Genomic DNA, 144,179 nt, shown 5'->3' with positions numbered 1-144,179 from the left:
AGGAGCAGCTGGCTGAGCAGGAACAACAGCTACAGTGACTATTCCAAAGTAACACTTCGTCACTCTCAATCGTGCCTGACATGTTTTCAAGGCATTTCCAAGCCCATGGTCTCATTTGTTTCTAAAATAACTCAGTAAGGGTGGAAGGGACAGGAAAAGAGATCTAATTTATAGCTGGCTAGCAGAGAGGCCCAGAGAGATCAGAGAATATTGCTATCGTTCTTACTGTTATGACTACCCCTGTTTGAACCTTTATTGAGTGCTTCACCAGGCATCATGCTAACAACCCCATTTAATCCTCACAACCACCATAGGAGACAGTTACTTTTATCACCTCTATTGTGTAGATGAAAAACATGGGGTATTAGAGGTTAAGTGCTTGCCCAAGGTCACTCAGACAGAGCTGGGATCTAAACATCCAGGTATATCTGATTGTCCATGCCCCTGTTTTCACTGTGAGGCAGGAAAATAGGGTCTGGAGGCAGGGAACATAAGGCCGGTTCACACTTCAGCTATAACAGGAAATATCCTCTCCATAGGGCGTACGCGTAAATGACTTTGTAACTTTACTTCATCCTCCCCAGTTACATAGGGCGTACCTGAAGTAACCAATGGAATCCTCTAAGGGGTCATTAACCCCCCCAAAATTTTGTAACGGGGCCTTTGAGCCCCTGTGCTCGGGCGCGCTCCCACACTGTGGAGTGTGCTTTCATTTTCGATAAATCCCTTCATTCCTTCCTTGCTTTGTTTGTGCGTTTTGTCCAATTCTTTGTTCAAGACGCCAAGAACCTGGATGTCCTCTACCTTTAACAGCTGGGGGTGGAGGACATCCAGTGTTCACTTTTTGAAGAGTACATTTGCATAGTCCAAAACTCAGAAAATACAGAAGGGAAATATCTCCCAGCCACCCTGTTCCTCTCTCTTGAGTTTTTTACGAATCCTTGCAGACATATTTTATGTGTATTATCATAGTACACACATACACACACACACAGACACACACACACACACGTGTTCCCACTCTCTACACAAATGGTAATATACTAAAGATACTCTTTTGTATCTTCATGGTACAAGTATCCTAACCCCAACCTAGGACTTGATCAATGCCACAGCCAGGTAAGGGCAGGGCAGGCATTTGGCCTCCAAGCTCCGTGTCCAGTTCTTGCTCCCCACAGTGTCCCCCAACCTACCCACAGCAGCCGACACAGTCCCAGGCTGCCTCTAATGACCACACACAAAAGCAGTGAGAAATGGCCCATGCTGCCTTCTGGGTGGGACATGCCTTCCTGCAGAAGGGACCTTTAGGCTCACTCCTCCATCTGGAAAGCTGGGCTGCCAGGGTATGGTTAGACGGTTGACTCACCCTATTCGCCTTCTTCTACTCCTGCTCCAACACTCCCACACGCCGTTGGAAATACTGCAGGCGGCCGGCCAGATCCTTGGCCTCTTCTGGAATGAGAGAGGTTGAGATGGGGCCCAAAGAACTTCCCCTAAAGGTCTGTCAATGTGTCAAGTTGAAGGATGACGGGGTGCCCAGATTCCCACCTTCAAACTGCCTGGCAGCATGCTGGGTGTAGTACAGTGCTGTCTGCAGCTGAGTTTTCTCACATGTAAGGATTTGTATTGCATGAACCTGAGCCTTTGGGAGAAAAACCAAGCCAGGCCTGATGGTTATTGCCTACAATCCCAGCACTTTGAGAGGCTGAGGCGGGTGGATCACCTGAGCTCAGGAGTTCAAGACCAGCTGGCCAACATCATGAAACCCTGTCTCTACTAAAAATACAAAAACTAGCTGGGCATGGTGGCAGACACCTGTAATCCCAGTCACTTGGGAGCCTGAGGCAGGGGAATCGCTTGAACCAGGGAGGTGGAGGTTGTAGTGAGCCAAAATTGTGCCACTGCATTTCAGCCTGAGCAACAGAATAAGACTCAGTCTCTAAATAAATCATTAAATAATTACACAATGCTTTCCATTTAATAAGCACTCAAAGCCCTTTATCAGTTTAAAATAAATACAAGCCCCTTGTAAAGTAAGGCTAAATGCTAAGTGATGCGGGAGAGAAAAAGGACATAAGTAACTCCTACTCTCATGAGGTTAATGACTAAATCCTATTTTTCTAGAATCACCTGGCCTCTCTAAGCCCTGTGAATGAAACTGAATTTCTCACTCAATACCTGGCTATGACTTGCAATCATGAAAACCAAGAATTGTGTTATGTCACCGTGTATTGCTTGTAACCTGAATTCCACACTAGGCTGGGATCAAGGGTTGAATCTTTCATGATTTGCTCCATAACCTGTATGCTTCTTATCCCAGACCAAACTAAGCTTTTTTCTAGAGCTCTGCAATTTACAATTAGTATATAAGAGTGGTTTTCAAACATGTAGTCTCTGGACCAGCAGCTCTAGCAGCACCTGGGAACTTCTTATAAATGCAAATTCTCAGGCCCCACCCAGGACCTGATGAATCAGAAACTCTGGACTAGGGCTCAGCAATCTGTGCTGCAGTAGTCCCTCCAGGTGTTCAAAAACCTCTGGCATATAGCAGGTAGTAAAATGTATTTCCTTCTGTAGGTCCAAAGCCAGGGATACTATATGTTCTCTCTCAAAATGAGAAAATGACATGCAATTAAAAGATGTATATCTCCTACTCCCACCCTCCATCCAATGTGTTTTATTTTTATGAGTTAAATAAGAAAATGAGTGGCAATCAGAGATTTAATCTAAAACGTATATTTACAGGTATCAGTTCTCATCCAGCCTGATCTCATCCAATATCATTTATATCCTCTTATGTGTAAATTTTAGAAAAGGATCTTCACAATGTAAGACTCAGGCATACTAGGAGTTCTGTAATAAAACACCAAGTAGATCAGAATGTCCAAAATTACTGGAGAAGAAAACTGGAATCATTGGTTATATTTTCAAATTGCATTCAACAGGAAATTTAAGTTTTGAATTTTTTTCACCTTCATCTTCCAATAGAATTAAGCCAAAATACTCCAGCCTTCCAAAGCCTCTAGCCAGGCAAAATTTTACTATATTACTTCTTGCTTTTCAATGGTTATAAAGCAGACTCACATTTTGTATAGTTGCAAAGATGCAGACCTAAACAGTTCCATCTGTTCAAGATTAAAACAAAAGTCCTGTAAACCTCAGATGGTGAGTGTAATACTTCACCATTAGCCCCAAAGCCTCAAATATGAAAAGATACCAAGAACACCACTAGCAATCGAAAGTAAACTCTTGGCCGGGAGCACTAGTTCATGCCGTAATCCCAGCACTTTGGCAAGCCAAGGTGGGAGGATTACTTGAAGTCAGGAGTTCGAGACCAGTCTGAGCAGCATAGTGAGTTCACATCTCTACAAAAAGTTTTAAAAATTAGCTAGGTGTGTCAGCACACTTCCCGGGGCTGCTGTGCCATTGCTGGAATCTGCTCTATGGAGAGTACTGAGTACTTCTACCTGTAGCACTTTCCCTGGCTGGAATCCTGCAATTGTCACAGTGGCCCAAGATCCAAGAAGGCAGGGCAGAAGCATCGTGTCCCCTTCCCAGCGAGTGCAAGGGAGGCCGGGGGGTGATGCACAAGCCTGTGGGAGGGTGAGGGGCAGGAGGGGTGCATGGTGAGCCTCTGTTGACTGCTTGCTGCGTCAGCTGGAAGGTCAGGACCCAATGTCTATTACAGGTTAAATTACAGAAGTATTTCAGATTTCAGATTTTTTACAGATTTTGGAATTCGAAAATCTGAAATCCAAAATGCTCCAATGAGCATTTCCTTTGAACCTGGCCTTCGAACATCATATCGGCGCTCAAACAGTTTTGGATTTTGAAGCATTTCAGATTTTGGATTTTCGGATGAGGGATGCTGTATTATCTTCTGAATGAGGCCACTCATTTAGGAAAGCCCAGAGTTTGGGGACATGGAGCTGCAGGCCAGAGAGGTGATTTCTGAGGTGGCTTCCAGTGTGGAAGGGCCTCCAAAGTGGTTTAAGGCAAGCCACAAAATAGGAAACCTAATATTTAGCTAATGGAACACTGATAAAACCTGCTCAAGATGTCTGTCTACTAACACAAATGGAGCCAAGCCAATGCATTATTATCATTTGAAAAAGGCACCAATCCCTCTGCAAAAGTACTGAATTGTATCATGAATCATCGCTGGTGGTTTTTTAGGGATATAAAGAAGGTGTTTTCACAATAGATCGCTCAACACACTATCTTCCAAATCTCTAAACATTTCTCTCCCCAGCCCAGTCTTCTCCATAGTTGTCCAAATCCCCCCCTCTTTTCTCTTGTTGTCTCCAAAACTCAAAACCATGCTCTGACTTTCTGTATCCTGCCCTCCCCTTCTTGGACCACCTGGGAAGCCCCCTGATTCCCCAGGGTGTCCCCTTCTTCCCTCCTGGGATCCCTGATCTTTCCTCAAATGGAGCAGTTTGGCCTCTCTTAGTTTCTCCAACTCTGCATCTCAACCTTTCTTCCTTCACTACACAATAATGTCCAGGAGGCAAAGAGCCCACAAACCAGGGAACCTCCCTTTCCAGAAGGGAGGAGAGAGGTGACTACAAATATATGGTTATGATTTTCTTCCCTGGCATGACTGTTTCCATGGGCAGCGCTAAGCCCCAGTCCTGGCATACCTCAGAACCAGGCTCTCTTGAGCTGGAGCAAGTGGGGCCTAGGGAGTCTCTGGGTTGAAGATCTTGTGTACTACTCTGCAACTGCCCTGCTGATTTGGCTCACTGCAACCTCTGCCTCACCGGCTCAAGTGATCCTTCTACCTCGGCCTCCCAAGTAGCTGGGGTTTGGGCTACCATGCTTGGCTAATTTTTGTATCTTTTAGTACAGACGGGGTTTCCCCTGTAGCCCAGGCTGGTCTCGAACTCCTGGACTCGAGTGATTTATCCTCCTCAGCCTCCCAAAGTGCTGGGATTACAGGTGTGAGCCGCTGTGCCTGGCCTTGTGCCAGCTTTTAAATATCAACAAGGACAGATTAGAGAACAGTGGAAGAGGGTGAGCAGCATGATAAGGTGATACAGAAATAATTTCACATGAAGAACTGGGCATGCTTGACCTTTTTTTTTTTTTTTTTTTTTTTAAAAAAAAAGCCATTCTGGGCTGGGCACAGGGGCTCATGCCTGTAATCCCAGCACTTTGGGAGGCCGAAGCTGGTGAAACCCCATCTCTACTAAAAATACAAAAATTAGCTGGGCATGGTGGTGGGCGCACGTAATCCCAGCTACTCAGGAGGCTGAGGCAGGAGAATTGTTTGAACCCAGGAGGCGGAGGTTACAGTGAGCCGAGATCACGCCACTGCACTCTAGCCTGGGTGACAGAGCGAGACTATGTCTCAACAACAACAGCAACAACAACGACGCCATTCTGTGAGGGTTAATTAAGAAAATAGGGTCAGGCGCAGTGGCTCACATGTGTAATCCTAGCACTTTGGGAGGCCGAGGCAGGTGGATCACCTGAAGTCAGGAGTTCGAGACCAGCCTAGTCAACATGGTGAAACCCCATTTCTACTAAAAATACAATACATTAGCCGGGCATGGTGGCATGTGCTTGTAATTCCAGCTACTCGGGCAGCTGAGGCAGGAGAATCGCTTGAACCTGGGAGGTGGAGGTTGCAGTGAGCTGATATCGGACCATTGCACTCCAGCCTGGGCAACGAGTGAAACTCTGCTTCCAAAAAAAAAAAAAAAAAAAAAAAGAAGAAGAAGAGAATATATGTACGCACCAGAGCTCAACATTAGCTTAGGAGCATTTCTGAGATTTGGAGCTATTCAGCAATGGAAGTTCCTGGTACATACATCAGGCATTCACAATACCCTTTCTCAGGTGTTTGGTCACTGCTAGTGAGCCTGCCTGGATCAGTGTTTCCCAAATGACAGTTATTTGCATCTTTGCATTATTTTTGGGGGTGGGGTGGGGGCATATCCCATACTATATTTTAAAAAATTGACATTAAAAATACATGTTTAAAATGTGTAAAGTGCACTAATCTTAAGTGCACTGGATGTATTTTTTTTTTTCATGTATACACTTTTGTTATCCATCACCCAGGTCAAAATACAGAACCAGCAACCAGAGGTTCCCTCCTCTTCCTTCCCAGTCAATAATCGTCCCCTCCTACCTAACCACTGTCCTTACTTCAGTCACTGTCAACTAGTTTTGCACGTTCTTGAACTGCATATAAAGTGTCTCAATTTTTACTTAACATTTTTATTGAAGTACACTTGTTTTTTGCCACTTTTTATTTGACCTAAGAAATACCATTAATGAAACAATGGTTTGACGTGATAGGCATTTCCCTCCTAATGCGCACTAAAACACTTAACTATTTGAAAAAAGAAGTATCTTTGTGTATCAACTAATATATTCTCCTCGGCCACCGTTGGTACACGGACCACATTTTGTTTCTCAAAGCAACCAGATGATTTCTGAGGTCTTTTGCAGCTCGAACACGGAATGACTTTGTGGTGATCGAGTAGCCAAAAGTTCACGGAATGCACTGTCACAATTGTGATTCCGCTATACCGCCGTGCATCCATCCAACACTTGTTTAATACCTAATACCTTAGACTGTCCTAGGCTGTGCACACAGAAGACTAAACCTCACTTCCTGAGTTGAAGTGGGGGAAATAGAGGAGTAAATCATTTCACGATGTGTGGTTAAGTGCTGCAGCTCAGGTAACCACTGGCACACAGAGAAAGGGCGGTTTCTGGAGACAGGGCGGAGAGGAGACGGTAAGAGAAATCTCTGCCAGCCACTCTAATTTGATCACTTTGCCACAAAGCAGCAGTGGCGGTCAACCTCAGCCTCCCTTAGCAACCTGAGTGCCCCGCCCAGGTGCCTTACTATTGGTCTCGTGGGGCGGGATGGGCAGCTCTGCCGTGCAATCCTAGCTCGCAGCCCTTGCTCCGCGTGTACTCACGGGAGGACTCGCAGGCGTTACCGCCCTCCTGCGTGCCCCGCCCACCCTCGGGCGCTTGTAGCTGGTGCGCAGGCGGGGCTGTGTGCAGGGCCAGCGCGTAGCCCGAGCAGTAGCGGTGAAGCGCCTGGGCTGGGCGGAGACTGCCATGCCGGTTGCTCGCCTCGGTCGCCGCCTCTTTAGCCACCGCCGCCTCTGCCGGGGGAGCGGCCGCCTATTGTTTTTCTGTGCGGCGAAGGTGAGGAGCTGTCTCGGCCGGCGGGGGAGCCCCGGGAGCTTCACTGTGAGAGCGCAACTTAGTTGGCGGAGTTGGGGCAAGTTTTGTAATTTGAGGAGGGGTGGGGGTGCGGAGCGCGGCCAGTCCCCTGCGGCTGCTAGGTGGGGCGGGCCCCGGAGCTGCGCTGGGCTTCCGGGGCAGGCGGGACGGACGGGTAGCCGGGCGGCGCGGGGACCTCAGCTTTGCGGACCCCTCCTCTCTGCGCATCACCCTTCTCCCGCATTGTCTGCTTGGGGCTCGGCGCGCCTCCCACTCCGCAGCCCAACTTGGGGCCGTCGCCGCTTTCCGGGTGGGGGGCGCGCCCGGCCGCGGATGGCCCCGAACCCTGCCCCGGGTCCTCTGGGTGGCGCTGCTGGGGCGGGCTCACTCCTCCCCTGGGGCCGGCGGCCTCCGTTTGGAGTCCGCGCCCGGAACAAGTGCTGCGGGAGCGGGGGAGCGGCTCCCCGGGGGCCGACGCAGACGGTAAATCTGTCCGACGGCGCCCGCCTGCTGGGGTCTCCGCTGCTTCTCCCGGACGCGGCCCGGCTGAAACCCCGCCGCTCCGAGTCGAATGACCCAGGAGACCTGTGCGGTCGGTCCAACTTGCAGCTATACTTTGAGACTAATCTTATTTTTTTTTTTTTGTAAAGGCAAACCGGTATGTGAAATTGAAAAAGGAAAAACCCTCAAACAAACTTTCTTTCTCTCCTCTCTCTCTCTTTCTTTTTTAAACTCAAGAAAGGGGGTAGATAGGTTTGTTTTGGAAATGGTTCTTATAGCAGAGTGATACCGTCACATTTAATGCTCCTACTGTGAACTCAGGAATTCACGATGGAAGTTAGATTGAGCGGTATTTTGGTGTTCATTCTTTGCTGACACTCATTAATGAAGTTATTTGGAGAGTTGATTGCTTCGGTAGAGTAAAAACCAGTGTGCCTTTTTTGTTTGTTTGTTTGTTACTACTTCCCCCCCCCACCCCCCGCATTGTTTTAATTTTCGAAGAAGCAGTTGTTTCAGTTTTTCTAAACCATTGGATTGCCCAGATGAGGACAAACGGTGCAGTTCTTGAAAGGTGGTTATTGGCAAGTTTGTGAAGAAGCTAAGATCAGTTGAGATAAATCATTGTTACTGTTCTTGTATTCCGTCGTGGACTCTTGGGGATTTGCAGGCTGCATTAAGTACAAGTCTGGTCCAGTTTTGGGTGCACGTATTCCACTGAATTTGGTTCGTGTGGCTTATTATATGAACATGATTCTGTTTCAGTTCCCCAGATGGAACTAGCTTAAATGTCTGTCATTCATAGTGACAAATGAACAAAATAGCCAGAGTGTCATTTACTGTTAACTTTAGTTGTGTTCCTTTACCATCTGCTAAATGAAAAAGAAAAATTTGAGAAATAACTGTGTATGTCAGTTTTCTGTGGGTGATTTCTCATGCTAAGTAAGTCATGTGGAGAAGCGTTCCTGGGCTTTTCTGGTTTGGGGGGCCTTGTGTTATAAAACCGATTTTCTTCACCTGATGAAGCTAAAGACAAATTTTCTTCAGGCACAGGCGTTGCACTTTAAAACTACAGAGCCAGTTTTAGGATTCACAATACTCGCTCGATGGCTTCCCTTCCTGGTTGTGTGGTTGTGTGTGTGTCATTGTGGGGAAGGAGGTTGGTTGACAGGTTGGAAGGGATTGTCAGGGAGGGACACAATGTAAGCAAGTACTGCTGACAACATAACGTGACGAGTGCACCAGTTGCTTTCCTTCTCTGGGCGGTGATGGCATGTTATCCTGTAGGTACTATTGTTTTAGGATTTCTTACACTTCGTTTGCCTTGACTAAATGGTAACTACACACATACTGTACTATAAATGGACTCCTCCTCTAGTCCTTAACTCCTTGAGGGCTGTGATAGACCTTACTTAGCTTTGTACCCTCTTTGCCAGTAGTCTTAACAGTGCAGGCACAGTATGTGTTTGAATTGGGTAAATTATTTTTACTGCCTAGTGGTAGCTAGTGTGCACAGGAAAGAGCCACTAACTCTGGAGACTTGTCCAAAATGACAGTTCACTTGCAGATCTGTGATGAAATTTACTTTAAAAGGATTTCTAACTTAAAAAAAAAAAATCTGTCGGTTATTACTTATTTAAAGAAGTGGGGCTTAACTGGTGCTCAAAGGATTTCAACAAGAGATTCCGATTTAGAAATCCGTCCCCCCCTTTTGGTGAAACTATTATTTTTTTAGAGTCGGAATCTCACTGTTTCCCAGTTGTCTGCCGGGAACCCAACCCGTCCTCCCACCTCAGCCTCCCACAGTGTTGGAATTACAGGCCTGAGCCATCCCACCCAGCTGGTGAAATTATTAAAATTGTAGTGACAGCTCTCCCTCCATTGTGAAATTGGAAAAAAATTAGACATTTTAGAAAAACGTACACCCTTTGGAGCTAGGTAGAGTTCAGATCCCCACATTTCCATTGACTAGTTGCACAGTCTCTCAGAGCTTCAGTTTCCTACTCCATAAAGGTTAGTAACATGCTTTGCAGAGTTTTTAGGGATGAATGAAACTGTGAGGTACTTAACTTCAGTATTTAACATGAAGTAGGTAGCTATTTCCTGGTAGCTGTAATGATAATAATTTTGATACGTTTTTACATGACTTAAGGTTTCTTAAAAGTCTGATGCTTCTGAGTATAGAGGCTTAGCTATTTCTTTCATAAAGAAGGGGCCCTGAGACTTGTGAGTCTTATAGGAATGCATTTCTTAGGTCATGTAAACTGAAGGATAATGGAAACAATAGCGAATTTATCTTCTCAGTCACCTGTGAGTCTTCCTTTGAGAGTGAGACTCGCAGAGTGCTTGGTGGGGTAGAGCTCTTTGTGACTATGGTATTTAGGAAATGGTGAGAGATGGATTGTTTTCGGTACATCAGTCCTAAGAGGCTATGAGGTACTTCCAACTTTCTTTATTTTACCTTAGTCTTGACAAATAACAAGTGTGGATTATGTCTGTATTTCTCAGACTTGTTTAAGGTAGAACTGGACTGGGTGTTAACAGTGTTGGTTCAGTACAGAGACATGAGCAAATCACTCACTTCCCCTTCAAGATAACACTTTAAACCTGCCACCATTTACAGAAGAAAGCAGTGATTTAAAGCAGCTATACCAGCATAGTTTAGAATACTTACAGCACCCGATGGAGTAGATACATTCTAGAAATATTTACCTGTAGTGGGAGTTGAACAGTGAGAACACATAGACACAGAGGGGAACATCACACACTGGGGCCTGTTGCGGGGTGTGGGGCTAGGGGCGGGATAGCATTAGGAGAAATACCTAGTGTAGATGACAAGTTGATGGGTGCAGCAAACCACTGTGGCACGTGTATACCTATGCAACAAACCTGCACGTTCTGCACATGTACGCCAGAACTTAAAGTATAATAATAAAAAAAGAAAAATAAATATTTACCTGTTAAGGACATTTTCTGTATATTTTATTCCATCTTTCCAATAGTTTTCTTATGAAGAGATTATAGTAAACCTTTAAACATTATGTTTGATCAAACTTATAGATTGAGGTTAAACCTTTAAAAATTATATTTGGTGACACTTATACAGAGTTGGGGTAAAAACATTCCTGACAAAGCTAGGCAAAGAGACTTGGAATTTGTTTTTTTTTTTTTTTGAGAAGGAATCTCACTCTGTCACCCAGGCTGGAGTGCAGTGGTGCGATCTTGGTTCACTGCAACCTCTGCCTCCCGGGTTCAAGCGAATCTTCTGCCTCTGCCGAGTAGCTGGGACTATAGGCACGCACCACCATGTCTTGCTAACTTTTGTATTTTTAGTAGAGCTGGGGTTTCACCATATTGGCCAGGATGGTCTCGAACTCCTGACCTCGTGATCCCCCCGCCTTGGCCTCCGAAAGTGCTGGGATTACAGGCATGAGCCACCGCGCCTGTCTGAAACTTGGACTTTTGATGTTCCCTTCTTTTAAAGTTAACATCTAGCACTTGAATAGACTTGGTTATTACTGATGGGGACAGACATCCATTTGGAAGTAGCTTTCCTCTCTCTCTGTCTTTCCCAGGTTAGGCTGTCTTACTGCTGTAAATGGGGAGAGAAGAGACAGCTGTGGGTGGAAGAAAGTTTGTTTCATAGCCTGGCGTGGTGGCTGATGCCTGTAATCCCAGCACTTTGGGAGGCCGAGGTGGGTGGGTCACTTGAGTTCAGGAGTTCAAGACCAGCCTGGCCAACATGGCGAAACCCCGTCTCTACTAAAAATAGAAAAATTAGCTGGGCATGGTGGCGGTCACCTGTAATCTCAGCTGCTTGGGAGGCTGAGGCAGGAGAATTACTTGAACCCGGTCAGTGGAGGTTGCAGTGAGCTGAGATTGCACCACTTTTCTTCAGCCTGGTGGACAGAGCAAGACCTCGTCTCAAAAAAGAAGAAAGAAAGGTAGGGTCCCACTCAGTTGCCCAGGCTGAAACGCAGTGGCAGGATCACTGCTCACTGCAGCCTTGACCCAAGTGATTATCCCACCTCAGCCTCCCAAGTAACTGGGCTCACATGCATGCACCACCATGCCTGGCTAATTTTTTTGTTTTTGTAGAGAGAGGATCTCTCTATGTTGCCCAGGCTGCTCTTAAACTCCTTGGATGAAGTGATCCTCTCACCGTGAACTCCCAAAGTGTAGGGCTTACAGGTGTGAGCCACCATGATCAGCCTGCTGGGGTTTTTGATTGGCATTGCATTGAAGCTGGAAATCAGGAGGCAATTGACGTTTTAATAACGAGCCATGAGCATGGTATATCTATTTATTTAGACCTTTTTAGATTTTTCATCAGTATTTTGTAGTTTTTAGCAATTGGATCTTGCATGTATTTTGTAATCTTATATATTTATTTCATGGGTTGTGATGCTGTTGTGAATGATACTTTTCAATTTCCAGTTGGTTGTTGCTAGGCTATAGGAAGATGATTTTATGTTACATGCTGACCTTGGATTCTACAACCTTGCTAAACTCATTTTTAGTGCTAGAAGCTTTTTTGTAAATTTTTGGAATTTTGTGCATGGACAGTAATGTCACTGCCAAATTTAAGGGCAGTTTAATTTCTTCATTTTCACTTTGTATACTTTTATTTTCTTTCTTTTTTTTTTTTTTCCTGAGACACAGTTTCTCTCTTGTTGCCCAGGCTGGAGTGCAATGGCGTGATCTCATCTCACTGCAACCTCTGCCTCCTGGGTTCAAGTGATTCTCGTGCTTCAGCCTCCCCATTAGCTGGGATTACAGGCGCCTGCTACCACGCCTGGCTAATTTTTGTATTTTTAGTAGAAACAGGGTTTCACCATGTTGGCCAGGATGGTCTCAAACTCCTGACCTCAGGTGATCTGCCCGCCTCAGCCTCCCAAAATGCTGGGATTACAGGCGTGAGCCACCGCTTCTGGCCCAAGAGGACACACTGTTTCTTGGCTTATTAAGAGGTATTTGGTTAGTGTTAGAGCAGGGGTTGGTACATTATAGCTTGCTGACTGGATTTAACATGCTGCCTCTTTTTATAAATAAATCTTTATTGGAACACAGCCACACCCATTCATTTACATATTGTTTAACAGAGACCATATGACCTGCAGAGCCTAAAATATTTACCCATTTGCGCTTCACAGGCACTTTGCTGACCACTGCTGTGGACACCAATTTTAGGTATATAAACTGTTTTGTAGCTTCCAAGGTTTTGCAGTCATTTGCTCAGACATATGGGTTGGTGGAAGTGCTTTCTGTTCCTTCTCCCAACCAATCACACAACCATGTAACTTCATGCCTGAGTTTCTGTGTGGTCCCCTATAGAGATTGAGTTTTTACATAGTTCTTTGCAGGCAGCATACATTTCAAAAATCTCCAAACTTTTGCTATTGCTAATCTTTGTGAACTTTGCATACCCAGCGCTGGTACATTCTGATGATGGTGTCTACACTGCACTCTATGAAGAAAAGACTGATGATTGTTTATATTAAAATGCAGGAAGAGAATTGTAGCAGCAACTTTTGCTTTTCTAATCAACACTGTAAAAGACTTACTATGTGTGGGCAGTGGGGGAGAATGTTAATTTATAAATTGAGATAGTTGTATTAAAATCGAGTGACTTATTTTGACATAAAGTGAATGTGTCTCTTTTATACAGCAGAAAACTATTAGATGTGTTTTTTCTCAGCATTATAAAATAAAGTGGAAAATGTGGGAAGAATACAAGTCCTTAACTAGTGTGCTTCTGCTTATTTCACACCCCTCATATTTCTGATTCCTTACAACTATAGCTGGCTTTACTCCTGAGTGGTGAAATTGATGAACATACTTAAAACCACATCATTTAAGACTTTGCATTTTGACATTTCCTCCTCTTCACATTCTTTCAAATACTAGGCAACCTGTAGGGTTCCACTGTCTCTGTCATGTGTTGTCCCTGTGTTACATGAAAGCAGCCCCAGTGAACTTGTGAATTTCCTCAGTCATTTCACTGACTACTGGGTGAGGAAGAAGTAGGATTTTCTCTCTTAAAATTCCTTGGTGAAATCATTGGATGGGCATGGTGTGTTTCTTTAATTTTCCTTTTGGTCAAAAATCTGACAAAGCAAAGACTTTCAGTGGGTCTTGGTCTTTCAATAGGTTTAGTTTTTAAGTGTGTTTACTCTGACCGAAAACTGCCTTCCTGTAATATGCTCCTTCCTTTAGAACACAGTTCTTAAGTAGAGTTTGTTTAAATGTATAAAATAAGTTAATGCATTATATGCAGTGAGGTTTCGCATCAGAACCCTGAGTTCTCAATGTTGTGGCAGGTTTAAGTGTCACCTTTTACTTTTAAAGTAAGGTGACACTTAAAGGTAAAACACTTAAAGATGTTAAAAGGTAAAACATCTTTTACCTGATTTTTCTCTTACTTGCTTTTTTATTTTTGAGGTAAATGATATCTTTCTCAGGGTGGCCTTCCCTCAGCACCATGTTTAAAATGGCATCTCCTTCATTTGCTATTCCTTGTGTTTTATTTTTCTCTATAGAATTTGTTACTGTGTGAAAGCTATTTATTTTAATGTTTTATTTACCTGTGTACCCCTAGAATAATATCTATGGAGGTAGAGATTTTTGTCTGTTCCTTCTGTACCTACAGAATCTTGAGGAGTATGGTGTCTGGCACATTGTGGGTGCACAATGACAGCTGAATTAACAACTTCAGGGAGAGTTTGTAGGATGGGGGCTCGAGGTGTAGGGCAAGTCAGTTTTTAGATTTGAGGTCATTAGCAGGAGATCCTCTTATGATGTGGGGGAAAAACACATGTTTTAACATCAGACTGGGTTTGGATCTGGTCTCTCCAACTTACCCTTTGACCTTGGTGTTAAATAATGTAACCTTTGAAAGATCAGTTTTTTCAGTGGTGAAGTAGGGGAAATACTATCTTTTTAATGGGGATTAAATGTAATATAAAATATAATGCTCTGTGAATGTTAGTTTTGTCTTTCTCCTTGTGTGCCAGCATTGTGGAAGTCTAAAAGCAACCTGCATTTACCAGTCTGTTTCTGGAGCCTTCTGGGGTCATTACTTTGATTCCTTTTGACAGATACATTCTTTTCAGCAGCTTGTGTTGCCAGCATAACAATGTCCTGTCCCTTTGACCAGTGTGGGGGACAGACACTTTGTCATCCCTTTTTTAATCCGTGTGTCAGAACAACTCTTATGAGTTCTGGCTTTGAAATATATTTAGAGGAGTTTATAATTTCAAACAGTTCAGATGACATCAGCCCTTTCTTATAGTCCTCTGAGTTTGCTCAGCTTCCTCATTCCAATGTGGTGGGAACCATTCAGTTAAATTGATGTTTGTCGTCTTTATGCATAGTCATCCTAAGTTTCTTGCAAATCACGAAAGATCAGAGGGCTGCTAGGTCACTAGTTTGTCTTTGTAGATTTCTCTAATCCAAGCTTGTCCAACTGCATCCTGCAGGCTGCATGCAGCCTGTGAAGGCTTTGAATGTGGCCCAACACAAATTCACAAACTTTCTTAAAACATTGGCCGGGCATGGTGGCTTACGCCTGTAATCCTAGCACTTTAGGAGGCCGAGGCGGGTGGATCACCTGAGGCAGGAGTTCGAGACCAGCCTGGCCAGCATCTCTACTAAAAATACAAAAATTAGCTGGGCGTGGTGGCATGCGCCTATAATCCCAGCTACTTGGGAGGCTGAGGCAGGAGAATCGCTTGAACCCAGGAGGCAGAGGTTGCAGTGAGCCAGGATCATGCCACTGCACTCCAGCCTGGGTGACAGAGTGAGACTCCATTTCCAAACAAACAAACAAAAAATTGTGAGATTTTCTTTTTTTGCAATTTTTTTTTTAAAGCTTAGCGGCTATTATTAGTGTTAGTGTATTTTATGTGTGGTGCAAGACAGTTCTTCCAGTGTGGCCCAGGGAAGCCAGAAGATTGGATACCGCTCCTTTAATTTTTATGGATTAACAAGGTGTTAATTCCTGTATCAGTTTCACTGATATTTCTTCTGCTTGATGCAGGAACACTTGACAAGTTAGTTAAGGTAGATTGGTCCATACATTTATGGGTTATTTCATTCCCATGTCCCAGGCAAGTCTGAGCAGGACCTGGAAAGCTGATTAAAAGGCCAGTGAGCACAGTGAGCTTAATTGTAAATTAAATGGATATTGAATACATTGATAAGGTCCTCAAACCTTTCAATCTTTCATTTTCATCCATGCTTGCTATTTGAATCTGATGGGCTTGAAATTGACTGTTCTTCTTGTAAAAATGTTGGTTGGTTATTGCTGCCTTTCGCAAGCTTGGTTTTCAGTGTGGATTTCTGCAGATAATTTTTATACCTAAAGTTACAAAGTCATTAAGTGAAGGCAGTCAGGAAGGAAAGAGTACCCTGAGCCAGGAGGTCTGTTATAAAGCATGGGGTGGACCAGAGAATGAATGGGCATGGGCCCGGAGGTGGTTCAGTCAGTGTGGGAAAGCCACCTGCTTGTCAGCTTTCTACTGCGTTGTCCAGCAGAACACATTGAAGCTTGGGGCCTGCAACTGGTGTGGAGGTGATTGCATTTAGGAGGCTGATGTAGATTTTTTCCCTCTTAAGCGTGTGTTAACTGCTTTTTGGCAAAGTCTTGATCTGAGACATACACAGCTTGATCTGTGGCAGATCTGTGAGGATTTTAATATCGAGAGGGTTCTGTTATTTGAGTTAGGCATAGCTAGGCTACCAAGGCATTGCTTTTCAGTCCAAACATTTGGTCATTTCAATTTATTGTTAATGAGGCTTTTGTGATTTGTTAGAACACAGAGTTTGGGATTTTGTCTGTTTTTTGCATGTATGAATGACACTTTATACTGTCGCTTATATTGCTGGTTAGTTTGTGCCTTCATTTACCTATTGTGAGTAAGAAACTTCCTCAGATCAAATTATAGAAACAGAACCAAGTGACTATAGAAACAGTCACACTTGGTTCTGTTTCTCTGACTCTTAAGAGGATGGGATCACTTTATACTCTAATTCAGGGTGTTTGGTAAAGGACCTACCATTGTGAGCATTTATAGCCTAGATGAAGTCCTGGCCCAATCTCCAAGTTCAACTTTTAAGAACATGCTATTCTTAATGTTCAGGAAGTCAACCCTGGAAGCCTTCTCTAAATCTTAATGGGATTTTTATGAGAATTCATTTAGTGAAAATAACAACAATCAGGGAATCCAGCTATTAACTCTGAGGAGGGTCACGCCTTTTAGTGGTTAGAGAGGCAAGCTGTAGCCTCCCTTCTTAGAGAAGGGGAATTGAGGAAGAGATTTCTGGTGGCCCTTGCAATCCTCCCCTCACTTTCCAGGCTCCCTAGTAAGACTGGAAGAAGTCCCTGAGTAAACAGCGTTTTGTGAGTTTGAGGGACTAGGTAAAAACGTAAGTGAACATACAGTGGTTTTCCTTTGATAACTTTTAAATATCCTGTTGGTTGTTGAAACTTCTGTGACAGTGAAACCTTTTGTCCTTATTTTTCAATTGGAAGATCTTTCTGCCCCACTTGAAAAGATTGAGTTTGGGATCAATCCCTGACCCCACTTCCTTCCTGAATCTCTTAGTGTATGGCATACAGCTGGGCATATGGTAAGCTCGGGGACGGGATTGTACTCATAGAGCTATGCTTGACACCTTGGACTTTAGGTGGCTCATGTATTTTTGATGACAACTTTTGATTTTATTCTCATTTATTCCATTCCTGTTTCAGTGTCTTGGGTCATGAAACTTAATCCACAACAAGCTCCCTTATATGTGAGCAAATCATGAGATTTCTTTTCATTTTGTATTTATCTGTTCTGTTTACTTGTTATAATAAGTCACACTCTCACGTGATAGATTCTCAAGGAAAATTTTAACCATATATGCATGAATACATTGATGTAAGACACTTCAGAAATTGAGTTTGATTTAGTAAATACTAAATGGCTAATCTGTGCATGGAACTGAAAACAAATAATACCTGTAAGACTTGAGAGTTAATTTAGTCATGGCGATAGTATGCACATATGAAGCAAATTGTCCTGCAAAACAGTACTGTAGTTTCTTATTTTTTACCTGCAGTGCATTCCTGTAAAAGTAGTGTGGAGATCCTCCTACTGCCACTGTGATTTACCTTTTGTTGCAACTAGATGGCACTATGTCATTGGCAAGAGGGCTGTTTTCTTTAGACTCTGGGTGAAAGCTGATATATCATCTCCCTAAAGTGAGGGACTTTAAAGATAAAATTGATGAATGATTGAATCAAGGCTGGAAAAGGTAGGCTGTAGGTGACTATTCTTTATTATGGTAAGAGTGAATTAGTTGAATTTGGGTGATGAAAAGTGCCCGTTTGATGAGAAGCCAGCTTCGGGTTGTGGATGGTTAGGGCTATGAGAGGCCAGTAGTTGCTGGGTTGCTATGCTCTGGAGAGGGTGAGAGAATATCTTTGTTATAGGACTTGATTCCGGCCTTGAAGAATATGGATCATTTAGTTGGACACAACGTCCCCAGAATTAGTTGAAGACAAAAGGTAAATGATCAGGAATGGGAGGCAGTGAACATAGTGTTGGATGAATAGTGAGGGGATGGTCAGTGGAAACTCTGGCCCACCCAAGTTTGTGTCAGGTAATGATGGGAGATACGCCTGAAAAGATGGATGAAGCTCAATTGTGAAGGAAGACAAAAGTGTGAGGATTTTGTTTTGTGACCACCGAGGAGCCATTGATGGTGTTTATTTTGAGGATGCTTTTCCTTTTATGCATTTATACATAAATACATAATTATACTGCTGTATTAATAATAGTCATTTACCTTTCCAACATAAAATGTTAATGTAACTTCTGCATAGCTGATTTTTATGTTAAATATAACATGTCTAGAAATATATATGTGTTTTTAGAAGTTGTCTTATGTGCTCATTTTCTTTCTAGACTACTTGGAGATAGTTTATGTTTACTAGCGGGTTTGCATATGAACTGAGTACCTTGGGTTATTTATTTTTATTTTTTTTGAAAGAACGGGTCTTGCGCTGTCATCCTCATTGGAGTGTGGTGGAGCGATCATAGCTCGCTGCAGTGATCATAGCTCGCTGCAGCCTTGAAGTCCTGGGCTCAAGCAGTCCTGCTTCAGCCTCCCGAGTAACTGGGAGTACAGGTGCATGCCACCATGCCGAGCTAAATTTTCCCTTTAGAAGTGTGTGATTCTTTGGTTTTTCGTGTGTATACAGTTTTGCAATCACCATTGTCTGACCAGTACATTTTCATCACCCCCAAATAAAGTGCCATACCCATTAGCAGTCAGTTGCCATTCCCTGATCCTCTCAGCCTGTGACAACCACTTATATACTTCCTGTCTTTATTGACATACCTATGCTGGAAAGTTCATGTATATATATATAAAGTTCATGTATATATAAAAATCATACAATACATGGCCTTTTGTGACTGGCTTCTTTAATTTAGCATAATGTTTTCAAGATTCATCCATGTTAGAGCATGGATCAGTACCTTGTTCTTTTTATTAATGAATGACAATCCAGTGACTGGACATATCACATTTTACTTATCCATTCACCATTTGATGGGCAATTGAGTTGTTTCCACTTTTGGTCTATTATGCATAATGCTGCTGTGAACAGCAAGTTCTGGTGAAGACATATGTTTTCACTTCTCTTGGGCATATACCTAAGAGTGGAATTGCTTGGGTGTATGATAACTGTATTTAACATTTTGAGAAATTGGAAAACTGTTTTCCACAGTGGCTGCACCATTTTACATTCCTACCAGCAGTGTATAAGGACTTCAGTGTTTCCATGTGCTTGCCAACACAAGTTATCTGACTTTCTGATGTATAGGCACCCTAATGGGCGTGAGGTGATACCTCACTGTGGTTTTGATTGCATTTCCCAATGACGAATGATTTTTAGCATCTTTGTATGTGCTTATTGGCCGTTTTTCTGTACCTTTGGAGAAGCGTCTGTACAGATCCTTTGCCCATTTTTAAATTTGGTTGTCTTATTGAATTGTAAGGATTCTTTGTGTATTCTGACTACAGGTCCCTTATCAGATACGTGATTTGCAAAAATTATCTCTCATTCTCTGGGTTGTCATTTCACTTTCTTGATGGTATCCTTTCAAGCAAAATTTTCAATTTTGATAATGTTCTGTTGTTGCTTGTTTTTTTTGGCATCATATCTAAGAACAATTCTTTGCATAACCCAAAGTTGCAGAGATTTACTCCTATGTTTTCATCTAGGAATTTTATAGGTTTAGCTCTTACATTCAGGTATGTAATGTGAGAGTTCATTTTTGTGTATTTTGTAAGGGAGGAGTCCAACTTTTTTCTTTTACATGTGGATCTCCAGTTGTTCCAGCACCGTTTGTTGAAAAGACTATTCTTTCCCCAATTGAATTGTCTTGGGCATCCTTGTTGAAACTGATCATAAATGTGAGGAATTTTTTCTGGACTCTGAATTCAATTCCTTTCATTTAGATTGTCTTTGATTTCTTTCAATGTGTTTTGTAGTTTTCATTGTATAAACTTGGTACTTTCTTGAAATTTGTTGCTTATGATTTTATTCATTTTGATGCGATTGTTAATTTTGTTATCTTAATTGTTCAGTTTTTGATTGTTCATTGATACAGAAATACCATTGATTTTGCATACTGATCTCTGAAACTATAGCCTTGTTTCAGAGGTCAATTATAAACTATGATCTGGCTTGTTTGTTTACTTAAGTGGATGCCTTAGGATTTTCTATGTACAGGATCAAGTAATTGGAGATTGTTTTCTTCCTTTTCAATCTGGATCTTTTATTTCTTTTTCTTGCCTAAAATTGCCTTGGGAATCATCTCCGGTATAACATTGAATAGAAGTGGTGAGCGTAAACGTCCTTGTCTTGTTACTGATTTTAAAGAGAAAGCATCCAAGTTTCACCATTAAGTATGATGTTGTTAGGTGTGGGTTTTTCGCAGGTACCTTTTGTTAGATGAGGACGTTCCCTTCTATTCCTAGTTTGACTATTTTTATGATGAAAACATGTTGGATTTTGTCAGGTGATCTTTCTGTGTTGAGATGGCCATGTGGGTTTTTTTCCTTTCATTAATGTGATATATTAACATTGACTGAATTAAATAGTTTTTATTTATTTAAAGAGATGGGGCCTTGCTGTGTCACCCAGGCTGGAGTGCAGTGACATGATCATAGGTCACGGCATCGTGAAACTCCTGGGCTTAAGGGATCATCCCACCTCAGCCTCCTGAGCAGCCAGGACTACAGGTGTGCGCCACCATGCCTGGCTATTTATTTATGTATTTATTGAGACAGGGTATTCCATGACTCCCTGTAGCTGCGATCTCCTAGGCTCAAGTGATCTTCCCACCTCAGCCTTCTGAGTAGCTGGAACCACAGGCATGTGCACCCATGCCCAGCTATTTTTTATTTATTTTTTGTAGAGACGAGATCTGACTATGCTGCCCAGGCTGGGCTCAAGTTATCCTTCCAGCTCAGCCTCCCACAGTGCCGGGATTACAGTATGAGCCTTCATGCCTGGCCTATCTTTATTTTTAGAGATAAGGTCTTGCTCTGTTGCCAGGCTACCTTGGTTGAATGTTAAGCCAACCTGGCATTCCTGAGATAAGTATCATTTGATCCTGCTGCACAATCTTTTTTATATGTTGCTGTATTCGTCTTGATAGTATTTTGAGGACTTTTGTGTCTATACAGAGAGATATATTGTGTAGTTTTCTTGTGATGTCTTTGTCTGGTTTTGGTTATTAAAGATTTTTGATTAGGGAACTGTTGTAAACAAGTAGTTGTGTTATGCAGAAGGATGGCTCCCCCAAATTTATTCACTTCTTAATCCCTGGAACTTGTGACTATTTACCTTACATGGCAAAAGGAACTTTTCATACTTGATTAAGTTAAGGATCTCAAGATGGGAGGTTATTCTGAAATATCTGAGTGTCCCAGTGTAATTACAGGGGTTCTCATGAGTGAGAGGGAGTATCAGGAGAGTCAGTGGTCAGAGTCAGAGATTTGAGGATGCTACACTGCTGGCTTAGAACATGGAAGAAGGAGGCCATGAGCCACGGAATGCAGCTCTAGAAGCTGGAAATGGCAAAAGAACACTTTCACCACACAGACTCTAGAAGGAACACAGCCCTGCCAGCGCCTTGAATTTTAAACAAATGAAAGTCATTTCAGACTTCTGACTTCCAGAAATGATAATATGATAATACATTTGTGTTGTCTTAAGCCGCTGAGTTTGTGATAATTTGTTGTAACAGCAATATGAAACTAATAGAATAGTAGTTTGGGAAAATTAGTGATAAAGGATAATTGGCAAGGAGAGGATAAGTGCAGTTAGATCAGTTTGAGTTCTCTGTATGTTTTACTGTCAGTGTTTTGTAATATTTTAGTTTTTCCTAAAACCAAAGGATTGATTGACCTTCAAAAGGCAGCTCCTTTTTGATGTTAGTCTGTAACCTTTTATCAAAGCAATATTTTCCCCAAATAGGGTTGACAAGAAGACATTCTAAATTATCTCCTAATAAGTTGTTTTGACCTCGGATGTTGAAATTGCAGGCCCATCTCCCACCCGTCTCTGTTTTCTCGCTTTTTTGGTATGTTTAATAATAAGTCTTACATTGACTTATTATAATAAGTAAATTATCAGTGGTTAGTGTATGTGTCTGTCTGTCCTTCCCTCTTTCCCCCGACCCCGCCCTCTCCTTCCCCACTCTGTGTGTGTGTGTGTCTCTGTGTGTGTGTAATTACAAAGAAGTTGTAAAGGCCTTTTAAAGTAGTTATGATGTGGTTTCCCCTCCTTTTTAAAAATAAAATATGTTAAGCATAAGTAGTGACATCTTAGAGGGCAGGTAGGTGGAGACTGACTTTCTACTTTGTCTTTGAATCGTTTAAATGTTTACAGTGAGCATATTATTTGTATGATACATAGTAATTTTTGATGAAAACATTTTGAAGGCCGAAAAGAATGTCGTGTCTTTTGAAAATAAACCCATCTTGGTGCTAATTAACTCTGGAGGCCAGCCAAGGCTTTATAATAAAATATTGCATTCAAAACACCTATGAAAGTGGCTAGTTGAAGAATATAATTTGCTTTGAAACATATCTTGAAATGGGAGTATATTTCTAACAATGAAAGGTGTTGTTTTAGTAATAAATGAAAATAAAATATCCCATTATTATCCCTTCATAGAAAACAAATACAACCTTAAATGACATTTTAATTAACCAGTGATTTTCCTCTAAAGCTGAGATGTTTTTTTTAAGACCTAGGTAGGATTCACAAATAGTGTACAGAAATCTGGACATCATTTGAAGATAATTGTTTGGGTGGGATGGAGACATAGAGTACTGTTTTACTGTGTTCATTTTTATTAATGGAACTGTGAATTTAGACCAAGTAGTGATTTCAGAGTGGAAGATGGAACAGGATGTTTAGTGGGTTTTGTATACTATTTTTGTAAAAGGTTTTGATGCAGAATCTTTCATAAAATGAAATCTTTTTTTAACATGCTTGTTATTTACTTTTAGAATTCGTGGAAAGGGTTCTTGTCTGAAGAGCTGCAAACCTTTATTGACTCCAAATTTGACTCAGCTCTTTTGTATTTTCCTTTTCTTTCTCACTGATAAGGGAAGGTACTTTATAAAGTAGATTCTTCATTAAAAGAGAAAAAAAGACTATATTTACCTGGTCAGAAGTTCTTTTGGGTTTAAAGAAAAAAATTGTAGCCCAGGTTGCAACAAATGGTCTGACAGTTATAATGTGTTACATCTTTTTTGTTTGTTTGTTTGTTTTTGTTTTGAGACAGAGTGTCACTCTTTTGTCCAGACTGAAGTGCAGTGGCACAGTCACAGCTTAGTGTAGCCTTGACCTCCCAGGCTCAAGTGATCCTTCTCCTTCAGCCTCCGGGAAGCTTGAGCCTCCCTTCTTCTAACCTTTGATGAAAGTGTCGTCTCTCTCTGGGCTGGTGGTGGTGAACTGAAATTCAAGGGGTGGTATCTGTGCCAAGAGGCCTTTAGTCCAAAGGAAAGAGAAAGTGGAGGATAGACCAAGTATATTGTTCTTGAGAAACAGATCTTTTGTTCTGAATGAGGAATGTCAGCAGAGGGTGGATAGGGCAACCCACACAGCATTTCATAAGGAGATAAGCCGACATTTTTCTGAGGGGCAGTTTGGAATCTTTACAAGGCCATGGGGAGGCATTTAGTCCATGGCAACTGAGTCTCTAGGACTAATTTGCTTAGGTGAGTTTTCAGAGTCTGATTCATTCTTTCTCCTCTTGCTGATGAAGGTGGGTGCCAGGGGTTATGGTAGTCCCATGTTATATCTAGAACTTGGGCTAGTTTCTTAACAACAGGTACAGTGAAATGAGTCCCATTGTCTGAATCAACATCTTCTATTAATCCAAACCTGGGTATAATATTTTCAGTTAGTGGCTTGACTACATTACTAGCAGTTGCACTTGAAAAGGTAGTAGCTTCTACCCAATGAGTAAGGTGATCTATCACTAGTAAGTATTTTAAGTGACTGATTGGGGGCATTTTGGTGTAATCAATTTGGACACTTTGGAACAGCCTTAATCCTGGATTTCTCCCTCCAACAGATGGTTTTCTGAGGGTCTGCTTATTAGTCTTCTTACATACTAGGCAACTATCTGTAACTTGCCTTGCGAAAGTATAAATTCCTATACATCTGTAGAACCCGAGGACTGCATCACACATAGCTTGAAGTCCCTAAGGAGTCCCTTGATGCAGATGAGAGAGAATTTCCCTCACACGCGGTTTGGATAATATTTCTTTTTGGTCTGGTGACACCCATTTCCCTTCTGAATTTTCTTTGCCTCCTCTTTTTATTAATTTTTCCTTGTCAGCGGGAGAAAAGATGGGAACTGCAGCCAGGGGAGGAAGGCAAGGGCCTAAGTGAAAAACAGGTGTTTTCAGAGGAAACGGCAGCTTGTTTGGCTATTTGATCTGCTAGGTTATTCCTTCCGCTTTGAAAAGAAACACATTTCTGATGTCCTGGAGCATGGACAATAGCTATTTCTTTTGGCAGCTGGAGGTTATCTAATACTTGGGTGATTAATTCTTTGTGGACCAGGTCTTGGCCTTTGCTGTTAATAAGACCTCGTTCAGTCCAAATTTTTCCGAAGGTGTGAGCTACCCCAAAGGTGTACTTGGAATCAGTATAAATAGTCCCTTCTTGGTTTTGCAAGTGCTTTAAGGCTTGATTTAATGCAAACAATTCATGTTTGGGCAGACCAAGTATTGGGCAGTCTTCCTAACTCTACTTCTTCAAGTGCCTCCCCATCGACTACTGAGTATGTATTATGCCTTTTTCCTTCAATTACTTGGGAAGAGCCATCTATAAATAAGTGCTGCCCCGTTTTGTAAGGGGTTTCTCTTAAATCAGGCTTAACTTTTGTATGATAATCAATTAAATCCAAGCACTAGTGCTCAGGTCTCTTTAGATTTGGATCTCCAGTCAGGAAACCTGCTGGGTTAAGTGAATTATCAGTGTTAGTGTTAAATCATCTCTTTCTAACAGGATAGCTTCACACTTTAAAATTCTCAAGTCAGTAAGCCGTTTTCTTGCCTTTTGATTTAAGGTCGTTATAACCTGATGGGGCATCCTTACAACTAACTTTCCCCCCAAAGGTTAGTTTTCTGCTTTCTTCAGTTCACAAGGTGGTAGCTGCAATGGATTGAAACATTCAGGCCATCCACAGGTTACAGGATCTAAAACTTTTGATAGGAAAGCCATGGGTTGCTGGTGACCTCCGTGTTCTTGGGTAAGGACCCCTAAAGCTACCCCCTTGTTTATGTTAACAGAAAGGTGAAATGGCTTCTCTAGGGAAGGCAAAGCTAAAACAGGGGCAGTTATAAGCAGATGTTTTAGCTCCTCAACCTGGTGGATTTCTTCAGAAGTCCACAGGCGAGGGTCAGGCTTTTCTTGGGTAGGTTTTAGGTAGAGAGGCTTTGTGACTAGTGCATATGAGTCAATCCATAAACGGCAATATCCAGCTATCCCTAGGAATTTTCTGAGTTCTTGTTTAGTCTTAGGCAAAGGTATGGATACAATCCCTTCTACTCTCTTGGCGCCTATCTTTCGTTTGCCCTTACTTATTAAGTGTCCTAGGTATTTAACTTCAGGCTCTACAAATTGAAGCTTTCCCTTTGAAACCCATAGCCCGTCTCCTTGCAAATGGTTAAGGATATGGATGGAGAAAGCAGATACCTTTTCTACAGCCTAACCAGATATTAATAGGTCATCTACGTACTGGAGCAGACGTATACATTTTGTTATAAACTTGTTCTAATACTTGTTCCAGAATTTGACCAAAAAGATTAGGGGAATCTGTGGAGCCTTGGGGTAGAACTGTCTATCGATACTGTTGCTTTTATCCAGAATGGGGATCTTCCCATTCAAAAGCAGAAATGTCTCAGCTGTCCTCAGCCAAGGAGCATGCTCAAAAGGCATCTTTTAAATCTATTACTGTGAACCATTGATGTTCATGTGGAATTTTACTGAGAATGGTTTAAGGATTAGGGACAAGAGGGTGGGTAGTCTGGACTGTCTGGTTGATGGCCCAGAGGTCTTGTGCTAGTTGATATGACCTATCTGGTTTCTTCACAGGCAGTATTGGGGTGTTATAAGGGGACATACAGGGTTCATGGAGCCCATCCTTGATGAGGCGTTCAATGACAGGTTTTAGGCCTATTCTGCCTTCTAAAGGAATAGGATATTGCTTTCTTCTTACTATTTCTCCAGGATTTTTTAACTTTATATGTATAGGAGGATTTAGGAGTTTTCCCCAATTTCCTTCCCTTGCTCAAACATCAGGATGAATGTATGTTTCCTCTGCAGTGATGAGCAGGTTTAATGAAGTGCAGAATCCTTCTGAGCCAACATGTAAACCTATACCTAATTTTAACATTAAGTCTCTTCCGAATAGAGTAGTTCCTGCCTCTGGAATTAACAAAAATTCAACATTAGCTGAGCGGTTTTTACATCTAATTTCTGTTTCTTCTAAACTTTTTACTTTGATTCCCTCTCCTTTTACCCCTGAGACTACAAGTTCCTTTGAGGATCAGGCTATATTGTAGGGGAAGGTAACAGACAGAGGAGCGGTTGCTCCCGAGTCTACTAAAAAGGTCATAAGTTCAGATTTGGGTCCCACCTCTAAATTTATCAAGGGCTCTTGGTGGGATTCAAGGTAAAAGAGACAGAGCCCCTAACCCCCCATTCCTCCTCAAAGGTCATAAGTGGGACAACTTCTCTTTCTGGTTTTAATTCGTGACAGTACCTCTTGAAGTGGCCTACTTTCTCACAATTGAAGCATTCATTCTGTCTCCTCTCTCTATTTTTGTGTTTCTTCACTTTGCCTCCTTATGTTCTTCATATGGCTTAGGAAGTGGGGGCCTAGGATCTCTATAGGTTTTGGCTCTTGGGAGGCTTTGTTTGGGAGTGTATGGGTCTCCTGGCAACGGAGAGTAATACCAGTGTGTTTATCCTTTGGGGCCCCCTGTTGGAAGGTGGATAACATCATTTTCATTTTTTGTCTTTGCTTCTCCTTGTTCCTCCTTACACACACTTTCTGAGCTTCTCTGAGAAATTTCGTTCATGGGACGGTCCTTCCAGTTTTCTATTTTTGTAATTTCCTTGTGCTATCTGGCTGTTAGTAATGAAATGAAGCTTTAACATTCCCTGCCCTAGAGGATCTTCTAAATCTTGGTCAGTGTATTTTCTCATTTGTTCTTTTTTTTTTTTTTTTTTTTTGATTTTTTTTGATTATTTATTTATTATTATTATTATACTTTAAGTTGTAGGGTACATGTGCATAACGTGCAGGTTTGTTACATATGTATACTTGTGCCATGTTGGTGTGCTGCACCCATCAACTCGTCAGCACCTGTTCTTTCAATCTGTCTAAAAATTCCATAGGCCCTTCATCTTTTCCTTTGTTGTATGTCGAATGCTCGAGTAAGATTTTGGGTTTGGAGTACTGACTCCCGAATCCCATTTTTTTTTTTTATCATTTCCCTAAGTTCTTGCATATCCTCTCGGTGAGCTGCATTACTGTTGTCCCACCGGGGTCTTGGTTGGGGAATTTTTGATCTGCTGCATGATGCCAGGAGGGTGTTCATGTTCCCAGGCTACCATAGCAACTCTATGGATCATGCTTCTTTCTTCCCCTGAGGGGAGGATGCCTAGGATGGACATTAACTCAGCCCAAGTATATAACTGTGGTCCTAGAAATTGGTTAATTTGATCTGCTACTCCATATGAGTCATCTAATAGTGTGGCTTGAGCTCTGTTTTTAGGTTTCGGACCTCTGAGCTGGTTAAAGGGGCATTTACAAAGCCAATGCTGGCTTCTCCTCCTAGGGATACCTCTCTCAAGGGGAAGAGAGATGGAGCTGATTCTTCCAAGTTAGAGAGGAAGGGGAAGTCCTGAATAGCCTTTTTACATTGCTCTATCTCATGTTGAAGTCCTTTCAGGGAAGGGTACTTAGGCTGGCAGTGAGCAGGCTCTTGGGACAATTCCCAAGAGGCAGGGTTATAAGTAGGGGGAATGATGTGGGTAGGAGAAGGGTCTATGACAACTGCCTCTACTTGAGGGGGAGGGAGGTTAGGGTTAGGGGTATTGGACGGGGGAAGGTGGTAGAGGAGGTTCCATGTGTTGGTGAGCTGTCTAGGAATAGGGACCTTATCTTTCTCAGAGGAGTTAATTTCTGACTTGCTCCCTCCAATCTTTAGAGGGTAAAGAAGGACAGGTCCTTGTCACCAACATAGAGAATAGTCTGTTTCCTCCTGGAAATAGACTATGCGCTCTTGTCATTAACATGTCCTATTAAAAGCTGACAAATCCAATCCTCATCTGACCCAAACTTTGGCCACAAGACTGAGGGCTTGAGGATTGGTTCCTGAGTCCAAATGAAGCAACAGTATTTTATCATTGGCTGCTTTTTGTTGTATTTAGTCCTTTCATTCTCTTTCCAGTATTTTAGCATAAGCCCTAGGGGAGTATCAGGAGGAATGTTAGTGTTGCTAGCTTTATTCTTTTTGTCCCCTACCTTACTTGGGGTATTTCCCATCTTAAAAAGGGTTTGGGATGAGGCTTCATTTCTCCTATTAGAAATTTCTTGCCTTCCCAGTTACCAGAGGTTTGTGTGTGGCTCAACCTCCCCTACTGGAGATTTCTCACCTTTCCTTTCCTTTCCTAGAGGCTCAACCCCCCTGCTGGAGGTTTCTTGCACTTTTCTCGTTTCACTTTGTCCTTCCCTGGCTGCTTCCCTTGTGGGAACATTGGGTTCCTCTTAGCAATGGCAGGTTTAGTAGAAACCCCTGACCCGGACTGCTTTACGGAAGGGCCACCTTAAGCAGTATAAGGTGTCCACAGAACCGCAGATCTGGACTGAACACTTGCTTCTCACTCAGTTGTGAATTTCAACACACACTTTCAATCTCCAAGATATCCCAACCACCAAGGAAATATTTTGTTGCTCTTGTGAAGTTTCTTACTTTGGTGTGTGCGCATGGTTACCTGGTCTCCGTGGTATGTGAGGATTCTTTTCTCTAAGTTGTTGGTCTGTTCCTTTCCACATTGCTGAGAGTCCGGGTTTATTCGTCACACTGGGTGAGTCCTGATCACTCACCATGAGGCCACCTCAATGAGGCAGTGGGACGCCTCTCCTCACTAGAGTTGACCAGAGACCCTTTCCCTAGAGGAGAATGGGAATCCCGGACAAGCCCCCAGATTGTTAGAAACAAATGATCAGTGCCGCAAGGAAGAACCAGCACTCAGGCAAAAACGGTTTTCTCAGCAAGACAACTTCTGCAAAAGAGTGCTGCTTGGGTTAGTCACAATTGCAAGAGCACACCGAGTGGGTTCTCTCTAGAGCAGGGGTTTTTTATCCCTAACGCAGTCCCTACTTCTGTGTCATTCCCCCATGGGCTGGGGTCGGACCTCACGATCTAATCGGACCTGATTTGCTATCGCGAGTATTTTCCCTAATAAGGAAGGGAGAGGGAATATGAGTTACAGGTTGATACTGATGGGAAGAGTAACTGAGCAGATAACTAATCAGGTAAGTAGGGCCGAGAAGGTACAGGGAAATTGTTCTTAGGAACAAAGAACAAGGAAGTTGAACAAGTTAAACTTTTGAAGAACTTACTGTACCTAATAAGGTTTTTTTTTGGTTGACTAATTAAATGTCTATTCATTTTTGCCAAAAAGTGCCTACCCCAATGACAAGATACTAAAATTTAGAAAATGTTGGAGTTCTCTCTGAATCTAGGAGGAAGTGAATAGTTTAGCTTTTATTTAGTAGTTAGGACCTTAAGTAAATCACTTTTTTTACTGTGTTTCTGTATAAAATAGATATTTTTTGCCCTGCAAGAGAACATATAGAGGAAAGCTCTTTGGCAACGATACTGTGCCCTATGAATAAAAAAGTGATGATGTCATTTGTGGCTGAATAACACTTTATTTTGAGAATGCTTTATAACAGCTTTTCATGGGAAATAAATCTATGCTGTTAACTTCATCTTGCATTTTTGTCATTTTTACTGTGATTAAAAAGTAGTCCAGTCAAACCTGTAGAAAGGAATGAACAAACCTTGACTCAGGAGCCTAGGACTTTTTCTTTGGTTTGCCCTCCTGGAACGGATTACCTTTCCAAATTTAATTTGTGGAGGAGCATTGGGAAATATCAGAACTGTCATATGAAGCACCTAAGTGGTACTTTTAGTAGAGGAGTTACTCAGAAATTATATTAGGCAGATAGAGAGGGAAAGGAGTCCTCAGTAAGGCTTTCCCTTTTAATAGAAACAACTCCTGAAACATTTCTTTTCTTTTCTTTTTTTTGGAGACGGAGTCTCACTCTGTAGACCAGGCTTTAGTGCAGTGATGTGATCTCGGCTCACTGCAACCTCCTCCTCCCAGTTATAGTTGCATCTCCTGCCTCAGCCTCCTGAGTAGCTGGGACTGCAGGCTGCCGAGCTTTAATATGCAAATGTCAGCACTTGGAAACTGAGTCCATTCAACATGAAAATTCCCGCCCTCTTCTTCTAGTCACCGCCTCAAGGTGACACCTCCAGAAGACCCTGTGTGCAGGACAATATGGTGACCTACATTTGCAAATTAAAAGGCTAGAGTGGGAGGGCCACGTTTTTCTTGGGCTACATGAATGACATGCCTGGTCAAACCGATTCCCTGGGCCCAATGCAAATCAGACACCACCTCCTCCAGCCTCCCAATATAACCAAGTACTTTTCTGCTGCACATGGGGCTTTTTCTCTGTTCGGAGCCCCGCTTTCTCTGTACAGGGGGGAGCCTTTCTTCTTTCTTGCCTATTAAACTTTCTGCTCCTTAAAACCACTCCTCTGCATCCATGTTGTTTAACTGATGTGAGCCCAAGGACCCTGATGTTTCTCCAGTCATCAGAGCCATATCAATTTCAGTCCAGAGGAATTGTTTTCATTTATCTGACCGATTTATAATATAGGGTCAAATTCATAGTGGTTGTCTATCCTCCCTCATCCCCATTTTTGTACCCTTCCTTGAAAGGAACATATATATGAAGAAGATACATGTTTCCCTTTTGTGAATAGTATATCCCTTAGTATCTTGATTTTTTTCTTAGTGTGGGGGGCACAGTTAAACTTACTTAGACTTGATAAAGGGCAGTATTTGATAAATGTCAGCTAGTTGAGGGGTAGGGAATTGAGTTGACTGGAGATAGTCACTGCCAAATGTAAAGCATGCCTGGAGAGCCAGAGTGATGAAGCCAGGGTCCCTTTCTCCAGAGCCTTTGTAACAGTGTTATGTGATCTCTTCTAGAAGATCATCCCGAAAGATAATGCCAGCTCGGAACCTAGGAAACCATCCAGCGGGTTTCTGCAGCTTAGGTGGTTCAAATCCTCTTCAGCATGTTGGTTTTCTCTGCCTCAGTTTGCTTACAATGATGTTCTCAGTAGCTGTAATTGCTGTCTGTCTTTGAATACTTAAGCTTTTTTTTTTTTTTAGCTCACACAGGTATGTATGCATTTTAATTTTACCAAGTGTTAGAACTTTGACCCTCCTTTTGTGGGCTCTGGGTCAGCAACTTGGTTGTTTAGTTGTAAAATGGTTAGCAGGGAAAAACGTGTGTGTGTGTGTGTGTGTGTGTGTGTGTGTGTATTTTAAGTTGATTTTGTTGTCAGAGCACTTAGAATTTTATATGGAAATTCTGTCAGTTTACTTGATTCTCCACCACACGTTTATTGAACAGCAAAGTTTGAAAGTAATGTGTCCCATAACCAGCCTTCAGAAGAATCATAACTGCTTTATCTCTGAACTTTCAAGAAGTTTGTGCATCAGTTTTCAAATAATACGAAATCCCTGAAGATAGCTGTGTCCTGTATTTGGAAAGATACAAAAACTGAACATTCTAGCAGGCAGTTTTGCTTGCTGATGCTCGAGATAGAGCCACACATTGATCTCAGTGGATTTATGGAGAAAAATAGATACAGAAAGTTACTTCTAAATAAGACCCAAAAATCCTTTTCTTAAACAGTGACAGGTAAAGAGGTTGTCTTGGCTAACCTTGAATTGTGTTGCCCTTGATTAAGACAGTTTTATGGTGGGGATGGTAGCGGTGATAAACTTGTTTGAAATTTGTCTGCTTATAGTAACCTTTGTGGTAACTGTCACAGACAACTTCATCCTCACAGGCCTTAAAATTACTATAAAACTAACAGAATGGAGAAGAAACAAAGGACCTGAATAATTAGATGCTTAGATAATTGTTCTGTTTTCATAACTGGTGGAAAAAAAGCAGTATTAGAAGCAATTACACATTCTATGTAAGGAATACTGCCTGAATTTATATTGCGATTTTTGAGCACCATTCACTGTTTAAAAGCTGGCATATTGTAGGTCATATTTTAAAGACAAATAGAACACTTACCTTTTCAAGGTGGATCTAAAGCTTAACCTTACCAAAATTACAAAATTTAAAGCATGTGATTGAAAAATATTAATGCATAGGTTTAAATATTGGTCATCATTTTAAATGTCTTTCAAAATAGGTTGACTCTTAAACTTAACAAATTTTGAACACTATGTAGAGTTTGTGCTGAAGGCTAAATTTCCCGGGGTGATGGCTGTTTTATAATATGGAAAGCAAAACCTTCTTAAGAAATTCAGCAATTTTTTAGGCAAAACTAGAAAATATTACCTATATAATTCTACCACTCAGAAGGTGCCACTATCAGAAATTTGTATCTTTCCAAGTCATCTGCTCATCTCTTTTCTCCTATGCTTGTGTATGTTTCCTCTCCCTTAAAAATCAGATTTTTGTTTGTAATCTGCTTTTTCACTCAACAATATTGTAGATCCACGTCATAACTTGCTTCTCTACATTGGCTTCAGTTATTGTGTGCTTTCTGTTGGATGACTGTACCATGCAGTCAGTCATGTTTCCTGGTACGGAATACATAGGGGTATGTGTGTGTGTGCGCGTGCGCGTGTGTGCGCGTATTTTTTTTCTAACTTAACTAATGCTTTAGACATCAATAGGTAGACCTAAATCCTTGAAACCTTCCACGTGGTGACTTTCAATTCTCATTGCTGAATTTGTTTCCAGAGATGGAAGAAATTATATTGTATGGGAACTTTTTTTTCCTTTTTTTTTTTGAGATGAAGTCTTGTTCTTGTCTCCCAGGCTGGACTGCAATGGCGTGATCACAGCTCACTGCAACCTCCGCCTCCCGGGTTCAAGTGAAATGAAGGCAGAGATGGGGAGAATGACACCAGAACTAGTGGGAGGGAATTGCCTTTTCTTTCAAGGGTCTGTAAGTCTGCAGTAAAAGTCAAAGGTATTCAAATAGGAAGTTTTGTTTTTATCTTTAGTATATAAAGAGGTATAACTTCCCATTTTGCAAAAACTTTAGAAACCTTTTTTTTCTTGATTATAAAACTTGTAAAGAACCATTATTGAGACCAGTAGTAAAATATAAAAAAATTAAAATCTCACATAATTTCTCTACCTAATATAACCACTGTTGACATGATGGCTAGTTTCTATCAGTATGTATTTTGTTTTTTGTTATCAAAGTACATATACCCTTACAGATATTTTTAAATAGTTGAGGTCATATTCTATAAATAGCCGGGTGCTGTGGCTCACGCCTGTAATCCTAGCACTTTGGGAGGCCGAGGCAGGCAGATCACAAGGTCAGGAGTTTGAGACCAGCCTCGCCAATATGGTGAAACCTCATCTCTACTAAAAATACAAAAAGCAACCGGTAGTGGTGGTGGGTGCTTGTAGTCCCAGCTACTTGGCAGGCTGGGGCAGGAGCATCGCTTGAACCCAGGAGGCAGAGGTTTCAGTTTGCCGAGATCGCGCCACTGCACTCCAGCCTGGGGGACAGAGCAAGACTCCATCTAAATAAATAAATAAATACACATATACACACACACACACACATAGATATACACCTACACGTGGCCGATTGCCTCGCCTCTAGCGCTGGGAATCAGTCACCGTGCTGTCCTTGTGGAGTCTTATGGCCCAACAAGAGGAAGCGCTCCCCTGACTTTGTCCCTCCAAAGTACGCCACCTCTGGTGAGCCTCCCTGTCATGTCTGGCCTGTGGACAGCCAGCCCCCGCCATCCCCCTCACCCCTCACCAAGCATGGGGGTGCTGTGCAGGCAGCCGTGTGGCCTGACAGTCTCTACCAGTCCTGCTGTCCCTTGATTGAGAATCAGATCCATTTCTGGATGACAGATAATGTGTCCTCTGCTGGCTGTGTTCTCTGTGGAACTCGGGAGGGGAAAGGCCAAACCATTTCTAGGGTGCTGTTGGGAGCGGTGAAAAGGTCACACCCTTTCCAAGTGACACTTTTCCTGGAAAGCCCTGGAGCTTAGCTGGCTCTTATCCTGTGATAAGCCAGAGGCTCTAGGGGGTGAGGGAGCAGAAACCCTCCTCACCCCACCCAGTGGGGTCCTGTACACCTCTGCCAGTCTCTCACTTGGACTTGCTGCTGTCCTCTGAGACTGCCTATTCCTCCCTCTCTGTGACTCTACACCACCATCACCTCCTCCAGGAAGTCTTCTGGATTGACTCCTAGCTTATTAAATCTTTATCCTGCAGACCCTCTCCATTCAAAGCCCCTCTTCAACTGCCCCCGCCCCTCACCACCTCCAAGACACAGATTCTGGGTTCTTGCAACTGCAGCCCCTCAGAGAGTGTAAGAGGGGCAGACAAAGGAGATCAGAAGGTGGGGAAAGTGGCGCTGTCAGAGTTTCCAAAGCCCTGGCCAGCAAGGCCTCAGAGGCCTCTGTTGGGGTGGGGTCCTGACTGGCTATGCAATCCAGCAGCACAAGGCAGCCTCTGAGCCCCTCCCGCTCAGCCCCACAGGAAGCAGCAGGGCCCAGCCCCTCAGTGGACCCATTCAGACCTCAGCGCTCTGGAAAGTACCTCTGTTTCTTGCCACCGTTCCACTCTGGCCAAACAGGCTCTTCTCTCTTCTGCTGGGAGGGGGCTGCAGGCAGATGGTTCAGTGGTTAGAGCCAACCACCTCCTTCAGTTCCTGTTTGGCCTAGATTCCTGACGTTGACCATGCCCTAGTGGGTGTACATATACCTTTAGTGCAAGGGTGGTGTGATGGTTAATACTGAGTGTCAACTTGATTGGGTTGAAGGCTGCAAAGTATTGATCCCTTGGGTGTGTCTGTGAGGGTGTTGTAAAAGGAGACTAACATTTGAGTCAGTGGGCTGGGGAAGGCAAACCCACCCTTAATACTGGTGGGCACCATCTAATGAGCTGCCAGTGAATATAAAGCAGGCAGAAAAATGTGAAAAGGCAAGACTGGACCAGCCTCCCAGCCTACATCTTTCTCCCCTGCTGGATGCTTCCTGCCCTCTAACATCGGACTCCAAGTTCTTGAGTTTTGAGACTCCGACTGGCTCTTCTTGCTCCTCAAACTTGCAGACAGCCTATTGTGGGACTGTGTAATTGTGTAAGTTAATATTTAATAAATTCCCCTTTCTATCTATCTATCTATCTATCTATCTATCTATCTATCTATCTATATCTATACCTATATCTATATATCTCTTATTCTATCCCTCTAGGGAACCCTGACTAGCACAGGTGGGTAGGCACAGGGAGATGTGTCCCCTTCCCCATGGGTGCTGGGTAGGTAAATGTTTAGCAGTGGGCTTTCTTGGGGAGAGGGAACCCTGATTTTCAGTATTTGCCTCTTTGCCTGGTGTAAATATTCCCACTGTGGGCAGTCTCACCTGGCTCTCAAAATTCCTGAAAATGCAACAGTCGGCTCCTGGCAGCTGCTGTGAGCTATTCCAGCCGGTGACGGTGGTGGCTCCATCCTGCAGGGCCATGTGCCCCCACCCCTTGTGCTATGGCCTCCCTCCCTTTAGTGTGCTGTGTTTCGCTCTGAGGAATCAATGTCTTTGCAGATAAGGCACCCCAGTAGGTGGCCGCCACCTGTAGTTCCCTGGTCTGTCTCTTGCTGGCACCAAGCTGTGCTGTGCTTGCTGAGCCTGCTGCGCCGCCCCCACGCAGATGGTCTGCGGGGCTTACTTGATTCCCTTAGCTTCCCAGACATGGTGGTGTTGCCAGCAGTGCCCACCGGCAGGAGGAGGGGATAACTACAGGGGATTTAACTCAGCCCGAGGGGCTCTTATGGGATCTTTCCTGGACATCTCTCTAGGTGGGGTCGGCTGCCCTTAGGGCGTAGAAATCTCCAGCTCCTCCAATGGCTGAAGCTACTTCCTGGAACAGATGACAGCTGGCTCAGGCTGGCCAGGGACCAGCACATGTGAGGCCAGTACTGGATCACCCTATCAAGGCCATCAGCCTGTGCTTGTTCTTGGGGTTTGAGGGAAACTCAACAGGGATGAATCACGGTTTTTAACCTGTGTTTTTCTGCCCCCTAGCCCTGGACATCTGCAGGCAAAGTCAAAGTTGTATTTGGCTCTTATCACCACAAAAGGCATAGACCAGAAATTATGGCAGCAGGTTGGAAGTCAGGGAGGCTGATTTGGGGAAACTGCCTGGAGGAGGAAGCAGCAACTCAAAAGAGGAGGAGTCCCAGTGTGGGACAGAACGGGCCTTGCATGGGAACCACTAACCCCAGGCAACCCCAGACATGGCCTTCTGTCTGGTGAGGCCTTCTCTGGCCTGCCCTGCAGACCCTCAGCTCCTCCTAGGCCCTGTCTTCAGCCTTAGCCTGAGTGGTGGCCTGGGGCAGTTGGGAGCTCAGCTGTTCTCATTCCTGGTTCCTTGGCCATGGTGGAAACAATGGGGCTGGATCTGACTGCTCAGCAGGGACTGTGAATAGCTCTCCAGCAGAAAGCAGTAGCAGGGTTAATGGAGGAAGTGTGGGCCCACTTTGGCTTGACACTGCATATGGTCCCCATCTGGCCTCAGAGCCTTTGCTCCTTGGCAAACTGAGGCCAATAAGCTCCCACCCCCACCCTCAATGGCAGCTGAAAGAATGACCTGATAGAGGAGCGGGGATAGGTGGGCTCCACTGAAACCATCCCCAGATCCCAGCCATGGCCCCAGCCAATCCATGGAGGCAGGGCATGGCACGGCAGGTGCTGCACAGGAGCCCAAGCACAAGGGCACTTAGGAGAAGGAATATCAGCAGGAATCAGTCTGGACTGGGGGTGATTCTCCAGAAACTCCATTCCTCGGGGCTGTGACCACCAAGCCAGGTGATCAGGCCAGTGATGTTTCCCTTTGGGCTGGGTCAGGGAGCCAGACCTGGGAGGGAGACTCCTCTGGGGCCCAGGGGAGGTGAGTCAGAGCTGGCGGAGGCCTCTGGCTCCAGGAATCTCTAAGGAGGAGACCTGAGTTGCTGGGAATTTCTGGGTCTGACCTCCTGCAGAGTCAAGGTCTGGACTGGATACAAGGTGAGGCTGTGCCTTCTGGTGCCAGGACCAAGGAAATGCTGGGATCTGGGCAGTGCTCAGAGGTAGCACCATATAGCAGAACCATGAGGGTGCACCAGCATGAACCCCTTTCTGCAACCCACCCGTCCCTCTCTATGGCACCTCGCCTCCTCCAGGCAAGAATCTGAGCCTTGACCAGAGCTCCCTCTCTCACACAGCTTCCTTCTTCGGTGAAAACCACCTGGAGGTGCCTGTGGCCACGGCTCTGACCAACATAGACCTACAGCTGCAGTTCTGCACCTCCCAACCTGAAGCCCTCCTTCTCCTGGCAGCAGGCCCAGCTGACCACCTCCTGCTGCAGCTCTACTCTGGATGCCTGCAGGTGAGTGATATCCCCCTGGGATGGGGGTGAGATTCCTTCTCTAGCTTTGAACCCCAGCTGGCTGTGTGACCTTGTGTAAGTCACTTTTATCTTGGGTCCTCAAGTTCTCCACCATGGGATGGGCAGCAGCAGCCCGGAAATGGTAAATCCTTCCTGAATTGGCTCTGCCCACCGGCTCCCTCCAACCATGTTTCCCACCACAAGCCCTCCCTGGCCATTTGTGCTCTGACTGCACTGAACTGCTTTCAGTTCCTGGCCATCTTATGGTCACTTGCTGCCAGGCCTTTGGTCACTACACTGCTTCTGCCAGGTGCGTGCCTCACTCATTCCGTGCACCTGCCTAACTCTAGCCTGTCCTTGAAGTTTCAGTGTGAGCGTCCCCTCCTCGTGGGCGAGGCCCCCTCCTGAGCCCCCATAACCCCTGTGCATCCCTGTGGCACTGCACCAATTTCTCTGCACTACCACTGTCTGTCCACAGCAGTAACAGCACCAGTACTGCCTCAGCTTCATTTTTCCATTTCATCCTTCAAGACACCACAAGCTTTATTATCAAGGAGTCTTGTGGCTCCTTCTTGAGTCTTCCCCCATACCATGAAGAGTTTAAGAATCCAGGGTCTTAGTTCAAATTTGGGGCAGGCTGGGTGCAGTGACTCATGCCTATAATCCCACCACTTTGGCAGGCCAAGATGGGAAGATCACTTGAGCCTAGGAGTTCAAGACTGGTCTGAGTCACACAATGAGACCCTGTCTCTATTTTAGAAAGAAAAAAACAAAAAGTCAAATTTGGGGCAACCATCTCCTTCCACACCCCAGTGAGAAGAGGACTAGAGCTTGGTCAGTCTGCTGCTGTCATTGCTGCTCACTGCCACATGGTGTCACTGTTGAACACTAATGTGGTGCAGTCTGGCACTGATGGCTGCTGAGCTCTGCGGGTACAGTGATGCCACACCCCTACAGAGATGCACTGTACCAGGACTCCAAGATCATGGCTCTTATTGTTCTGGTTTTGCAGTTCCCATAGTCTGCCACACCTGTTCTAGCATCTGGGAGCACCATACCAGAGCCATTTCTGGTGTCATTGTCATGGTGACAGAACTATGTCCTTGATCTGTCCCTGAGATCTCCCTCCACCACAGGTCAGGGAGCTTTTCTTTCCGAACACAGAGCATCTGCCTGGGCTCCCTATCCCTGAGCAGTTAGCCTGGCTTCCCTCAGTGACCTTGAAAAACTTTGCCAAACTTAGGGGGACTGATCAAGGAATTCTTAGTTACCCATTATTCCGGGGTGAAATCTAGATTCCAAGACAGTATTTCTGGCACCTCTCCCTCAAGGAAAGAGAAGGAGAATTTAAAAATACAGGTTGGGTTTCTAGAAGAGCATCTTGCTATATGTCAGTTCCTTGTGGGCAAGGAGCACATCTGATTCACATCAGGGTCCCCAGAGCCCATTCAGGCCTGGCCCAGAGTTTCCTTTGGTGAGTGTTTGGAGGATGAATAAAGAGATGGCAGGAAAGCAAGAGGAGTGGCACCAGAGGCCCTTGTCCTAGGTTTTCTGCTCTGGGGCCCCAACTGTGGGGAACCCACTGTGCGTTTTATAAGGGAAATGATGGATTCAAAGTGCTGCCCCCCATCTCCCATTCCGCATCTCTCCTCAGGTGAGACTTGTCCTGGGCCAGGAGGAGCTGAGGCTGCAGACCCCAGCAGAAATGCTGCTGAGCGACTCCATCCCCCACACCACGGTGCTGACTGTCTCAGAGGGCTGGGCCACATTGTCAGTTGATGGGTTTCTGAACGCCTCCTCTGCAGTCCTGGGAGCCCCGTAGAAGTCCCCTGTGGGCTCTTCGTTGGGAGCATTGGGAGCCTTGGCCTGCCCTACCTGAGGGGACCCAGCTATCCCCTGAGAGATTGCCCCTATGCAGCCACCCTCAATGACTGCAGCCTCCTCCGGCCTCTGACCCCCAACGTGCGTGAGGGCTGTGCTGAAGAGTTTTCTGCCAGTGAGGATGTGGCACTGGGCTTCTCTGGGCCCCACTCTTTAGCTGCCATCCCTGCCTGGGGCACTCAGGATGAAGGAACCCTGGAGTTGACACTCACCACACAGAGCCAGCAGGCACCCTTGGCCTTCCAGGCAGGGGACCCACATGGGGACTTCATCCATGTGGACATATTTGAGGGCCACCTGTGGGCCATGGTCGAGAAGGGCCAGGGTACTGCATTGCTCCTCAGCAGTGTGCCTGTGGCTGACAGGCAGCCCCACAAGGTCAGTGTCCACATCAACATTCACCAGCTGGAAATCTCCATGGACCAGTACCCCCACGTGTACTTCGAACCGAGGAATCCTCAGCTACCTGGAGCCACGTGGCGGTCTCCTTCTTGGGGGGCTGGTTGCAGAAGCCTCTTGTCACCTCCAGGAATACCGCCCAGACCTGACACGAGGAGCCACCAATGCCTCCCTGCTGGGATGGCTGCATGGAAGACCTCAGTGTCAATGGCCAGAGGCGGGGGCTGCGGGAATCCTTGTTGATGCACAACATGGCGGCTGGCTGAGGGTGGAGGAGGTGGAGGAGTATGAGGACGATGCCTGTGACCGTTATGAAGCTTTCTCTATGCTGGCCCCCAAGGCTTGGCTGGCCATGGAGCTAGCTGAGCCATGAGTGCCTGAGCTAGGGCTGCACCCTGTCTGCTAATTTCACCCAGCTGTTGACTGTCTGCCCACTGGTGGTGGCTGAGGGTGGCACAGCCTGGCTTGAGTGGCAGCACGTGCAACCCATGCTGGCCCTGATGGAGGCTGAGCTGCGCACATCCCAGGTGCTGTTCAGCGTGACCTGAGGGGCATGCTAGGGCGAGGTTGAACTGGACATCCCGGGTGCCCAGGCATGAAAAATGTTCACCCTCCTGGATATGGTGAACCACAAGGCCTGCTTCATCCACGATGGCCCTGAGGACACCTCTGACCAGCTGGTGCTAGAGGTGTCAGTGATGGCTCTGGTGCCCATGCCCTCATGCTTACGGAAGGGCCAAAATGACCTTCTGCCCTTCCAGGTTCACCCTGTCAGTGACCCACGTGGCATCATCTTCCCACGTGGCAGCCTCATGGTGTTCCTGGAACACATGCAGAAGCCACTGGGGCCTGAGGTTTTCCAGGCCTATGACCCGGACTCTGCCTGTGAGGGCCTCGCCTTCTAGCTCCTTGGTGCCCCCTCTGGCCTCCCCATGGAGCACTGAGACCATGGAGCAGCCTGGGGAGTCGGTGACCGAATTCTCCTCCTGGGAGTTGGAGGCCGGCAGCCTAGTCTATGACCACCGCGGTGGCCCTGCACAGCACTTGACTTTCTGGATCAGCGATGGACTGCAGGCCACCCCCCCCTCGGCCACGCTGAAGGTGGTGGCTGTCCAGCTGTTCATACAGATCCACCACAGCACAGGACTGTGCCTGGCCCAGGGCTCTGCCATGCCCATCTTGCCCACCAACCTGTCGGTGGAGACCAGCGCCGTGTGGCGGGATGTGAGCGTGCTGTTCCGCATCGCAGGAGCCCTGCAGTTCAGGGAGCTGCAGAAGCAGGGGGCTAGTGGGGTGGAGGGTGCTGAGTGGTGGGCCACACAGGCATTCCACCAGCCGGACGTGGAGTAGGGCCGCGTGAGGTACCCGAGCACCGACCCACAGCACCACGTTGAGGACACTGTGGAGAACCTGGATCTGGAGGTGCAGGTGGGCTGGGAAATCCTGAGCAATCTGTCCTTCCCAGTGACCATCCAGAGAGCCACAGTGTGGATGCTACGGCTGGAGCCACTGCACACTCAGGACACCCAGCATGATACCCTCACCACAGCCCACCTGGAGGCCACTCTGGAGGAGGCAGACCCAAGCCCTCCAACCTTCCACTATGAGGTGGTTCAGGCTCCCAGGAAAGGCAGCCTTCAACTACAGGGCACGAGGCTGTCAGGCGGCCAGGGCTTCACCCAGGATGATGTACAGGCTGGCCAGGTGACCTGTGGGGCCACGGCACGCACCTCAGTGGCAGTGGAGGACACCTTCTGTTTCTGTGTCACAGCTCCACCATATTTCTGCCTGCTCTGTACCTTCTCCATCCATACTGGCGGTGACCCAGACATGCCTGTCCTCACCAATGTCCTCGTGGTGCCTGAGGATGATGAGGGTGTCCTCTCTACTGACCAGCTCTTCCAGAGTCTCAACAGTGCCGGTTACCTCTATGAGGTCATGGAGTGGCCCCCGCCATGGGAGGTTGACTTGGCATGGGACACAGGACAAAACCACTGTGGTGACATCCTTCACCAATGGAGACCTGTTGTGTGGCCGGCTGGTCTACCAGCATGATGATTCTGAGGTCACAGAAGGTGATACCCCATTTGTTGCTACCCGCCAGGATGAGAGCAGTGGTGACATGGCCTGGGAGGAGGTACGGGGTGTCTTCCAAGTGGCCATCCAGCCCGTGAATGACCACGCCCCAATGCAGATCATCAGCCACGTCTTCCATGTGGCCCGGGGTAGGTGGCGGCTGCTGACTATAGTCGACGTGGCCTTCAGCAGTGCTGATTCAGGCTTTGCTGATGCCCAGCTGGTGCTGACCCGCAAGGACCTCCTCTTTGGCAGTATCATGGCTGTGGATGAGCCCATGCAGCCCATCTACTGCTTCATCCAGGAGGGACCTCAGGAAGAGGTGAGTCCTGTTTGCGCACTGGGGCTGACCACGCTGGATCCAGCTGCAGGTGTCTGATGGGCAGCACCAAACCATCACTCTGCTGGAAGTGCAGGCCTCAGAGCCCTACCTCTGTGTGGCCAGTGGCTCTGGCCTCACGGTCCCTCAAGGAGGCCAGGGTACCATCAACACGGCCGAGCTCCACCTGGACACCAACCTCGACATCCGCAGTGGGGATGAGGTCCACTACCACGTCACAGAGTGTAGTCGCTAGGGACAATTGCTCCGGGCCACTCAGCCAGCCACAGTCGTCTCCCAGCAGTACTTGCTGCATGGGGCCATTCTCTACGGCCACAATGGCAGCCTCAGACCCCGCAGCACCCTGGCCTTCTCAATGGAAGTAGGGCCAGTGCACACAGATGCCACACTACAAGTGACTATTGCCCTAGAGGGCCCACTAGCCCCACTGAAGCTGGCCCGGCACAAGAAGATCTACATCTTCCAGGGAGAGGCAGCTGAGATCAGAAGAGACCAGCTGGAGGTGAGGAGCTGGAGGTGGTGAGCGGGGTAGTGGACCAGGTAGAGGGCCTCCCGCCCAGCCTCCATGCCAGGTACACATGTGACTTGGACTGTGGCTGTGGTGGTCCCAGATTGTGTGTGTGCATGTGTCTCAGATGTGCTACTGTATATGTTGTGTTCCCAAGAGTTTTTGGGGAGCCTGCTGTACACCCATCCTCCTGGGAGTTGTGTGTGCCTCTAGAGGTTGTGTCCACTTGTGTCCATGGCATGGCTGAGCATGCAGATTCCTGCACCCCACCCAGGCCTGCAGAATCTCTGAAGTGGAGCCCGAGAATCTGCATTGCAGTCAGTTCCCTGGGAGGGCATCACGGGTCCTGAACTTTGGGGATGGCTGGCCGTGGAGACAGGCCACTGCGCCTCAGACCCCCATGTATCCCGCTCTCTTCTCAGAGCCCAGACCAGGACTAGGAGGGTCTGTCAAGGGCTTCTGCCCACCCAGGAACCCCACAGAGCAGCCACGGGCCCTCCAGCGAGCTCACTGACATGCCCTGTGACCTCAGGCCAGTTCTTGCCTGCTCTCAGCCTTATTCTCCTACACTGCTCATTTCGGGGACCCTTCTGGTCTGCATGTCTGGAGCTTGGGGCCCACGGCAAGCCAGCAGATCTGGCATCAGGAAGGCCTCATGGGAGGAGGCCATGTTTGGGCCGGGCTCTGAAGAGCACAGGCCATTGGGAGCAGAGAATGGGGAGTGGTATTCCAGGCAAAAGGAACATTCCGGGCAAAGGCACAGAACAGGAATGTGAGTTTGGGGGTGGTTTAGCCTCTTGTGGATGGCCCATCAGGTGAGGGAGCCCATGTGGCCTTTGGGGCATGAGCTCTGTAGGGCCTGTGTTGGGGGCACCTGTGCCTCTAGGAGGGGTGGGGCGGGGCGGGGCATGATCCTGGGTGGTAATAGCAGGGGTTGGGGAAGACACTGCCAGCAAACCAGCCACAGGCCTGAACAGATCCTGAGCAGGGGGGCCTGTGTGTGTACATGTGCACACGCGCATGTGGACATGTGTGACTGCGTCAGTTGATGAACTCGTGTGTCTGTGTCACTGAGTCTGGGGACATGTGATTATGCACCTCCCCGAGGGAGTGCATCTCAAGCTGTGTGACCAACCCCCTGGAACCGTGTGTGGGGTGGGTATAACGTGTCCAGCAGCCGGGGCAACCCAGTGAAACCCCGTGTCTACAAAAAAAATGTTTTTAATTAGCCGGGCATGGTGGCTCATGCCTGTGGTCCCAGCTACTTGGGAGGCTGAGGTGGGAGCCCTTGAGCCTAGGAGGTTGAGGCTGCAGGGAGCTGTGATTGCACCACTGCACTCCAGTCTCGGTGACAGAGTGAGACCCTGTCTTAAAAAACAAAAAATGTGAACAGCTGCATGTCTGGCTGCTGTGTGTGTGAACCCACGTGTGTGTTTGTGTGACTAAATGAGCAGTGGTATCTGGTGAGCAAGATCAAGCCTGTTCTGGCTGCCTAGGGGCACAGTGGGCCCCTCTGAGACCCATCTGTGTTCCCTTGTTGGTCCTCATGACCTCTGTTAACCAGGCAGCCCAGGAGGCAGCCCAGAAGGCAGACATCGTTTTCTCAGTGAAGAGCCCACTGAGTGCCAACTACCTGGTGATGGTTTCGCCTGGCGCCTTGGCAGGTGAGCCACCCAGCCTGGACCCCATGCAGAGCTTCTCTCAAGAGGCAGTGGACGCAGACAGGATCCTGTACCTGCACTCCTGCCCTGAGGCCTGGAGCGATGCCTTCTTGCTGGTTGTGGCCTCAGCCTGGGTGCTCCCCTTGAGGACGTATCGTAGAGCTGGAGGTGCTGCCCACTGTCATCCCCACCGGGAGTGCAAAACTTCAGCGTCCCCGAGGGTGGCAGCCACACCTTGGTCCCTCCACTGCTCTGCATCACCGGGCCCTACTTCCCCACTCTCCCGGGCCTTGGCCTGCAGGTTCTGGAGCCATCCTGGCATGGGGCCCTGCAGAAGGAAGATGGGCCTCATGCCAAGACCCTCAGCGCCTTCTGCTGGAGAGAGGTATGGCTGTGAGAGGCCCAGGGGCTGCAGCCCAGCTCTGGGGGCAGAGTGGAGGGAGCTCCAGGGACTCCCAGTCCGGGGGGTTATACACAGAGAGGAGACAGGGAGTCACATTTCAGAAGCACCTATGCTTTCACTACTGTAGCTCAGGCCAGGCTCGGTGGCTGACGCCTGTAATCCCAGCACTTTGGGAGGCTGAGGTGGGCGGATCATGAGGTCAGGACATCAAGACCATCCTGGCTATCATGATGAAACCCTGTCTCTACTAAAAATACAAAAAATTACAGGGTGTGGTGGCACGCGCCTGTAGTCCCAGCTACTCAGGAGGCTAAGGCAGGAGAATCGCTTGAACCTGGGAGACAGAGGTTGCAGTGAGCCGAAATCGCGCCACTATACTCCAGCCTGGGCAACAGAGCGAGACTGTCTCAAAAATAAAATAAAATAAATACTGTATCTTCTTTCTTCCCCACAACTCTTCTGGGAGCCAGAACTTATGATCCCCGTTTTCCACCAATGGAAGCTGAAGCCCTGAAAGTCAGTCTCCTCCTGCACCCAAAGGCAGGGCATGAAGGGTGCTGCTGGGTCCTGACTGCCAGCCCTGGGCCTGCCCCTCGGTGGAAGAGCAGCTGATCTGCTATGTGCACGAGGGGAGCGAGACACTGACAGACAGTTTTGTCCTGATGGCTAATGTCTCGGAGATGGACCGCCAGAGCCATCCTGTGGCCTTCACTGTCACCATCCTGCCTGTCAATGGCCAACCCCCCGACCTCACCACAAACTCAGGCCTGCAGGTGAGCGTATTCCTGGGACCACCCCCATGTCTGCTTTGAGAAAGAGGCCAGCGTCCCCTACTTCCTACCGCAGATCTCCCCCATTCTGAGCCTCAGTATCCTCCTCTGCAAAATGGGGCCACTACCGTGTGCCTCACGCAGTTGTTGGAGGGAGAGATGTGAGATTGTGCTGAAATAGAACACCGGTGGGAGGTTTTGTTACTGGACGTTTGCAATACGGTAGGCGGACTTCTGAGCAGCCACGGGTGGCTCTGCTGTTCTTTCTCCTGTGGCTTAGGACCAGAACACCTGACAGAATCACTTACAAGCCCTTAAGGGCAGACGTCAGCGTGGGACCATTAAGCTTCCCACCTTCACCCCAGCACGTGAAGGCCATGGCTTGGCTCCCCAAACTCCTGTTCTTGTGCCACAGCACAGCAGGGCCCCCATTTGGCAGAGGTGGAAGTTGAGGCCCAGACATGGGATGGGACTTCTCCATGGTTGCAGAAGTAGTTCTGGTGGAACAGAAAGGGCATGGCTTTACTAAGCCCACATGGCAGGGCTTTGAACGCCAGCTTCTGGGGTGCATCCTCCCCAGTCAGCAGGAGTCACTGAAGGTTCCACAAGAGGGCTGACTTGGGCTGTCTCTGACATGGGGCACTGGGGGGCTTTGGTGGTCTAGGATGTGCCTGTAGGGGGTGGCCTCATGATGCGGAGGCCACAGAAGAGTGGGACACAGCGTCGTGGAACCACAGGGCGGGATGGCTGTGTGGCAGCGTGGCCACCAGATGGGACCATCCCCCTGTGTTTGCTCCAGGAGCCCAGCGATGGGGCCCTGCCCCCGACACTATGGCCCCTTCTGCCAAGGCTTGGCCTGAGGGCTCCCTAGGGCCGGGGGAGGAAGCCCAGAAATGGCAGAGGGCTGTTTTCCGGGCATGTGAGTCCCCCTGTAGCACTGCCCACAAGTAATTGACCCAGCAAGACTGGTACCAGGACCTCAGGAACAGGCGCCTGCTCTGCTTGCAAGTGGGAGGCCTGGAAAGGGGTCCCCTTTGCCCAACACGAGGAGGGCCCGTAACTGCTCTGGAAGCCCATCCCAGCACTGCTTCTGTGCTACGGGACAGCGTCAACCATCAGCCCCCAACTCTCTGCACCTCCCACCCCTCCCTCAGCTGGAAGGAGGGCCCATTTCTAAAATCACCATTCCCACCTGTGCCCAGCCCCTGCCAGGCATACATGGAGGGTCTGAAAGGAGACCCCTGTCCCACGAGTGAGACTGATTAAGGAGCACCGTTGGTCAGCGTTGGGGGTTTCTGGGGGGTGAGAACTTGGTGAGGGTAAGAACTGGGGCCTTCCTGGGTAGGGGACACAAGCTGATCTTGAGGGACACACAGGACTAGGGCAGATGAAGAGCAGGGAGGCTGGACCTGGAGGGTGGCCTTCCCTGGGGTGACAGGGAAGGTGAATGCGGGGAGGTCCTTTTGTGCAGGGGAGCCAGAGCAGTGCCAGACTCGATGCCACCTGAGGGCCTGAGCTGCAGGGCAGCCTAGGGCCGGGGAGGAAGGGGTGGGTGAGTGTGGCAGGGCAGAACCTTCACAGGCCTGTGTCCCCAGATGTGGGAGGGGGCCACTGTGCCCATCCCAACAGAGGCTCTGAGGAGCATGGATGGTTACTCTGGGCCCAAGGACCTGGTCTGGACCATTGAGCAGCCCAGCAATGGGCGGGTAGTGCTGTGGGCGGTGCCAGGCACCGAGGTGTGCAGCTTCACGCAGGCCCAGCTGGACGGCAGGCTTGTGCTGTTCTCACACAGAGGTGGGCGCTGAGGGCCAAGCCCCGGGTTCCTGCTGCCCGCAGGAGCACCCCGAGGTGGGGAGCCAGCTCAGGTCAGTCAGACGCAATGCCCCTGTCGCCAGAAGCCCTGGACGGAGGCATCCACTTTGGCCTCTCTGACGGTGAGCACACTTCCTCTAGACACTTCTGAGTGACGGCCCAGAAGCAAGTGCTCCTCTCGCTGGAGGGCAGCCGGACACTGTCTGTCTTGGTGGGTGTGCTGATTGTGGGCATTCCTGGGTGCTGGGGGCTAGGGCAGAGCTGAGAGTGGCATGCCAGGGTCACGCTGCCTCTCTGCAGCCACAGGCCTGGGCCTGGATCACAAAGGCTGATGGCCCCTTTTGCCTCTGGCAGGGTCCGTCCAGCCACTCAGCAGCCAGAGCCTCAGAGCCAGCTCCAGTGCAGGCACCAACCTCCAGCTTCTGCTCTTACTGTGTGGTGCGGGGCCCCCAGCTAGGTCAGCTCTTCCATGCCCAGCATGACAGCACAGGGGAGGACCTGGTGAACTTCACTCAGCCAGAGGTAAGGGCCCCACTCTGCAGCCACCGCTCAGATGCCCCCAGCCTCAGGTGGCCGCTGTGCCATGGACATCATGTGGACATGGGCACCAGCTCCAGCATCACTGTCAGCAGACACTGCTGGCCCTACCATGGTCCAGGCCCTGGTGTTCTCCCCTCCAGGAGCTATCTGGCTGGCAGGGCAAGTTCATCTTCCCAGAATGAGAGAGAAGGATGCAGGAAGTTGGGGATACAGGGCCCTAGAGCAGGGCTGGGGTCTTGGGGTGTGGCTTCCAAAAGGAAGCTACAGCTGGACCCGAGGGTCTGGAGAGGGAGCACCATGTAGGGGTACTAGTGGCACCCCAGTAGCTGGTGAGCGGCAGTGCTTGGTGGAGGAGGGAGTTGAAGGTGAAGCAGCTGCTGGGCCTGTGGGCAGAGGTGTGAGCCTGGGATTCAGATCAGGTGCCAGCCAGAGGCAGAGTGGATCCTAGGAGCAGATGAGCTGATGAAAGGCAACTGAGTCGGCCAAGAGGATGAAGCTGCCATTCATCCATCCTGGTGGCTTCAGAGAAGAACTGGAGCTCTCAGCCATAGATAGCAGCAGACTCTCTGTGGTAGCTGTGCCATGGGGGCCAGCCCAGTCATCGTTTAAATGAACACCTCTCCCCAAAGGCAGAACAGGAGTAGTTCCATAGCAAGGCAGAGCAGGGCAGACTCTTTTGTAGGCCGTCCTGGGCCTACAGTTATCACACCTGGTGCTCCCACCAGGAGACTGTGTGGGCATCTGAACCCAGCACATGATCACAGTGAGTTCTGGATAGGGAGCAGTCTTGTGGGGTGCAGAGCTGACTCTGTCACTCAGAAGCCATGGCATGCGGTAGTGCTCCAAGTACCTCCAGAGGGGCCCCCCTGCCAGCCCTTGAAAATGGCAGAGCCCACCCCTAGCCCCCTTTCTAAGCTCCCTTGCTTGGGCAAGGACCTCCTGGGCCTGGCACTCTCCCTCGTGAGAGGTGCAGATGGCATTCAGCAAGTGCAAAGCTGAGGTTTCTTGGGTCTGTCACATCAGCACCTCTCAGGCCTGGGTTCTGTATTTCCCTGGAGCCCCACTCCTGCTATGGCCCCCTCCCCACAATGAGATATTCATCGGGCTGCTGTCTACAGCTGCTGCTTAGCAGTTGTTGGGAGCCTTTGTCAGGAATGCCCAGGTATGAGGAAGGGACGGGACCAGACCATCAGCAACCGTCTCGCACTCTATAGTCTCATGTTACTCAGAGCTTCCCCGTTCTCCAGCAATATGAAGGACCAGATTGAATGGGCACCAGGGGGCCAGGCTGGCAGTGTCACCCAGGAAAGCCTGGAAGAGGCTACATGGGCTACCTGGCCCACTCGGGGAGGAGGCCAGGACTGAGTCTTGTTTTAACAGCAGCCCTGTGCCACAACACTGAACTGGGCAGGAAAGGGTCAGGTGTCCCCACTTTTCAGATAAGGAAACTGAAGCTCATGGAGGGCAGGTAACTGTATTCAGAGCACATGGCCGGTAAGAGGCACAACTTCTGCCTGCCAGTCCAGGATTTCCTTCACCAGAGGACACTGCTTGCTCCCCAGAGCTCAGGACCCTGTGTTTTGTTTCACTCCCACCCACAGAGCTCCCGTATCCAGGCATCAGCTCCAACTCCCACTCCTGGAGGCGGAGGTGGGAGGATCACTTGAGCCCAGGAGTTCAAGACCAGCCTTGGCAACATAGTGAGAACTTGTCTCTACACAAAAATTTTAAAAATAGCTGGGCTTGGTGGTGGCACGTGACTGTAGTCCGAGCTACTCGAGGGGCTGACATTGGAGGATCACTTTGAGCCCAGGAGGTTGAGGCTGCAGTGAGCAGTGATCACTGTACTCCAGCCTGGTGACAGAGCGAGACCCTATCACCACCCCCACCCCCGCCAAACAAAACAACAACTGAATAGACAAGTATCCTATTGGCGTGATAGGTCCTGAGTCCCGTCGCAGATCAGTCACATGGGACAGGTGTCTTTTCCTCTGGACCTCGGTGTTGCCATCTGAGTGAGAAAAGGCAGTGGGGAGGTGGATCTTCCAGTTGAAGCGGTGTAAAGCCGGTGTGAAAAGTCATACTACAAGGGGCTCCAAGTCCAGCGCACCGTCCCAACAGGGCCCAGCACGGCAGCCAGTGCGGCACAGGCATCAGGTCCCGACCTTCTTCCCCGATTGCCCACTCTCAGACCACGGAGTTCATCATCTTGGAGCTGCTGGCCAGTCTGTACTCATGTGGGGACCAGAACACACTGGTGGAGCAGTTGGCAGAAGAGGCACAGCGGCGCGACGAGATGCTGCGCATACACCACATGCTGAAGGAGGTACTCACCATCATCGGGGACATCAACAAGACCACCGTCAGCCTGCCCCTAAGCCTGCATGTGGACGACTCATGGCTGCAGGTGCAGAGCGTCCCGGACGAACGCAGATACCGGGGCCGGCCCCCACGGCCCCAAAGTCCCCCAGCCTGGGCCTCCGAGAGGAGTGCCAAGGGGGCAGCGGCGTGGTCCCTCACCAGGGTGGCTGCTACCTGGAGTGGGGGCGGAGCTTGCCGAGGAGCAGTGGCTGCGGGGCGGGGTGGAGCTGGGCTGTTGGTGCTGCTGGGGCGGGGCTTAAACTCTGGCGACCACATCGGGGCCTGGCAGGGAGGAGCTTCCGTGCATGGTCGTGGCCAGCACTGGGCTGGGACGGGGCCTCAGGGGGCGGGGTGGAGCCGCCCATTTCTCCTGTCCCTGTGCCTTGATACCTGTCGCCTTGCAGGTCGCCCAAGTCCAGCCCCGGGATGCCCAGCCCCCGCCACGTCCCCAGCCCAGCCTGGGTTGCGGGCCGGCTTCTGGGCTTCCTCCTGCTGGGTGCGCCCTTGGGGAAGTGCCACCCCATATCCTCCAGACCAGAGGCTTCCCCTGATCCCTTCGGCCCTACTCGCCAGGTGCTCTCATGCCCCACTCGGGATCACCAAGTAAGTAGGGGCTGAAAGCAGCCAAAGAGGCCGCTGGACGGGTGTGGCCGGGAAGGAAATGGGACTGGATTCCAGATCATCGGACCTGGCGGCAAGAACTGGCCGTCACCATCCAAGAAACGGACCGTGGCTGCCGAGTCACGTATGGCCGAGGGCTGGCGGAGCCTGTCCCCCAGGGAGGGCTGAGTCCTGGAGGTAGTCGTTTTTGAGGAGAGGGCTATGGGGCTCGTCCCACCTGCCCCCTTCTTTCCAGCACTTAGGTGGCACTTCCCTCTATTTTCACTCTTGGTGGCCGCCCACACGTTGCATCCCTCATCCTTTCTTCTCGCCATCCTCCATTCTCCATTCTGTCCAACTCCTCTCTGTGAAACTTAGCTCAGGTCTGAGAGTCTGAGATGCTCTGGGTGTGTGGATTTCTTTTTGCTACCCTGATGTCCCCACATCCAAGTCCTGACTCCTTTGAGCCATCCCTGGGGGTATCGGGCCACTTGACCATGGGAGCAGAGGCCAGGCTGTGACTGTGTGACCAACAAGATGTGTGATGTGATGTGTGTACAGGTGAGCACACGAGTGTGAGAGTGTAAGAGTGGCACCCAGGCCTAAGCTAGGACAGAAGCAACTGGGGAAGGAGCCCGGGGGCCACAGGCAGTCTGATTTTTTCTCCACATCCCCACCCCCTGACCCTGTCTAAACTAATGTGGTAGTGGCAGCTGCAGGGGCAGGGATGAGAGTGACTGAAGCCTACTTCACTCCCAAAGATTTCTAAGGAAGAGCATTCTACTGCAACCTTTGGCTTGGCCTTGTTGACCTATGACCCTCTTTCAACGACATTCACTCTGATTTCCAGTGTGCCCTGTTTCCACTGGCCACGTTCTCTAAGGAAGAACAATAGCATCTGTTTTTGTGTCCAAATGGCTGGAGAGTGGGGCTGTGGGTCCAGTGCCCATATACAGAAACGAAGTAGGGATTGGGGCTTGCCCTCTGACGTGCTGATGACCAAGTTACATGGGTAAAGGCAAGCAGCAGAGTATTGGGCAAGAGCGCTGGACTGGGAGTCCAGAGATGCTTCTTCACCCTGGGGCTTTAGGCAAGTCCCTTTCCCTCCCAGAGCCTCAGTATCCCTTCTATCAAATGATGTTGCCGCCTGGGAAAGGCTGTCCCCATCCCGCCCTGTCCCTCTCACCCCTCATCCTTCATCCCCTCATCCCCACGCGCTCCGTGCGCACCCATTTCGGCTGCTCCAACAAGCCCAGAGCATGTGCGCACTTCCGGCTGCCCCCTCCTCGCCTTGACCCAGCACTGCTGGACCCATGTGGTCCGTTCCTCACACTCAAGGACTGGAGGCTCTGGGCAGCACAACCAGAAACTCCGGTGTGTGTTAAGGGGGGGCAGGGCACAAAACCACCAAGTGTGTGTGTGTGTGTGTGTGTGTGTGTGTGTGTGTGTGTGTGTGTGTCCGGTGTGTGTTAAGGGGGGGCAGGGCACAAAACCACCAAGTGTGTGTGTGTGTGTGTGTGTGTGTGTGTGTGTCCGGTGTGTGTTAAGGGGGGGCAGGGCACAAAACCACCAAGTGTGTGTGTGTGTGTGTGTGTGTGTGTGTGTGTCCGGTGTGTGTTAAGGGGGGGCAGGGCACAAAACCACCAAGTGTGTGTGTGTGTGTGTGTGTGTGTGTGTGTCTGTCTGTCTCCCAAGGGAACAGCAGTGCTGAGTTCAGCTTGAGTATTAACTCATGGACTGTCAGCAAAATACAGTCACCAAAAGACTATGGGCTGTTTTGTCTTTTGCAGTGACATCATGTTGCTCACCTTTTATGTTTTTCAGAGTTCATTAGTTTCTGTTTGTTCTCAGTTAATATCCAGCTCAATAGATTGTGTAAGTAGAATACTCCCAAACTGAAAGTCACCTACGTAAAATATAGTGAAAAATATGTCACCCACTTAAACTATAGTTGAAAACATGTATTCATTAGTTTTGTGTAGCCAACACTGGATACTGGGTAAGGGCACAGGATCCCAGGGCTAGACTTCCTACTTCCTGGGTTCAAGTTCTGATTTAGCCACTTGGTGGCTTTGAAATGCTTGACAACTTTAAGCCTCAATTTGTTAATTTTTTTTTTAACTTAATCCCAAATGTGATAGTAAGTCTCAGTTTCTTGATCTGAAAAACAGAAATTATTCAAGAGAGTCTATGTGAAAACTTTATAGTTTTTACAGCCACTATCTGGCTCAGGAAAGTCCTCAGCTTTAGGGGTTAAAGTTTTAAAGGCCACTTTAAAGTTTTTAAAGCCACTACCTGGCCCAGGAAAGCCCTCAGCTTTAGCCATTATTAGCACATTATTGTTGTGCTGGCTACACATGCATTAATGAGGCAGGAAAATGCTTAAGGATAACAACCCAGATTATCTCATCAGACCGAGACAGATGCGTATGCGTGCATGCTCATGTTTTAGCTCAGAACCACTTGTCTAAAAGCCTCTTGAACTCAGAGGCCCAGGCAGTATCAACTTTGCTTTGTAGTGCAGCCATCAGTTTTGTTAATCAGTGAAATTGACATAAAGCTCTTTTTTTCTTTTTAGCACCAACCATGTGCCTAGAGCTAACTGTGTCAAGAAGAGCATGCTTCAGGTGGCTGCAGCGAGCAGTTCAACCTGTGGAGGAATGAGAAATGATAGTGTTGAGACAAGAAACACAAAACCCAGGGTAAGGTAGGAATCACTGAAAGTCAGGCAAAGGAACTGGCATCCAATGATGAGTCAGGCTTTGCCAGCCTCTGGCCCTACAGATGGCTCTTTGGAGAGGAAAAAATTAAGTCAGACCCGAGGGCACAGATCCTAAGGGAATGCCGGCAGCTCTGGGCTGTCTGTGAGAGTCCAGATTTGCTGCTTCATCCTGGGGCTTTAGGCAAGTCCCTTTTCCTCCCAGAGCTCCAGTATCCCTTCTATCAAATGATGATGTTCTGCCTTTCTCCTAGGATGGCTGTGGAGATCCAGGGAGGCAGTGGCCATAGGGATGCTATGTTAACTGCAGATGCAGCCATAGGAGCACTTTGCTAACTGCCAACGTGAGTTCAGACTCTTCAGGCTATTTGGCACCCAGGTCTGTGGTGAGGTGTGACATGTGAGATGTAAGGTTTGATGCCTGCTCCGACTCCAGTCTTGCTAACACCCGCTAAGCATTTGACAAATCCTGACCCTGCCTTGGGGAAAAGGGCAGTCTGGGAGAGCTTCTTCAAGGCAGGCTGGCTTCAATGCAGTCCGGGGCATGACTGAGATAGGCTTATGTGGTGAGGAATTGGAGGATAACTGGGTAAAAAGCTGCCATGGGCGGAGGTGTAGTGTGGGTCGCATCGAGGGTAGCCCCCGGCCAAAGCAGGGAACACAGACAGAATGAGGAAGAGCTCTGTGGGGAAGGTGGGGCATAGGGTGGAGAACCTTCAAAGTCTGAAGAGTGTGACTTGTTGGGGTTCAATGCTGTAGGCAGTAGGAAGCCATGGAAGGCTCTTAGGTGGAGAAATGACAGCTGGACATTGGTGAGCAAGCCCCGTCTCCATGAGCAGCGTGGGTGTTCCTCTGAGCACACCAGGCGTGAGTGTGCAGGGAGCTGGTGCAAATGCCTCTGTGTGTGGGCGAGCATCTGTGTTGTGACTCTGCCCACGCATGTGCTTCAGTGTGCCGAGTGGCTGCATGTCCCAGATCCTTGTGGCACATGCTGGCCAATGAGGGTGCTGGGCGGGGAAGGCAGCGTATGCGTGTTTTTTGTGGGCATGTGTGTTAGTGTGTGCATGCAGGCCGTGGGGCCTCACAGCATGTGTGTGCACACTCCGGCGTGTGCGTGTGTGTCCCCCACCCTCAGGCTGCCCCACCATGCGTGTGACCTGCCATGTGATTTGATGCTGTCTTTCAGAATCACTATCGGTGTTCCCTGAGGAGCGTCAGCCTTGGTAGGTACATGCTTTGCTGCCTGCTACATGAAAGGTCTGCCTGCCCCGCTGCCCCAGCCCCACATGGGGGGCCTACCTGGGACTTCAGAGCCAGGCTCCCTGCCCCTCCCTTCTGGAGCTGCAGACTTGCTCTTTGCTCTTTCTGTCTTTGTGCTGCTAACTGTCTCACTTCTCTCCCTGCGAGCCATGGGACTCAGTGTCACTGCTCAAGGCCTCCATGGCTGAGCCTGGGGGCTCTTAGAACAGGCTCCATGCCCAAACTGGCAGATGTGGAGCCATCAGAGAGGACACAGAGCTTGTGGTTTATGGTGTAGGGGCTGGGAGCTTGGAGGGGGTTGTGTGTGGGGCTGGAATCTGAGGCGGTCAGAGGTCTAGGCACATCATCCTGGGCACGCTGTACCTGTCATGCAGTCTGGGTCATGCTGCCAGGGCAGGTATCCAGCTCCCAGGCTGGGAGTGCTGAGAGCCAAATCCACTGCAGATTAAGGATGATAGTTAGGGTCCCACATCCTCCAACTGTCAGCAATCCAGTGGTGATCGAGGATAAAAGCCTGAGAGTCCCATACACACGGTCATCCCACAACACACTTCACAGACCGGGCAAGGACACACAGCCCCGTTCCCTCCCTCCCAGGTACCATCATAGCTGCTCGTGTGGACTGAAGACAGGGTCCCTGGCCCCCGCTGAAGCACTACCGCCGACCAGCAGGCTCACTCACCTTGGCCTGTTGCTCCTAGGGGTCTCCTGTGCTATTCAGCCAAGGAGACCACAGTGCCTCCTGGCCCAGCCAAATCCTGCCTAGCGAGCCCACCTGCCTGTCCTGCCACGGACTCTCCCTCTTCTGCTTTTCCCATCATAAAGGGCCCAGCGTCACCTATGCAACCTGTAGCCCCCTGCCTACCAGTTGAGGCTCCCCTTTTGGACTTATAACTGTATGGCTGGTGGCATCCAGCTACCTGCCCTCCCAGCCTTCCCCAGGGTCCTTCAGAGGACCCTGAGCTTTCTGCCCACCCAGAGGGACCTCTGGTGCTCACTCCAGCCAGCCATCCCCTTATAGCTTCACTATTTTGTTTCAAGCAGTGTTCCTTCTCTATGAGGAGTGGTGGCTGTTGGGTGGGGCTCCCCAAGCAAGAGGTGGCCCTGGGCCAGTGGGTTGGAAGACGGTGACCAGGGAAGAGGGAAGTCCTGGGGGCTGGCATTGGTCTGAACTGTGGGTGGACTGCCTGGGTGCCATGAGAGAGGTCAGCGTGTGTGGGGTGGGGAGGGCCGCCGCAGCCCCCGGGCACTTCCTATGAAGCTCTGGCTTCTCCCTCCATCTTCCTCCCCTTTCCCTTCCAGCCTCTCTTTTCCAGGAACCTTGCCATGCCCACACTTACACTCTCCCCTTCCCGGCCCTCTCGCAGCTGCTACGGTGCACCCATGCTCTGTACTTGCCTCACCAGCTCTGGCTTTTCTCTAACCTGTTTTCTCTCTGCGCTCTCTCCAATGCCAGCTGATTGGGTCAGGCAAGTCCATCCCGTCCTGAGAGCCCCAGGTCCCCCTTCGACCTCTGAACAGATCCCTCCTCTTCTCAGAGATTTCCCTTTCCAAGGCTGCCTGGGCGGGTGTCCTGTGACTTGACAGTGGCTCCCGCAGCCCCAGAGCCAGCCCCCTTCATCTGTGACTTAGTCTGTTGTAGTGGTGAGCTGCCACATCCAGCTGTGACCGTTGCTGAAAACTTGTGCCCCCTCTGTGGTATGCCCCTGCCCTGTTCTATAAATAGCTATAAATACACACACACACACACACACACACACACACACACACACACACACACACACGTGGCCAACTGCCTCACCTCTAGCACTGGGAATCAGTCCTCGTGCTGTCCTTGCGGAGACTTGTGGCCCAACAAGAGGAAGCTGTCTCCTGACATTGCCCCTCGAAAGGGCACCACCTCCAGGGAGCCTCCCTGTCATGCCCGGCCTGTGGACAACCAGTCCCCGCCATCCTTCCCGCCCTTCTGGGCAAGCATGGGGGTGCTGTGTGGACTGACAGTCTTCCAGTCCTGCTGTCCCTCGGCTGAGACTCCAACTCATTTCTGGATGACAGAGAATGTGTCCTCTGCTGGCTCTGTTCTCTGTGGAGCTCAGGGGAGAGAAAAGTCCAAGCCATTTTTAGGATGCTTTTGGGAGCGGTGAAAAGGTCACACCCCTTCCAAGGGACACTTTTCCTGGAAAGTCCCTGGAGCTTAGCTGGTTCTTATCCTGTGACGCTGGATCTGGTCACTAGGGGGCAGGGCCGTGAACTCAACCTGGAGGGAGCCTGCGGGGCAGCCTGCACTCTGGAGGGACAGACAGGCCACCCGGTGCAGACAGGAGAGGGAGGCAGGGGGACGGAATGGAAGACACCTGGGGTGGGTGAAAGTCAGTGCCCTCGGGTGCTGGTGTTGTCTTCCCGGCCACAGCTAGATCAGTCTTCTGAACCTGTTGGCTGTCAGGGCTGCACTGTGCCCATTAGGCACCATGGCAGTCCCCGTGAAATCCACCAGGTGTCACCAGGCAGCATCCAGACAACAGGCCTGGAAGATTCCCAACAGCCCCACTGGGCATGCTCAGACCCTTTGGGGCTCCTCTTTCAATGGGACAAACTGCAGGACCCACTGAGGGAAACGGGAACATACCAGGCTGAGCAGTATAGCTAAATCCATTTATTCCCAAATAAAAAGCAAAGAAAACAGGAGTCCCATCACCAGGGAGCCATGACTCCATCCCCGCCTCCTTCCTCGCTCCTATGCTAGCAATAAATAAGTTTCCCAGCTGCAAATAACTATCAGAACCTCTTCTTCATACACCAGCTGCAACCTCCGCTAGGTACGATACATACAGAATGTTAGATGCAGAATGTACATGGGGGAAGGGCGGGTCACCCCTCATAGCCTGTGCCCTTGCCTGGTCTACAGTTAGCTCCACTGTCCCGCCTCAGATGCCTCTCTGAGTAAGATGATGGGAGCACCCCGAGAGAAAAGTTGCCTCAGTGAGAGTAAGGAGGCCATCGCACCTCCTCCAAACAAACCAACTCCATCAACCTCTGGCTGTTAAATAACAAACATCATCATCCAGAAATGTAAGGACTCAGCCTTGGTCAAGGTGGTAAAGGGTCTGTTTTTCTCTCTTCATTAGACAGGGGTCTGGTGTTGCTACCTAATGGTAAAAAGTGACTGGGAAGGCGTTGTAGGGACATGGTGGGGGTGGAGACTCCAGACCCACTTCTCCAGGCTTATGCTGACAGGGGCCTGCTTTTATTTATTTTTATCCCATGACTTTTTCCCATAACTTCTTTCTCATAACTTTTTAAAAAAACTTTTCAGGCAACTTTTTTTTTTACTTTTTTTGGACTTTTTGCCACAATTTTTCCACCATATTTTTTATCCCATAACTTTTCCATCCCACAACTTTTAATTCCTGTAACTTTTTTAGTTTATGTTCTTTTAATAAACACACTTACATAGTTACAATTTTGTGAGAATAAAAACCGATTATCTCATGACAAGCGTGCCTAACATTTGCACAGTCTCAATACCTTTAATACTATAGTTTTCAAGACACACAAAAATTTAAGGCAAAAACAGCACCTTGCAACAATTTCATAATTTATTACATTATAGTAGCATCACAGAAGTCAATAATGCCACTTTAGACAAAAGTCAGTATTTCCATTATACATTCTGTTTATAAGAAATCGTAAGTTGGTAAAAGTCATTCTAAGAAAACTTGGCAAATAAAGCTTTGGACTGGAATTGGCATTTCTGTCTCTACTTTTCCTTCCCCTAGATTCTTGGTTTTACACTACAGTGTTCATATTTTAAAATGTTTTAACTTATTTCAAGATATTATAGCAGTTATGTTTTTGAATAGTTATTTGAAAGTGACTGTAAGATAAAGTTTTAGAGAAAGTATTATGGATAGGGCTGATTTACATTTTCATGTTGTATAAAACTCAGCTTTGGTTTTAGAACTGATTTTTTTCATTTCAGGGAAACGTATCAGGTTTAATCAAATAGTTTAAAAATAATTATGATATATTGCAGTCTTTAAATTGATATTTTGATTCTTCCTACAGAAATTCACATTCAGTTTGAACTCACATTTTAAAATTCTGTTTCTGCTGAACTCTAACCTTCTAATGTCGCCTTCTAAGCAAATTGAAAGCTGCCTTATACTGAATGAGGAAGAGAACAAATACTTGGCTGAATGAGGTATTGCAAACATCTGCATGCATTTTGAAGAAAGACTACAGTTATTGTCATAGAATTTCCATTCTTTTTAGCTTTTTCTTAAACATATGACAAAATTCCTACACAAAGAGTGGTATTTCAGTTAATATAGCACTTTTATTTTTCAGACTGACATTCAGCTTAAATATGCCGGTATGTGATTTAATCCAGAGGTCCCTGATGAACACATTGTTGTCAGATAGGTTACAGATGCTAAACACTATCTGAAGGTCATTCCTAGTCATTTATATGTGTCAGGTAAAAGTGAAGTGATTTGAACTGTCAAAATACAGAGTGCACATGAGGGAAAGACCCACTCTCCTTTAACTTTCTACAAATAAATTTAAGTTAGAAACACAAATAAACATGAGTGGCTCTAACATTCAAATGAAGTAAATGAATTGTGTAGGAGATTAACCCCTAAACTTTTTTTGTTTGTTTTTAAATTTCTTGACCAGCTCTTAGATGATGGTGATGTTTAGCTCCCTGATCTCGGCACGGTGAAAAGAATGGCATGCAGGGGTTGCTGCGCAAGCCTCGGTGCTCCTGGAGAGTCCTGCGTTAGAGGAAGCAGCTGCACGATCTGCTGTGCCGTGGGGTTGTGGTGGGGAGAACCCTCTCTGGCCTCTCCTGGTGCAGGCTCCACGCTGTCAGTGAGGCTCAGCCACGAAGATCTTCAGACAGAGGGAGGAGGGGATCTGAGGTCAGTGCGAGCCTCCCCTGCTCCTGCCCGCCCACCCCGCCTGAGCGCTCTACCCACCACCCTGCTTGTCGGCACACCCAAGCTCCTGGGGGATTGGGGCTCCTAGAGCGGGCTGATCAGCAGGGCTCTGGGCAGTGGTCAGGAATTTGTCGTGCCCCTCATTGTGGTCGCCCACAAGCCACAACACCTGTCCCTGCAGCTCCAGCAGGTTCACCTGGAGGGAGGGGTGCTTAGCTGTCATGCTGGTGCTGGCGCCCAAGTTCACCCCCACCCCCACCCCCGCAGAGATGGCCCCATGCAGGGCTCGGTGGGTCTCCCCACACACAGACTCACCCCCAGTCCCTGGGGTCCTCTGAAATGAAGCCACTGGGTGAGCCAAGTGCTGGCAGCACACCCTTTGCTATTCCTGGGCACTGGCTCCAGCGTCGTTGAAAAATGCCACCTGAAGGCAAGAGATGAGTATTCTTGTAGGGACATACACAGAACAACCGGGGCAGGGAGGTGGAGCGCAGCCACTTCCCTTGGGGCTCAGAGTGAGCACCTGTTGGTCACAGTGAAATGGTGTTTGACCACTGGCTCCCGGAAGGAGTGAAAGTCCACAGAAATCAGAAGGCAGGAAACCAAGAACATAAGGGGATCTGGGAGGGACCAGCGAGGAAGGTGACAAAGTAGGGGCAGGGAAAGTCAGGCTCACCTGACCTCCCGGCTCTCCCGGTCCTCTGGGATGTCCTGCATGGGCTGAGGTGCCTCCTCCTCCTCACTGTCCAGATGTCCTCCTCCATCTCCTCTAGGGGGTGGCCAGAGGGGTCCTCAGACAACCCAACAAGGGAAGTGGGGGTCCACCTCTGCCCCCACCCTCACTGTGTAGCCCTGAGCCAGCCCATTCCCAGAGGGGAATGAGCTGTTCTGTATTATTACTTTTAAGAACCAAGATCTTGCTATACTGCCCAGGCACAGTCCCACTACCGATTGGTGCCGGAGTCCTGACCTGGTCCCTTTCTGACCTGGGCCAGTTCTCCCGTCTTTAGGCAACCTGATGGCCTCCTGCTCCCAGGAGGTCACCATATTGATACCGAACTTAGCGTGGACACCCGGTCGGCATAATGACCAGCTGTGTTAAAGGTCTCTTCCAACTCCTCAATCCTATGCTGCTAACAGTCCCCCTTTCCTCCTGGGGCTCTCGCCTCTTCCTCCGAGTGGTCTCCCGTACCTTCCCCAGGGAGAACCATGAGGCTCAACCTGGCTTTAGCTGCTGTTTCTGCTGGCTGGTAGCTTCCAGGTGCTCCTAAGAGGCCAGGAAAGAGGGTGAGAAGGCACGGAGGTTGCCAGGTTGTCCCTCTCGTGGCCCTGTCCTCAGCAACTCCCTCCCCGGGGTCTCCTGCAACTTTTGGCGGGCCATCTTAGCTACCACTTTGCCTTGAGCTTCCTGCTGCTGCAGCTGGTCCAGGAGCTGGGTCTGCAGCAGTAACTGCCTGTGCAGCACCTCCTCCTCAGAGGTCAGCTGCTGCTAAGCGACCACATACTGCTGCAGGTGACACAGGTACTGGTCTCCCTGCTGCTGCAGACTCTGAGCCTCTTGGCTCTTCAGCTCCACCTGCAGGATGATCCTGGGCATGAGGGCGTTTACTAGCTGGCTTCCAGATTCCTGGCCCATGAATAGGGTAGCAAGGGCACTGTGGTGCTCTGTGGCCTGCCCAGGCCCCTGGTCCCTTGCTCCAGGCCTCAGAGCCTGCCTCCCTTGCCTGGAACCCAATGCATCCTTCCCCAGCGTCAAATCTCACACGCTTTTCCCTGTCTAAAATTTAAACTGTAGACCACAGACTAGTGGAAAACGGGGGGAGCCAACCAGCATCTGCTAAGTGTACTACATGCCTAATGTTTCCACGTATTATCTCATTTAATCCTCAGCACCTCTGCAAGGAAAACGCTAACTTCCTTTTGAAGTTAAAGAAACAGAGACTTTGTCGGGCGCGGTGGCTCAAGCCTGTAATCCCAGCACTTTGGGAGGCCGAGATGGGCGGATCACAAGGTCAGGAGATCGAGACCATCCTGGCTAATACGGTGAAACCCCGTCTCTACTGAAAAATACAAAAAACTAGCCGGGCGAGTTGGCGGGCGCCTGTAGTCCCAGCTACTCGGGAGGCTGAGGTAGGAGAATGGCGTGAACCCGGGAGGCGGAGCTTGCAGTGAGCTGAGATCCAGCCACTGCACTCCAGTCTGGGTGACAGAGCGAGACTGCGTCTCAAAAAAAAAAAAAAGAAAAACTTAGAAATGCAAAGTAGTTGAATGATAACCAATAGAACTGAGTCTGGAAACCAGTTTGAGTCTAAGGAGTCTTTTTGGTTTTAGCGTTTTGTTTTGTTTTGTTTTGAGACAGTGTCACTCTGTGTCCCAGGCTGGAGTCCAGTGGTGCGATCTCAGCTCACTGCAACCTCTACCTCCCAGGCTCAAATGATTCTCGTATCTCAGCCTCCTGAGTAGCTGGGATGACAGGCATGCACCACCAGGCCTAGGTAATTGGTGTTTTTTTGAAATTTTAGTAGAGATGAGGTTTTGCCATGTCAACCAGGCTGGTCTCAAACTCCTGACCTGAAGTGATTCTCCTGCCTCAGACTCCCAAAGTGGTGGGACTACAGGCGTCAGCCACCACACCCAACATAACGAGCCTCTTATACCACTGTCTCTTCCCCTGTGACTGGGGGACTCCATGCCTCTAGCTGGGATGATGATATCCAGACCTGGGGGGAGCCCAGGGCTCCCCACCTATAAAAGTCAGAGGGAAAGATGCAAGAAACATAATAGGACTGCCCTGGAGAGTGCTGGGGTCACCTGCCCCCAGGTTGCAGCTGCCTCTGGCCTGGCGCCTCCCTTCCCCAGAGGCTGGTGCCCGCCTCCCAGCCCTTCTTGGATGGGTCAGAGGTTACCGTGCCTTTCAGCTCGCCCAGCGTCTTCAGCTCCTTTACTTGAGGCTCCAACTGCAGTGCGCTCTTGTTCTCATTGTTCTGGACAGAGAGAAGCAATCATTGGCCACCCGCTATAGCTGGAGACCCCAGAACTTGGTGTCTGCCTGCCATGGCACCGGGAAGGGTGGAGACAGGTTAGAAAAATCATCCCCTCTCTCCCACAGCCATCAGAGCAGGGCTCTGGCTCACAGGTGCCTTTAGAAGTACCATTTCATGTGAGGACTACAATGCCCCATTTTACAGGTGGGGAAACAAAGGCCTGGAGGGCTAGGGAAGAGGGCAGGCTCCCCAGGTGGGGCAACCCACCGGCTCCTCGAAGCTACTGTGTGGCTCCGCCTGCTGCTCGTAGAGGGCTTCCCACCCCAGCTCCAGCATCCTCTCCAGCTCCCGCAGTCTCTCCAGCTCCCGCAGTGTCTCCTGCTCCCACAGCCTCTGATCCTGCTCCCGCAGCCTCTCCTGTTCCAGCAGCTCCTCCACTTGGTCCAGCAGCTGCTCCTCCTCCAGCAGCCTCTTCTGCTCCTCCTGTCGCCTGTCCCGTTCCAAAAGCTTCTCCACCTGCTCCAGCAGCCTCTCCTGCTCCCGCAGTCTCTCATCCTGCTCCCGCAACCTCTCCTGTTCCAACAGTTCCTCCACCTGGTCCAGCAGCCTCCCCTGGTCCAGCAGCCTCTCCTGTTCCTCCTGCCACCTCTCCTGTTCCAATAGCTTCTCCACCTGCTCCAACAGCCTCTCCTGCTCTGGCAGCCACGCCTGCTCCCGTATCCTCTCCTCCTGCTCACGTATCCTCTCCTTCTGCCCAGATAGCCTCTCCTCCTGCTCATGTAGCTTCTCCTCCTGCTCATGTATTCTCTCCTCCTGCTCATGTATCCTCTCCTCCTGCTCATGTATCCTCTCCTCCTACTCACGTATCCTCTTCTCCTGCTCATGTAGCCTCTCGTCCTGCTCACGTATCCTCTCTTCCTGTCTCCTGTGCAGGAGACTCAACATCTGATTGTTTTCCACCTCGGCCTGGAGCTGTCTTCCCGGACTCTCCAGCTCCTTCCTTAGGTGTTTGGTCTCATCTTGTAGCTGCTCCACCTCAGAGGGCCCTCCTGGGGAATCTGGGGCCCGGGGTTCAGCTGAGAAAGGAAGCAGACAATAAGGGTCTCTGGATTCTCAAAAAAAAAAAAAATCCTCCCATTGGTGCAGAGCTCCTCCTCTCAGGCTTCCCAAACTTGGCCTCACTGCTAAGGATTCCTCGCACCCAGATGGTAGCCAATCTTCCAAGCCACTTTCAATGGAGAGCACTGTGGGTGGCTGACAATGGGCACTCCTCCCTCTTTGCTGATGGGGACACCAAGGCTCAAGCAGATGACAAGGCTTGCAGTCTCCTGGCACAGACCTCTCTCCCTCTGCCTCAAAGCCCTTCATCCACCCACCTCCCTGGGGCATTCTAAGCCACCCCCACAGCCCTCTGATGCCGGTCCTGCTCCCAGGTCACGCCAGCCCCATCTTACCCCTCTGGTGTTTGAGTTTGAACAAGCTCCTCCCAAGCTTCTGTACCCGATGTATCTCACGCTTCTTCTCCTCCTTCAATGTGCGAACCTGCCCAAAGCACAGGGCGAAAGGGCCTTGGTGATAGCGGCTGAACCTCTAGAGACAGAGTTTGAGAAAGGCCCCCCCGTTCTGCCAGCTTGTGATTTAGAAAGGTGCGTTCATTCAACAAACATGTGCTGAGCACCTACAGGCCAGGTGTGGTTCTTCACAGCGGAGACAGAAGACAGAAAAGGACAGACAGGAGCCCTTGGCCCTGAGGTTTCCATTCTAGGGGCCTTTAAATCTCGGACTCCCAGAGCGAACAGAGACCTTTGACACTCTCTACCTCGTCCAGAAACACGAGCCCAAGGAGGAGAGAAGGCTTGTCCAGACTCAAAAAGCAAATTAGGGACTGAGTCAGGGCAGAAATACAGGCCCCTGACAAACAGCCAGGCTAGTGCTTCCCTGAGAGGCAGCAACCCCAGGGCATGTGTGGCAAGGAGTCGAGCAGGGGTGTCTGGAGAAGAGAGAGCCAGCAAAGAGGGCAGTGCAGAAGAGCCATGCTGCACGGTCTGTGCTCTGGGGTCCATCCAGGTGAGGCCTGGGTGCCCCAGCTCCCCATTTACCCATGGCACCAGGGGCCCCTAGACCCTTTCTTCAGGGCCTCAAGGGGAAACGAGTCCAGGTTTGGCAGCGTGGAATCAGAGGACGCCACTGGACTCTTCCCAGTGAATGGATGTTTTCACTGGGTTGACTGATTATTGCGGAGCTTTGAGTCCGGGGCTCCTGCTAGTTCTTGGTACTGGCTCTGAGGTGCATGCAGGGAGGAGGAGTTGGAGGATTGTGGGGAGGGGTAGAGAGAACACTCATTAGGGCTGGGGAGGGGTGTGTCTGGGCTGTCTCAGCTGGCAGAGGGGCAACCAGCCCCTGCTGTGGGAGGAGCTTGGAGGGCTGGCCTGCAGGGTCACTGAACCTCGGCCCAGGGCCTCTTACCTGCAGATCTTTCAGGTTAGTAGATGACACAGGGCCCTCCCCGTAGACACCTGTTGCTGACTACAAGAGATGAGAGTGCACATGGAGATGTTCTGTCCCCCTCAGTGTCTAAGCCCTCTAACTTCCTTTCTTCCCCATCAACTGACCAACATTTCTTTTCTGCCTATCTTGGACCAGTTGTCCCATAACTCCTTTGTGCCAACTTCTCTCATGGTTTTTATCTCCCCACCATCCCACCCTGGGGCCCTTTCAGTGACTCCTAAAGGGACAGCCTGATGGCAAGTAACTCTTCTTATTGGCCTGGCTTCCCCTTGAGACTGGGAATGAGAAAAATCAAACAGCAATGACCATTTCGTGGGTGTCCTGGGTGTTTACAGCAGGCCATGTACTAAGGAGTCTCAGAAAAACAACAATAACAAATCTCATTTAAACTTCACAAATAGATGTTTAAAAATCTCACCTCTATTATACAGATTTGAAAAGAGAGACCTGAAGACCTCAAGCAGCTTGCCCTAAATCATATCTTAATTAATCCCTAATCAATCATTAGTGGATGGAGAGGCAGGATTCAAACCCAGAATTCTTAACCAGTACCCAACAGTCCATCCACAATCTTAACAATTATCCTCTACTGCCCCTTAGGCCCCCTGTCCCCAGGAGCCTGGCCAGCCAAGACTCACATCCCCAGGTGAGCGGTAACCACCAGAAGCGGCGGTGTCAGGGCTACTGCCATTGATTTTCTTTTTCCTGTTAGCTTCTGCTGGAACGCCAGGGCTCTTCCTCTGCCAATATTCTTTTAACTGGGAAAGAAGAGCAGTGACACTCATGAGAACTATCAGCCCCTACAGCCACACCCTCCTTCACAGTTTTGACCAAATACTCTTCTACACCATCTGATTTAATGCCACCACCAACTGTACAAGGTGTTGTCACAATCCTTTAGTGACTGAGAGGGATTGATATCATGGCTAGAAAAAAACCAAAAAAACAAAAGAAATAGTTAATACTGGAACTTAAGCTCCTTCTTCTGACTCCAAGCTCTGGGGTTTTGCCATGAATCAGCAGCTGCCAGGGACCAAAACCAGGGGCGGAGTTAGAACAGTAAACATGAAGGAGGCAGGAACTGCATGCCGTGCGGTTTAGAGTCATACATCCTCACATGTCCGTTAGTGTGAAGAAGTGCACCAGTACCTCTCACACTTTCATGTCAATGTGTCCTCATGGCAGAAGCCAGCTTTTCTGTTAAATCTGGGAATTTTTCAGAAAGAGGACAACCCAAGCCTGATTTCAGAGAGAAGTCTGGTATATGCTTTGAAACTTATGTGACTGTCATCCCTGAGGACATTAATGTTTGATCTGAAGAGAATCAAGGGAAAATGATACTTCAGAAAGATGTCCCACATTCATCCTGTGGCACTCAAAGTACCCCAGGTTGAGATGATATGAGGAAGAGTCAAGCTATCTAGTTCAGCTTCCCAAGATCTATTCCACTGAAGATGAGCAAATCTCACTTCAGAGACCAGTGACTGAAGGGCTGTCTGGTCCCAGAACCGTGGAGAACTCAGAAAAGAATGTTAAAGTCTCTCTGCAAAGTAGAAGCCTGGGAGAAAACCAAACCAAACCCGTTCTCCCATGGCCACCCAGAGACACTGTCAAGGTTTTGAGCACACAGGGGAAGTGCAGGCTTTTCCCACTGTCAATGTCTATGTGAAGGGAGTAAGGCAGCCTGAAACCTCCTGCTCCTGGGTCCCATAGTCCCCATTCCCCTTCCAACTGGAAATTTGTGCTGTGACCAGAGGATCCAGAAATGGGGTGAGAAAATTTATGGGACTGGGTTGTAAGATCAACGGCTGGTCTTGTAGCAGCAATGGCAGTTCCTAGGGGGACTGTGACATCACTACATTCCATTCCACCCAGGGGAGGGGACCACATCAGCATGATGCCCGAGCCACCACTCCATGATGGGGGAGGGAAACACAGGGATCAACCCAGGTCCTTGGAGACACCAGCCCAAGGAGCCCAGGGAGGTGGAGCTTGGGGCAGCAGGAGGGGAGGGCAGAGTCCGCAGTAGGGAGCCCCGGGAATCACCAGCCTAAAGTCACCCAAGGACGACTGGCAACGGTGGGGCCTGGGGATGGAGTACCCAGGTCCTGGGAGACGCAAGCCTGAAGAGCCCAGGAAGGTCAGGCTTGGGGCAGCAGGAGGTGAGGGCCAAGTATGGAGCGGGGAGCCCCAGGAGTCACCCGCCCAAAGTCACCCTGGGGTAAAGATCGGCAAGGGCAGGGATTGGGCTGCTTGCTGAAGGGGTGGGGCTGACTGACAAGAATTTGGTGGGGGGAGCCCAGAGTCGCTGGTGTTGGGGGTCCCATTCCAGTATGCCTGAGGAATAGTATGGGCTCTGGCAATGGTCTTGTCATCTGAGAGGATCTGTGGTTGGGTTGGGGGCTATGACCTGGTGCATTTTACCTTTTTCTTGGCTGTGGTGAATTTTCCCTGTCGTGTTTTTTCTGACATCATGGGGTGCGGAGGGAGGCGGGGTTGGGGTCACATCAGCGAAATCCCAGTGAGCACGGCTGAATGCCTCCAGTGACCTACCAGGCCGCTGTGCAACTGAGCCAGAGGAGGCGTAACCAGGGCCCCACTAGAACTCAGAAGAGGGGCGTGGCCTTAATGCTCCAAGCCCATTGGTCAGTGAGAAAGATGAAAGGGAAAGGAAGCGTGGCCAGGCAGCAGGGTGTCCAGAGGGACCTGTGGCATCACAAGGAAAGCTGCCCATTCAACCGCTCTACTCAGAAGGAGGGGAGGGGCCGCCCACTCTGGGAGAGGCAAGGGTCTGGCTTTAGCTTTAAAAGCTTTCAAACTGTAAAAAATAAACTTAAAAATGTATACATGTGTATACTTTATATATATGTGTGTCTGTGTGTGTGTATCTATGCATTCCTCCAGAGCTGTCTTCATTATCCAGCTTCTATGCAAAGTCTATGATTTTGGACTATATTTTTCATCTTCAAATGGAGTATAAGTAAATTACCAGTATCTCCCAGCACTTTGGGAGGCCGAGGCGGGCGGATCACAAGGTCAGGAGATCGAGACCACGGTGAAACCCCGTCTCTACTAAAAATACAAAAAATTAGCCGGGCGCGGTTGTGGGCGCCTGTAGTCCCAGCTACTCGGGAGGCTGAGGCAGGAGAATGGCGTGAACCCGGGAGGCGGAGCTTGCAGTGAGCCGAGATCGCGCCACTGCACTCCAGCCTGGGCGACAGAGCGAGACTCCGTCTCAAAAAAAAAAAAAAAAAAAAAAGAATTACCAGTATCACCTTAACTGAGATACAGATCCTATAAAAATGGAAAATTCATAGCATGCTTGATGATTAAGGAAGTAAACTATAGTATCCAACATTCCAATAAGACAAAATAATCACAATGATCTCTCCTTTTTGGAAGAACATTTCTCTTATTCTCCTACATTATGAAGATTTTTTTTTTTAATGATAAACATGTCTAATATCTTTAAAAACACAAAGCTTTTGGGCCAGGTGCGGTGGTTCACACCTGTAATGCCATCACTTTGGGAGGCCGAGGTGGGTGGATCGCCTGAGGTCAGGAGTTCAAGACCAACATGGCCAACATGATGAAACCCTGTCTGTACTAAAAATACAAAAACTAGCCAGGCGTGGTGGTGGGTGCCTGTAATCCCAGCTATTTGGTCGGCTGAGGCAGAAGAATTACCTGAACCCAGGAGACGGAGGTTGCAGTGAGCCAAGCTCACGCCCCTGCACTTCAGCCTGGGCAACAGAGCAAGACTCCATCTCAAAAGAAATAAAATAAAACACAAAATAAGGAAGAACACAAAGCTTTCAATTTAATAAACACTTAAAACTCTCTACTTGTTTAAGAGAAATACAAGTCCCAGTATTCTAGATCACCTGACCTCTCTAAGCCTTGCAAATGAAACTGAATTTCTCACTTGATACTTGGCTATGATTTGCAATCATGAAAACCGAGAATTATGTCACTGTGTACTGCTTGTTACCTGAATTCCACACTAGGCTGGGATCAAGGGTTGAATCTTTCATGATTTTCTCCATAACCTGTGTGCTTCTTATCCCAGACCAAACTAAGTTTTTTTCTAGAATTCTACAGTTTACAATTAATAGACAAGAGTGGTTTTCAAAATGTAGTCTATGGACTAACAGCACCAGCAGCACCTGAGATCTTTTTACAAGTGCAAATTCTCAGGTCCTACCCTGGGCCTGGTGAATCGGAAACTCTGGAGTAGGGCTCAGCAGTCTGTGCTGCAGTAGTCCCTCCAGGTGTTCAAGAACCTCTGGCATACGGCAGGCAGAAAAATATGTTTCCTTCTGTAGGTCCAAGCCAGGGATACCATATGTTCTGCCTTGTTATACAACAATGACATGCAATTAAAAGACATAAATCTCCTTCCTACTCCCACCCTCCATCCAACGTGTTTTATTTTTATGAGTTCAATTAGAAAACAAGTGGCAATCAGAGATTTAGTCTAAAATATATATTTACAAGTGTCAGTTCTCATCCAGCCTGATCTCATACAAAACCATTTACGTCCTCTTACACCTCAAGTTTGAAAAATGTATCTTCACAATGTGAGACTCAGGCACACTAGCAGTTCTATCATAAAACACCAAGTAGATTGGAATGTCCAACCTTACTAGAGAAGAAAAGTGGAATCACTGGCTATATTTCCAAATTGCATTCAACAGGAAATTTGAGTTTTTTTCACCTTCATACTTCCAATTTAATAGAATTAAACCAGAATACGCCATTCTTTCAAAGCCTGTAGCCAGGCAAAGTCTTACTGTATTATTTCTTGCTTTCCATGGATATAAAGCAGATTCCTGGTAGGCACATTTTGTATACCTGCAAAGATGCAGGACTAAACAGTTCCATCTGTTCAACATTGAAACAAAAGTCCTGTAAACCTCGGATGGTGAGCGCAATACTTCAGCTTTAGCCCCAAAGCCTCAAATATGAAAAGATACCAAGAACGCCACTAGCAATCAAAACTAAACTCTCGACTAGGAGCAGTAGTTCATGCCTGTAATCCCAGCACTTTGGCAAACTAAGGTGGGAGGATTACTTGAAGTCAGGAGTTCAAGATTAACCTGGGCAGCATAGCGAATTCACGTCTCCACAAAAAATTTTAAAAATTAGCTGGGCGTGGTGGCACACAGCTGTAGTCCTAGCTACTTTGCAGGCTGAGGTGGGAAAATTGCTTGATCGCAGGAGTTCGAGGCTGCAGTAGCTATGATTATGGCACTGCACTCCAGCCTGGGTGACAGAGCGAAACTTAGATAATTACATTTTCTCCTGCTCCTGTTTACACTGAAATCCCTCAGTTAAAAGGCTTTCAAATTTGGCAGGATAAAAATTAAGTGAAAAGTGACTTTGGAGCTTGGCTAGTGAAAGAAAGAAAGAAATGAAAGATAGAAGAAAAGAAGGGAGGAAGGAAGGAGGAAGGGAGGGAGGGAGAGAGGGAACAAAGAAAGAGCAAGAAAGGAAAGGATGAAAGAGAGAGAGGGAAAGAAAGAAAAAGAGGAAAGAAAAGGAAAGGAAAGAAAGAAAGAAAGAAAGAAAGAAAGAAAGAAAGAAAGAAAGAAAGAAAGAAAAAAAGAAAAGGAAAAGAAAGGAGAGGAAACAAAAGGGAAGGGAAATAAAGGAAGAAAAAATGAAATGACAAATTACTTAATGGGAGAAAGTTTTTGTAACCTCAATGACAGATAAAAGGTTTGTATCCTTAGTCTATAAAGAAATCTTTAAAATTATTAAGAAAAGAAAAACAAATGAATTTCAACTAATAATGGGCAATGGAGAAACTGGCACTTCTCACAAGAATAAAAATGGCCAATGGCATATAGAAAGATTCAAAAGCACTAGAAATCAAAAAATTGTCATGAAAACAGTGAGATTTTCTGTATAAAGGCAGGAAAGATGATAAATGGAAGGGGGAACCTGGAGCTCTGTCCTTGTTAGTGGGAGTATAACCTGGGTCACTTTTCCTGGAGGATAATTTGAAAATTTCAATGAAAAACCCTAAAAATTATTTTCCTCCAGAAATTCTATTTCTGTGAATTCAGTCCAAAAATGCTTGCTCGAGTCCATTAAAATGTATATATAAGAAAATTCGACCAGGCGCGGTGGCTCAAGCCTGTAATCCCAGCACTTTGGGAGGCCGAATGGGGCAGATCACAAGGTCAGGAGATCGAGACCATCCTGGCTATCACGGTGAAACCCCGTCTCTACTAAAAAATACAAAAAGCTAGCCGGGCGAGGTGGCGGGCGTCTGTAATCCCAGCTACTCGGGAGGCTGAGGCAGGAGAATGGCATAAACCTGAGAGGCGGAGCTTGCAGTGAGCTGAGATCCGGCCAGTGCACTCCAGCCTGGGCGACAGAGTGAGACTCCGTGTCAAAAAAAAAAAAAAAGAAAATTCACCTCTGGGGTGGCAATGGTTAACTTAATATACACCCAGCTATTAAAAATGATGATGCCAGGATATATTTACTGCCACAGAAATATACTCAAAATATACTAAGTGACAAAAGACTATATATTACGATTCTACTTTTTAAAAGGTTTATATGCATAAAAACATATAAAAAGCAACAAACCAGAATGCTTTGAGTGACAAATTAAAGATTTTTCCTAATATTTGTCATCCAAATTATTACAAAAAGAATGATTTCCTTTATAATCAGGGAGAATTGTTATTTGCATGTATTTGTATTTAAATCTCTTTTCTTTTTCTTATTTTTTCTCCTGTACGTATCCCATGTAGGCTGGAATCCCTGCCTCTTGAGGTAAATCAGCCCATTGTTGGGAAGTGCACTACATAAAGCTGCCCCATCCTCCTTTACTTTAAGAGATCTGGAGACATTTTTGTTTCAAATTGTTTTATTGTTCTCAGGTGTTTTTTTATGTATGAAATTGAGGAAAAGACAAAGGAAAGGCTGACTCCCTACCCTCCTAGGGCCACTCTTCTAATTTTTGCTGCTATTGTTATGTATTAATATTCACTGGGTACCAAAAAGATGGGCAGCCCCTTAGATCCTTTGTTCTTATCTCTTTGTCATAATCCTACTTCATTCCTCATTCCTTCATTCACTTATTTTTAAAAGGGTCATGTGTACAAATACATAGTTCAGAAAATTTTAAATATATCTATAAAAGTATGTGGCAAAATCCCATTCACAGTCTTATTCTCCTTCCACAGCCAAACACTTTTAATTGGTTTCTTATATGTCATTTCAGAATTTATCTTTGCAAATGCACATTTATATTCTTATTCTACTCTTTTCTAGCAACACAAACAGTAGCATTGAATTCAATGGGCATTGAATTCTGGGAATAATTCAATTCAATTCAATAATTCAATAATTCAACAATACATACTATACCATTCTTTGTTCCTTTTTAAAAACACACACAATATATGTGTTCTTTTGCATGAGTACATAGGTCTTTCTCATTCTTCTTTACAACTGCACAGTATTCATTGTTTGGATGTACCACAGTTTACTTAACCAGTTTCCTGTTGGTGGACACTGAAGTCATCCGTATCATACTATTACAAACAATGCCAAGCATAACCACCCACACACACCAAGTTCATTTCTGAATCTGCCTTTGATGAAGCCTCTATTTGAATCACCATAAGGTCATATGGCTGAAAAGTTAGCCCCTTTTTTAGTTTTCACTATATACAGCAGTATGTAGCCAAAGACTCCCTTGGGCAAAGCAAATGTGCTCTTTGGGGATTTACTTCATAACAATAAATGGATAAACAGCACACCAAGGAGAAACATTTCTATTTAACCATGCACGTGTATGTATATAATACATACTTATGCATAGAAAGCGTACAATAAATCCATCAAAGCATTAAGCATTGTCTCAGTATGGTGGATCTATGGAGTGCTTCGTAGACAGCCTTCCTTGCCTATCAATCTTTCTAGTTTCAAAACAGTGAATATGTACTATTTTTGCAATATAAAATTTCAAAAAATGTTAAATTAAGCCGGATACATTCCTTCAGTCTGTCCGACATTTGTATGGTGCTCCAGAGTGCTCAAATATCACTTCATTTTTAAAAATTTATTTTTTTTTCAAGTAGAGAGACAGGCAGGGTCTTCCTCTGTTGACCAGGCTGGCCTTGACCTCCTAGATCCTCCTGGATCCTCCCACTTCCACCTCCTAAAGTGCCAGTATTACAAGTGGGAGCCATCACACTCGGCTGGCTTCATTTGAGAAATCTTTCCCCAGCACTCCATATATTACGAATAATTCCTTTCTTCTTGTTTAGATAGCATCTTAGTCATATCTCTGTTACCTCACTTGTCACATGATAATCAGTTGCTCACCCATCCATCTCCCTTGATTGCTCATGAGCTCCTCGAGAAGAGTCTGATTTTCAGCACCTTGAAAAGTGTGCAACACGTACATGCTTCATACACAGAGAAGGAAATATCACTACAGTGTAATTATTCCCAGAATTCAATGCCCATATTTGTAAATTGTTCCAGATAATCTGCCAACAACCTGAGAATGTTATGTTTTTTCCCTAAAATTTCCATCTATTACTGAGTGTCTACAGTCATAGTTAACTCTATTGCAATGTGACCTCTGGTCAAGCCCATTCATAGGTTTTATTTTAGGTGATATTTTTTGTTTGTTTTGAGATGGAGTCTTGCTCTGTTGCCCAGGTTGGAGTTCAGTGGCATGATCTCGGCTCACTGCAAGCTCCGCCTCCCAGGTTTGTGCCATTCTTCTGCCTCAGCCTCTCCAGTAGCTGGGACTACAGGCATCCACCACCACAGTCAGCTAATGGTTTTTTTTTTTTTTTTTTTTTTTTTTTTGGTATTTTTAGTAGAGACAGGGTTTCACCTTGTTAGCCAGGATGGTCTTGATATCCTGACCTCATGATCCGCCTGCCTCAGCCTGCCAAAGTGCTGGAATTACAGGCATGAGCCACCATTCTCGGTCTATTTTAGATGATTTTTAATTTTAATTTTTGATTTTGAAAGTTTCCTTTTTGTTTTTTAATCTAGCAGTGTCTGGTAAACTTCAACATTTCTATATCCCTGTGTCTTTGCACCTACTGGTCTCTGCTTGGAATAATATCTCAAGGTTTTATTCACCTGGAAAAATTTCTACTCACCCTTAAAGAATCACCTTAAATAGGCTGGGCGTGGTGGCTCATGCCTGTAACCCCCGCACTTTGGGAGGCCAAGGCGGGCACAACACTGAGGTCAATAGTTTGAGACTAGCCTGGCCAACATGGTGAAACCTCGTCTTTACTAAAAATACAAAAAATAGCTGGGCATGGTGGCTGATGCCTGTAATCCCAGCTACTCAGTAGACTGAGGCAGAAGAATTGCTTGAACCTCAGAGGCAGAGGTTGCAGGGAGCTGAGATCACACCATTGCACTCCATCTTGGGTGACAGAGTGAGACTTCATCTCAAAAAAAAAAAAAAAAAAGCTTAAATAATACCTTCTCTGAGAAGCCTTTATATCTTCCTATTCTTTCAGTAAGAGTTAACAATTCCTCAACTCTTGAAACATTTGTGCCTCTATTACTGTGTATCAGTCACTGAACTGAGTGCCTAGCATAGAAATATGAAACTGTAGACCCTGCCCTCACAGAGCTCATGGTCCAATATGGAAAACAACCATAAGAACAAATAACCACACTATCTTCCTTGCAACCCACCAGGACCTAACATATCATATCACTACTTTTGAAATTAGGAAACAGGCTCAGAAGTCCAAGAGCTTGACCAATGTAACTCAGCTGTTAGGTAGCAGAACCAGGTTGGTATGATTCTTCTTCAATATCCTGTCAGTTACATAGGTAAGTGGCCTCAAAATCAACAAAAGACAAGTAGAGGTTGACATGCATTAATGGAGAGAGGCTCAAAAGGATGACTTTATACACAACAAGAGAACAGAAATGTTCTGGAAGTATGTCTGTGGATGTGAAGTAGGAGGGGGCACACCAGGTTTCACCTCGGTCAAGTGAATCTGTAATTCCAACCTGAGCCTCACCCCTGAGCTCCAGACTTAGCCATCTGTCTTTCTTACTCTAATATAAAATACACAGGGCAGGACTTAATCTCTAGCTTGTTCACCACAAAGTAAAGCAGAGTCTGGTATATAGTAAGTACTTAATAAATAAATAAACTATCAAAGAAGCTAAAGAAACATTCCACACTCTTGCGGGAAGGGATTACCATGAAACAGACCCTAGCAGTCGCTTACAAATACAGTTGACCCTCACTATTTGTGGATCCCACATTTGCAAATTTGCTTACTTGCTAAAATGTCTTTGTAATCCCCAAATTAATACCTGTGGAGCTTTCAAGGTGATTCATAGATGTAGTGAAAACTCTGTCACTCCTTGCACATGTCCCAAGCTAAGGTCAAATAAGGTGACCCTCGGTCTTCTTGTTTCAGCTCTCATACAAAGATGACCCGAGGACAGAGACAGTAGAGGGCAGTGCAGTGTGGTGCAAGAAGCTGTGGCTCTGGGGCCAACTGGACGGGGTCTGAATCTTGTCTCTGGCACCTGTTAGTGGAGCAGCCTCAGGCAAATCACTTAACACTTCTGTACTTCCCTTATTCTTTTGGAAAGAAAAAATTCAATCTACCAGGATGAGTTGTTTTTAGGAATTAAGATTATAACCTATGTGAGATATTTATGTATGTACATATTTACCCTGGAAACAAGGGCTCAGTATTTGACTAATTCAGTGTTCCAGGTAACTTTATAGAATATCACTACTGCAAATAATAAGAATTGACTGTAATTATTTATAAAGAAAGAACAGAGATGTAGACAAAACAATTATTTGGATGAGCTACAGGCAGCCTTTAAGAAGCATTTGAAGAAACAGAACTTCACCAGACACATAAGGTGTGGGAAAGGTTTGCAAAGAGAGAAAATGGTGCCTACAGAGAGAGGTCCAGATGGTGGAAAAAAACAGGTAGGTTCAGGAACTGGAACTTGGGAAGTCTAGAGCAGTAGAAGATGAGGTCAGAACATGGTGCCCCAGCGCTTCTCTGCACCTTGTATACACCTTGTACTGCAGAACCTCATTCTCTGCGTTGAATTCTTGGTTTCTAGTTATCTCTTCCATTAAACCGTAAGCCCCCAGGGTCAAGGTCTCTAAGAAGAAATCATAGCTACAGTCCTCTAAATTTGCAAACAAGTTATTATTAAACACAGATACACCCAAAAAGACTGTACAAAAATAACATTGGATTTTAACTGCAGTCATAACAATTTACAACTGGTATAGACTTGCAATTTGTCCAGAATTTTTCTCTGATAACTGCTGTAACTCTGTCATAAACCCTTTTCATTGTTTTAGACAATGAAATGTCACCCAGACATTTGTTAGAATGTCTGGGAAAAAACATTCTAAAAGAGGAAGAAAGATCTTGGTCTTTTTAGTGTAAATGATTGATGGGTTGATTGACTGAGATGGGGTCTCATTATATAGCCCAGGCTGGTCTGAAACTCCTAGGTTCAAGCAATCCTCCTGCCCCAGCCTCCCAAGTGGCTGGAATTACAGGCACACGCCACTACGCTGGGCTCTAGTGTGATGTATTAACGTTAGGCTTAAACATACGGCCCATTAGACAAGGCTGCCACCTCACAGTAAAGATTTCTTTTAATTCACTCTAATAGACTTATTTCTCCATATGCAAGATAGAATTTTACCATAGTAAAAATCAAGGAAGCATATTGATATACAAATATGTTACAAACAGGATAAGGAAAGCAATATAATTTTCTCCACAAAAGCCTGCAAAACCCTGGCCAAAACACAGTAAACAGGATGCTAAACTCACAGCTTACATTTCTCCACTGAGACCTAGGAAAAACAATTCTAGTTTCTGTACAGTCACAAAACTAAGCACTGTGAGAATTTACACGTTTTGGTAAACTTGTATATTCTCCCCACCCCCAAACACAAGTAGCCAAAGGAGCCTATCAGTCTTACCTCAACACTTCAATCTCCTCCAGCCTCCAAAATAAAACTCTTATTGTCCAATATCTGAATTTATATTTTCAAACATCTAAAATCTTAATCAAAACTAAGAGCAGTGCATTAACTTTTCCCCCATGAAATTCCTGGTATAATTTTACTTAGACACAACAAAAGTTGTACTATTATCTAAAAACATATGGATAGAGCCAACATTACTAGAAACCAAACGAATATACTATGAAGGTGAAAAGAGAATAGGGAGTGTTGTTTTTAAATGGATTCAGTGCTGTTATTCTCCACTCATAGACTGGGTGTGATCAAATCACATCATGCTGTACAGCTAAGTATGTCCTATATTTATGACAAAGTAGGGTGACAAATTATTTATTGAGGACCTGTTGGGTACACAGAGGCATGCTAGAAGCTGTAAAAGACTTGATTCTTGCCCTCAAGAAACTTTCTAGGTTGTACACAGCCTGACAGAAGGTAGTCAAAAGCAAATACTTCAAGCACTATCCATCACAACTACCTTAGGTATTTACTTTACCCTTCTACAAGTCTCTGAATATTTCCAGGCCCCCTTTACTATCTCTGATGGACTCTATGGCTCAACATTATTTATAGCCACAGGCTTTCATGGACTTCACATTATTATTGAATCTACATTTCTCTCTATCTGCCTCCCTTGCCAATTAAAATTCCAACCACTACTTTGGCTTTGCATCCAACCACCACCTTGGCTTTGAAGCCGCTGCCTGATATTGACACTTCGTAGATGTAATATGACTATACTTCTATGTGCCTCTATCTACTAATGAGGATCCTACTCTTTAGTATAAATAGTGCCATTGACTTCCAATCAATTACTTTTGATAATATCCAAAATATCAGATAATATCTGATAATACTCCCCAAACAAATAATGAGTGATGTTCTCTCAAATATGTGTACAATCAAATGTGAAATGGAGGAGATGGGGAGGACCTTAGACTCAGAGACTATATTCAGGCCTTTGTAGTGGCATTTATTTGACATAATTATGCATTTAAAAAATAAGTTAAATTGTCATTAGATCAGTCTGAAATTTTATAGAGGCTTTGGTTGGTGAGGAACATATTTTATATATAATAATTTTCCCACGAGAATGCTTTTGATTAATGTTATCTGTTAAAGATTTGAGTTCACAATATTTCCACTGTTAATAGTATACGTCTTTGTAGAGCTGATCTGAAGAAGTCAAGGACCACATGCTAATTGCTATTTGATGTTATTCTGGTAGGACAATTGATTGGCTTTGGGTTGAGGGGAGTTGGAATTTGAAGGCAGGTCTGACTCTAGAGATATTGCCTCTGAATTTTGGCAAGTCTGTTGATTGTGCCTTTGGAAGTGACTTTAAATGCTTATGGAAGGCTGGGCATGGCGGCTCATGCCTGTAATCCTAGCACTTTGGGGGACTGAGGTGGCTGGATCATTTCAGGTCAAGAGTTCGAGACCAGCCTACATGGTAAAACTTTGTCTCTACTAAAACTACAAAAAATTAGCCAGTCATGGTGGCACATACCTGTAGTCCCAGCTCCTCAGGAGGCTGAGGCAGGAGAATCACCTGAACCTGGGATGTGGAGGTTGTAGGGAGCCAAGATTATCCCACTGCATTCCAGCCTGGGTGACAGAACAAGACTCCATCTCAAATAAATAAATAAATAAATAACATTAAATAAATAAATAAATAAATAAATGGAGTATATTTTATAACTCTTCTGCACATTTCCAACAGAATAATAGTAACATCACAGAACATCCTTGGGCCATTGTTTCTATGTTTGGGGTTATTAATAGTTACTAAGTTAAAAATGTAGTAAATATATGTAATAGAGGTAACAAATTAATAAATAAATTTGGGAAATGCTTGGTAAATTCAACAGGACTTCTCAGAACAGTGAATTTATATGGCCATGATTGTGTATTTTTTTTTTCAAGGAGCTTTCACAAGGCTTTGTAGTACACCAGTTTGGGAACTGTTGGTGTAGGAATCAGGGTAATTGGGATTTGGACTATTCCAGATAGAGGTTGTCACTATGTTCAAGGAACTGTTCTTAGTCTTTGTATATATCAGAATTACCTATAGCAAGTTAACAAGCAAAAATATAAGAATGGGGCCTTGGCTCAGGCCTAACAAATCAGAATATCTGAAAAATTTGGGTATGGATAAGCTTCCGAACTACTCAATTACAATAGGCCTTCTCACCCCTTGCTAAATGACTTGTTAATCCTAGTTGAGTATGCTTCTGTTTTGTTTTCTTGGACCTGGTCCAGAGACTAGACTGTTGCTATAATTAAGTTCAATGTTATCATTCTTCCCACAGTATCTATATCCCAATTTTCAGATTCTATTTCATCAGTGGGACAAATTTATAGGTCAGTATAGTAGAAGTTTTTAACATTAATGGAAAAGAGATTGTATCATATTGATGTTGTCCTTCTAATCTGGCAGCCTTGAATTTAATTTAGAAAATGCCTCTATTTCTAATTGTACCTTAGTTTTGATATATTTTACTATTAAGGATCACATATATAATTTTCCTCTTTTTCTTGATTTCCTTGTCAACTAATACATTTTTGAAAGCTTCTGGTTAACTTCTAATTACAGGTAAGTGTTGTTTTCCATTTGCTTAACAAGCTTATTGAGGTTTTTTCCTTTTTGAGACCGAGTCTCACTCTGTTGCCCAGGCTGGAGTGCGATGACATGATCCTGGCTCACCGTGACTTCCACCTCCCTGGTTCAAATGATTTTCATGCCTCAGCCTCCTCAGAAGCTGGGATTACAGGTGCCTGCTACCACGCCCAGCTAATTTTTTCTATTTTTAGTAGAGATGGGGTTTCACCATGTTGCCTAGGCTGGTCTCAAACTCCTGACCTCAGGTGATCCACTCAACTCAGCCTCCCAAAGTGCTGGGATTACAAGCATGAGCCACTATGCCTGGCCACTTCTACCATTTTTTACGGGGTGGTTTTTTGAACTTCTAAGAACTCTTTAAAATAGTAAACATCTGCCATAATGCTGTTAAAAACCTAAGATATAAAATGTGTAGTAACATGCTTTCTTAACATTAATGAAAAAGTGTTTTTTAATCAGTCCATATTTTCACACAAAGGACAAAACCAAAAGATTTAGAAAAAACTGTATAGAGAAAGTACATATACCCCGAAGCTTCCAAGTGATTGTGAAGGAGTCACTTCCAAACCCTACTGCCCGCCACCCAAAACATGAGGAGAAAATAAGAATGTTGGCTTTTTCTATTCTAATTATCAGTAGCAAAGTACTCAAAGCCCAGTTTAAAGAAATGTTTCTGCAGAGGCTTTACTGTACTGGGGATTTAGCCCTTTCTATTCTTCTAACTCACTGATTTCTACTTTATGTCTTTAATAATTTCCCCATTCTGCTTTCCATCAGGTTTTTTGATTGTCCTTTCTAAGAATGAGTTAGAGGCTTCATTCATTTTCATTATTTTCTTAATGACATAATTTTAAGGCAATGAACATTCATCTGAGCTCTCCTCTAGTCTCTAATCAGTAACGATCGCATTATTGCTATTCTCTGCATATTTGGCAGTTTTAATTTCAAATCCTTCTTGATCCAAGGGTTACTTGCATGAATGTAAAAATTCCACAAATCAGCATTTGTTTTCTGGTTTTGTTACTAACTTATAGATTTAACTAAGATCAAAGAATGCCATCTGTACTTTTTCTACTTTTCAGTATTTGGGGTGTTCTTCATTGAAAAAGATTAGCTTCTTGAATGTTCCAGAAAGGAAGTGGGAGGGAGAGAGAGAGAGGAATAGATAGAAGTTTCGTATTTTAACTATGGTTCAATTCTAAGCATTCTAAAACTGCACTGAGTTTTTTAAACCATGAATTACAAGGGTGTTTAATTTCCAAATTCATGTAGCTTTTTGTTAATCTCTTTATTATTGCCTTCTAACATTAATTGCTTCATATTTAAATTATAAATTATATGGTGTGGATGGTACCAATAGTTTTTAAATCTTCTGATTTGCTTTATAAATATACAATTAATATTTCTCCCACAGTCCACATATGCTTGATAATAATATAGAACATCTAATTATTGGGTACAAAGGTCTATATTTGCCCATTACACCATGTTTATTCAGTGGTTATTCAAATCTACATGTGGGCATTCTGTGTAACTTACTTATGGTAAGCAGGGTATGGTGAAATCTCCAAATACAATGGCAGACTTGTCAGTTTCTCCCTGTGGTTTTATCAGTTTTTCTTCTGTATTTTGAGGCTATTTTGACAGGTACATAAAATATGAAAATTGCTACATCCTCCTAATTAACAGTCTTTTAGCATCAAGTCCTTACTAACACTTTCTGTTCTAAAATCCTTTTTTGTTTGATACTGAAGCTCCATCACTTGTTTTTGATTAATGTATACTGGCATATCTTTATCACTCTCTCTCCTTTATAAAATCTTTCAATCTTCTCATATCCTCATATTTTAAATATGATGGATTAAAACAGCTGGATAGTGTTTTATTAGTTCTATCTGTCTAACTGGTAACTTTAGTCCATTTATATTTGTTGTGACTGATTGATGTGGACTTCCTTCTATCACCTTTAGAACTTCTATTTCTCTCACTTTCTAATATAATTTTAATATCTCCTCCTGGGATTCCACTAAGACATATTTTAGACCTCATTCTGATCTCCCTCCCTGCACAACCCCACCAACTTCTGCCCTGTTATCTATCCTCATGTCTCTCTGTGTAACATACTGACTTACTTTTGGGAGGTAATTCTCTAACCAATTAATTCTTCCTTCTGATGTCTAATCCATCCACTGAGTTTATTTCAACAATTACATTTTTTATTTCTTTATGTCATTTCATTCTGAGATGGAGTCTCAGTCTGTCACCCAGGCTGGACTGCAGTGGCATGTACCTGTAGCCTTGGCCTCCTGCGCTCAAGTGATCCTCCCACCTCAGCCTCCTGACTAGCTAGAACTATAGGCACATGCCCCATACCCAGCTTTTTTTTTTTTTTTTTTTTTTTTTTTGGTGGTGGTGGGGTATTTTTTATAGAAATGAGTTCTCACCATGTTGCCCAGGCTTGTCTCCAACTCCTGGGCTCATACCATCCTCCCACCTCAGCCTCCCAAAGAGTGCTGGGATTACAGGTGTGAGCCACCATACTCAGCTATATATTTTATTTCTGTAAGTTCTATTTCATCCATTTTCTTTTCAGGTCCTCCTCATCATTCCTGGTGGTCTTACTGGTTGCTCAATTTTATGAGTCCATCTTTCTTCTATATTAGGTTTCACATGTAACTATTTTCTCACCATTCTAATATTTGAAGTCTGTGTTCTGTATCTGATAATTCCAAAACCTACAGTCTTTGGGAAACATATTATTCATTGTTTCTGACAATTCTCAAATATGTTGGGTTGAGACTACTTGAATGCTATGATTTGACTGAATTCATAATTGCCTGCTTTTAATCTTCGGGAATCCTACAGGCTTAAGTTAGAGATGCTTTCCTACAAAAAGTATCTGTGTCTGCTTCTGATGAGAGCTGTGGATACAACTAACATGAGACCACTTTACCACCATGCATAATCCTGACATTCTCTTGGATTCTCTTGGAGAATCTCAGGATTACACAAGGTTCTCAAATTTGGCTCCCCAACCTTGCTCATTTATACACAGAAGACTAGACTGCTTAGTACAGGTGGTGACTCACTTTCTGCTACCCTGGAAAAAACAAAACAGATCCCTCATTGGAATGTGATCACAGACTAGGAAATTCTGAAGGTTAATAGCTGGAGGCTGTGGGCAGCAGGGAAAGATAGGTGTCTTTCCTGACCATAGAAATAGGTCAGAAGCTGCCTAAAGGCCATGTGCTGCAGCATTTCACTATTTAGTTCAACTACCATTCCCTCCACAAGAGTGTGAGTGGAAGCTTCTTAGAACACCATGTTGCCTTTAAACAAAATCATATTTTTGCTAAAAAGTCATGGTCATGGTAAAAAGAAAACCTCTGGCTTTGGAAGGCTTTCTCTGTAATGTCCTAGAATTAAGGTTACAGCCTGCATTTCATGTTAACTAAACAGAAAACCAGCCTGACCAACATCCTTCTGCCCCATGGCTTGCTCTCAGCTCTTCTTGGTAGGGCCTAGGGCAGTCAGGCTGTCTCATTCCAATCCTTGCTCTGCCACCTGTGACCTTGGACAAGTTACCTGCCTTCAGTTGCCTCATCCATAAAATGCAGATATTAATAATACCCTCTTTTTAAGTTATTAAGAGGATTGAAAGAGCTAGTGAGAAGTAAAAAATAAAAAGACTTGGTAAGCATAGGCACAGAGGGGAAAAAAAGTAAAAATAAATAAATAAAAAGACTAGTGTCTAGCACATAAAAGTTCATCAGGAATTAATTCTATAACATGAACTTTGCAAAACTTCAAAGTACATATAACTTTTACTAGGGTATACATACCAATAATAAATTTACAACTGTAGACATGTTTGTCTACAGTAAATATAACAAAGACTAAACAATCAGATACTAAATCATTAAGTGATTATTAGTCAGTATCTTTAATTTTCTTATACTTCTATATTTTCTATAGATCATCTTTGTAACAAAAAGAAAACAAACCAAATGAAAATGAAATGAATTCTCTCAGAAAGAATTAAGACAGGAAGTAGGCTCACAAAGTAATATAAAATGTATCTTACAGTTTATGTAAAATTCTTAATAGAAGTACCTTCTTTGCTCCAAGCTGCACGTTGGCTTTGCCTTTGACTCAGGTAGCATTTATTTGCATGATAACTGATTCTATGGAGTAGGCACTGCTTCAGCCCTACAGGAAGAACAAAACATCTCTAGAACACAGCAGCATTCCTGATTCCCACTTGAGAAGCCCTAACAAAATGGCATATAACTTAACAGCAGCAGACCAGTGTTACAAAGTCTGGAGTCAAGGGGAAACAGTAAAATTGGAACATTTCCAGAATCTCACAAAAAACAACAAACGGATGTTCTAAGTGCCCAACATGAGCAAATTAGAACCTTAAATAAAGGTCACTCTTAATGCCTATCCTAGCATAGATTCAGCACCAAGTACAATGTCATTTTACTGGTTTATGTTTTTTATTTTATTTATTTATTTATTTATTTATTTTGAGATGGAGTCTCACTCAGTTGCCCAGGCTGGAGTGCAGTGGTACCATCTCAGCTCACTGCAAGCTCTGTCTCCCAGGTTCATGCCACTCTCCTGCCTCAGCCTCCCAAGTACGGGGGGCTGCCTAAAAGTGGTTGACTCTACTACTGGGACTACAGGAGTCTGCCATCATGCCCAGCTAATTTTTTTTCTATTTTTTTAGTAGAGACACGGTTTCACCGTGTTAGCCAGGATGGTCTCGATCTCCTGACCTCGTGATCCATCCACCTTGGCCTCCCAAAGTGCTGGGATACCTTTTTCATTCTTGAAAGTAGGAGCTATGAAGAAAAAACAACAGCAACAACAAAAAACCCACTAAAATGTCTTTAAGAGAACCTTCTACTTACCATCTAACTTACATAATCAAAACACTCTATTGCGTGTGAAAATTGAGTATTATAAGAAAATAATCACCTGTTTTGTGAGAGGTTCCATACATAATGCTCCTTCACCCAATATATACCTTAAAAAGAAAAAAGGAAACATATAAAATTATCTTGAGAGTTATTCCTGCTTAAACAATTTCTATGTGCCATTATTAAGAAAGTACGCACAAAGTAAAGATAAGAAGAGAATATGCAAGCATGAACATACTTGTTAAGGATATAGGACTATGGATAATTTAAAAATTCTAATGGTATTACTCTCATGTAATTCCTCTGAAATTCTAGTTAATTGTTTGAAATGGCTCCTAGAACAGAATACTTTGAAATTTTGATTATGTCAAAAACTAAGAACTTGGCCCTAAATAATCCAAAGAATAAGGGCAGAAGAACCCATTTCCTTCAATGAGTATTCTTTACGACGGAAACTTTCTCTCCCATCCTGTGATGGCCAAGGGTTTTTCCTCTGACAATGGCACTGACCTTACCCTATCCAAAATATGAACATCTGCATAGTTTCATGGTTCAAATTATTTTTATCCATTCTGTTGTGAGAATCAAATGGTTCACAGCATGTGGCTCCTCTGTGGGACTCCTCAAGTCCTTTCTAAGCCTGAAGACTGTTCTCTGAACCAAAGACAACTTCTGGGGATGTACCAAATCTCCCATTAGAAAATTATTGGCCAGGCGCAGTGGCTCAAGCCTGTAATCCCAGCACTTTGGGAGGCCGAGACGGGTGGATCACAAGGTCAGGAGATCAAGACCATCCTGGCTAACATGGTGAAACCCCGTTTCTACTAAAAAGTACAAAAAACTAGCCAGGCGAGGTGGCGGGCGCCTGTAGTCCCAGCTACTTGGGAGGCTGAGGCAGAAGAATGGCGTGAACCCGGGAGGCGGAGCTTGCAGTGAGCTGAGATTGTGCCACTGCACTGTAGCCTGGGCGACAAAGCGAGACTCTGTCTCAAAAAAAAAAAAAAAAAGAAAAGAAAAGAAAATTATTTAGATCAAGATGTTTTAACCTTTTAACTCTTTCTCAAACAAAATCATTTCATTTCTCCCTTAATGTTATTTTAAATTTCAAAATACACAGATAGCATGCCTAAAATAAAATCAAAGGAATGATAGTTTTAGAACAAAAACTGTGGTAATTTTGAAAACACAAAAGCTAAGACACTGATTGGATCTACGTGGACACCAAGTCCACCACAAACTGTTCTCTCCTCTGGGGCTCTGGCCACACCTTTCCCTTGCCTAAGATTCCTTTTGCTTCCTACCCTTCCAAATGCTGTATTTCCCCCCAGAAGACTTGCCAAGACCACTCTAGCCTGCACATCTTCCATTTCAGCTAACCAAAGGCATCCTTGCATTGACTAAACCAAATTGTTTTGCAGAGAAGGCATCTAAAACTTCTACTGTAGACCATTCAGCTTAATAATTGTTATCATGACATTATTCAATAACAAAATGAGGAAAGAAGTCCTCTTTAACTCCTTTGCCCTGGAGAATCCAAGCAAGTGGCTTTCCCACTTGCTTTGACCAAATCCTGGGACCTTTCAAAGTGAAAGTTTAATGGAAAGGAAAGAAAATCTAAAAGAAAAACTCTCCAAAAAACTAAACTCAGGTAAAGAATCATGGGATTAAAAATTTTTATTCTTTGTGTATTTGATTTCTGAAACATAGAAATTGATCTCTCACTCCTTAAATCTGCCACTGGGCTAAGAGGAGATTGCACATAATGTGTACTCATTGATTTAACAGAATTAGAACATCCAGGTACTCACTGAGATTTTGATTCCACAACTGCTCAAAGTCTATTCATTAGTTAATGAGTTAACACAACACTTAATCTTCAAATTTTGGAAATGCTGATGGTAGACAGGAACTTGTTTTGGCAAAAGGAAGCATATGGTAGACATTGTTACCCATTATCCAACCATCACCACCTTTCCTTTAAAGTACCCCACTCTTGCTTTAAAGTTGCAGAGTCTCAGATAGTGGGAAGAAAAGAAGTTTTTGCATTTTCAGGTCAAAAGAAAGTACATTTGTACAACCACATAATAGGTATGAAATGTTTGTTGAAATCTAAACAGAAGACAGAAGTAGTTCTAGTACCTTCACAAAAAGTAAGATAAGTAAACTTTTCCTTAATACATACTTTTAGCAGCATCGACACCCAAAAGTGGTTGACTCTACTATTGTATTAAATTACATTCATTTTGTCAGTATGTGTTCCAAATTCTTACTGCTCTTTGTCTCCAAAGGGATCCTACTGAATATTGAGACAGTTCAAGAATACTAGGGAAAAAAATTTGAATAATTGAAGCAAGGGTCATCTAAGGATAATATGTCACATATACAGACACAGTAATATTTTCAACTTAAAAAAAAATCAGTTGTCAAAGTTGCACAGCAAACACTCTCCTAAGCTTAGCCTCTTCAGGCATTTGCTTTATAATCACTTTAAAGAAAAGTCAGTCACAAAATGTCACATTTTGTATGATTCTATTTAGATCAGACATTGCCAGGATCAATGGTGGGGGAAATGTGTATAGGGAGTGACTGCTAATGGGTACAGGGTTTCTTTCTGGAGAGAAGAAAAGGTTCTGAAATTAGGTAGTGGTAATGGCTGCATAAACTGAATATGCTAAAAAACTACTGAAATGTACACTTCAAAGGGTGAGACTTATCATATAAAAACTGTATCACAATCATTTCAAAAATGTTTGGGTATGTCAAGAAATAAACAAATAGGATCATAGCTCAAAGATACGGGATATAAAATAAATGGAACAAAACTGCTCAATAATCTATCTAGAATCACACAACGGTTAAGCTTTACCCTGACTAAAATTGCAAGCTTGGTGTTTTGTTGGTATTTCACATTTTTTACTTCTTCCTAAGTCAGCCAATAACTCCTCCTCCTCACTTAATAGTTGACTATGAAGACCGAGCCATTTTGATTCTGCCTCCAATGAGCTTTCACATGTCATTCCTCCTTCCACTCCCAGGACTACCAAACCAACGTAGGTTCTCCTCACTTCACTCTAAGATGACGGCATGGCCCTCAACTACTGTCACACTCTTCTAGGCTCTGTGAGCACAGTGTGTCTCATATTCTCTTCCGCCATCACCAGATTTATTCTAAAACAGTTTCTTTACTGTTACTCCCCTGTTTCTCAGCCAGTTACATAGCAAGATGAATATCCGGGGTAATAGTTTACTTACTAGAAAAAAAAAAAATCTGTCACCAATTCACAGAAATGTTTCAGTACAAAATATTACATCGGCAATATTTCCTACAACTCTTCTACATGAATCCTACCCTCCTTGTGTTATAGCTCAAACTGGTCTCGTGTACTCTGAATCTCTCATTCTCTTTCCTAGATACCTGATTGTGTTTACTTTTCACCTATGTAAATAATCTTCCTGCAACCTCCACCAACTGACCAAACCCCACTCACATTTCACTGCCCAACTGAGATCCCACCTACTTCATGAAGAGCAACTCTTTGCAGCTTTAAACCTCAGAGAAATTAAGTCCATGCTTAGCTTTTCTTTTTCTTTTTTGTTCAGATGGAGTTTATCTTTGCCACCAAGGCTGGAGTGCAGTGGTGCAATCTCAGCTTACTGCAACCTCTGCCCCCCGAGTTCAAGCGATTCTCCTGCCTCAGCCTCCTGAGTAGCTGAGACTACCAGTACGCACCACCACATTTGGCATTTTTTTTGTATTTTTGGTAGAGATGAGGTTTCACCATCTTGGTAAGCCTGGTCTGGAACTCCTGACCTCAAGTGATCCATCCCCCTCGGCCTCCCAAAGTGCTGAGATTACAGGTGTGTGCCACCGTGCCTGACCTATGGGTAGCATATGATAATCAATAGGGTACTTAGAGTTCTTAGTACTTTTAATCTCCTCTTATATAGCTGGCATTTGGTATAATGAAAAACACTTTATTAGGAATCAAGATTTATTTGGGTAGGTCACAAGCTGACTTATTATTCAAATTATTTATCCAAATAATGAGGATCATAACACACTGTTGCAAAAAAGAATCACTGAAGAAACTATGTGAGAGATTTTAAAACTGAAAATGGCATGACTCATAACTTCATGTATTTGTCTCGATTCTAGGTGGTATACTAAGATCATACACTTACATTCTTGGGATTCTTACAACAAAATGTTGAAAAGCTATACTGGTCCATTGTATAATCACATTTTCAAATGTTTTCATACATTTATCCTGAATTTGCAGATTTTTATCCAAATCTTTTCCTTGATCATTTTTTTTTTTCCTCAAGTAAGATTCTGAACAAAAAAATGACCCATTTTCCTTTCCTGTGCTTATGGGAATATTGAGGCAACATACACAATTTTATAAACTAGTGCATAAAACTAAAGCACAATGCTAATGTCTTTTCTCCCCAATCAGTAAGGGCTTCATTAAAAAGCCCTTACATTTTAACATTCAACTATGAAAAACAAAAGAACTATGGCTTGGTGGCTAGTAAAAGGCTGGTATGGTGAGTAAGAGACACAAAGGTTAAACATTTGCTATTTTTCAGTCTTGTGTTTATTTTGTATATGTAAGTATTTGGCTGGGTTACCTAACACTGAACTTCCAAAACTGACCATGAGGTTTTATGCCAAGAGAAGTACTTTTTATAGCAATTTTACTGCTGAAACCAAAACAGCCCAGAGAAGATTTAAAGGTAACAAAATAAAACAGTACACAATTCTAAACAACTCTGCTTCACACCCAACCGGGGACTTACACTCACCTAATAATGTATTTGTGATCAATTTTGTAACAAGCTGTCAAAAGGAGACCTCTAACATCTGCTCATGAAGGAATCACTTCAGCATGTCCTGCTGTGCAGCAGAAAACACATGGGAATCACTCAGAACTCCAGATTTCCAACAGAGCAGCATTTCCCAGAGAGTAAGCCAGAGGGCATCGTCCTCTGAGATGCTGTCAGGAACACTAATTAACAAATTTGAGAAAAACAGAAAATGGCATTAAGGCTTCCAAGAAGTCCTTTGGTAAAAGACACTTTGAACCTGGCTTCCCCAAATCCTTGCAATCCCCACAAAACAAATATCTATGAACATACCACTATATTAGCACTCACAGAACACTTGGGGAGATATGGCAAAGATTAGGCTGCAGGCCTCAGGTAAGTAAACTCTTAAAACACAATATTGAAAAAAATAGAAATCTAAAAATTAAAACAGAAAAACAAAAGCAAAAGATAAGTAAATAAATAAAAAATTTTAACAAACAATATTGGGCTGGGCAAAGTGGCTCAGACCCATAGTCTTAATACTTTTTGAGTCTGAGTGGGGTGGATCGCTTCAGCCTAGGAGTTCGAGACCAACACGAGCAACATGGTGAAACCCTGTCTCTATCAAAAATACAAAAATTAGCTTGGCCTGGTGGCATACACCTGTGGTTCCAGCTACTCAGGAGGCTGAGGTGGGAGGATGATTTGAGCCCGGAAGGCAGAGGTTGCAGTGAGCTGTGATTGCACCACTCACTCCAGCCTGGGGCAACACAGCAAGACCCTGTCTCAATAAAATTAATTAATTAAATAATAAAACCAATATTCATTTACTGTGTGGGGAAACTCAAAATGAGCTTGGCACATCCATACGTAATACTAAGGTTTTTTTTTTTTTTTAACCCACAGTTTTTTTTCTCTTTTACCGGTGGATATCATGTCCAGATAAGTATTCTATAGTACCAACACCACAGTTAATATGTATTTTGATTATACAGAATAATGATTCTTAACAGGATCTTAGCCCCCAAAACACATACATAAGCATGTACATCAAATACAAGTAAAAATAACTGTAGCAACAAAGCTCTTCTGGAGAAAGTTCTGAAGTCAGAAGTAGTCACTCATATTTTTACCCTAAATGCAACTATTACTATCTCAACCATAGAAATGATCAAAGTAAGGGCTGGAGATATTTAGATTTTAATCACCATAATGTGGATTATGTCACATAATGGAATTAGTCAGCTGAGTGTTTGAAAATCCTCATTATTTTAAATTGCTCATACTTTCAGGGTCTACAGAACATTTCACAACTAACCTAGCAAACCGTGATCTTTTCCCCAGTTCTGTAAGACTTCCAATCACAAAAAACAAGCAATACAAATTTCAGTAAAACTGCATGACAATTACCATTTGATTCTACTACACTGCAACTATCACCTCTAGAAGTAATTAGCCAGCTCCACAGGTCCATGAGACTTCCCATGATTATTCCTAGAAGTACCAATTAGGATCACAGGCATGTGGGGACCACTCTGTAATCGTAACATTCTCTAAACCTTCAGTCACAATTTACGTTTGAAAAATCTTTGGTTTTTATGATTAAAATGTGTATATATGTGTGTGTGTGTGTACGTGTAAATATATATGTGTGTGTGTGTATACACATATATCACTAAAATCTCTACCTATCAACAACATAATGATTTATAACCAATGGTTTCGGATGTGGGCCCCAGAACAACAGTATCAGCTTCACCTGGGAACTTCTTAAAAATGTAAATACTCAGGCAACACCACAGACCTACTGAATCAGAAACCCTGGGACGAGCTCTCCAAATGATTCTGGTGCACACTGTATTAAAAAAAAATGTAGGCCAGGCACAGCTGCTCATGCCTGTCATCCCAGCACTTTGGGAGGGCAAGGTGGGAGGATCGCTTGAACCCAGGAGTTCAAGAACAGCCAGAGCAACATAGTGAGACTTAATCCTATAAAAAAATTTTTTAAACTAAAAAAAAAAAAAAAAAAATTAAAGTAATCACTTAAACATATGCTCCTGAAAGAACAGTTAACACCACTCAAACAAATGGAGGATCAAATGGAAAGTTAGCCTAAAAAGCAAATAAGCAAGTTTAATTAATTTGAAGAACATCCTTAATGCTATATACTCTTTGGAAGATTTTCAAAGAATCTATAAAAGAATATGTACATTTATTATCAGATAATGGGTGAAAGTCATAAAGGTAAAATTAGTAGGAACAGAAATGAAAACCAAAGCAAATAAAAATGAAGTGAAAACCAGGCCCAAACAGAACAGTGTTATGGTAAACTTATGGAACATATGAAGGGGTTCCACTTCAATAGAACTATATAAAGGAACCATTCCAACGATGACAGTCTAGGTAACTTAGATCAATCTTCCCACTGAGAATAGAAAAGTGGACAAAATGTAATGATTACAGGGGCTGAGAAAAGGGAATACCAGAGAACAGAGTCTTCTTTTTTCCCCCTTGGGTTTTCTTCCAATGACAGCAGAGAAGAAGAGGTTAATAAGCTGAGCTAGAACTCACAGCCTCACAGAGCTCACAGGGAGATAAACATTGGAGCTCAGCATCCACCGAGGAGAGGCCCTGCTAACTCTCCCACTCCTCAGGTTGGGGACCTGAAGAACAAACTGCAAATTGCCCTGACAGGGAATGATGGCCAGCTTTAATCATCTCAATCCCTGATTGGATGAGACAATCCTGGGTCACTAATTTCCAAGCCCCTGGCAGGGGCAAATGTAAATCCTCTCTGGAGAAGAATATCATCCAAGGCTTCAAATTATCTCTACAATTTTTCATATATAATGTCTATCACTAAAAATAAAAAGCCACATGAGACTTAAAGACAAGCTAACAGAAAATAAGAGAAGCAAACAACAGACACAAAACCACAAGGGATCGAGATAACAGAGTGACCAGACACACTTCAAAATAACTCTGCTGAACATGAGCAAGGAAAGACAGGACAAGACTGAAAACCTGGCAGAGAAATGCAAATTATGAAAATCAACCATAGGAAATTCTGCAATTTAGAACTACCAAAACTGAAAGTAATAACTTAATGGATAAGTTTAACCACAGCAGTAACTTAGCAGAAGACAGATTCAGTAAATTCAAAAAAGGCAGAAAGACAAAAAGGTAGAAAATTGAAAAAAATAAAAGACAATATGTTGAAAAGTGTATCACATACCTAGAGCCCTGGAAGAAAAAAAAAGAATGAGACAGAAGCAAGAGCTGAAGATATGGTTGTGGAGAATTTGCCAAAACCGATCAAAGACTTCACAAGATTTAACCACCATAAACAGTTAAAGACAAACAATGGGAGCTAGCATAAAAGAATGATATCTTCAAGGTGCTGAAAGAAGGAAACTGCCAATCTAGAAACTTAAACTCAATGAATATATTCTTCAATAATGAAATAAAAAGTAAGGATTTTCTCCATCTGCAGACTCACACTAAAGGAAATACTAAAGGATATTTTCAGACAGGAGAAAGAGGATCCTCTACATCAAACCTTGGGGACTCTATTCCACAAACTCTGTACCCTGGAACTCAGGAATCAAGATTTTACAGAAATAAAAAGCGTTCTTCAGGGAGGGGAAAATAAAGGTTGAGGGTGACTGGTAAAATGAAGTTTGAGTTACCTTAGTATATGTTAACTCTGAACCAGACTCTCAGGCTCTACAAGGATCTCATGAAGTTATCTGATTTCCCATTTAACATCTCAGCCTTCTAAGTTATTCTTAAGGATGAAGAACATTCTATTTTTCAAAGACTACATCACCAGATGGGTCTAAATAGTTACAAGTCACTTCCTTATATTGAGTTGAAAATCACCCCTTTGTAATTTGACTTATTAGTTCTAGTTTTATGCCCTGTCTTTACCAAAAACAAATAAAAATAAAAACTAATGCTTCCATATACATACTTTTTCAAATAGCTAAAGACAAGCTATCATGAACCTGAACCCCCATCCTTTCCTCTCCAAATCCACAATTTCATCAGCTATCCTAGGACATGGAAAAGAATCTCTTCCCAATCCTGGCTATTATTCTCTAAATGAACCTATCCTTGTCTAAGTAGATCCTTCTTAAAGTACCACCTCAGAATTCAATTCAGTAATTCTGATGTTTCCTGTAACATCAGAAAATGACTTCCTTAAAAGTACAGCAAGTTGGATTTGTCAAGTTGCTGACCAGGTTGCATTCCCTCCTGCCCTCACTCCCATCTTTGTGTTATGCTTTATCTCAAGTTCCATTTTGCTTATTATTCATGACTCTCAAGTTGTCACTGTGGACATCAGAGGCCATAAATATATATTGTTCTGGCTCTTTCCTGTAAATCTTTCTGAGTCATACCTGCTATTCTCCAAAGTCTGTGAATCCTGTTACTAATAACTTGGCAATTCAGTTTAAGGTCCTCTTCAGAAGGTCAGTTAGCTCAAGGCAATCACATTCTTCCCAGGCCTTTTAAAAAATACTCCAACCCTAGAAAAGGCCCTTCTTTCTGGTATCAGCCATGGGCCACAAACACAAATCCAATAGCATTTCAGTCATTTACCCCCCAGATCATCCCCTCCCTAAAGTTCTAACTAGAGCAGGAAAAAATAATGAAAACACCACCTGCAGTCATGAATCCTCCAGTTTCCTGACCAAGATTTCATATTCCCTTCAAGATACCTCCCAAAGAGGACATGACAAGGGAGGGGAACACAGGGTGCTACAGGTACTGATAAGGTTCTATTTCTGTTTTATTTTGTTTTTGAGATGAAGTTTCACTCTTGTCACCCAGGCTGGAGTGCAATGGAATGATCTTGGCTGACTGTAACCTCTGCCTCCTGGGTTCAAGTGATTCTCCCACCTCAGCCTCCCAAGTAGCTGGGACTACAGGCACCTGCCACCACACCCAGCTAATTTTTGTATTTTTAGTAGAGACAGGGTTTCACCATGTTGGCCAGACTGGTCTCAAACTCTTATCCTCAGGTGATCCACCTGCCTCAGTGTCACAAAATGCTGGGATTACAGGGATGAGCCACCATGCCCAACCAAAGGTTCTATTTCTTAAGTTTGGCATTGGGCACATGTTCATATGATTTAATGGTTTTTTTAAAAAAATGGTATCTTCCTGTTTTTTGTGGTGTTTTGGTTTTTGTTGTAGGCCTGCATGCTTCATTTGTTCACCCATATGAATCCGTAAAGAAGTAACCATTAGCAACTTCAGTCAATATATACTAGATTTATACTTTAGGAAGACAATCCAGTTGACAACCACAACAGTTTCTACGATAACAAAAGTCAGAGAAAATACTGACATTAGGATCATTTCTAGAAAGTTCAATCATAAGATATATCCCCAAGCAAAAATATACACACAGAAAAGCTAAGTAAGAAGCTTTTAGAAAACTACTACCATCCTTACAGTAAGTACAACAAAGTATTCTTTTATGTCTTTGTTTTTTTCATCAAAATACCTCATACAGCCATAGATTTTAAACCATTACATTTTATCTAGATTCCATATTAGATCATTAACATTTTTTCTAGATTCCATTGTTATTCTTTTGTAATCTTTATTTTAGGTATCTTAAAAATACTTTATTAAATATAAAACATTCAGAAAAGTACACAAAATATACCTTAAGGTAGACCTTAACAAGTTACTCTAAATTATGTGCCCATGTAACCACCAGCCTACTCCAGAAAGATATTAGAGCCAGGATCCAAGAAGCCCATAGATGTATCTTTCAGTTCACACCTCCCTACCTCCCACCTAGATGGACTCCTTAACCTACCCTGTGTGTAATCACCTCTTTTTTCTTGATAGTTTTACTGCCCAAGTATGAATCCATAAATAAGTGTTTCTCAGTTTTCTTTTCATTTACATTCTATGGCCCTTTGGAGGGCAGCAGACCATGATAATAGGTAAGATTTTCTTTCACTCTAAGGAACCAGTTTTTACTCCACTACAGGCGATATTGCCTCCACTAAGAATGTATGCCCTAACCAACATGAGTTTTGCCTATTTTTGAACTCTATATAGAGGGAATTGTACAAATTAGGTTTTGGGGGTCTGGTCTCTTTTGCTTAACATAGTGTTCAAGATTCGCCCATCTTGTCCCACATAGCTGTAAGCCATTTTATGAATACCACAATTCTCCATTTTACTGGAATGAACATTTGGGTTATTTTCTGTTTGTGGCTATTACAAACAATGCTGCTCTGAACATTCCTGTGTCTCCCGGCACCTACGTACTCGTTCTTGTGGAGTATATATCCACGACATTCCTGAACCATAGGGTATGAGTATCTTCCACTTTACCAAACTGTTTTCCAAACACTTGTACAAATATACACCCATTAGAAGGATATAGAGTCTCACAACAATTTTCTTATCTTAAAAGATAAGCAAAATGTCTCCTATCCCTTGTTTTTCTTTTAAGATCTGAAGATCACTGTGCAAAGAAAATTTGTTTGCAATTCAAACAAAAATATTATTATTATTATTTTTACTAACTCAAAAATGAACCAATCAGAAAGTTAAAATTGAGCACCCAGGGTAAGTTCCAGAAAGAGGAGATCTTAAGCTTCTCTATATCCCTGGGAAAAATAGAGGCCACTATAGCTTCCAGCTCCTTTAGAATAAATGTCCCAAAGAGATCATAATAGCCTAAATCTAATCTAATAAGAGGGTTCAGAGTTTGTAGTCATTCTAAAGGAAAATAGTCACATGTATATAATTTTCTCAAGAATTCAAAAAAAAGTTTAATATGCTTTCTTAAACTTGTATTATTAGCCAAGGTGTTCAAGTAGAAAAATTTGCCATGGACAGAACTGTCAAAAGTTAAATCACTAAAAAATCAGTATTTTTCTACAACTGTCCTATATATACATATCCAATATGTATCCCACCCCCCACTCCCTCTTTTTTTTTTTGTTTTATGAGACAGGGTGTCTCACTCTGTCACCCAGGCTGGAATATAATGGTGCAATCACAGCTCATTGCAGCCTTGACTTCTCCAAGCTCAAAAGATCTTCCTGCCTCAGCCTCCCACCACCCCTGGTAGCTGGGACTACAGGTGTACTCCACCTGCATATTTTTAAAGTAATAACATAACTACCTCCACAATAAGAGTTGATTATGTTGCTTTCAAAACTGGGGGAAAAAATAAAAATCAACTTGGCAATCATTCCCTGTATAATGAAGTGTATTAAACTTATTTACTTATCAAGCAATATTGCTCAAGCTTTTTGCCAGAAGATAAAAATCATGTAAATGTTCACTCTATCAGGAAGATGACAAAATATTCCAATGGACCTCTAAAAACAATTTCTTTAAATCCAAAAACAAGCAAACTCATCCTATCTTACCCCCTACATCTTTTGGAACTTGATTGTGTTTGAGTTTCAGAAAATAAAATTAGTAAACATTTCCATTTCTGTCCAGTTTTAAGAAATGACATTTATAATCTGACAACAGAAAAGAACAAAAGAACAATCAGAAGAGCAGGGATTTAGAGATCCTTACCTGTCTTATAACTCTGTGATCTGTATATGTCCCTGAGCTCTTCCATAAGTCTATCTGAAGCTTGCACTGACCCAGACACTGCAGCCTGAAACACAAAAGCCACTGTTTATCAGGGTCTACTGAACCAACTAATTTGAAGATTTAAGGTATTTCAACCTGCTCTAAAAGATTACAGTAGCCAGGCAGGGGGCTCACACCTGTAATCACAGCACTTTGGGAGGCTGAGGAGGGTGGATAAAGTGAGGCCAAGAGTTTGAAACCAGCTTGGCTGTTAGGATGAAACCTCATCTCTACTAAAAAAATACAAAAGTTGGCCAGGCATAGTTGCATGTGCCTGTAGTCCCAGCTACTCAGGAAGCTGAGGCAAGATAATCACTTGAAAATGGGAGGTGGAGGTCATAGTGAGCTGAGATGGTGCCACTGCACTCTGGTCTGGGTCACAGAGTGAGACTCCATCTCAAAAGAAAAAGAAAAAAGAAAAAGATTACAATAAAAATGGATCACCACTCAACAATTTTAGAAGTTAAAAAAAAAAGTCCAATTAAATGAAGCATTATGAAGTTTCAAGAGAATATAAAACCAGACACAAGTCTGGTTCATTTCCTTTACTTATCACCTAAAAAAGTCTAGCCAACATATTCAGACCACCATGGACTCCACGATAGCATAGAATTCAGTATGAGTCTATTCCAAACCCCAGAAATTTTTGAAAATACTAGAAGACACTCAAGGTGACACATTATTAACTAAAATAGGCTTCATTCATAAGACTACAAGCAAGAATATTACACAGATGGTCTAGTTCACATATTAAGACACTGAGAACCATGTGTGCCTACATGCAACTGGTTTCAGTTTTTCAGTGCAGGGACTTCTTTAAAGATGAAAACACATCAATATCTTATCTTAAGACTAAATAGAAATGGAACTACTTTTTGGTCATGTGAAACTAAAGGTTTTAAAGACTACACTAGACTTTGAAGGAGAAAAAAATCAAATTTATAAAAATATTACTCCTAGCTATGTAATCATGAACTCATTTCATATCTATAAAACATGAGAACTTTTTCCTATCTCTAAAATATAAAGAGCACCTATTTCACACAGTGGCTATGATGAATAAATGAAAAGATCTATAAAGTATAAAGTATTTAGCATAGTATCGGTCATACAAAAGTGTTCAATAATTTATACTTGTTTTGAAGATAACTCAAACTGGAATTGATCACAAGACACAGAAAGCACAGTAACATTAATTCAAATGCTACAATCTTAGTTTTTTAAATAATCAAGATATGGGGGATTGGCTAAATTTCTTTGCTGTATGAAAAATTACCAATTAAATTAATATATAAATAAGATTGAAGGAGGGAGAGTTATCTATCTGATTTCAACATTTGGCATCTATTTGGCTAACAATTCATTCCCTGTTTTGGAGAACCTGTGCCCAAGACAAAGTAACTGGTCCTTGGATATTGTGGACTTGGTAAATAGCTCTAGTACAAGGCAGGAAGCAGTAAGTGTTCAGACAATCATTTGATGCTTCCCTACTCTGTCTAAGCATTTTATGTATATACATGCATCATTTTAATTTATTTTTCATAGCAATCATCCAAAAGATACGTATTGTCTATCATATTTTAGAGTTGAGCAAAGTGAAACCATACGTGTGTCTGTCTCCAAACTCAGTGTTCCTTTCCCATCCTGCTGCTTCACCTAAAAGAGATTTTAAGTCAAAAGAGAAACATTACTTTTGGTTCGGTCCGAGCAGGATGGACCAAAGTCAGCTTCATGAAGGAGAAATAATTTGAGTTGTGTTTTGTAGGAGAGAATGAATTTGAATATACAGATGCCACAGAAGGTTTTCTCAGCAGAGAAAACAGCATAGACAGGTGGAAAGGAGCATATACAGGGATCAGCAGATGGTTCAGGATGTGAAGAGCAGATGAACAGGGTAAAAAGTGGGTATTCATAGACGAGAAAGATAACTTTGGGCAGCAAAGCATATGAGTGTGGCTGGGCATGGTGGCTCATGTCTGTAATCCCAGCACTTAGTCAGGCCAAGGTAGCAGGAATGGTTGAACTCAGGTGTTCAAGACCAGCATGGTCAACATAGTGAGACCTCATCTCTACTAAAAATCAAAAAGTTTAGCCTGGTGCGGTGCCACATGTCTATAGTCTGAGGCACTTGGGAGGCTGAGGCAGGAGGACCACTGGAAGCAGGAGGACCACTGGAGCCTGGGAGACCAAGGCTACAGTGAACTATGATTGTGCCACCGCATTCTAGCCCAGACGACAGAGCAAGATCCTGTCTCAAAACCAGTAAACAAATGACTGAATCCACCACTAAAGCAGGAATGGAGAAGGAGAGCAGCTGAGATCAGCATGTTCATGAATTGCCTGGTGTTAACTATAATTACTTGACCAAAAAGTCCAGGCTCCAGATACTTATACACACTTACACATTTAAATGGTCTTGCCTTTCAGTCTTCCTAATTTTCTCTAATATTGCCCAATTTTCTTTTTCAATTCCTTCATCCTCCAACTTTTTCCCACTAATAGGCTCTTCTTTCATCTCATAGTGATCTAAGTTCTTCTATATCCTGCAAAAAAAAGAAAAATGTTAGCTTATTCAACCTATTTTTCTTCAGCAGTTTCTTATGCAAAAGTTAAATTATTCTTGACTCAATGGTGGACAATAAACAGAATATATCTATCCTATGGGGAGAGAGAAAAAGCCCCACATTCCATTCAAGAGGCTCTCACCTTTTATATCCTGTATTTTATTTAATAGCTAGACTCTGGGTAAAGCAGATTTAAATCTTTACAAAGTCACAACTATTATGAAATAAGCCATCATTTATTTATTGACTTCTTTATTTATTTTATTTTATTTTTTTTAAGATAGAGGCTCACTCTGTCACCCAGGTGGGAGTATAGTGGGGCAATCTCTGCTCACTGCAACCTCTGCCTCCCAGGTTCAGGTGATTCTCATGTCTCAGTCTCCTGAGTAGCTGGGATTACAGATGTACACCACCAAGCCCAGCCAATTTCTTTGTATTTTTAGTAGAGACAGGGCTTCACCATGTCGGCCAGGCTGGTCTCAAACTTCTGATGTCAAGTGATCTGTCCACCTCAGCCTCCCAAAGTGCTGGAATTACCAACGTGAGACACCACGCCTGGCCAAGCCATCTTTTAAATCTCCTCTTAAGAGGAACCTTTGAAACAGTTTAGCAGCAGATGTCAAGAACCTTAACTGTTCATAGTTTGTTCCAGAAACTCGACTTCTAGAGTTGTATTCCAAGAAACCAGTCTAAGATGTAAACACAAATTTAGGCATAAGGATAACTATTTCAACCTTGCAACCACAAAAACAAACAAAATCTGCATGTGCAATAATAGTAAAACAGTTAACTCAATTCCTTTAACTATTAAAAGGCCACTGAAATACCAACACAGCATAATTTCTCCTGTTTCGAAAAACTTTGAAATGAAAAATGGAATACACATAGGAATAGAAAGAATTTCAATTATGCTGAAATAAGCACAGAAAAAGACCAGAAGAACTTATATTGAAAGGTTAATTTCAATTAATTTTAGTTGTTATCTCTGGAGACATTTGGTGCTTTCCCCTAATTTCCAAGTTTATGGTTTTATGTAGTAAGCATCTATTGATGTTAATAACTTAAAAATAAATTAGAAAAAGAATTTGATCTCAGGTGCTCAGGAGGCTGAAAAAGAAGGATCATCTGGGCCCAGGAGTTTGAGGCTGCAGTAAGTTATGATCATGCCAACTGCACTCCAGCCTGGGTGACAGCAACCCTATCTCAAAAACTAATAATAATTTTAAAGGAATTTGAATAACACCCCACAGAACAACATCTTAATTCACATTATTCTGCTCCCTCCCTTCCCATACTATCTGTTCTTACACATATACAAATATATGCAGAATTGTTTAAATCCTAACTTTTTTCAACTACCTTATTTTTCCACTTCAACTGCCAAAATCTCTAAAGGAGTAGTTTATATTTATCTCGATTTTTTTTTCCAAGCCGGCTAACTAACCGATTTCTAGATCAGATTACTGACTACCTTCACTCAACCTCTGCCCATGACTCTGTACTTCATGGAGCTCCCTTCTCCCTGTATACACCTTTCAGCCCTGATCTTCCATCCTACACTTGTTTTTCCCCACAATGCTCACAAATGCCTTTGGCCTATATTTCCTCCTGTACCTCCAACTTCGGTCATGTTCCCATCCACAAAACTTCTCTACCTCAGTATTAATCAGCACATCCCAACAACGTATCTTTCTAAAACAATATTCTCAGCACACGATTCCCCGCTTAAGGCCTTCTTATCAACAAACACACCAAATAGAAACATGCCTATCTCAAATTCAAGATTCTATCCATCTGCCTTTTCTGGAAAATCTTGCATTCCATGACTTCAACACATCAAACTTCCTTCTCAAAACAAAAGCATCCAATGCACCAAAACACACCATGTCCAAAGTCATTCTGGGCTTGTTCCCATGTTATTTTAGGAGCCTAGAATATCTGCTTTTCACCTGTCCTAATCTGACACCTCCAAAGTCCAGTCTCCTGCCTTTCTAGATTTCCCTCAAAGTTGCAGTCCCTTGTTTTTCATCTTGTGAAGGGAAAATGAAAGGGTTCATGAACTTTAGTACAATGGCTGCCTGACCCATGGAAAAGGTTTAATGTTTACATGCAGCTTATTCCACCTAAGCTAAACTGCATAAAAACATTGAAACAGACTCTCATTCTAATTGGACAATTTTAAGAAGTATTTTACTCCCAGACTCATAAAACAAGCCTACAGCCAGGCACAGTGGCACACACCTGTAATCCCAGCACTTTGGGAAGTTGAGGTGGTGGATCACCTGAGGCCAGGAGTTCAAGACCAGCCTGGGCAACAGAGCGAGACTCAAATGCTACAAAAAATAAAAATAAAAAAAATTAGCTGGACATGGGGCACAGGCCTGTAGTCCCAGTTACTCAGGAGGATTGCTTGAACCCAGGAGTTCAAGGTTACAGTGAACCGTGACCATGCTACTGCACTCCAGCCTGGGTGACAGTAAACCCTGTCTCAAAAAACAAACAAAAACAAGGCTACAACACTACTTTTTTAGTTCTGAATCCCTCTAATGTATATTTTACATTAAAAATTTCCAAACCAAGAAAATGAAAGCCTAAATTAATTATAAGATCCCAAACAGAAAAAAATCTTTTAAAACAATCAAGACCATGGAATTCACATACATTCTATTTGGTCAATGCAGAGACATAGAAGATCTTTGTTCCAAAGTTTAAGTTTAAATGAAAAGCTTCAGAGCCTAAAAACATCTAAAATTATACCCATGACTGACAACTGGCCTAGGCTCAATGTCTTTGGAATTTGCTCTACTAAATTTGCTACTGTATGAACGTATTCCCTCCAAAATTCAAGTGTTGCCAATGTGATGATATTAAGAGGTAGGTCTTTTAAGAATGATTAGGCCAAGAGGGCTCCTTCCTCCTTCATGGGATTAAGGCCCTTATGAATGAGGCCTCACACGTTGGACTAGATTGCTCTCCTGCCCTTCTTCCTGCTACCATGTGAGGATGCAATGAAAAGGCCCTGAGACACCAAATGTTGATATTTTCATCTTGGATTTCCCAGACTCCAGAACTGTCATAAAATAAATGACTGTTCTTTATAAATTACTCACTCTCTGTTATTCTGCTACAACACTATAAAACAGATTAAGACAAATTTCTTTGAATGATTTTTCAACAAGAGACAGTTTCACTACTTCTGGCAAGTGGTCCCTTAAATATTCTCAAATTCTCCTTTTATGCAAACATAAAATTTTTTAAACTCAGTAGTTTCTCATCCAAAAAATAACCAAATACAGGTTAAGTACTGATTAGTATTAAATATAATTTTAGTGCTAAAAGTTAAGAGCTTTTGTTTACCAGAAAATCAAATCCAAGAATTCAGATAAAACAATTTGCTCAAAGGCATATCATGAGTTAGAGGTAAAGCTAAAATTTATGTTACATTCCATTCCAAATACGATGTGCTTTCAATTATTCTACATTAATATTTATTTATAAAGAAGATTAGAGAATGACTCAAATGTTCAAAACTGAAGATATTTATGATTTTTTTTTTTTTTTTGAGACAGGGTCTCACTCTTGTCGCCCAGACAGGAGTGCAGTGGCATGATCTTGGCTAACTGTAACCTCCACCTCCTGGGTTCAAGCAATTCTCCTGCCTCAGCCTCCTGAGTAGCTGAAATTACAGGTGCCTACCACCATGCCCAGCTATTTTTTGTACTTTTAGTAGAGGCAGAGTTTCGCCATGTTGGCCAGGCTGGTCTCAAACTCCTGACCTCAGGTGATCCAACCACCTTGGCCTCCCATAATGCTGGGGTTACGGGCATGAGCCACCTCACCTGGCCAAAATGTTATTCTTACATAAAATGCCTACTTCAACCATCTCTTCTTCTTCCTCTTCTTTTGAAGTCACTTCTTCTGTTGTCCCATTCTGAAATAGAGAAAAAATCTGCCAGGGTTACACAGAACAAGTATGCACATTAGAAGACTGGTGTAATAGCTTTAGGAACAAACTCCCAACCATCTGTCACTGCAGTTCCACTACCAGAGAGCTTATTAAAATTAAAATGTGCATTTTAAAATCCAACTTTGATTTGACAAACAACAGTTCTCAGCTTTTAAAAATGAAACAATTTTGAACAATTCAACTTAATGGATGTCTTAGGAATAAAGGAAAGCAATCAATCAAACATAAAGCAAAACTGAAAAAAATTTTAAAACATAATCTAATTTAAAATAAGAAAACATTTTACTTGTATGGCTATGTGCATAAGATCAAAGGCTTATTTTGTTTAAAACAAATGTCCCAAACTATCAATTCCTCAAAACAGCTACCTTTTTAACTTTGAAAAGCCTGAATCATTACATAAATTCAATTTCCTTACATTTTAAGAGGTCAGACGTGTTACTTATAATAGACACTTCCCAAAACTAAGAATTATGAAATGATTACCACCTCACTATAAAGGAAATTTTCTTTTAAAAAACATGTAATTTACTATCAAATATCTCTCTACAAGACACAATTTACCAATTAACACAAATTACAATTATCAAGTTCAGAAATGAATGTAATGAATTTTTAGGAAGGGCCTTCATAGCCAGTTAGGGCAAAGTTCAAAAGACAAGCTTCCTGGTCAGGACACAGTATATAAATGCATCTTCAACCATAAAGGCCAGTTCAGGTTAGAACCCAGAATATGTAAAAGATCAAGAAACTAGGATCCAGAAATCAAGACCAACAAAACTGTCAGCAGTATCTAAGCAGCAGCTTCCAAAATGTAATCCATCCCTTTTTCACTTCCCTAAATTATTATATTACAAATTCAATTATTCTGGGTATCTAAAGAATATATACCTAGCCTCAAAATCCCAAAGAGTTTGGTTGCATCAATGGTTGAAAGAGCATTTTTGAAATGCTAATTTCAAAGCCTATCCAAAGAATCTGTTTTGCAAAACTCTCTGAGGTGATTCTCACATGCATCTGGGTCTGTCACCACTAGCCCAGTTACTAGCCTTCATTCTACACATGAGAAAGCTGAGCCCCCACCCCCTCAAAAAGGGGAAGTAATTTAATCAAAACAAAAAGTGAGTTAGGGCTGTGAAATCCTAAGATTTATTTCATTTCGAGATGTGACCTGGTCCTCTTTCTAAAACCCCGCTGAAATGACAGAATTTTATAAAAGAGAGTAAGTTCGCTGCAGCAGCAGCAAAACAAGAATACAAAAAGAATACCCTTAGTGAACCAAAACTGTAAGGACATGCTGGAAGATACAAAGCAGATGGAATCAGACTGCTGGGCTCGAGAAAGCCATAAACCCAATCCAAATAATGGAGGGACTACTTTTGTTTGAAGAATCAAACATTCTTCATCATACTTGTCCCAACTATAGTTGGTAAGGATCACTCCGCTAATAGGAAGCCTATCTTGAAGGTCTCTTACTATGACTGTCAAAACCAGAGAGAAAAGACAGAATGTTTTTTAATATAACTCAATGCAGCAGCAAAATCTTATAACAGACTCTGCCTCTTCATTTTTGCTCAAAATCTGGAAAGCTCACCGGCCAGCACCTCCCCATCCTCATGCCACAGGAAGAGCACAGGTCTGCAAACCAGGAGGGGGAGGTAACAGCAGAAAAGAGTGACAATTCTGAAGACACTCATAACTACTCATACTGATCAAAGGTATACCTCATGTATAAATTAACAGATAACCATGTATCATCAGAGAGTTGAAGAAAATTATCAACCTGCAAGGAAAGTGCCAAGTCAAAGAAGCACAAATGACCTGAAGCACTGCTAATGAAGGAAATAAACAGAATTTTAAAATCTAATTGGAATCTTTAGCAGTAATTGAGAAGATACTGTATCCACAAAATACAAAACAGATTACTATGTAAAAGACAATTCTAGGAGGTAAAAATAAAACCCCCAAATCAAAAAATGAAAAAAAAAAAAAACACTTGTAGAAGGGCCAGAGCACAATGGACTTGACTCAGCAAAGCATTTAAGGTGACTCATGTCTGTAATCCCAGCACTTTGAGAGGTTGAGGTGGGTGGATCATGAGGTCAGGAGATCGAGACCATCCTGGTTAATGTGGTAAAACTCTGTCTCTACTAAAAGTACAAAAAATTAGCCAGGCATGGTGGCACATGCCTGTAGCCCCAGCTACTCAGGAGGCTGAAGCAGGAGTATCACTTGAACGTGAGAGGTAGAGGTTGCTGTGAGCCAAGATCGCACCACTGCACTCCAGCCTGGGTGACAGAATGAGACTCCATCTCAAAAAAAAAAAAAAAAAGGAAAACCCACACACTTTACAGTTACACAGAAAATCATACTAACTATCAGAAAGAACTAAGAATCAGATAGGCATCAGAGTTTTCATCTATAACAATAAATATCAGAACATAAAAGTGTAAAGACCTGGAAAGAAACTCAATCATGACCTCAGAATTCTATATCTAACTCCCTCAAGACAGGAAGCCTATCTGTGTATGTTTGCCTCCAGATTCTCCACACTGATATGGATGGAGTACTTTATACAGAGTCAGATATTTGTTGAACAAATGATAGCAGACAGTAAGTTCATGGAACACACTCCATACACATCCCCACAAACCCTTTCTAGGGGGAAAAAAACCCAGGATATTATTCAGGGATATACTTGAGGGGCAGGGAGCAGGAGACATAATACAAGAAGTAGCAATAAGCAAAGACAACAGTAACACCAATAGTGAAGTGTAAATGATTGCTATATAGCTGAAAGGTCACTTGCCATATTCTCTGACCATACTGATGCACTAAAAATAACTCAAAAGCCACCTGAAAATGCCTTTTAAATTTTTTTTTCTAGATAACTCTTGGGTAAAAGAAGAAATTGATCCTCATGCCTCAATCATCCAACTCCTATGTATGTGCCCCAGAAAAATGCTGGCACAGGGGTACCATGAAATATAGACAACAATGATCACAGCAGCATTCGCTGTTCCTAATAACACTGGAAACAACCCACATGTCTGTATCTAGCCAAGGGGATAAATGGTATGGTGTATTCAAACAATGGAGTAAATACAGCAAAGCAAAAGAACGATAGCTACGCACAATAGGAACAAATTTCACACACAATATTGAGCACAACAAAGGTATGAAAAAATACATATAGCATGATTTTCAAAAGTTTAAACAATAGGCAACACTACACTGTATTGTTCAAGGATGCATATGTGAGCGATAACACTAGAGAAACTTAAGTTTTCTGTAGTGCAGGCAGTGTGCCTTTTCTTCTTCACCTCAGTGCTGGCTAGGTGTTGGTTCCCAAGTACTCACTCTAACTATATGTTACAATAAGCTTATGTTTTACATAGTTTCAATACATGTCATATCTCACAATAAAAAGGTTTTTTTTTGGGGGGTGGGGGCAGAGTTTTGCTCTTACTGCCCAGGCTTGAGTGCAGTGGCACGATATCAGCTCACTGCAACCTGTCTCCCGGATTCAAGCAGTTCTCCTGCCCCAGCCTCCTGAGTAGCTGGATTTGTAGGCATGTGCCACCACACCCAGCTAATTTTTGTATCTTTAGCAGAGATGGGCTCTCTCCCTGTTGGTCAGGCTGGTCTCGAACTCCTGACCTCAGGTGATCTGCCTGCCTTGGCCTCCCAAAGTGCTGGGATTACAAGCATGAGTCACCGTGCCCGGCTAATAAAAAGTTTTAATAGTAAGAGCAATGAGAACATAGGACACAATAAAATGACTTAGAAAATACAAACTGTTTAGAAAATAGATTTTAAAACTTGTGTAATAAAGTCAAACAGCACCCAAAGAAAATGTATACTCTTACATGTTTGTTTAAAAAGCAATTTAAATTACATTGATCCACTAAACTAGAAAAAGTAAAATAAAGAAAAAGGGGAAATAATTAAGACATAAGGAAAATGTGAAAAGAAACCCACTAAATTTAAAAAATAAAACTAAAGGAGGATTCTTTCAAAAGACTAAGATAATAAAACAATCACGCCTCTGATAAGTGATCAAGATAAAGAAAACTTTGAAGGGAAAAGGGCATATAGCCACATGTTAGTATGATGTAAAAAGTGAAAACTTTACACATCTTTACAACACCTTTGAAGTGTGGAAGAAGTGCTCATTTCTTTTAAGAATCTACAGTTATGAAAACGAACTGAAGAAATGGAAAATCTGGAGACCAATACACAAGAAGGAAAAAGACAGACTCATCCTCCAAATTGGACATTTATTTAAACCAGGGTTTGTCAGCCTCAGCAATATTGATATATTGGGCCAGACAATTCTTTGTGGAGGGTTCTCCTGGTGTGTTGTGGGACATTTAGTAACATCCCCTCTACCCACAGAATGCCAATAAGACCTCCCGACCATGGCCAGTTGTGACCACAAAAATGTCTCCAGATATTTCCAAAGTCCCATGGGAGGCAAAATATTCCTGCAGTTGAAAATTACTGTGTAAACTAGATTTACATCCTAGGTGTTAGAAAAAAAGATGTAAAGCTTCCCAAGTTAGCCCTGCCTACCCTTGATACTGGAATGAAATAAGAGCCTTAAAGGAAACAAATAAAACTTTAATCTTATTTAATACAGAAGTAAAAAATAGAATATTACCATAGCCGTTCTAACAGTGTTTATTATAGGAATGCAAGGATGGTTCAAAATTGGGAAAATTTCATCAGGTAATTCACAAATTATATTTCTCCATGGAATTGTAGGCACAATCATGAAAAACAAGGTAGCTCTATATGCATTAAATTCATGTGATATTCAGTGGAAAACACAAGTTGCATATGTCTTATAGAAAAAAACTGAACACTGAACACATATTTTTACCATCTGCTCTTTGCCCTGAGGCTCCACTAGAAATACAGTGAAGAAACATTATATAAACACACAATTACAAAAAAAAGGAATGTGGTTACCAACAGAAGATAATTCACCTCCATTAGACAATGACAGTAAATGGAAAATGGTTAATTAATAGAGCAAAGCAAACAAAAGTGGAGGTCAGAGGGATACCAATTACAAGTAGGCTAATTTGTCCCACAGCAACCTGGAAAAGTTCTAGACTCAGACACCAGGTATCCCCGAGGGTGGGACTGATAGGCAAGACTGAAAACAGAGATTAACAAAAAGCCTATATAGAGAACACATTTTCCAGGCCCTGAAACACACTGCTCTCCCCCATCTGCTTAAGCAGAACCCAAGCAAACTTATCTACCTCAGACAAGAGAATGTAGATTTCACCTCCAGAAGAATGGAGTAGTTCCAGCCATCATTTATGATTGCACTGGGAGATAAGATAGAGGCGTAGAGGATAACAATCAGGAATCAGCATATATTCCCCCTAAAAGCCATCAGTTGCCAAGTATTGGCCATGAAGAACTCCTAATCGATTTTTTATTTTTATTTTTTATTTGTATTTATTTTATTTATTTATTTATTGAGGCAGGGCCTTGCTCTTTCACCCAGGCTGGAATGCAGGAATGCAGTGGGATGATCACACCTCACTTCAGCCTCAACATCCCAGGCTCAAGCGCTCCTTCTGCCTCAGCCTCCCAAATAGCTGGGACTACAGGTAGGTGTCACCACACCTGGCTATTTTATTTATTTATTTTTTGTAAAGATAGGGTCTCACTATGTTGCCCAAACTAGTCTTGAGCTCCTGGGCTCAAGTGATCCTCCACATCAGTCTCCCAAAGCACTGAGATTGTAGGTGTGAGCCACCACACCCAGCCTCTCAGTCTTTTAGTACCTCTCCCAAATATGAATGAACAAGAATGGAATTACAAAAAGGAATACAGGCTGGGCATGGTGGCTCGTGCCTTTAATCCCAGCACTTTGGGAGGCCAAGGTGGGCAGATCACCTGAGATCAGGAATTCAAAACCAGCCTGACTAACATGGAGAAACCCCTTCTCCACTAAAAATACAAAAATTAGCTGGGCGTAGTGGCACATGCCTGTAATCCCAGCTAATCAGGAGGCTGAGGCAGGAGAATTGCTTGAACCCATGAGGCAAAGTTTGCAGTGAGCCAAGATCACGCCATTGCACTCCATTCTGGGCAACAAGAGTGACACTCTGTCTCAAAAAAAAAAAAAAAAAAAAAAAAAGACTACAAATGATAAGCAACATAGAATAGATATTTAAGGAAAGGCTTTAAAAAGAAAAATAAGACCAAAATAAACTAAGAAAAAAAAGTATTAAAGAACAAAGAGATGCTAGAGAGAAAACAAAAGAGTATCAAAATCACTTCATAAAGACACTTGTGAATGTATTATATGAATAAAACAAAAATAGAATATGAATAAGGAATAATCAGAGAAGAAAAAGTTCTTAGAACTCAGGGTTCACCTTGGGAGTTGGTCCCCAATGAGCCACACCTCCTGTCATCATGTCTTTGAACAGGCCCATCCCACAGTGAATCTGGGTTGGCCCCAAGACTCACTTTAACCTAGAGAATTTGGTAGAAATGACACTGGACCTGTTCCAGGTCTAAGTCTTAAGAACACCTGGCAGCTCCGCTTCTGTGATTCTGGAAGCCAAAACAAGTACTGACTATCCTCTTGGAGAAACAGAAGCCACAAGAAGAGGCCCGAGAGGATGAGACGCTATGCAGAGAGGAAGGCCACATGAAGAAACACCAAGACAGCAGACCTGTGGGTGAAGAAGCCATCTCAGACACTCCACTGCAGCTGAGCATCCAGATGACCAGTCCCTGACACCATCTAACTGCACAGTGAGAGATGCCAAATGAGACCAGCAGAAAAACTGTCCAGTTAGCCCCAGTTAACCCATACGGTAGTGACAGACAAATGTGTAGTTTTATGCCATTAAGTTTTGGGAAAATTGGTTAAGCAACAATAAATAACCAAAACAAAACTTAAAGTTATGACTGTCCAAATAAAATTTCCTAAAAGTCAAAAGATAAAAATATTCCAGAACTTAAAATTTAAAAAAAATTAGAAATAACGTGAGATACACAACTCAAGACAAAAGGACTAAAATCCAATTAACAGACACTTCAAAATGAACAAACAAAATGGAAAGGAGAAAGTTAACAAAAATATGACAAGATTCAAGATTCCAACTTTGAAAGAGTCTATCCATAGGCCTGTCCATTCAGTGTACCCAGTACAATGAATGAAAAAAGACCCACATTAAGTACAATGTTGTGCTATTTCAGCTCACCAAGGAAAAGACAAACTCCTAAAAGCTTCCAGAAAGTCATGCATAAATGAGTGAAACTCAGGATGACATGAGGTTCCACCACCACGACTGCTTAGAAGACAACAGCACAGACTTTGAAATTCTAAGGTAAAATTATCCTCAACCTAGAAATACATAATCAACCAAACTATCCATCAAGTGTGAGGGTAGACTATGACAAAAGAGAATAGTGATGGGGATGTGCTATGCACCAGGCACTATTCTAAATGGTTTACATGTACCAACTCATTTAATCATCATAGCTCCCTAGAAACATAGGTACTAATACTATCACTGGTTCCCCCATTTTGCAAATGGAAAATTGATGCATAGAGCAATTAGGGAATCAGCCCAAGGGCATACAGCTAATAAGCAGTAGAACCAAGATTCAAACCTGTCTCAGACTGGCTCCAAAACCCAAACACTGGATTGTATTTTTTCAGAAGCTAGAGATCAGAAAATATACCACCCCATGCTTCCTTTGGGTTTTACTTGACGACATAGTCAGGTAAAATGACAAAGGGAAAGCCAAGAAAGATGACATGGGATCCAGGAAACTATGGATCTACTCTAGGAGAGCAGATGAGAAAAACCTCAAGGTGACATCTGCACAGCCAACCCAAAGAACAATCTGCCAAAATGGGCACAGAGGAGCCAAAGGCTTTGGAAGAGAAGGAGATCTCACAGAAAAGGCTACAACAGAATTTTTTTATTTAAAAATTACTATTATGAGGAAGACACTGCAAAACAAAAAGCAGCACCAAGAAAACAAATATCCTATCCTAAATATTCTAGAAAACTTGGCTTTATAAAGTCCTAATCATAATTAGTGATAACTTATATGACTAAAGATAATATTTGAGGAAGGGAAAGTGAGTGGTATAAGAACCAAATTCTCATGTATTATACTAAAAAGTCAATAACTGATACCTAAATAGATAAATCCAGGAAGAAGTTAGGGGTAGTGGTGAGCTAGTGGAGATTTCTGTTGCTTGCAGGAGATAACATTTGGGCGAGTCCTTAAGAAGCATAGACAGACTTAAGGAGATGGCATTTCTAGGTGAAGGTAATTCAATGAACAAAGACAAACAATGAAAGAAGCAAGAACATTTATGGACACCAGGAATATTAACAACAAAAAGCTGGTGTTAGGGAAAAGGGCAATTTTTTACCTGTCATACTAAATGCTAGCAGCTCCAAAGAATGAAAAGGTTGTTTTTAGTATCTAAAACAGAACAAACAAAACAATTCAATAGGAACAGAAAAACAAACTTCTAAATAAGTTGAATAATTTTAAAAAATCATCCTAGTTTGACTTTTTTTTAGACAATTTATTTTCACTCTTGAACACTACAGAATTTTTACTTTACCTGACCTATGGGTAGTGGTTGATCTGGCATCTCAACATCCAGGTGCTTAGGAAGGTTATCTAATCTGCGGAGTCTACATATCCAGCACTTCAATTGCTGATGAAGCTACAAAACACATTTCAGTAAATAAGCATTATGTTAAAGAGCCCTTAGAAGACATCAATAATGTTATGACTACTGTAATCAACCCAGTAGGAAATAAAAAAGTTTGTTATTACTCACCTACCACTTACAGATTAAAAAAAAAAAACAAAAAAACCTCTTTAAAATATTTTCAGGAGGCTCTAGTTTAAGAAAGTTACTATGGCTTGGGGTATAATCACTACTATTGATACCTGGCAGAATGACAACAATAAAGGCAGAGGATCCTAGGAAGTTCCAGATATTGTCCAATTTCTCATTGCTACCTTGTTTTCCTAGAAACTTACAACTTCAAACAAGAGAACCTTAATACATTAATGAGGCTACCAAAAAGAAAAAGAAAAAAAACCACACACAGGCAGTGTTGTTACACATGGATTATAAAATTATATATTCCAGTGATAGTCAGTTAAAAGTACAAAAGCAAATGTAATCCAGCAGACAGAGCCTGGAAATCTAGATGACCTTGGATATCACATCTAATTCCCTGAGTTTGAGTCTACTGATCTGTAAAACAAAGAAATGAAAACTTTCCCAGAATGATAAAGATTAAATGAAAACTGTAAAACATTTGATATTTAGTAGGCTCTTGTCTGTCTAAAAAATAATAATTCACTAGGAAACTGCAAAGAATAACTAAATTTCCATGTTTAAGTCCAAATTGTATTGTAAGCACATTTACTTTAAGGAAGTAAGCAAGGTAAACTATGTGCACAAGTGTGGTTTTCATTGTTTAAAATGTTTTTCAATGTATAAGGTGACTCAAATGGGATCTAATAAGGCAACTCACTTCACTTGGTCAGGAACAATTTTCTGGGTATCTCTGACCAAGAAGAGAGATAAAGAGAAAGAAGCAGTTTCACACAGGACAAAGAAAGAAGACACAGGATTAGAATGGGTTAACGAAGCAAAGAATAAGCCTTCCCAAAGTGAACAATGAAGAAGGTGGAAACAGGAAGGTTGAACCATAAATTAGGATCCACCAAAAATCCTCATGCTTAAAAGGAAGCCAAGCCCCAGTGTGGATTTGTTATGCACCCAATGTGCTCTGCTTTGTGCATAATGAAGATGAGGCAGGGCGATCTGGACACAGACCTGGACACTCTGACCTCTAGCACAGAAGGGGCTACAGGAGGGCTGGGGTGAAACAGGAATTAAAAGAAATTAAAGAATGTGTAAGCAAAAACTCAGTTGAATGTAAAAAAAAAAAAAAAAAAAAAAAAGCAAAACTGAATTCCCCCTAAGAAAGAAAAAGAGGTGGAGCACTTTAAAAATTAACTGCCTGTTTTTCTGAGGCTAGTGAGCCTTATCTCTCCTCCTTTCCCAGGTATTGTGAAGACCCTGTTTCTCTAGCTGTGCAGCTGCAAGGTCACTAGACAGATAAACTCAAGTTGTAAAACATGTTTTTCCTTGAAAAGTAAGAAATAATGTAATGTATGTCTCAATTGAAAAACTATCTTTGTTGCTTGCTTCTGTAATATGCTTCCCCCTGCATAGATCTCCCCCACCCCACAAAATGCTTAAAAGGTAACCTGACTCTTTGTTCAGGGCTCAGTCCTTTAGATGTTAATCTGACTGGGCCAGGGCACCTAAATAATAATATATATCCTCCTCAACCCCTCAGTCTCTCTGATTCCTAAATTATCCCGCTGCAGGGGGAGAGAGGCAGCAGGGTAGTGGAGTCATACCAAGCAACAAGAAAGACAGGGTAGTGGCTGGGCACGGTGACTCACACCTGTAATCCCAGCAATTTGGGAGGCCGAGGCAGGCACATCATCTGAGGTCAGGAGCTGAGACCAGCCTGACCAACATGGTGAAACCCCATCTCTACTAAAAATACAAAAATTAGCTGGGCATGGTGACAGGTGCTTGTAATCCCAGCTACTCAGGAGGCTGAGCCAGGAGAATTGCTTGAACCTGGGAGGTGGAGGTTGCAGTAAGGCAAAATTGCACCATTGCACTGCAGCCTGGGGGACAAGAGTGAGAGTTCATCGAAAGAAAGAAAAAGGAAGGAAGGAAGGAAGGAAGGAAGGAAGGAAGGAAGGAAGGAAGGAAGGAAGGAAGGAAGGAAGGAAGGAAGGAAGGGAGGGAGGGAGGGAGGGAGGGAGGGAGGGAGGGAGGGAGGGAGGGAGGGAGGAAGGGAAAGGAAGGAAGGAAGGAAGAAAAGAAGAAAAAGACAGACAGGGTAGTACATTTTCCATGAATTTCAATTTTACTCTCTTCCCCCACCACACAAACACAAAAGCATTTGAGGGATGGGAGGAAGAAAGTGAGATCACAGGGAAAATAGTAAGAGACATTCAGAAGGACAGGTCTTAGAAATTTACTAGTTTCGGGGGGAGGGGGGCAGTCAGAGAGCAGTAGTATATAAAAGAATGCTAGGACAGTTCCCAGGTTTAGGCATGGGTGACTAGTTTGATTATTTCATTTTGTCCCACTCGCAGTTACAAGGAGAATTATTGATGGAACACATGATATGGGCTGATAGAGTGCTAGGAAGCGGATACATGAAAATTTAAATATCATCATTTTGAACACCCATGTTACTCCAAGTGAGATTCCCTAACATATATGATATACAGACAGATATATGGGCTTGAAACTCTGGAGATGAATACAGATTTAGGAATCCCTGGAACACAGGTCATGACTTAAGTAATGGGAGTCAAAGATTGCTCAGAGAAAACACAGGATGAAAAGAGAAGAAAGAAGTAGGCCAACGAAGAAGAGATCGGAGGAGACCAAGGCAGGGTGATAAGATCAAAACAGGAGAAAAGAATCCGATAGAAGTCCCATTCGATTATCATGTCCCTTCCCAGAGGACATGGACATGCTTTTTTTTTTTTTTTTTAATCTTTTATACCCAATTATCACAGGTCCTGGCACAGAAGCCACACAGTTTTTTTTAATTGTGTTCTACTATTCAGTTTCCCGTATCCACCAGGGGAGAAAAAAGTAAGTATAAACAAGCACAGACATAGATTTTTTTACACTGTATACTAAAGGGGTCAGATTATACACAATATTTTATGCCTCACTTTTTTACCTAATATATATTAGAAGTTTGTACATGTTCTTATGGAAAGACTGGCTGCATTTTTTTGTTCTACAACAGAATATTCTATTATAAAACTGTACACTATAATTTTTATTTAACCAGCTCTTTATTGGCGGATATTAAGAATGGAGGAATGTTTCAACAAGGGAACAATCAACAGTATCAAAATACTGCAGAGGGGTCAACTTGGGGACTAAGAGGGGAGCCACTGGATTTGGCAACTAGGAGATAAATTTTAGCACAATGATGAAGGCAGAATCCACATTATAATGAGCTCAGTGAAAAAAGGTGAAGACATATAGCTTATTCTCTTAAGAAACTACGCTACGGTAAACTGGCAGAGGCTGTAAGAGTGGGCAGTGAGTTGTTTTCTCCTTCATGTAAATATATTTACTTTTTTAAACACTAGGCCCAATTTTATACCCAACTTCATTAATTTTATGAACATGTTTATGTAAGTATGTATATATGTATGTTATGTAATGTTTTAGACACTGAAAAATAACTCATTTCTGCTATTATAAAACTGTTATCTTTAGATGTTCAGAAGCAACTCCCTAAAACTAGGTAGCAGTAATGGAGCTATGTCTATCATTCTTTCCCATCAACCTCCTTGCTGGAAATGTAAACATGTGTCCATCAAGCCTTTAATTTTTACATCTCATCTTTATGGCTCTCCATAGAAAACTTAACCTTTTTTTTGTTTTGTATATGTATATTTATATGTATATCTATCTATCTATCTATCTCTATATATAGATATATATATAGAGAGAGAGAGAGAGAGTCTTGCTATATTGCTCAGGCTGATCTCAAACTCCTGGACTCAAGCAATCCTTCCACCTTGGCCTTGCAAAGTGCTGGGATTACAGGCATGAACCACTGTGCCCAGCCTCAGGCTTAACTCTTAAAATATCTTCAAACTGATGTTCTTCTGTTCTAATTTTTAAGTATAGATGTGTTTAAACCAACTATAACTTATTTTGACAAAAATTGGAGTTAAGTCTCAAACTTCCTCAGATGGTCAGTTCTCATAAAACTATTTACAGAATAATCTATCCTTTCACTGTTAAGTTAAAATACCACCTTTTCCTTACACTAAATTCTCATTTGCATGACTCTGGTTCTAAACTTCCATTGCCTTTATCTGTCTGGCCCAGGGCTAGTCTACAATATTTTATTTAATATCTGATTGAAAGAGTCTATACTTTATTATTTTTTATTATTTACTCTTCTAAACAAACTTTAGAGTCATTTTGTCAAGTGCCAAAAATAAATCTGCTGGAATTTGTAAATTGTGTGTGTGTATATATATATACACACTATATATATATATATATGAATATATATAAAATATAAAAAATATATATACACACACACACTTTTTTTTTTTTTTTTGAGACAGGATCTCACTCTGTCATGTAGGCTGGAGTTCAGAGGCATGATCTCGGCTCACTGCAACCTCTGCCTTCCAGGCTCAAGTGATCCTCCTGCCTCAACCTCAGGAGTAGTTGGAACTACAGGTGTGTGCCACAGACACCCAGCTAATTGTCATCTACTCACCTCAGCTTCCCAAACTTTCGGGATTACAGGTATGAGCCACTGTGCCCAGCAGAAATTACATTTATAAATTAATATGAAGACATGTTGATAACTAACATATTTATAACATGAAATCTGCTCATCCAGGAACATAGAATGCAAATCTTTCATTCCACTCAGCAAAATTTTGTCATGTCCTTGATAAAAGTCCTGCACATCTAAGTTTATTCCTAGATATTTAATTTTTGCTGAAATACATGAAAAAATACTTCATCACTATATCTTCTAAGTGATTATAGCCAACATTGGGGAAGGCTAATGATTTTTATATAAAAGAGCTTTTAACCAGTAATCTTAAATATTGTTTTTTTCAGTTAGTTCCTTTGGATATTTTTAGGTAAACAATCACGTCAACTGAAAATAATGATTGTTATTTTTCTATAAAGACTATGACATCATGGGAAAATACAGTAAATACTTCTTAAAAGAATATAAAAGGGCCGGGTGCAGTGGCTCAGCCTATGATCCCAGCACTTTGGGAGGCCGAGGCGGGCAGATCACGAGGTCAGGAGGTCGAGACCATCCTGGCTAACATGGTGAAATCCCGTCTCTATTAAAAAATACAAAAAATTAGCCGGGTATGGTGGTGGGCACCTGCAGTCCCAGCTACTGGGGAGGCTGAGGCAGGAGAATGGTGTGAACCCAGGAGGTGGAGCTTGCAGTGAGTCCAGATTGCACCACTGCACTCCAGCCTTGGCAACAGAGCAAGACTCCATCTCGAAAAAAAAAAAAAATATATATATATATATATATATATAAAACTTTAGAGAATATGACCTCAACTATGGAAACATATGTGTAAGGGTTATGTATTTTACTAGCAAAGAAAAAATATATACTGGTAGAAAATGGCCGTGATGTCAACTGTCAATAGTGGTTATATTAGGTAGAGAAATTATGGGAGACTTGAATTTTTTCTTTTTTCTTTTCTGTACTTTACTAATTTTCTTAGTAATTATGAGAATTATGAAGTTGCTTATGAGTTTTAGATTTTAAAAAAAGGTTTTTAAAATTTTTCTAACATGGAAAGTTATATTTCTTTATATACTAAAAACAAAAACAAAACTTTCTATTTGAATATCTTTGACTTTTACTGCAGACTTACTGACCCTTGAAAGAAAAGGCAATTCCCTCCCACTAGTTCTGGTGTCATTCTCCCCATCTCTCCTTCACTTCCACCTTGGTCTTTTTTCTACTTCCCACCTTGGCTAGTGGCCTCTACTCAAAATGTTTGCTTGGCTTAATGTTTCGAATTCAGGGAAAAAGAGATCCTGAATTCCTAATCTAAACTGAGGTTATACATGTGGGAAATAATAAAGAGAATCCAGATAGTAAGTAAGATTTGGAGGGCTTAAAATACCCAGACTTTAATTCCTCTAAGATTATAGTCTTTAATCATGGTTTTTTTTTATCGTATTATCTCTTAACATTTAATTTCTAAATATAATATTCATGAGGAAAAGAGAAAATAGCTTGGCTTCTTTCCTCACCGAATTGTTGTTCTTAGTATCTTCTAGACATTCCAGAACTGATGTCAGATTTGGCTCATCAGAGTCCACAAATCATATCGGTGAAGAAAATGAACAGGATTCCTGTTTAACACAGAGACACCTGTGTTAAACATTTACATACAGACTAACCCAAATATAAAATTAAACCACACCACTAAACGGCAAGATGACCATGGATTTAAACAAAATGTGTGGGGGAAGAGGCAACACATTAAAACCCATGTGAGGAGCTGGACTTCTAAGACAGCCATTCTCCTTGCATAGCACTGTCTGCTGCTACAGCTCATAGAAGTCAACAATTTTCTTCAACACTGGTAGGCAGCCTCTAAATGGCCCTGATCACTGTCACCTCCTGCCATTCACACCCTTGTAAAATTCCCACCCCTGGACCTAGTGACTCACTTCTAACAAAGAGAATACAGCAAAAGTAATAACATCACTTCTGAGGTGAGGCTACATGGAGACTATGATGCCTGCCTTGGTCACCCTTCTCCTGCTCTCTCCATTGCTCCCTCTGATGGAAGCCAGTTGCTATGTGATGAGGTGCCCTATGGAGAGGCCCACATGGCAAGGTATTGTAAAAGGCCTCTGACTGATAGCCATCTAGAAACGGAGGCCCAGTCCAACAGCCTGAGATGAATCCTGCCAATGCAAGCTTGGAGACGGATTCTCTCCCTATCCTGCCTTGGGATGATCACAGCTGCCACCAACACATTCACTGCCTGGTGAGAGGCCAAGCCAGTGAACCCAAGGTAAACTGCACAGAATCCTGACCCACAGAAACTGTGAGATAAGGTTTGTTGTTTTAAGCCACTAAATTTGTTACAGAACAATAGATAACTAATTCAAACACCATAAAATTCTAACATTTTATTCTATCACACGAACCAAGTAATACCAATAAATGCCATTACTATACATATATTTTCAGAACACAATTACATGTGATTTTTTTAAAAAGCTAATGAACTAAACATGAACTAAGTATTATGTGCTTTCACCCACTAATAGACATTTATTCTATTATGTTGTCCTGCTTTCTATTACAAATTGGGGAAAAGCCATTATTATTATATATTAGCTTCAGAAGAACTAGTTTCAGGTCATGGAAAACCATGAAAACCAGAAAACGATGAAAACCATGGAAAACCAGAAAAACAAGTTGGCTGGTCACGGAGGCTCATGCCTGTAATCCTGGCACTTTGGGAGGCCGAGGTAGGTGGATCACAAGGTCAGGAGATAGAGACCATCCTGGCCAACATGGTGAAACCCCGTCTCCACTAAAATAAAATCAATTAGCCAGGCATGGTGGCATGTGCCTGTAGTCCCAGCTACTCAGGAGGCTGAGACAGGTGAGTCACTTCCACCTGGGAGGCAGAGGTTTCAGTGAGCTGAGATGTGCCACTGCACTCCAGCCTAGTGACAGAGCAAGACTTCATCTCAAAAAAAAAGAAAGAAAAATAAAGAAAAGAAAAGAAAAACAAGTTGTATTGAAAGAGGACATCATTAACAGCATATCTCTTCAACTATTTTCATTCTTCTCATTCCTCTCTTACAGTGTCCCAAATATCTTTGCAGGCTAAAATAAACTCTTAGAATTAATCCCTTTTTTTTTTTTTTTTTTTTTTAGATGGAGTCTTGCTCTGTCACCCAGGCTGGATGCAGTGGCATGATCTTGGCTCACTGCAAGCTCTGCCTCCCGGCTTTGCACCATTCTCCTGCATCAGCCTCTGGAGTAGCTGGGACTATAGGTGCCCGCCACCACGCCTGGCTAATTTTTTGTGTTTTTAGTAGAGATGGGGTTTCACCATGTTAGCCAAGGTGGTCTTGATCTCCTGATCTCGTGATCTGCCTGCCTTGGCCTCCCAAAGTGCTGGGATTACAGGTGTGAACCACCATGCCTGGCCCAATCCTATTCTTAAAGAACACCACTTTTGGACTATTGCATTTTCTTCTTCAAATTCTTCAGCATACATTGGGAATACACCACATGAACCATTTCTACATTTTTAGTTTTGTGTTTTTTTTGTTTTTTGTTTTTGTTTTTTTGGCTAAAGAAACTGCAACTAGATTTAGGACCTCATTCTATTAGGTTAGTATTTGTCTAGTAAACTTGAGCATAAGCAAAACAAAATACATGTTGTTGCTCTGGACTGAAACCCGTCAAAATCATATTTTAGAAACTACAAAAACATTAACTGAAATCAAGTTTTTAAAAATCTTGTAGATTAAAAGATATGACATATCGTAGGTTTAAGTACCTATTTCAATAGTTCCCAAAGTGTGGCCCTCAGACCCCCAGGTCCAAACTATTTTGACAGGAATACTAACATGGTGACATTTGCTGTAAGGGTACAGATACAATGGTGGGTTAAAATGCTGGTACTTTAGCACAAATAAAGGAAGTAACACCAAACTACTAGTAGTCATGGTATGACTACTATGCACAGGAAATGTTTAAAGGTTTAAAAAGGAACAGTGGGCCAGGCACAGTGACTCACGCCTGTAATCCCAGCACTTTGGGAGGCCAAGACGGGCAGATCACCTGAGGTCAAGAGTTTGAGACCAGCCTGACCAACATGGTGAAACCCCATCTCTACTAAAAATACAAAAATTAGGTGGACATTGTGGTTGCATGCTTCTAGTCCCAGCTACTTGGCAGGCTGAGGCAGGAGGATTGATTAAGCCCAAAAGATTGAGGCTACAGTGAGCTGTGATCATGCTACTGCACTTCAGCCTGGGTGACAGAACAAGACCCTGTCTCAAAAATAAAAAGAATGTCTATGATGAAGCAGTGAAAATTTTACATCTTAATCCTTGAATATATCTTTTTAATATTTTATGTGATGAAATGGGAAATACACATGAGCATTCGTACAGACTACCTGAGAAAAAACCCTTGGGTGATCAAGTCATGAAGTGAATTAACCACTTAAATGGAATATCATTTTTACTTCAAAGGATGACTGACAAAAAATGTTATTTCAGCTTGGGTTTTGGAGACATTTTCTCAAAAAACGAGATTCTGTTATTTCAAGGAAAACAACAGACAGGCCATAATAAAATTCAACAATAAAATTGCTAATAATAAAACTCAAGCTTTTGAACAAAAAATTAGAATTTTAGAAAACTGATGTCTACCATCGCTTTCCAAAAGTATTCTGATGAGACTGATGGTGATATTGATGAATGAATTTTGATACCATATAATCAAGTGTATCAACATATAGAAGATCTCAGTGAACGATTATTTTTGAAGCGACCAATGCATGATGTTATAATATCATGCAAGGGTAAAAAATCCAAAGTTCAAGAAAAATCAAGTTTTGATGGATTATCAAAAAAGAAGTCAAGGCAACATGGCAAAACCCTGTCTCTACGAAAAATACAAAAAAGTAGCTAGGTGTGGTAGCACACACCTGTAGTCCCAACTACTGTGGAGGCTAAGGTGGGAGGATCACCTGAGTCCCCAGAGACTGAGGCTCCAGTGATCCATGACCATACCACTGCATTCCAGCCTGGGCAACAGAGCAAAACCCCATCTCAAAAAAAAGAAAAAGAAAAAGAAATATCCACAATGATCTAAAATGGCTATCTGTATGACATTGGCCTTTGTTCAAATTTTTTTCAAGCAAATATCACACAATAAATTGAATGCAGACACAAATGACATACCAAACACCAAAGAAATTTGCAAAAGATTAAGATTGTACTACTTTGGGTTTAGAAATTTTCTTTTCATAAAAGCATTTATAACAATATTTGGTGAACCTTTAAAGAATATTTTGAATATTTCTGATTTAATTTCTAGTGATAAATACCAGTAGATATCACCTACATACACAAAAGCTCCTTGGGCCCTCAATATATTTTTAAGAGTGTAAAGGTATCCTGACCCCAAAACTTTGAGACCTGCTGTCTTCCCCTCCACTTTCTTCCTTCCCTTGAATTTCTTCCTTGGAAAAACATTCCTTTGCCATTCTACGTTAACTTATTTAGTTCAATTGAGGCCAGTTTTGCTACCTCTCTCCCGTCTTTCCACATCCTTCTCTTGACACAAAACCTGACCAAAGGAGTCTACCAGCCCACCCCATTTCCAGTGATTAGCTGTCAGGTGGGCTAAGCCAAGCAAATCTGAGTTTTCCCTGAGACTAGACCTCTCTTTCTGGGAGATATGGAACCACAGGGACAAGATGGGCCACCTTGGGGTAGTCAGAATTCATCTTGCCTAAATGGGAAGAGGTTAGGCAAGTTTCTAGAAAGCCAAACTGCTTTCTGGAAAGTCAAAGATAATTATACTTTCTGCCACGACTGTGAGAATGCCCATTTCATTGCACACTTTCTAGTATTTTTACCAATCTGATAAGTAAAAGCTGGTACCTAGAAGAAAAAAAGGCCGGGTGTGGTGGCTCATGCCTGTAATCCCAGCACTTTGGGAGGCCAAGGTGAGTGGATCACCCAAGGTCAGGAGCTCCAGACCAGCCCGGCCAACATGATGAAACCCCATCTCTACTAAAAATACAAAAATTAGCCAGGCATGGTGGCAGGCTCCTGTAATCCCTGCTACTCGGGAGGCTGAGGCAGGAGAATCACTTGAATCTGGGAGGCAGTGGTTGTAGTGAGCCAAGATCATGCCACTGCACTCCAGCCTGGGTGACAAGAGCGAGACTTTATCTCAAAAAACAAATTTTCCATACAATATAATTTGCTCCATGTCTAGAAACTAATTCAGCAATGAGAACTGAAAGCCTCACTTGGAAGGTTTCAAGGATTTAGCTGTACCTATGGATGTCCAAACATTAGTTAAGGTAGAAAAAAAAATACACACACACACACACACACACACACACTCACCCCTATGTATTCAGTACCAGGAAACACAATGACTAGACGGTACAGTCATCCAACACAAAGCACACAATAACTGAAGGCACTGTAGAGGAGTAACTTCTGACATGGATCTACAATATTGTTGAGTGAAAAAGCAGATTACAAAAAAAAAATCTGATTTTGTAAGGGAGAGGGAACACATACAAGCACAGGAGAAAAGAGATGAGCAGAGGACTGGAAAAATACAAAATTCTCATGGTGGCACATTCTGAGTGGTAGAATTATAGGTATGATTTTCTAGTTTTGCCTAAAAATTTTCTAAACTTCTTAAAATAAGAAGTTTTTGTTATCCATATTATAAAATATCCATCACCCCAGCAAATTTAACCTTGAGCACAAACATGTTCAATGTTTGTTCAGTTTAATATTTAAGAAAGACATCTAAAATGATGACTAATATTTAAACCTATGCATTAATATTTTTCAATAATATGCTTTACATTTTGTAATTTTGATAAGGTTAAACTTTATATCCATCTTGAAAAGATAAGTTTTCTATTTGTCTTTAAAATATGACCTACAATATGCCTGTTTTTAAACAGTGAATGATGCTCAAAAATCGCAATATAAATTCAGGCAGTGTTCCTTACATGGAATGTTTAAGGGTTTCTAACACTGTTCTTTCTCACCGGTTATGAAAACACAGAACAATTATCTACACATCTAATTATTCAGGTACTTTGTTTCTCCTCCATTCTATTAGTTTTATAGTAATTTTAAGGCCTGTGAGGATGAAGTTGTCTGTGACAGTTACCACAAAGGTTACTATAAGCAGACAAATTTCAAACAGGTTATCACCACTACCATCCCCACGATACAACTGTCTCAATCAAGGGCAACACAATTCAAGGTTAGCCAAGACAACCTCTTTACCTGTCACTGCTTAAGAAAAGAATTTTTTGGTCTTATTTAGAAATAACTTTCTGTATCTATTTTTCTCCACAAATCCACTGAGACCAAGGTGTGGCTCTATCTCAAGCACCAGTAGGCAAAACTGCCTGCCAGTATGTTCAGTTTCTGTATCTTTCCAAATGTGTGGCACAGCTATCTTTTGATATCATAATGTTTTGAAAACTGAAGCACAAACTTCTTCTTGAAAGTTCAGTCGGGCTCGGTAGCTCACGCCTGTAATCCCAGCACTTTAGGAGGCCAAGGCAGGCAGATCACAAAGTCAGGAGTTCAAGACCAGCCTGGCCAACATGGGGTCTCTACTAAAACTACAAAAATTAGCTGGGTGCGGTGGCAGGTGCCTGTAATCCCAGCTACTCGGGAGGCTGAGGCAGGAGAATTGCTTAAACCTGGGCAGCAGAGGTTCCAGTGAGCCGAGATCGCGCCACCGCACTGCAGCCTGGGTGATAGAGTGAGACTCCATCTCAAAATTAAAAAAAAAAAAAGAATTTCAGATGTACAGCAGCTGTAATTCTTCTGAAGGCTGGTTATGGGACACATTACTTTCATACTTTGTTGTTCAATAAATGTGGGGTGGAGAATAAAGTAAATTGTCAGAATTACCATATAAAATAAAATTCTAAGTCCTCTGACAACAAAAGAAACTTAAAATACAAACACACACACACACACACACACACACACACACGGTTTTCCCTAATCATTTTACAACTAAACAACCAATAAGCTAACCAGGGCCCACAAAAGCAGAGTAAAAATTCTATCTCTTGATAAAATAAAAATGCACATATATCCCTGTCATCTAAAAAAAATGCTTAAGTATTCAAAGACAGACAGCAATTATAGCTACTGAGAACATCATTGTAAGCAAACTAAGGCAGAGAAAACAAAGGTGCTGATGAGGATTTGAACCACCGAACCTGCAGAAACCCACTAGATGGTTTCCTAGGTTCCAAGTTGGCATTATCTTTCAGAACGATCTTCTAGAAAAGATTACATAACACTGTTACAAAGGATCTGGGGAGAGGGATGCTGGCTTGATAAAGCCAGCTGGCTTGATGCTCTGGCTCTCCAGTTATGCTTTACATTTTCACTTCTTACACTCTCTTTCATATGAAGTCAATTTACAGACTTCTATCAAGCCCTTAGAGACCTTTTTGTACTATCCATGACGAGTTCTTGATGTTATCTCTGCACTTTTGACACATTCTTAGCAGTTAACTTACAAGGCAGTTAAGATTTTTGTTCAAGCACAATGTAGTGACAATAGAATCACACACTTAATAAAACAAATATTTACCAAGCATTTATTCAGTGGAAGATGAAAAGCACAAAGTATAATTATAAAATATTCTCCCCTGCCACCATTTTAAAAAAAGTAAAAAGGCTTACAGAATACAGCATAACATGACCAAAGCAAAAATAGTAAGGACTAAAGAGGGGAGGAAGGTGATATATCAGCATGAACAAAATATGACCCAGAAGAGCCTTGGTGGTCAGACATGTAAAGACAAATTGGGTAGGGTTAGTGGGTGGCTGTCAGGGGCACATTCTACAGGGGAAAAATAGCTGATACAGAAGCCTGAAAGGAAAAGCGGGCAGAGCGCCTGTACAGGACTGTTAACCTGCCGCATCCACGGTACAATGCGCCTTTCCAGAACATAGCGGCGGCCCGGGGACGGGGATGGCTCAAACAGCACCAGAGGCTGCATTCCAACTTTTTCTCCCTCAACAAGTCCGTTTTCATTGTTAGTTTCTCCTTAAACACAAACTTAAAAACGATTGGCTGAACACGAGAGAACAAGGAAAACCTGACTGAGGAATGAGGCCTTTAAACTTAAGGGCCTTTGGGGTCCGGGCGCGGTGGCTCAGGCCTGTAATCCCAGAACTTTGGGGGGCAGAGGTGGGTCATTTGAGGTCAGGAGTTCGAGACCAGCCTGGCCAACATGGTGAAACCCTGTCTCTACTAAACAACACAAAAGTTAGCCAGGCGTGGTGGCGGGCGCCTGTAATCCCAGCTACTCGGGAGTCTGAGGCAGCAGAATCGCTTGAAGCCATGGACTGTCAAGGGACAGAGGCTGCAGTAAGCCAAGATCGCCCCACTGCACTGCAGCCTGGGCGACAGAGTGAGACTCCATCTCAACAAGTGCTTCCCATTATGCCGGTTAATTTTTGTATTTTTAGTAGAGACAGGGTTTTACCATGTTGGCCTGGCTGGTCTAGAACTCCTGACCTCAGGTGATCCACCCGCCTCAACCTTCCAAAGTGCTGGGATTACAGGAATGAGCACTGCGCCCGGCCAAAAACCGAAAATCTTAAAGGCCTTTCCCCTTCCCCGCCTGGGCTCAAACAACAGCCGGAGCCAACCTGTCATGCCCCGTCGCGGTTCCGGAGCCGGTCGGCTGACTGAGGGCGACCACGGGCCCCGAAAGGGCTGCGGGAGACGCGGGCTTCCACCTCGGGAAGCGGCCACCAGGGCGAGAGGTGCCAGCAGTCCCCAAGCCAGCCCCGCGCAAGGAGCCAGAGAGACGCACCCTCAGCCTCCTCCTACCCAAGCCTCCCGCAGTCCCCGCGATCTGGGCCAGGCCAGTCGCAGGAGAAAGGGGTGTGTTGGCCCAGCCCGGGGAACCGGGGCCTCTCCGGGGCAGGCTCCCCTTTGTCCCGGGACTCCAGGAGCCTCCTCTCCGCCCTCACCCTGACCCGCGAGGCCGCGGCTGGGCGCCTCATCATGACGTTGCAGTGGAGCGTGAGCTGCCGCGGCTCCTGGTTCTTGTGGAAGATAGAGGCTAGCAACTTCAGCTTGGCCTTGAACCCTGACAGGGACATCTTACCCTCATTTCCGGCGGGAGGGGCGCGGAAGGTGAGCCGATCCGGAGCCCCTGTCATGGCCACGACCACCCGGCAGGACAGCCCGGCGGAGCTCTGGCCGCTCTGCCTCTCCCCACTGCCTCCACTGTAGTCGGAGCACGGCTGGAAAATGGTAAGGGGCACCGAGGCCTCTGCGGGGAGCTGTGTGGCGGCCTGGGCGGCTGCTCCCCTTGTAACCGACTCCACCGACAGGAGGCGCGGCTCCTGTCAAGCCGCAGCTTAAAAGGGCAACAGCACCACCGCCCCCTCTACCGCCTGGGAAAGGGCTGCCCCCACCTTACCCCCTTCCCTCTCACTCCTTACCCCCGCGCTCCCAGTGCCCACCCATTTCCGCAGGTGCAAGAGTCTGGAGCATGAGTGCGCTTCTGGCTGCCCCCTCCTAGCCTTGACTCAGCACTGCTGGACCCATCTAGTCCGTTCCTGGCACTGGCGGACTGGAGGCTCCGGGCAGCACAACCACCAACTCGTGTGTGCGTGTGTGTGTTGGGGGTGCGGGGTGGGGGGCACAAAACCACTAACGTGTGTGTGTGTGTGTATGTATGTTTCTGTCTCCCAAGGGAACAGCACTGCTGAGTTCAGGCTGAGTTCAGTCCTCATGGACTGTAAGCAAAATACACTCACAAGAAGGCTATGTGCTGTTTTGTCTTTTGCAGTGACATCATGTTTGCAGTGACATCATGTGGCTCATGTTTTATGTTTTTCAGAGTTCATTAGTTTCTGTTTGTTCTCAGTTAATATCCAGCTCAATAGATTGTGTAAGTAGAATACCCCCAAACTGAAAGTCACCTACATAAAATATAGTGAAAAATATGTCACTCACTTAAACTATAGTTGAAAACATGTACTCATTAGTTTTGTGTAGCCAACACTGGATATTGGGTAAGGGCACAGGATCCCAGGGCTAGACTGCCTGGGTTCAAGTTCCGATTGAGCCACTTGCTGGCTTTGAAATACTTGACAGCTTTAAGCCTCAGTTTCTTTCTTTTTTTTTTTTTTTTAACTTAATCCCAAATGTGATAGTAAGTCTCAGTTTCTTGATCTGAAAAACAAATTATTCAATGAGAGTCTATGTGAAAAGCTACTATCTGGCTCAGGAAAGTCCTCAGCTTTAGCCCTTATTAGCTATGATTATTATTGTGCTGGCTACACATATATTAATGAGGCAGGAAAATGCTCAAGGATAACAACCAAGTATCCAGATTATTTCATCAGATCGAGACAGATACATATGTGTGTATGCTCATGTTTTAGCTCAGAGCCATTTGTCTAAAAGGCTGTTGAACTCAGAGGCCCAGGCAGTATCAACTTTACTTTGCAGTGGAGCCATCACTTTTGTTAATCAATGAAATTGACATAATGCTCTTTTTTTTTTCTTTTTAGCACCAACCATGTGCCTAGAGCTAACTGTGTCAAGAAGAGCATACTTCAATTGGCTGGAGTGAGCAATTCAACTTGTGGAGGAATGAGAAATGATAGTGTTGAGACAAGAAACATAAAAACCCAGGGTAAGGTAGGAATCACTGAAAGTCAGGCAAAGGAACTGGCATCCAGTGATGAGTCAGGCTTTGCCCGTCTCTGGCCCTACAGATGGCTCTTTGGAAAGGAAAAAATTAAGCCAGGCCCGAGGGCACAGATCCTAAGGGACTGCTGGCAGCTCTAGGCTGTCTATGGAAGAGAAGCAGAGGGTGGCATCTGGTTGAAAGAGGGAGCTGGGGGGCATGGCTTGAGCCTGTGTTTACAGATGGAGTCCCCTGATTCCTGCGACTGGGGAAGGAGATCATGCCTGGATCAGGGGACCTCAAATCAGAACTTTTCCCACCCACACTACTTCTTGTCAGGGCATCTTTCACTGCAAACTACAGATAAACTAGTTGAAAGCTCAGTAGATTCTCATGATGGTGCCCAGCAGGCCAGGCCTAGCTGCCCTTTAACATGTGACTGAGGGTGATGCCACTGGCCCATAAGGACACACTGGAAACTGTTTACATCCATGGACACACCCTGCCCCACAGAGACAGCTATGCAGGGTTCTTTAGGTTTGGGGTGCTGTGCTGGCAGTTGCCTTATAAATATGTAGGATTAAAATGGGATGCCCTGGAGCTTAGCTGACCTTTACCCCCCACTCTAAAATGAAGGGGCTGCTAGTTTTGTCTGTTTTATGAAAGATGGGTCTGTCATTGTTTTTAGAACCTTTGGAGAAAGATTTCTTGGGAGGAAGCTACCCTGAACGCTCAAGAGATTTTTCTCATTTACTGGCGCACCAGCTTTAGAGTCCAGGTCTTCATCCTGGCTCAGCCACCCTCCAGCTGTGTGGCCTTTGAGAAGTTGCTTGACTACACTGAGTCTCACTGTCACTATGAGTGGAGGTTGCTACATTGCTATTGTGTGGAGCACCTTCCCCCAGGCACTCCTATAGGGTGATGGTGAAGATTAAATGAAATAATGAGGCTGAAGGGGGAGGATCGCTTGAGGCCAGGAGTTTGAGACTAGCCTGAGCAAAAAAGCCAGACCTCATTTCTAGGAAAATTTTTTTTGGTTTTTTTTTGAGATAGAGTCTCACTCTGTTGCCCAGGATGGAGTACAGTGGCATGATCTCAGCTCACTGCAAGCTCTGCCTTTCGGGTTCATGCCATTCTCCTGCCTCAGCCTCTGGAATAACTGGGACTACAGGTGCCCGCCACCACACCTGGCTAATGTTTTGCATTTTTAGTAGAGACAGGGTTTCACCATGTTAGCCAGGATGATCTCGATATCCTGACTTCATGATCCACCCGCCTCAGCCTCCCAAAGTGCTGGGATTACAGGCATGAGCCACCGCACCCAGCCCAAAAATGTATTTTAAAAAATTAGCTGGACTTAATTGTTTATGCCTGTAGTCCCAGCTACTAGGGAGGCTGAGGTGAGACCACTTCAGCCCAAGAGTTTGAGGCTGCAGTGAGCCATGATTGCACCACTGCATTCCAGCCCAGGCAACAGAGAGAGACCCTATCTCAAATAAATGAATGAGTCAGAAAATAAATAAATAAATAAATAAATGAAATAATGCATTTAATTAGTACACTAGTACATGATCAGGCACATGATAAATGCTTGATAAATGGTAGCCCCAATAAGCTTTGTAATGTTTTGGGAGAGAGTGTCCTTTGGACTCAGCCCAGTCACAGAAGCATTTGAAAAGACTGATTTGTATGATGGCTATTTCCTACAGGTAAAAACCTGTACCTCAAGGGACCCAGGGCATTGCCTCAATGGGGCACTTTATTCTATTTACTCTTGTTTTGGGCAGCACCTGTTGCCCTAGGGCTAAGCAGGACTGCTACCACAGACTCAATTGCCAAGAGTATCTCCCTCCCCAAGCTAGCCGTGGGAAAGCCACTTGCATCATAAGACTACAGGAAATCAAAGGGAATAAAAACCACAATTTAGTCACTCACTCTCCAGTTCATGGGAAATAGGTTTTTGCTATTTTGAACAGAGCTGTTAGGAACATTCATTGTCCACATCCCCTGTTTTATATAGGCAAGAATTTCTCTTGGATGTACAGTAGAATTGCTGGGCTGGGAGGAGTGTGAATATTCAACCTTATGAGATGGAGCCAAACTGTTTTCCAAAGTGGTCATACCAGTGTATACTCCCAGCAGCAGTTCTTAAGAGATCTCAGGATCTCTATCTTCTGATGATGTCACAAGCATTCAAAAAGAATGAATGCCAGCTATAAACAACAATAAAGATGAATCTTAGCAATATAATATTAAGTGAAAAAAGCAAGTTCCAGAAGGATACATACAGCATACTTTATATAACTTGGTAAAGAAAATGTGGGCATGTTGGCTCATGCCTGTAATCCCAGCACTTTGGGAGGCCAAGGCAGGAGGATTGCTTGAGGCCAGGAATTCAAGACCAGCCTAGGCGACACAGCAAAACTCTGTCTCTACAAAAGCTAGAAAAATTAACTGGGTATGGTGGTGCAGGCATTTAGTCCCAGCTACTCATGAGGCTGAGGTGGGAGGATCTCTTGAGTCTAGGTGCTCAAGGTTACAGTGAGCCATGACTGCACCACTGCACTCCAACCTGGGCAACAGAATGAGACCTTGTCTCTAAAGAAAAAAAAAAAAGTAAATAAGTAAAATTTAAACACATAATGTGTATATATACTTTAAGATTATATAAAGATAAAATAAAAAACTGTACCTCTAGGGGAAGATTGTATAAAGATAAAATAAAAAACTGTATCTCTAGGGGAAGAGAGACATCTGTACACACATTTCATGGCAGCATTATTCACAATAGCCAAAAGACACACGGTACAACATGGGTGAACCTTGAAGACATTATGCTAAGTGAAACAAACCAGCGCAACAAGACAAATACTGTATGATTCTGCTTGTAGGAGATATTTAGAGTAGTCAAACTCAGAAATAGAAAGTAAAATGGTGGTTGCCAGCATCTTGGAAGGAGGGGAAAGCAGGGAGTTATAAATGGGTGTAGAGTTTGAGTTTTGCAAGATGGAAAGAGTTCTTGGAGGCCAGGAGCAGTGGCTCAAGCCTGTAATCCCAGCACTTTGGGAAGCCGAGACGGGCGGATCACGAGGTCAGGAGATGGAGACCATCCTGGCTAACACGGTGAAACCCTGTCTCTACTAAAAAATACAAAAAACTAGCCGGGCAAAGTGGCGGGCACCTGTAGTCCCAGCTACTTGGGAGGCTGAGGCAGGAGAATGGCGTAAACCCGGGAGGCGGAGCTTGCAGTGAGCTGAGATCTGGCCACTGCACTCCAGCCTGGGTGACAGAGCTAGACTCTGCCTCAAAAAAAAAAGAAAAAAGAAAAGAAAAGAAAAGAGTTCTTGGAGACAAATCACAGAAGTGTGAATACACTTAGTACTGAACTGCACACTTAACAGTGGTAGTGATGGGAAATTGCATGCCATGTGTATTTTACCACGATTTTGAAAAGAAAAAAGGAACTTAAGGGAACTAAGAATGTGAGATTCAGGAAAGTGATTCCCTGTGGTAGGGGGAAGTAATAGGGAGTTGGGAACATGGGACAGTGGTGTGTCACCAGCTGCAAGTTGTCAAGGTCCTAACTAATTTTGCATAGTGAGTTTCCTTTAAAAATAGTGCTTATTGTATTTTTAAAATAAACAGACATATTAAAATGCTCCTGCATTTTACCAATGGGAGAGTGTGTCATGAACCAGGGATAAGATCGATCCAATTATCTACACCTGAAGGGAAAGATATTCAACCTCAAAATTACCTGTAGGAAATTATAAACTGTTTTAAAATTTACAGTAAGGATGTAAACATCTCTCCTGACATTTTCCTTTTGTCATTTTCATGAAGTCCTGACTTAAAGAACCCTTCTTTAAATTACTGCAGATAGAAGGTACACATAGAAAACTGAACCAGGAAGATTCCCATCTGGCAATTTTAGTCACATTTAGTCATATTTCTCCACCCAAGAGAAACAAAGAGAAGCTTGTCCCTTCAGAAAGCTATGATTTTTTTTAAAAAATTCAACAAAATACTAATTTATTAAATAATACAAGTGACAATTTGGTTGCAAGTTGGCAGCTCAAAATTTCTAATTTTTAATATGATTGATCCATAATAAATGTGATAATTGACTTATTCTGGTTCAGATTTGTTATCAGATGTTGATTTAACAAGGTTTTGTTCAGGTCTGTTTATGTCATGGGGTCACAATATATGTTTTAGAGCTGAAAGTAACTATAGAGATTATCTTGTCCAGAGATAGCAAATTCTTGGCACACTTGCCTCTAGTCCCCAAACCCATGCTCATGGCAGACATTGCTAATCAATAGCAGGATGTTTCCCTCACAAGCCTGGTCTACCTCAGAATCCTTTCTACACAGATTTCCAAGCAGCCACTTGGTCCCAGTACATGATTTGAATCCTATTGGCATCCCTTAATCTAGTCCAACTGTCTGCTTGTACAGATGGAGAAACACAGTAAGGAGGTGAATTATGCAAAGTCACACAGGAGACAAAATTTATTCACATTTTCTGAGCTCTAGTCCAGTGTCTTTCTCATTACCTTTGAGGCATCCCTTCCTTTGTGTCTCTGATATAAACCAGGTACTCTTGTCATCACAGGAATCCCAGTCTCTGCTGATTCAATGAGCTGAATCCAACTCACAATATGCAGCTCCACTCATGGATGTTTTTCTTTCTGGGATTGCAGGCCTCTCTCTTCCTCTCTGTCCTTTCAGCTGCTACTCACACTGGTGGTGACGGCTTCCACGGAGGAGAACGCATCCTCCTTATCTTCTGTGAACCTCCTCTTGCATCTCCCCAAAGTGCTTTACAAGCAAACTACAGCACTGCCAGCTTTGGGGTGGCCATAACTCATTTTATGCTGGCCACCGAGCTCCCCTCCATGGTTGCATTGTTGACATGGAGCAGATTCTGCTTCATTGCCTGAAATGATTCCCCCTCCAAAACCACCACTCCACCTGCATACACAAATGACTGAAGATTTCTTTCTCCGAGAAAACCTACAAACTCCAAATTGTTAGATAAATGAAATGGAGACCAAATTACAAAAGCAGGTAATTGGCTGTGATCCATGTGAAATAGCTGTGGAAACAAAACTGAAGACCATCTAGTGCCTTCTGAAATTGGCCTTAATTAAGATGCTTTTACAAAGCTGGGAAAAGGCAGGCAGCAGCTCAGGATCTTTAGTGCCACAAAATAATGGAAAGGCCTTTAACCTCTGAAAGGGATACCAGGAGCAGGCAGGGCATTATCCTCTTCTTTGAACCATGAGAGGACATTTTACAACCTCTGCCAAGATGCCTCGATTCAAATTAAAATTCAAGTGGTTTTGCCAGTCCCTCCTCCAAGTGAGAAGTACATACCTCCTCTTAAAGCCATAGGAAAGGCATTGGAGAGAACTGGCTGTCTTCTCATTTTGGACATGAGAAAGTGGGGCACAGATCAGACAAGAACTGGCCATAAGTCACACCTGGGGACTCAAAGCTTAAAGTCAGAGCTCTGTATCATAACGAGTGGCCCTTGCTTGGGTGCCTGGGAAAGGGACGTACCAAACAGAGCAAAGAAACCTGCAACTGATGGCAGCCTCCTGGGGGAACACACTGCTGGTGGTGGCAAAAGGACAGCAAGGGGCCTCGCAATCAGAGGTGAGAGAGGACAGACCAGCACTGAAACTGATGAGTCAACTGTGTTAGCATGGTGCTGTTGCATTGCAGATATTCTCTCTTTTAATTATCTCAACAAATCTGGGTGATTAAACCCATTTCATGGATGAGAACATGGAGGCTCAGAGACAGTAAGTAAGTTGTCTAAGGTGGTCTCATTACAAGTTAGCTGTGCAGGCTGGGTACAGTGGCTCATGCCTATAATCCCAAAACTTTGGGAGGCCAAGGCAGGAGGATCACCTGTGGTCAGGAATGTGAGACCAGCCTGGCCAACATGGTGAAACCCTGTCTCCACTAAAAATACAAATATTACCCAGGCATGGTGGTGGATACCTGTAATCCTAGCTGCTCGAGAGGCTGAGACAGGAGAATAGCTTGAACCCAGGAGGCAGACGTTGCAGTGATCTGAGATCATGTCACTGCACTCCAGCCTGGATGACAGAGCAAGACTCCATCTCAAAAAAAAAAAAAAAAAAAAAAAAAAAAAAAGATTCAAAAGCATTAGAAACCAAATAAACGTGATGAAAACAGTGAGATTTTCTGCTTACAGACCAGCAAAGAGGACAAATGGAAGGGGGAAACTGCAGCTCTGCCACTGTTGTTGGGAGTATAAACTGAACCAATTTTTCTGCAGGATAATTTTTAAATTTCTATTAAAAACCCTAAAACTGTTTTATGTTATTTTCCTCCAGAAATTCTACTTCTTTGAATTCATTCCAAAAATGCTTGCTCGAATCCATTAAAAAATATATGTAAGAAAATTTACTTCTGGGGTGGCAATGATTAAGTTAATATACATCAATCTATTAAAAATGATGCCAAAGATAGATTTGCTGCCATAGTGACAAAAGATAGTGACAAAAGACTATATAACAATTCTACTTTTTAAAATGTTTATATGCATGAAAAAGTATAAAAAGCAACAAACCAGAATGTTTTGAGTGGCAAAATTAGAGACTTTTCTTCATATTTGTCTTCCAAATTATTACAAAAAGAATGTGATTTTCTTTATAATCAGGGAGACATATTATTTTCATTTATTTATACTTAAATTTCTTTTCTTTTCCTTATTTTTTCTCATGTATGTATCACATGTAGTCTAGAGAGCTTGAATCCCTGCCTCTTGAGGTAAATCAGCGCATTTCTGTCTCTATAAATTTGCCTTTTTTGGACATTTCAAGTCAATGGAATTATACAGCATGTGGTCTTGTGTCTGGCTTTTTTACTTAGCTAATGTTTTTGAGGTTGGTTCATGACATATTGTAGCTGGACGAGCCACAGACAAAACTCCTCAGGCGCTGGGTTAAAGAAGGAAGGAGCTTTATTCAGCTGGGAGCTTCGGCAGACTTGCATCTCAAAAGCTGAGCTGCCCAAGTGAGCACTGCCTGTCCGTTTTAAGGGTTTACAACTCTAAGGGCGTCTGCGTGAGAGAGTCATAATTGATTGAGCAAGCAAGGGGTACATGACCAGGGACTGCATGCACCAGTAATTGGAATGGAACAGAACAGGACAGGGATTTTCACAATGCTTTTCCATACAATGTCTGGAATCTATAGATAACACAAGCAGTTTGGTGAGGGGTTGATTTTTAACTATCAGGCCCAGGGCACGTGCTGGGCTATCTGCCTGTGGATTTCATTTCTGCCTTTTAGTTTTCACTTCTTCTTTCTTTGGAGGCAGAAATTGGGCATAAGACAATATGAGAGGTGGTCTCCTCCCTTATTCCCCCCTTTGAGAACTTCACTCATTAGTGAGAGTTCTCACTTTTATCCTCACTATGTCTTCTAGTAGGACAAATCGATAGTGATTTGTATAGTACACTTTTGCTGAAGCATTTTGGTGAACTAAAGTAGTGATGGAGGTTTTTATCATTTGAAGGAGTACAGGTAGCAAACAAGGGAGTAGTAAGCGGGTTCCTATTACTATTATAATTTCTATTATAAGAGTTTTAAATCCTCCTAGCACCAGAAATCATTTTCTAAACATGGCCCCAGGATTAAATCCATGCCACACTTGCATGGGCACAGGTACCAATTTTGTCATATCTTTATGTCTTCAACTACTTGCCCTTGAACATCTATGTGTAGACAGGAATTGGTAAGGTTGAATTTCCTACAGACCCCTCCCTCAGTGCTAGCAAGTAGTTGAGAGCCAATCTATTTTGATAGATAGCATTTCTCATCTTAGTTTCTTGGCAGGCCAGAATAGTCAAGGTTCTGCCGGTTTTATTAGTGATTATTTCTCTTTTTTTCTTTTTTCTTTTGTCTTTTTTTTTTTTTTTTTTTTGAGATGGAGTCTCACTCTGTCACCCAGGCTGGAGTGCATTGTCACATCTCAGTTCACTGCAACCTCCACCTCCTGGGTTCATGCCATTCTCCTGCCTCAGCCTCCTAAGGAGCTGGTACCACAGGTGACCACCACCACACCTGGCTATTTTTTGTGTGTTTTTAGTAGAGACAGGGTTTCATGGTGTCAGCCAGAATGGTCTCAATCTCCTGACCTCGTGATCCACCTGTCTCAGCCTCCCAAAGTGCTGGGATTACAGGTGTGAGCCACTGCACCCAGCCTCTAAGACAACTTGTAACTGTATGATTTGGTTAAGCATGTAAATGGGGGTCTGGTGTCCCCTCGAGCTGTCTTGTGCCCAAGTAGCAGGCCCATAGTATTGTATGATTTTTTTAGGGGACCATTTATTGTCTTTCCGATTACCTATAGCTTTTTTTGTTTGTTTGTTTGTTTGTGTTTGTTTGCAGGAAGCATAGATAGGGAAGCCCAGGAGTTCACCTGTTTTTATGGGCAGTAGGAAGAAGGATGGTTTAATAGTGCCAGTAACACAACTACCTGCCTACTGGTAGGGTAATTTGGCATAAACTCTATGCCTGCATATTCAGTATAATCCAGTGGGGGCTGTCCAGTCCTGGTGGGACTCTGGGTAGGTCCACTCAGTTTGCAACTTTGAGAATTTACTAAATGGATTCTTTTTACTATGGCCTAGACCCCACCAGATGACTGTTTTTAATTTTATGTTAAAAACTGTGACCATGGGGGGCTCAGATGGGTTATAACACACATCAGGCTGGTCACTTCCTGGGCTACATACCTTGTACTGGGTGGCATTATACAAACAAGTCCCTTTTAGAGTTCCAGCACATTTATAATAACTGTAGAAGAAAAAGAAAATTTTAACTTTTTGCCCTACCTTAGTGACCTGATGTATACACTGGGAACAGTCCTTAGTTTGAGGAAGGTCAGTTGAAGTCCCTACTGTACAAGTCCAAAATTTAAGGAAAATAAGTCCCATGGTGAGTATCCTCGTGCTTTGGCCATGCATGGACCAGTCAGCTTCTGGGTGTGACTGGAGCAGGGCTTATCATCTTCTTCAGAGTCACTTTGCAGGGATTGTTTGGGCTTGGTCTCACCTCCTAGGTCTCAGGTGCTGTGGGTTTCACGCAGCTGTGGTGGATCCAGGCTGGGATTCCTTTTGCTTTTACAGCTGTGGGAGTGGTCAAGACAATGGTCTGGGGTCCTTTTCATTGTGGCTGCATGGGGGCTATGTTCTAATCCTTGATCTACACCTGATCACCTTTGCTGTCCTCTGTAACAAGTCAGCCACAAACATCAGCCCATTGTCTGAACCAATTCATAAGGGCTGTCCAAATCTAGGGATGAGATCTCCACGTTTGGGCATCTGGGTGAAGTCTACTTGGAGATCTTCAAAGGGGGCTGTTATATAAGCCTGTATGCCAGGCAGGACAGTTGGACCTTGCCTAGCATTGTGCTGCTGGGAGATGACACACTGCTGTGCCACTGTTTTGGCAAGGGCTGACAGACACAAGATGTAGAAGTACCAGCTTAATTTTTCAAGTGACTCTTGGCCTAGGTGGGTGGTCTCATGCACAGCCAGTATGACTGCAGCTCCTAGCAGTTGTGACACAGCTATTCTTCCATCCAATAACCAGATCCATCCTTCTTCTAATACCTGCCCTCCCTCTGGTTGATGAAATGCCGGGGTGAAAGGGATAGCCAATTGGACTAAAGCACAAGTGCCATTCCAATTATTCGGCAGTGTCCAGTAAAGGTCCACCACAATACCACCACACATCCGCTCAGGGATGAACAAGGGCTGACTTATTGGTAAGCTCTTGAAAATTCTTAAGCTCACTGCATCCCTTCAGGTCTCCAAGAAACACTAAATTTCCTTCCTGTCTTGACAGACATGAAGTGAACTTAGTGTTGGGAGACAGAAGCTGGATGGCCCTCAGGGGCTGACCCGCAGGGTGTCGTACTTTGGGATATAGCAGAGAGGGAGATTAGCACAACTTGTTACTCCAGGCTGTAGAATCCTGGAAAAGAGCTACCATGCGGTCCATGCCTGGTCGACTGAAGGACCACCTTAGTGGAAAGGGGATAATCTGGGCCTCTGGGCTGCCGTGCACACAAGCATAACAATTGCTTTCATTTAACATGCGGAAGGAATATTTGATCCATTCCAACCAGGCATTTACATCTTGATATCCTGTCTTAATTGTCAAGGTTTGTTTTAAGCCTTTAACAACTATGATACTCTAGTAAAATGAACGTATGGTTTTAGGAAATTACAAAAACCAGTTGGGGCAGTCCATCCTTGCTCTTTAGTGGTCACAGAACATTGGACCAACTACAGAATAAAAGCTCTACTTTGGGGATGGGCAAGACTCCTGGCTGACACTGGGGTCTTTATCAAAATGTCCTCAGATTAAATGGTCCTAATTTACTAATGCCTAGTCTGAGGAGAGTCAGGAGGGACAGAAGTACTTTTCTGAATTAGAGAGCTGTCTTTGACTTGGTCAGTCCCTACAGGTTATAACAAGGCAAGCATTAAATGCAATAGTTTGGGGCGAAATTGACTTGGTTATGTTAATGACTAGATGGTCAGCAATAGAGCGAGGAAAGAGGAAACAGTAATAGAATAAATAAAAGAGTTAAATTTTTCTTAGCTTTAGTTTGGTAGGGTTTTCCCCTGGAGCTATGGCCCACGACTCTAGAGGGGGTGGTGCTTTCTTGACTCAGGTGTGATGAGTCCATCCCTTTTCTGTATGAACAGCAGTCTCGGTGGTTAGGAGCACAAGGTAGGGTCCTTCCCAGGCTGGCTTGAGTTGTCCTTCTTTCCACCCTTTGATGAGAACATGATCTTCAGGCTGGTGCTGGTTTACCGGAAATTTTAGATGTGGTATATGTCCTAAAAGACTTTTAGTTTTGAGGGAAAGGAAAGTGGAAGATAAACCAAGTATATAATTTTTAAGAAATTGACCTTTTGTTTTAAATGTGGGGGCATCAGCAGTGGACTTTATAGTCCTTGGTGCCTTCTTACTGAGGAATTTCGTTTAGTACTTATTTTTGTTAGTTTTTAGAGCAGAGAAAGCCAAATACCATTTTATATTTGGCAATGCTTTCTGTATGATTTTTATACCCGATGAGCTAAATTTCACCTTTATATTAGTGTGTTATTAATGTTAAACTTAATTTTAATAAAACTTAGTAGACATATTTATTCAATTTTTAATGTCTGACCATAAGGTAAGATTTTTATAGACTCTTTTTAACCTTTTATAATTTTTGTTAAAGAACAGGTTAGTGCCTTAAGAAAAACCCGTTGTGTTTTTACTTTAAGGTCCAGTTCACAGAAAAACTGGATGATGCCCCTTTAACTTTAGCTAATATGTTTACATGCAGAATTTTCTTTACCACTAACATTTTAAAACATACCTAGACCTTCAAAACAAAAAAATTTTTAACCTTTTAATGTAGGTAAAATCCACATTCTTATGCCTCCTTATAATCCTTTTACCAGAAGTATATTTTACTTTCCTTAAACATCTTGCACATAAACTGTTTTTTCAATAGTTTTACATTCAGGAGGCCTAATTACTTTTAAATTATACAACATTTCTTGCATAAATTCTTTTTTCATGACTTTTGCAGACAATTCTTTGACATGTCTGAACTTTCTGACTTACTATAAACATTTCTTTCTTTAAAAAACCAGTTAATTTATTTCAGGACAAGAATTTACCATATAATATTCTTTCTACATAAATTCTGCACCCTTTTTTTTCCTTTTTTTTTTTTTTCAAAGATGATACCCACTCTTTTCCAAAGTGAACTTCCTTTATGTCTGTGGACTAGACTGTCTAAGGCCACAAGATTAGAAGTTACTATAATACATGTTACACTGTTAACTTTTAGCAAACTTTACCTTTGTTGAAAGTCTTGTAAGTTTGGGATTTCAGTTTTCCTTTACTATTAATAAGACTTTGTTTAGTCCAAACTAACTTAGAATTTGTATAGATGGCTTTTTTTTTTTTTTTTTTTCCTGCAATTACCCAGGAGGAACCATCTATCATCCTGTGTTGAAGGGAGTTCCCCCTAGGTCTGGTTGGACCTTTGTATGGTAATTAAGATTTAGATCCCCTGTTAGGAAACCTGTGGGGTTAAGGGAATTTTCAGTGGTTAATGTTAAATCATGTTTTTTTGTTTGTTTGTTTTGTTTTTTTAACAGAATAGCCCTATACCTTAAGATTTTTAAGTTAGTAAGCTACATTTTTGCCTTTTTTTTTTTTAACTTAGGTTTCTTCTGAACTGGTGAGGTGTGCTCACAATGAGGTTTCCTCTAAAACTTATTTTTCTATTTTCTTCTGTTAGCAAAGCAGTTGCTGCTACACATTGAATGCATTTGGGCCATCTGCAGGATACTGGGTTAAGGATTTTTTGACAGGAAGGCTATGGGTTATCAGTGGCCTCAGTGCTTTCAGGGTATGCCCTTATTTACACTGACAACAAAGTGGTATTGGAGTGTTATAGGGTAACAGAGAATACCTTTAATTATCAATTATAGCTTTTAAATTTACCTTGACTTTTAAAGGAATAGGGTACACTTTTTTTTAACTACTTGTATATCTCTCTCTTTCTCTCTTTCTTTCTCTCTTTGACTTTCTGTCTCTGTCTCTGACTTTCCTTTTGCCTCTGTCTCTTCCTCTCTCTATGCCTCTCTCTCTTTCTCCCTCTCTCTCTCCTTGACTCCCTCTTTGTCTCTCTGTCTCTTACTCTCTCTCTTTACCTCTTTTCCTCTCTGTCTCTTTCCTCTCTCTCTCTCTCTCTCTCTCTCTCTCTGCTGGTCTTTCTTTGCCTCTTCCAGCTGCTTATGCTGCTGATCTCTCAACCACTGTTGGGGGCATCTAAAAGCAGCTGTAACCAAGTGTCTATGTACGGGAACTGGTCTGGCTCCCTGGCTTACAGGTTACCTGTGCTATACCTTTGAAACAAGGGACCTGACCTGTCCAGGCTTCCTTCTGATGGCCAACCCATGTCTAATGCTGGCCAGTCTATTTCACACAACGTTCTAAATTTTCCTGGTGTCATAGTAACACCATAATCTCCCTTAAATCCTTTCTTGAAATTTTTCAATATAGTTCCTAGTGGGGTGGGTTTACTTTGTGCCTGACCCATGCTTCCTTGAGACAAAACACCACACTCACACCACATGCACACCACAAAATAAAGAATAGGCAAAAAGGGAACACACACAATTTTACAGTTTACACCAAACCAGGCTTAAAACCAAAATCAGAGTATCAACAAATCCAAGCCAGGTCAAAACCAAAGTATCAAGCAATCCAAGTCAAGTCAAAAACAAAAACCAAAGTGTCGGTACAGGCATGCTGTGGGTGATCAGGTCACACTTCCACTCAAAAGAAGTGGGCAAGTTTTACCAAGTTTCAGATGTCTGGACTCCAAGTGCCAGTTCCTTCCCAGTGTTCAGCCACTATGTTGATCCTCTGCAGGGGCCTGTCACATGCTGCTCTGGCGAGGCATCCTTCTGGGTCAATTGCCTACCTGGCAGCCCTCTTTGGATCTGCCTTATTCAGGCCGGTTGAAGTCCCCCACAGAGGTGCTCCACAGGGCAGGCCTAAGTCACCTAAGGGGCTGCCTCGACAGTCCACCAATCACCTTGCTTCCTGGTCAGGGAACCAAGAAATGTAGCAGGACTAGCAGCAGACAAAACTCCTCAGACACTGGATTAAAGAAGGAAGGAGCTTTATTCAGCTGGGAGCTTCGGCAGACTTGCCTCTGAAAAGCCAAGTTCCCTGAGTGAGCAATTCCTGTCCCTTTTAAGGGCTTACAACTCTAAGGGGGTCTGTGTGAGAGGGTCGTGATAGATTAAGCAAGCAATCCCCCCAGACTGGACCAGGGAATCTCTCGGTTTTCTAGAGTATCCTATCTCCATTTACAAAGCTGAACAGTATTAAAGACCCTGCTGCCTTTGTTAGGCAGATTTGGAGGGGAGGCCCAACAGCAAGGGTGGAGAGGAAAAAGAGAGGGGAGCTCGTGGAACAGGAAGCCCCCCAGGGTCCATGCATGGCTCCCAGTTGTTGAGGATGCTGTGGATGGGGAAGTGCTGATGGTGTCCTGAGGCAGCCTAGCACCTCCATTGGGCCCAGAAGGTCTTGATTTTGGACCCTTACCCATGTTCCAGAAGTGTTTAAAAGCTGTTTTGTTGTTGTTGTTGTTGTTATTTTCCTAAATAATTGTTATTTGGTAGTTATTAATCTTTCTTTGGGAGAGAGACAGGGCTTTAAAACTGAAGAACATAATGTTCATGAAAATATCAAAAATGGAAAAATGTTACTTTGTAAACAATTTGCTATACAAACCAAATGGCAGTTGTTGAGAATCTCAATAAAACGTTAAATGCATTTGCTGCTTTTAGAAGAAATAAAGAAAAAAATGCATTTGCTGGCAGTGGTACCATTTGCCTAAGGTTGGGTCGCTGTGTCATCATACTGTGGTGGGGGGTATACTGTGGTGTATTTGTGTGAAACTTCTCATCTCAGGCTGGATCATAATCTTAGCTGCAGTTTTCCTTCCAAATAGGTTACAAAGTAGTAAAACATGGGCTTGGAAGTGACAAACCTAAGTGAATCATTCAGCTTTAAAAAAAAATCCAATAAAACTAACTTTTAATAATCCTGAGGTTGGTTTTTGAAACAATAGGTACAATTATTTACTCTA

At 43.7% G+C, this 144,179-nt stretch overlaps 1 protein-coding gene, 1 long non-coding RNA gene and 2 pseudogenes across 4 annotated transcripts; 2 read left to right on the top strand and 2 right to left on the bottom strand.

The window, feature by feature from the left end:
* The first annotated feature begins 36,897 nt into the window (after positions 1-36,897).
* Positions 36,898-68,629, top strand: LOC710542 (chondroitin sulfate proteoglycan 4-like; annotated as a pseudogene). Its single transcript, XR_013395415.1, has 15 exons — positions 36,898-36,912; positions 37,642-37,666; positions 37,864-38,027; positions 39,682-43,225; positions 44,796-45,277; positions 45,874-46,068; positions 47,661-47,859; positions 47,961-48,092; positions 48,232-48,399; positions 50,609-50,824; positions 51,183-51,381; positions 54,352-54,441; positions 55,284-55,320; positions 60,035-60,279; positions 66,390-68,629. The product of XR_013395415.1 is annotated as a chondroitin sulfate proteoglycan 4-like (transcript).
* Positions 58,936-68,297, bottom strand: LOC723119 (golgin subfamily A member 6-like protein 4). The gene is given in 10 exon segments (XM_077940176.1): positions 58,936-60,381; positions 61,816-61,873; positions 63,221-63,281; positions 63,549-64,357; positions 64,736-64,823; positions 65,475-65,525; positions 65,527-65,562; positions 65,748-65,807; positions 66,428-66,547; positions 68,214-68,297. Coding segments are annotated over 10 exon segments (1,512 nt in total). The 3' UTR covers positions 58,936-60,236.
* Positions 68,630-84,566: 15,937 nt separating the features above from the next.
* Positions 84,567-126,941, bottom strand: LOC114679482 (ubiquitin-conjugating enzyme E2 Q2-like; annotated as a pseudogene). Its single transcript, XR_013395923.1, has 9 exons — positions 126,709-126,941; positions 119,264-119,365; positions 112,973-113,077; positions 104,251-104,307; positions 104,004-104,012; positions 100,217-100,345; positions 97,753-97,837; positions 85,433-85,481; positions 84,567-84,658 (listed from the first exon to the last, which is right to left on the bottom strand). The product of XR_013395923.1 is annotated as a ubiquitin-conjugating enzyme E2 Q2-like (transcript).
* An 867-nt stretch (positions 126,942-127,808) lies between these two features.
* Positions 127,809-134,155, top strand: LOC114679484 (uncharacterized). Its single transcript, XR_013395925.1, has 3 exons — positions 127,809-128,063; positions 129,332-130,534; positions 132,700-134,155. It is a non-coding gene; the product is annotated as an uncharacterized LOC114679484 (long non-coding RNA).
* Positions 134,156-144,179: the final 10,024 nt, after the last annotated feature.

Source organism: Macaca mulatta, chromosome 7, assembly GCF_049350105.2.
Source record: "Macaca mulatta isolate MMU2019108-1 chromosome 7, T2T-MMU8v2.0, whole genome shotgun sequence".
Taxonomy (NCBI): Eukaryota; Metazoa; Chordata; class Mammalia; order Primates; family Cercopithecidae; genus Macaca; species Macaca mulatta.
The sequence above is the reverse complement of the archived record's forward strand: the minus strand, read 5'-3'. Positions and strand labels throughout refer to the sequence as shown.